At 44.9% G+C, this 142,100-nt stretch overlaps 7 protein-coding genes across 14 annotated transcripts in view; 2 read left to right on the forward strand and 5 right to left on the reverse strand.

Moving 5' to 3' along the window:
- Positions 1 to 17,291: 17,291 nt before the first annotated feature.
- Positions 17,292 to 22,045, reverse strand: LOC120056117 (methionine aminopeptidase 1D, mitochondrial-like). Of its 3 annotated transcripts, XR_005477752.1 has the most exons (10): positions 21,841 to 22,044; positions 20,695 to 20,855; positions 20,149 to 20,298; positions 19,750 to 19,941; positions 19,498 to 19,661; positions 19,314 to 19,411; positions 19,010 to 19,057; positions 18,268 to 18,346; positions 18,018 to 18,172; positions 17,292 to 17,727 (listed from the first exon to the last, which is right to left on the reverse strand). XR_005477752.1 is itself a non-coding variant. In XM_039004303.1 (9 exons), exons 1-9 carry the CDS (start codon positions 21,878 to 21,880, stop codon positions 18,073 to 18,075), a joined length of 1,032 nt encoding a protein of 343 aa, XP_038860231.1. In that variant the 5' UTR covers positions 21,881 to 22,043; the 3' UTR covers positions 17,854 to 18,072. The 3 variants fall into 3 exon arrangements, 2 of the variants coding, with proteins under 2 accessions (XP_038860231.1, XP_038860232.1); XM_039004303.1 differs by lacking the exon at positions 17,292 to 17,727 and having other exon boundaries at positions 17,854 to 18,172; positions 21,841 to 22,043; XM_039004304.1 differs by lacking the exons at positions 17,292 to 17,727; positions 19,010 to 19,057 and having other exon boundaries at positions 17,854 to 18,172; positions 21,841 to 22,045.
- Positions 22,046 to 37,901: 15,856 nt separating this feature from the next.
- Positions 37,902 to 62,305, forward strand: LOC120055650 (calcium-binding mitochondrial carrier protein Aralar1-like). Its single transcript, XM_039003540.1, has 18 exons — positions 37,902 to 38,075; positions 38,842 to 38,895; positions 42,098 to 42,243; positions 44,427 to 44,542; positions 45,030 to 45,169; positions 45,247 to 45,393; positions 45,491 to 45,629; positions 46,248 to 46,341; positions 46,482 to 46,566; positions 50,926 to 51,010; positions 51,630 to 51,788; positions 55,885 to 55,937; positions 56,091 to 56,171; positions 60,737 to 60,877; positions 60,979 to 61,117; positions 61,231 to 61,389; positions 61,463 to 61,553; positions 61,636 to 62,305. Exons 1-18 carry the CDS (start codon positions 38,064 to 38,066, stop codon positions 61,853 to 61,855), a joined length of 2,061 nt encoding a protein of 686 aa, XP_038859468.1. The 5' UTR covers positions 37,902 to 38,063; the 3' UTR covers positions 61,856 to 62,305.
- Positions 62,306 to 65,138: 2,833 nt separating this feature from the next.
- On the reverse strand, positions 65,139 to 78,637 carry LOC120056118 (dynein, cytoplasmic 1, intermediate chain 2a-like). 4 transcript variants are annotated; one of them, XM_039004306.1, is made up of 17 exons: positions 78,515 to 78,637; positions 73,233 to 73,353; positions 72,895 to 73,024; positions 72,260 to 72,338; positions 70,833 to 70,895; positions 69,892 to 70,016; positions 69,589 to 69,678; positions 69,340 to 69,502; positions 68,724 to 68,823; positions 68,002 to 68,127; positions 67,621 to 67,767; positions 67,250 to 67,363; positions 67,020 to 67,153; positions 66,800 to 66,944; positions 66,584 to 66,724; positions 66,237 to 66,362; positions 65,139 to 66,131 (listed from the first exon to the last, which is right to left on the reverse strand). In XM_039004306.1, the coding sequence occupies exons 2-17, from the start codon at positions 73,350 to 73,352 to the stop codon at positions 66,018 to 66,020; spliced, it is 1,917 nt and encodes a 638-aa protein (XP_038860234.1). In that variant the 5' UTR covers position 73,353; positions 78,515 to 78,637; the 3' UTR covers positions 65,139 to 66,017. The 4 variants fall into 4 exon arrangements, with proteins under 4 accessions (XP_038860234.1, XP_038860235.1, XP_038860233.1 ...); XM_039004307.1 differs by having other exon boundaries at positions 69,340 to 69,490; positions 69,589 to 69,681; XM_039004305.1 differs by having other exon boundaries at positions 69,589 to 69,681.
- A 4,882-nt stretch (positions 78,638 to 83,519) lies between these two features.
- On the forward strand, positions 83,520 to 105,012 carry LOC120056119 (serine/threonine-protein kinase tousled-like 1-B). 2 transcript variants are annotated; one of them, XM_039004309.1, is made up of 22 exons: positions 83,520 to 83,881; positions 86,646 to 86,761; positions 86,924 to 86,992; positions 87,307 to 87,345; positions 87,460 to 87,535; positions 91,620 to 91,663; positions 93,284 to 93,385; positions 93,481 to 93,567; positions 93,675 to 93,767; positions 98,133 to 98,243; positions 98,334 to 98,470; positions 98,721 to 98,915; positions 99,042 to 99,108; positions 99,214 to 99,311; positions 99,693 to 99,774; positions 99,884 to 99,975; positions 100,070 to 100,159; positions 100,853 to 101,022; positions 101,331 to 101,466; positions 101,565 to 101,676; positions 102,558 to 102,665; positions 102,811 to 105,012. In XM_039004309.1, exons 1-22 carry the CDS (start codon positions 83,755 to 83,757, stop codon positions 102,958 to 102,960), a joined length of 2,301 nt encoding a protein of 766 aa, XP_038860237.1. In that variant the 5' UTR covers positions 83,520 to 83,754; the 3' UTR covers positions 102,961 to 105,012. The 2 variants fall into 2 exon arrangements, with proteins under 2 accessions (XP_038860237.1, XP_038860238.1); XM_039004310.1 differs by lacking the exon at positions 87,307 to 87,345.
- LOC120055395 (CAP-Gly domain-containing linker protein 4-like) lies at positions 104,551 to 110,964 on the reverse strand. Its single transcript, XM_039003259.1, has 9 exons — positions 110,889 to 110,964; positions 110,413 to 110,548; positions 110,042 to 110,237; positions 109,886 to 109,949; positions 109,347 to 109,420; positions 109,069 to 109,232; positions 108,773 to 108,924; positions 106,057 to 106,148; positions 104,551 to 105,891 (listed from the first exon to the last, which is right to left on the reverse strand). Exons 1-9 carry the CDS (start codon positions 110,962 to 110,964, stop codon positions 105,667 to 105,669), a joined length of 1,179 nt encoding a protein of 392 aa, XP_038859187.1. The 3' UTR covers positions 104,551 to 105,666.
- A 367-nt stretch (positions 110,965 to 111,331) lies between these two features.
- Positions 111,332 to 120,169, reverse strand: LOC120056121 (Golgi reassembly-stacking protein 2-like). 2 transcript variants are annotated; one of them, XM_039004312.1, is made up of 10 exons: positions 119,977 to 120,169; positions 119,098 to 119,178; positions 118,733 to 118,936; positions 118,326 to 118,412; positions 118,085 to 118,215; positions 117,864 to 117,999; positions 115,270 to 115,378; positions 112,752 to 112,838; positions 112,542 to 112,637; positions 111,332 to 112,371 (listed from the first exon to the last, which is right to left on the reverse strand). In XM_039004312.1, the coding sequence occupies exons 1-10, from the start codon at positions 120,037 to 120,039 to the stop codon at positions 112,088 to 112,090; spliced, it is 1,278 nt and encodes a 425-aa protein (XP_038860240.1). In that variant the 5' UTR covers positions 120,040 to 120,169; the 3' UTR covers positions 111,332 to 112,087. The 2 variants fall into 2 exon arrangements, with proteins under 2 accessions (XP_038860240.1, XP_038860239.1); XM_039004311.1 differs by having other exon boundaries at positions 115,255 to 115,378; positions 119,977 to 120,168.
- A 19,184-nt stretch (positions 120,170 to 139,353) lies between these two features.
- LOC120055651 (glutamate decarboxylase 1-like) overlaps positions 139,354 to 142,100 on the reverse strand; it is a 21,789-nt gene continuing 19,042 nt past the window's right edge. The window contains exons 9-16 of the mRNA XM_039003541.1: positions 142,061 to 142,100; positions 141,719 to 141,835; positions 141,436 to 141,500; positions 140,953 to 141,031; positions 140,524 to 140,673; positions 139,828 to 139,935; positions 139,619 to 139,711; positions 139,354 to 139,527 (exon numbers count right to left, since the gene is read on the reverse strand). The exon at positions 142,061 to 142,100 is cut by the window's right edge and continues 15 nt beyond it. Coding sequence (XP_038859469.1) covers positions 139,354 to 139,527; positions 139,619 to 139,711; positions 139,828 to 139,935; positions 140,524 to 140,673; positions 140,953 to 141,031; positions 141,436 to 141,500; positions 141,719 to 141,835; positions 142,061 to 142,100 — 826 coding nt within the window. The remainder of the gene's footprint in view (positions 139,528 to 139,618; positions 139,712 to 139,827; positions 139,936 to 140,523; positions 140,674 to 140,952; positions 141,032 to 141,435; positions 141,501 to 141,718; positions 141,836 to 142,060) is intronic.

Consider the following 142,100-nt stretch of genomic DNA (forward strand, 5'->3'; position numbering starts at 1 on the left):
CAGCCACAAAAAGTATAGCTGAGAACTCTCTAGGCAAATACTGTGGCCTGCAATTTATCACAATATACTCTACTTCAGGCGAGCAAAATCTAGAGACTTCCTTAGATTTCGTGCACCAGCTGTTGTTTACAAATATGCACAGACCGCCTCCCCTCGTCTTACCGGAGTGTGCTGTTCTATCTTGCCGGTGCAGCGTGTATCCCGCTAGCTGAATATCCATGTTGTCATTCAGCCACGATTCCGTGAAACATAGGATATTACAGTTTTTGATGTCCCGTTGGTAGGATATTCGTGATCGTACCTTGTGTAGTTTATTGTCCAATGATTGCACGTTGGCGAGTATTATTGACGGTAATGGCAGCTTTCCTACTCGCCTTCTGCGGTTCCGAACGAGGCATCCGGCTCTTCTTCCTCTGCGTTGCTTCCTTTTGCGAATAATTGAGATGTCTGCCCTGTGGGGTGTTTGGAGAATATCGTGTGAGTCCTGCTTGCTGCTGCTGTTGTTGTTGTTGAAAAAAATCTTTGTCTAATCCGAGGTGAGTGATCGCTGTCCTGATATCTAGAAGCTCTTTTCTGCCGTAAGATACGGTTCTAGAAACATTATGTACAAAATAATTTCAAATATAGCGAAAAAAAAACACATAATAGCACAAATGGTTAGGAGACCGTAAAACGGCGGCCATCTCCTCCGACGCCATTTTCCATGTTGGCCCCTGAACGGGAGATGTGGAGACTGAAATGGTCCACCCACAGGGTGGTGAAGAAGGCGCAGCAGCGCCTCTTCAACCTCAGGAGGCTGAAGAAATTTGGCTTGTCACCAAAAACACTCACAAACTTCTACAGATGCACAATCGAGAGCATCCTGTCGGGCTGTATAACCGCCTGGTACGGCAACTGCTCTGCCCACAACCGTAAGGCTCTCCAGAGGGTAGTAACGCATCACCGGGGGCAAACTACCTGCCCTCCAGGACACCTACACCACCCGATGTCACAGGAAGACCAAAAAGATCATCAAGGACAACAACCACCCGAGCCACTGCCTGTTCACCCCGCTTCTTCCAGAAGGCAAGGTCAGTACAGGTGCATCAAAGCGGGGACCGAGAGACTGAAAAACAGCTTCTATCTCAAGGCCATCAGACTGTTAAACAGCCATCACTACTTGTTAGATATTACTGCATGGTCGGAACTAGAAGCACAAGCATTTCGCTACACTCGCTTTAACATCTGCTAACCATGTGTATGTGACAAATAAATTTGATTTGATTTAGGAGCAATAGTAATGGCGCATTTTTGTATGCACTAACAGAGGCTAACTCCGTCATAGCTTGTTGGACAAAACCTATGGGGAAATCAACAAGGTTTGTTGGAGAGTTTTTGGATAAACGCCGAAAGTAAGGTCTGTGGTAAACACAGGCTTAGGAGATCCTGTATGTTTTGTTCTATGAGATAATCTCATCAGCTAACATCACTTTTTGTGAATTTTTAAGCATTTATGTCATCAAAACAAGTGAAAAGCTAATGATGAGCTAACATGTAAATAAATTGAATTACACATTTGACATTGAGCTAACAGGCTTAGCTTCCCTTATCAGATGGACCTAAAGTCTCCTCTGGACAACATCGTTCGTGAACCGATAAAACGAGCACCTTCCCGCTGAAGAGATATGGTTACAGCCTGGAGCAAAACAATATACCATCCTTGCGTTTTCGTTCGAGTTGGGAAGCAGAAAGCTAACTAATTTAACTAGCTTGCATAGTTGGCGTAGTGACGTGAAAAATGTTGCAACTAATGTTGTGGTTCCATTTCTTGGACAGTTAGCGAATCATTAGCAACTGACTTATTTTGAGCACCTAAAGGCTTCATAATTCATAAAGATCATGTTAACTGACTAATATTATCTGATAGAACAAAATGTATAAGATCTCCTAAGCCTGTGTTAACCTCAGACCTTTTTTCACTGTACAGTGCATTCGGAAAGCATTCAGACCCGCTCACTTTTTCCACATTTTATTACGTTACAGCCATTTTCTAAAATGGATGAAATCATAATTTTTCTTTTCATTTTTTTAATAAAAAATGAAATATCACATTTACATAAGTATTCAGACCCTTTACTCAGTACTTTGTTGAAGCAATTACAGCCTCGAGTCTTCTTGGGTATGATGCTACAAGCTTGGCACACCTGTATTTGGAGAGTTTCTCCCATTCTACTCTGCAGATTCCCTCAAGATCTGTCAGATTGGATGGGGAGCGTTGCTGCACAGCTATCTTCAGGTCTCTCCAGAGATGTTTGATCGGGTTCAAGTCCAGGCTCTGGCTGGGCCACTCAAGGACATTGAGACTTGTCCCGAAGCCACTTCTGCATTGTCTTGGCTGTGTGCTTTGGGTCGTGGTCTGGCTGGAAGGTGAACCTTCGCCCCAGTCTGAGGTCCTAAGCGCTCTGGAGCAGGTTTTCATCAAGGATCTCGCTGTACTTTGCTCCATTCATATTTCCCTCGATCCTGACTAGCCTCCCAGTCCCTGCCGCTGAAAAACATCCCCACAGCATGATGCTGCCACCACCATGCTTCACCGTAGGGATAGTATTGGCCAGGTGATGAGCGGTGCCTGGTTTCCTCCAGACGTGACTCTTGGCATTCAGGCCAAAGTGTTCAATCTTGGTTTCACGCAACACTAAATGCTTCCCCAAGCTAGCTATCTAACATTTTTTATTAATTCTCAATTTTCCCATACTGCCAGCGCCAGTTCACTTGCTAGCTAACATTAGCTGAACGATAAGTATTGCCATTTAGCACAACAGCTAGCCAGCTACTCCACTGACTCTGGACATCTTACAGGCAGCCTCTTCATTCAAAAATGAATCCATTGTGATTTAATTATAATGTGGCTAGCTAAGCTAGTTATCTAGTTGTGGCCATCTGGTTAGTATCAACAAGGGCTTACTACCAATTTTAGCTAGCTAGCAACAACATTAGCACAGCTTGCTAGTTAGCTTATGTTAGCTACAGCAGGCACAAGCCAAACAAGCTACTGCCACATTGGGGTCTGGAGTATTTAAACAAAGCAAATCGGAGGTAGAACTGTTCAATGTGAACAACAAAAAGTTAACTGCCGACACTCTGGGCAGAGCTGCTAAGTAACTATCGGCAGTCAGATTTCTCGGTGTGTCTGACCCTTTGATTCACAGTAAGTCAACCAAACTAAGGCAGGATTCAGAGGTAACAGTTAGTGTGCTTTAGGTCTCAAGGGCGATCTCGTCACACCACAACAGGACTATGCTCGCTGCAAACAAGCCCCAAACACATCAGTGAGATCTACCCCCCCCCCCCCTTCCTGAGGGCTGAAATGTGACATTGTGTGTGTGTGTGTGTGTGTGTGTGTGTGTGTGTGTGTGTGTGTGTGTGTGTGTGTGTGTGTGTGTGTGTGTGTGTGTGTGTGTGTGTGTGTGTGTGTGTGTGTGTGTGTGTGTGTGTGTGTGTGTGTGTGTGTGTGTGTGTGTGTGTGTGTGTGTGTGTGTTGGGGGAATGTCCAGGTGTGGTCCTGCTGATCAATCCATCTAAGAACAGAGGACATGCAACAGGTAATCTGAATGAGGGAGAGCATGCAATATTCATTCCTCTACTGACAGATTCAGGTCATTGGTAGCTAGTGACTACAGATGTAGGATCTTAATTTGATCAGCCTGTTGCAGCAGGACTCGTAGTGTATTTGAGGTTTAAAAAGGCTTCTGAAGTTTGTAATGTTTAAAAAGGCTTCTGAAGCTAAAAAATGTATTCACATTTTCTGTTGCTGCAGGATTATTTTCCTGCTGTAACAAACTGGCTCAAATTAAGATCCTACCTCTGTATGAGGGTGTGTTTGCATGTGTGTGCATGCATGATATGTGTTCCTCATCCACATGCTTGCTATATCCCCCCCCTTACCCTAACCCATCTTAAATCTATCACTTTGCCAGGCATAAATCTTCTCTCAATCTCTAACCACACCCTGTAATAAACCCAGTCTCTTCTCTTAAGTAGTTTACAGTAACTAGGGTTGCAAAAATCCAGTAACTTTCCCCAAATGTCCTGGTTTTCCAGAAAACCTGGTTAGAAGATTCCCAGAATCAGGAGGGAATGAGCAGGAAATCCACAATCCTCCAGACAGGATTTCTGGAAAACCTGGGAATTTCTGGAAGGTTACAGGATTTTTGTACCCTAACAGTAACTTACTTTCACTGAGTTGGTTTGGTTTAACAATTACAGTGCTCTCACTTCAAATGATCCTGTTAGGTTCTAATTCTCAGAGTAAAAACTCTACGGACACTATGAAAGCTTAGCAAAGTTTATTCTTCCCAGAGGAACAATACAGCTGCATTGAACAAAGACATGTTCACACAAGCACTGATATTTAACCCTTTCTCCTATATACCTTCCTCCTACAGATAACCATTAACTTCTGGTGTAGCCCCTCTAAACCTAAGCACTCAATATTTCAATAGGATACCTGATAATTAACCCTATCCCAAGTTTAGGAGTTAGTACCCAGAATTCATCAGTCCAATGACAACGCATGTGGCCTGTATACACCCCTTAGAGACAGGCTCTTTGCAGGCTAAATGTTATGGGCAGCAACAGAAAACCTGATTCCTCTGGTCTCCTCTTTGTACACACACGCACGCACACACAGGCCACCCCCCCATGCTGTTAATGAACTGGACGTTCCCCTTGGCATGTGACTGTGCATGTGTGGGTGTTCTGACAGAGGGATGAGTGAGTGCGTATCTGGCGACTGTCAGACGCTCACACTTGCCTCAACCTGCCCATAGGTTCTGTACTCCCACAACATAGTCAGATCAAGGTGATGTGTCCTCATTACGGTATGTTCTGACTGGAAAGGAGAGGTTATCCCATCTGCAGACACACCCTACCTACAGCCTGTCTACAGCGCTCTCGCGCTTTCACTCACTCACACTCACACTCACACACACACACACACACACACACACACACACACACACACACACACACACACACACACACACACACACACACACACACACACACAGGTTCACATGTTTTTAATCAGTACCTGCCCACAGAACTCCCCCGGAATGTCCAGTAACTACGACGACCAACGATTCCATGGGTCACCATGGAAACCAAGGGCAGTCTCAGGTAAATGTGATATCACAGGATGACTAACACACACACTCAGACACACACTTCTGTCATGCACCATATACACAACTGTACTGAGAAGGTCTGATATATTTATTCATTATTTAACATTTGATGAGTGGAGAATTATCTTTCATTAGCGGTTTGAGATCATACAGACGGACGGGCAGACAGACAGACATCCCCTCTAGTTGGGCAGGCTAATCCTCAGGGGACGGTCACTCATAACGTTCCTATAATCTCCATTCCTCACACTCCGCCTACCTTGGGGGAGTGTGTGCGTTTGTGCATGTGTGCATACTGTATTTGTGTGTTACACCTAATCCCCCTTATCCTCATTTGGGAGAAAAGACCATAACTAATATAGTCCTAAATGCACAGTAACATTGGGCTGCCTTTCCACGTATCATGGAACAGCGCAGTGAATATCTGTTCTACTTGTTCCTAATTCTATAGCTGGTGACCCCTCCACATAGTGGGGACTGTGCACCTTTTCCTGCCTAGAGCAGCTGGGTATGAGACGGGGAACATCCTCTCTTAACCTATTTAATCCCAAATTTTTCCCAGACATGAAAATATCCAAATCAAGTGTCATTAGTAACCCTTTGAAGTAATCAATCATTATTTTTCGAAATTTTAATGGAAAAGTAGGTGAAAAAGTGTGTTTTATGGTCGGTCACAATTGTGACCCGTGGGATAATGTTACATATACTAAATTAACATATTTCTCCTATGCAGTTATCAAAGTTCTTATTTATCCCAGCCCAGTTATTAACACATTTAAAACTCTGTCACTGGCTGTCCCCAGCCCAGTTATTAACACATTTAAAACTCTGTCACTGGCTGTCCCCAGCCCAGTTATTAACACATTTAAAACTCTGTCGCTGGCTGTCCCCAGCCCAGTTATTAACACATTTAAAACTCTGTCACTGGCTTTCCCCAGCCCAGTTATTAACACATTTAAAACTCTGTCACTGGCTGTCCCCAGCCCAGTTATTAACACATTTAAAACTCTGTCACTGGCTGTCCCCAGCCCAGTTATTAACACATTTTAAACTCTGTCACTGGCTGTCCCCAGCCCAGTTATTAACACATTTAAAACTCTGTCACTGGCTGTCCCCAGCCTTGCCTCTAGAATGCCCCGTCACATTCTAGTGTGACTATTTTACACATCAAAAACCCTTTTACAACACCGATATGAACACTGAGAGCAAAGACAAAAAAACAACCATCAACGTATTTCAACATTGTTACTTTATTGTAACATACATTGTAACATTGTTACTTTAGTACAACATGTATTGAAACATTAATATTGTAACTTTATTGTAACATTTGAACTTGTACTTTAGTGCAATACTCATTGTAACATTGTCATTGTGACATTTTAGTGCAACATTCACTAACAACTGTATAGCAGTCGTGTGATTCATTCCCACTGAAAATAAAGGTAACATTTAGGATAGAGGTAGCCTGTAGAATATGCATTCAAGTAGAGGCCTACACTGAACAAAATGCAATTATATATATAAAAGGCGCCACTGCACAATGAGTGCTTATATATACACTGCTCAAAAAAATAAAGGGAACACTTAAACAACACAATGTAACTCCAAGTCAATCACACTTATGTGAAATCAAACTGTCCACTTAGGAAGCAACACTGATTGACAATAAATGTCACATGCTGTTGTGCAAATGGAATAGACAACAGGTGGAAATTATAGGCAATTAACAAGACACCCCCAATAAAGGAGTGATTCTGCAGGTGGTGACCACAGACCACTTCTCAGTTCCTATGCTTCCTGGCTGATGTTTTGGTCACTTTTGAATGCTGGCGGTGCTTTCACTCTAGTGGTAGCATGAGACGGAGTCTACAACCCACACAAGTGGCTCAGGTAGTGCAGATCATCCAGGATGGCACATCAATGCGAGCTGTGGCAAGAAGGTTTGCTGTGTCTGTCAGCAGTGTCCAGAGCATGGAGGCGCTACCAGGAGACAGGCCAGTACATCAGGAGACGTGGAGGAGGCCGTAGGAGGGCAACAACCCAGCAGCAGGACCGCTACCTCCGCCTTTGTGCAAGGAGGAGCAGGGGGAGCACTGCCAGAGCCCTGCAAAATGACCTCCAGCAGGCCACAAATTTGCATGTGTCTGCTCAAACAGTCAGAAACAGACTCCATGAGGGTGGTATGAGGGCCCGAAGTCCACAGGTGGGGGTTGTGCTTACAGCCCAACACCGTGCAGGACGTTTGGCATTTGCCAGAGAACACCAAGATTGGCAAATTCGCCACTGGCGCCCTGTGCTCTTCACAGATGAAAGCAGGTTCACACTGAGCACATGTGACAGACGTGACAGTCTGGAGACGCCGTGGAGAACGTTCTGCTGCCTGCAACATCCTCCAGCATGACCGGTTTGGCGGTGGGTCAGTCATGGTGTGGGGTGGCATTTCTTTGGGGGGCCGCACAGCCCTCCATGTGCTCGCCAGAGGTAGCCTGACTGCCATTAGGTACCGAGATGAGATCCTCAGACCCCTTGTGAGACCATATGCTGGTGCGGTTGGCCCTGGGTTCCTCCTAATGCAAGACAATGCTAGACCTCATGTGGCTGGAGTGTGTCAGCAATTCCTGCAAGAGGAAGGCATTGATGCTATGGACTGGCCCGCCCGTTCCCCAGACCTGAATCCAATTGAGCACATCTGGGACATCATGTCTCGCTCCATCCACCAACGCCACGTTGCACCACAGACTGTCCAGGAGTTGGCGGATGCTTTAGTCCAGGTCTGGGAGGAGATCCCTCAGGAGACCATCCGCCACCTCATCAGGAGCATGCTCAGGCATTGTAGGGAGGTCATACAGGCACGTGGAGGCCACACACACTACTGAGCCTCATTTTGACTTGTTTTAAGGACATTACATCAAAGTTGGATCAGCCTGTAGTGTGGTTTTCCACTTTAATTTTGAGTGTGACTCCAAATCCAGACCTCCATGGGTTGATAAATTTGATTTCCATTGATAATTTTTGTGTGATTTTGTTGTCAGCACATTCAACTATGTAAAGAAAAAAGTATTTAATAAGAATATTTCATTCATTCAGATCTAGGATGTGTTATTTTAGTGTTCCCTTTATTTTTCTGAGCAGTGTATATCTCATAGAGGTAGGCTTCATACCCAAGTGCAAGATTAGTTTGTGCATCACTATTTTAAACTGTGATCAGTCAGTCCTACTGTCATACAGTATGTCTTGAATCAATTGACCTTCTTTTCCAAAAACATTTCAGTCATTTTGATTGTCTTTTTCATCATCTTTTCTTTTCTTCCTAGAGTCCATTGTACTGCTTCTCCTCACCCTTTATCGACTTTTCAATTTTTCTTTTATTGTCTTTTTCAGCCCTTTTTCATTCGCTCTTATCTCCTTTTCTACTGTCCGTGGTATATCTTGTAGCACTCAATGTGCAGTGGCGCTTTGCATTTCTCACATGCATAGGTAGTACGTTTATCACAATGACAACTTCTCTGGAACTGGTGCATCGTGTTGACTGGCCAGTGAGAAGCTTTGTCATATCTTGCCTGGTCTTCAACAGTAGCAGCCAGTAAAGATCTCCTTCCGTGGCTCAGTGGTTTCGTGCCAAACTTTTGCATATTTGGGCTGTATACTATGTGTTTTGGAATCACATCGGTGGCAGGCCTCTTCGATCGTTTGAACACTCAATCTTTATTTTTGACCACCTGCAGCTTTCCCTTGGCTCTTCTGACTGACCCCTATGGCTTGTAGAGGCCCTTGGCTCTTCTGACTGGACCCTCTGGCAGGTAGAGGCCCTTGGCTCTTCATTATCAACAATGGAGGGGGGTGGGGAAGGTTGTGGATGGGGGGGAGGGTGAGGGGTAGGTCATCATCACTGATAACGTTGTTCCTGTCATGATCTGTTTGCATAGGTTCAGCATATGCATTCAACAGCCTGGCTGGCAAATGGCCTGTCCATAGTCCATATCTGAACCATCGCTATCACCATCGCTCATTTTGAGGGATAACTGCAATGTTGCATGCCTTGTCTGGGCAGTCACCTAGATCCAACATATCCAGAACTTCACTCAAAGTGAAACTAAAAGAAAGAACAGAGTAGAAAGGTAGAACAATGTCTATGTCTGTGTATCAGTATGTGAATACCTAGATGCACTGTGTTATCCCAGAACTATGTCTGTGTATAAGTATGTGAATACCTAGATGCACTGTGTTATCCCAGAACTATGTCTGTGTATCAGTATGTGAATACCTAGATGCACTGTGTTATCCCAGAACTATGTCTGTGTATAAGTATGTGAATACCTAGATGCACTGTGTTATCCCAGAACTATGTCTGTGTATCAGTATGTGAATACCTAGATGCACTGTGTTATCCCAGAACTATGTCTGTGTATAAGTATGTGAATACCTAGATGCACTGTGTTATACCAGAACTATGTCTGTGTATAAGTATGTGAATACCTAGATGCACTGTGTTATCCCGCCGGTCACTATTGTTTCCGTCAACATGTTTACTCATTCTATGACCACACTGAACAAAGTTGAGTAATTGCAAATGCATATATCAACACTAGACACCTTAAAGATGATGTGTACCAAAAATCTTTGTCCTCTCTTTATGTTAACATACTTTACTGACCTTTTGTTTGGGAGCTTTGATGCAGCCATCCTCCTCTCATGGTGCAACCAGGAAGTAAACACCTCTATTCATGTGACAATTTACACTAAACATGTGACACTGCACGTCTTTCATTGAGACCCTTTATTATTTCAATATTTGCTGGAAATGCGTTGATAGATCATTCAGTAACATTTTTAGAGCCTTATAACTGAAAACGTTTTTTACGGTCACAATAGGGATTAAATCCTCCCCGTCATATGGAGTTTACACACATTCCGTACCTGGCTCTGGCTCTGGCTCTGTCAAATGGATCATATTGAGCTTAAGCATGCAGTATTCAGTATGCAGCATGCTGTATTCAGTATGCGGTACTTCATATGCAGTATGCAGTATTCCGTATTCAGTACACAGTAAGCAGTATGCACAGGGCTTGTGCGCAACTGTACATAGATTCCAGTGTGTGAAAAGAACATATGTTTACCCATACTACTGAGTGTGCAAGGGTCAGCGGCTAGGTCAAAACACAGTAGGACCAAAAGGTTTTTGGAATAGACAAAAATCACGCTTCTACCCATAACATACTAACTAGACTGTCATCCTAGAGGAATGATTCTTGACCCACCTTGAGCAAACACTTCTTCACAGCATTGACTGACACACCCTAAAGTTATTGTGAATCTAAAAATGTGTGTGTGTGTGTGTGTGTGTGTGTGTGTGTGTGTGTGTGTGTGTGTGTGTGTGTGTGTGTGTGTGTGTGTGTGTGTGTGTGTGTGTGTGTGTGTGTGTGTGTGTGTGTGAGAGAGAGAGAAAGAGAGAGACATTCCCTTGGTTTACAGCCCCCTGAGGCAGGGATGGAAAGGGACCAGAGACAACAGAGAAGAGAGCAGAGGATCTGTTCCAACATGCAGAGAGAGAAAATAAATTCCCTGAGCGCAATCCAAAACCTCACCCTACCCTTCTCTACTCTGTAGTTACTCCTCCCTCTCCCTCCCAAAACCTCACCCTACCCCTCTCTACTCTGTAGTTACTCCTCCCTCTCCCTCCCAAAACATCACCCTACCCCTCTCTACTCTGTAGTTACTTCTCCCTCTCCCTCCCAAAACCTCACCCTACCCCTCTCTACCCTGTAGTTACTCCTCCCTCCCTTTCCCTCCCAAAACCTCACCCTACCCCTCTCTACTCTGTAGTTACTCCTCCCTCTCCCTCCCAAAACATCACCCTACCCCTCTCTACTCTGTAGTTACTCCTCCCTCTCCCTCCCAAAACCTCACCCTACCCCTCTCTACTCTGTAGTTACTCCTGCCTCTCCCTCCCAAAACATCACCCTACCCCTCTCTACCCTGTAGTTACTCCTCCCTCTCCCTCCCAAAACCTCACCCTACCCCTCTCTACCCCCTACCCCTCTCGCCTGGCCCGCCAGGCGCAGTGCGTGATGGGACGTGATGGGAGTGTGATGGGACAAGGACATCCCTACCGGACAACGCTGGGCCAATTGTGCGCCGCCCCATGGCTCCCATGGAGCCTGGACTCAAACCCAGAATCTCTAGTGGCACAGCTAGCACTGTGATGCAGTGTCTTAGACTACTGTACCTAAGGACAGTTCCTTGGACTTCATGGTATAGTTTCTGCTCTGACATGCACTATCAACTGTGGGACCTTATATAGACAGGTGTGTTTCTTTCTAAATCATGTCCAATCATGTTGTAGTGATATCCCAAGAATGATCAAAGGATATTGGATACACCTGAGATCAATTTGGAGTGTCATAGCAAAAGGGTGAGAATACTTATGTAAATAAGTAAACATTTGCAAAAAAAAATCTAAAAACATATTTTCACTTTGTTATCATGGGGTATTATGTGTAGATGGGTGAGAAAAAATATAATTAATACATTTAGAATTCAGGTTGTAACACAACAACATGTGGAATAAGTCAAGGGGTCTGAATACTTTCTGAAGGCTCTGTAAAACCACACCCTGTTATCTTATCCAAATTGAGATACAACACATTTCTGAGGAAACCAATTGCCCCAACCTGGTCTCAGGGGTAAACATAACATAGTAAATGTAAATCCGGGATACTCCAATTACTATGATATGTTACGATTTACAATTCATATGATATATTACGAATTGAAATTTGTTGTGGCTTATGCTAACGGTAGCTAGGTGCCTAACGTTAGCTAGGCTAGGGGTTAAGGTTAGGAGTTAGGTTAAAGGGTTAAGGTTAAGGTTAGGGGAAGGGTTAGCTAACATGCTAAATATTGCAAAGTAGCTAAAAACTAGTAAGTAATTGCAAAGTTACTAATTAGCTAAAATGCTAAAGTTATCCGTGATGAGATTCGAACAAGCAATCTTTGGGTTGCTAGACATTTGCGTTATACGCCTAGCCATTCACCCCGACTTACCACCCTACTTTTCAAACACACCAAGAAAGTTGTGAAGGCACAACGCCTTTTCCCCCTCGGGAGACTGACAAAATTTGGCATGGGTCCCCAGATCCTCAAAAGGTTCTACAGCTGTACCATCGAGAGCATCCTGACCGGTCACATAAGGCAACTGTTCGGCATCCGACCATAAGGCACCACAGAGTGTAGTGCGTACGGCCCATCACTGGGACCAAGCTTCGTGCCGTACAGGATCTATATACTAGGCGGTGTCAGAGGAAGGCCCCAAAATATTGTCAGACTCCAGTCACCCAAGTCATAGACTGCCAAGTCTAGGTCCAAAAGGCACCTTAACAGCCATAAGACTGCTGAACAATTAATCAAATGGCCACCCGGACTATTTGCATTGACACCCCCCTCCTTTGTTTTTACACTGCTGCTACTCGCTGTTTATTATCTATGCATAGTCACTTTACCCCTACCGACATGTAAAATCTCCTTAGCAAGGTGTCACTTAGATAAATCTGATCATCTGATCTATAAATCACCTAATTTACATTTTACTGAGCATGACCAAATCAATCAATGAAATGTATTTACATCAGTAGTTGTCGCAAAGTGCTTATACAGAAACCGAGCATAAAACCCTAGAGAGCAAACAATGCAGATGAAGAAGCATGGATCCCTACGACATTGAGATGAGTGAATCTGCACAGAGAGGACAAACGAGCAATATATCTACTTCCTTTGATCCTGCCATTCCCACAGGAAGAACACACCCTCGTGACTGGCACACTGGCACTAGGTACAAACACACCCAGGGGGCAAGGAGTTTCTCTCAAATGTTTAAGTCTGGCTACTATAGCCTCGAAGTGGAGTTATTTTACACAACACTGTACTATAGGGATACTATAAATATATTGTATGGATTGTCTATACCAGGTCAAAGCAAAACTTTCAAATCACACCCAGTCAGCTCTCCTTTGATCAAATATTGAATAGGTAATTAATTTTAAAAAATACTTAGTTATCAAATAAATACAAAAGGATGAAGAATGCACCAACTGCCTCTCAACTATTCCAGGAATTTGCCCTGCAAAAGATTCTTGGTGTTTCTTGATAACTGTAAACCTTGATTTGAAATGTCATTTTATGATTCATGATTTTATTCAGATACCATTAGCTGTTGAAGAAGCAGCAGCTGCTCTTCCTGGGGTCTACACAAAACATGAAATAATACTGAACACCAATAGACAAAAACAGCAACACAAATTTAAAAACTAAGAACAATACAACTAAAGTATCTAACGTTTCATAATTAGACCTTCCCATTGAGGTATCAGTGTGGCTTACATTACTTTGACAATGTAATAACAGTAAATGTTATGTTTGTGTTTATCTTCCTCCTAAACAACACACTGTAGCGACAGCCAGAGCTGCGCTTGAACCAGCAACCCTGCGGAAATATAGCTAGTGCACTACCACAAGTGCCATAAAGCTCCTGACATGTTGGTAAAGGGCCTTGGCTTATATGCATACAGGGATACTGTTATTACTAAGGCTACAGGCTGTACATAAATAGCAGTGCAAGGCCATCTAGTGGCCATGTGGTTATCAAGTACAGTAAAATGCCCCCCATGACTCAACACTAATGTGAAGTAAAGGAAATGGAGGGGTCCATATTGATAGTCTTGATATGGACAGGTGATGATATATTCATGGTGCGCTTTCAACTAGCCTGTGTTTTCAGATAAAGGCAGATGAAGGAGAGGAAGCAACTTCAGACTATTGAGACACAGCCTAGCCTATACCCCACTTGCAGCTGCTGCTGTGGTCTGAAGATCATGATTTATATTTACAGTGGAGTCGGAGGTAAGCCTTAATGCGTGGTGGGCACACATAGACAGTGTAAATATACCCTCAGTCATCTCAGTCAGCCTTAATGGTTGTTTTGCTCGCCTGTGTGGGTGAGCACTGGCGCCGTCGGTAATTATGAAGTGTGTAAGGTGGAGTAGACTATTGGTATGTGTCTGCCGGGTTGTAGCAACATCACACAAAGACCCCCAGATGGCGCCATAACCTCTCGCTGATCCGAAGGTGAGTGCGAGCTGACAGCGCACTGAGGGCGAAACAAATATCCAAAAGCTTACAACATTCTTTGCAAGTGAAAAGGTTATAAAAAAATAAAATAAACTACAAAATATATAAAACCTTTGTCATAATAATAGATTGTATAATAAGGGTATTGAATCATAACATGAAATGGTATTAAGGTGTACAAGGTGTCACACGAAGTCACAGTCAAGGGGATTTTTCTTTGGCTTCTTGCCCACCCATCAGTCTCCTGGTTCACGTCACACCAGACCGTCTCATCCAGAGGAGCAGACACCTGAAGCTTCAGTCATTCCATGTCTTGAATTTGAGAAGATGACACCACTCCAACATATCTAGGATATGGGGTAGAAACAGATAAACAGTTAATTTATTGACAACTCTCATAATAACAGTGGGCTATTTGATCATAATTTGCCACGTGTAGGCAATCATTGGAGACTTGGACAGTGGATAATTACCTTGGAGAACTACTTTTAGAATAGAATGGAATAGAAATATTATCCTAAAAGAGTCAATTTAGGCAGTTGTTTGCAGGTCTGCATAGCGTTATGGTGCCATAACTGGAGTTTTACAGACTGCTGACACAGCTATGCAATCAACTCAGACTACCTCGATTCACTACGCCATGCACGAATCACAGGAATCTCAAATCTTACCGATTTCAAGGGCTACAGGATGCAACTTCTTCCCTAACCAACCAACCGGACACTGCTCGGATCCGCCGCACGGCCAGCTGAAGTTTGACTCTCATTCTTTTCTGGAATATAATGGGAATAACGGTCTCTACAGTCCCGGGATGTATGAGTTTGGGTTCCCCACCTCTTACGGTTGTTACGGATCTTATATGGGCTCTTCACCTCTCACTACGGACACAGGTGGGTAATTCGAATGTGGCTGTGCCCTTGATCATTGAATGCCACTATTTGTCTGCTCCTAAGTGTGGACCGAGGTAAAAGTAGTTTGATATTGGATATTTGGTGGATAGTGTGTTTTATTTCATCAATAGCTATTGAACCAAGCGTGCCATGACTATGAACATTTTATATTCTGAATCAGGGAAGGATAGACAAAAATCCACAGCTTTATACAAATAAAAAGTGGATTTTTCTCTATCCTCCCGATTCAGAATATATCATTTTCATAGTCATGGCACGCTTTGTGTAAGAGCTATTGAAGACCCCCCCCCCCCCCCCAAAAAAAAGTATAATAATTTGAACAAAAGAAAAAGCAGTGGATTTTTGTCCCTCCTCCCTGATGAATACACTGAGTGTACAAAACATTAGGAGCACCTGCTCTTTCCATGACACAGCCTGACCAGATGAATCCAGGTGAAAACTATAATCCCTTATTGATGTCACTTGTTAAATCCACTTTAATCAGTGTAGATGAAGGGGAAGAGACAGGTTGAAGAAGGATTTTTAAGCCTTGAGATAATGGAGACATGGATTGTGTGCGTGTGCCATTCAGAGGGTGAATGGGCAAGACAAAATATTTAAGTGCCTTTGAACAGGGTGTTTGCAGGCTCATCGGTTTGAGTGGGTCAACAACTGCAACACTGCTGGGTTTTTCAAGCTCAACAGTTTCCTGTGTGTATCAAGAATGGTCCACCACCCAAAGGACATCCAGCGAACTTGACTCAAGTGTGGGAAGCATTGGAGTCAACATGGGCCAGCATCCCTATGGAACACTTTCTACACCTTGTAGTCCATGCCCTAACAAATTGAGGCTGGTCTGCGGGCAAAAGAGAGTGCCACATAATTTTCATAGTGATGGCATGCTTTGTGTAAGAGCCATTGAGGATTGAAAGCCAACCCCCCCCCAAAAAAAAAAATCCCCATGGCATGCTTGGTCCAATAGCTATTGACGAGAGAAAACAGAATATCCAATATATTTTTTTTAAATCTTGGTTAAATGTGTATGTATCAATTATGTGCAGTTATGCAAATCCAAATGTGTACGCAAACGTGTAACGTCCTTTTATAACTAACCCATCATTTCCCTATCATTTGGTAATTTCTGTACTTTTCAGAAACATTCTGTTGGCTCTTTATGCCAGGTTTTGTTTTAATCATAGTACAGGATCCATTGTGTTAATCAATGATAGTCCTACTATTAATGGTCATACACATTTTCTCAGAGAAAGAGGAGAAGGAGCCAGAAGTCCGAATGGTAAAGGGAAAACCAAAGAAAGTCCGGAAGCCCAGAACCATCTACTCCAGCCTGCAGCTGTGCGCGCTCCAGTGCAGGTTCCGAACGAGGCAGTATCTGGCGCTACCTGAGCGTGCGGAGCTGGCCGCTTCACTGGGACTCACGCAGACACAGGTGCGCCATGTTCATTTTCTGACCACGATGGACTTCAATGATAATCATTTATGATTTAAAATAGTATTATTTTCATTATATGCTAAATGTATTTCATATGTACAGTAAGTGCATTGTATTGTATACAAGTGCACTACGCTTTCTGCCAAGAGGTCTGGAGTTGTAAGGCACTTGTCTGGAGGTAGCAGTGTGCTTGTATGACGGGAATTTCAAACACCATCTATACTTCCTCTCCCAGGTGAAGATTTGGTTCCAGAACCGTCGCTCAAAGTTGAAGAAGCTATGTAGAAACGGCCAGATGCCACCGGAACAGCCGGAGACCCCGTGTGACTCCCCTAGGTCCAGCAGCTCTCCTCAGGCTACAACGGTGCACTGGGCCCCCCATGGGATTACCGAGACAGGAGACTCAAGCAATGAGCAGAACTGTATCCCTCCAAGCACCCCATCCTTTTACAGTAACTACTCTTGGTACTCAGCAACAGACTCTGTGGCACTCTCCCAGCAGAGTCCAGTACTATATCAGCCACAGAATCATTCAGCTGATGTGGGTTCAATTTATTGATATACAGGACTAAAAATAATGAAAACCTGCTAATGGGAAAATCTATGTGTGGACTCTACTTTCACCTGGCAGGAATATGAGCCATTTTTATTTAGCAGATAAACAGTTTATGACCAGTTTATTTCAACGAATTCCTATATGTTTGAGAATAACATTGATATTGAATATTGTGTAATAAATGTGCCATATTGTACATATGACAAGAATGTGGCCTAAGGAACTTAAAAGGCAACGCTTCAATAGAATTAGTGGAAATACCTAAAGCACGGTATCTAATTGGTCTAGAGGAAAAACAAAATAAGTTACTAACAATGTAGAGCTGGAGGTTGATGTGATTAGAGACTATTAGTAGGGCTGAATACGTCACGCAGCCAAACAACGCAGCATCAATAACATCAACTCATGACATAATCAGCCCAGCGGACTTACGATACTCTGCAAACCTTGCAGTCCTAACAACGTTAACACAAGATAATCTTATGATGCCGTCAGTCAGAGAGAAGAATGTGCTCCCCAGATTAGAATTCATTTGATTTCCTGAAACATAAAGTCAAATGTGTTATAGTAACATTGCAATGACCACATATTGTTTCCTAATATTTTGTCAGACAAAAAAGTGAAAGGTAAATTATGATATGCTAATGATTCAAAGACAGACACTGTTTCTAATTAAAAGTGAACTAAAGCTTTATTTAAATAATAAAATGTATTTTCTACACAGAAGTCCTACAAAATACTGCACTAGTGCAGTCTCATTTGAGTCAATATCAATGCCCAGTTTCCTAGTCTCTTTGTGGTGCTAACCCTGGGTCAGTTTGGGGTTTTACCTCTTCATAGATGTTGATGTGACTGGGGTGTGAACAGCTGATCTGAAAAGAGGGATTAGACTCCTATTGGCGATGGCTCATCCTCCTCGGGTAGTTTGGTGAGAATATCCACACCGTCAGTGGTGATGACTACTGTGTGTTCAAACTGGGCTGACCTGAACACACACACATACAGGTTAAGCCGGGGTATCAGTGACACTTTGGGCTATAACCCTTTATGTCAGTCGTATGTAGGCTGTAAGTGGCCTACCTCTTGTCGTCTGCAGACACTGCTGTCCACTTGTCCTTCAGGATTCTGAACTCTGACGATCCTTCCATCAATATGGGCTCTGCATACACAGATTTAACGTTAAAAGGATACTTCGGGATTTTGGCACAATGACTGGAAGTCTAAGGGTATCTGCTAGCATGCTAGTAGATACCCATAGACTTCCTGTCATTGCGCTAACACGAGTTAGCATTGGCTCTACCTCTAACTTCCTTCATACTGGATGTAGAGACATAAAAACTGCATTCATGAGTTCATCTGACTCTGGGGAAGTAGATAAAGGGCCTCATTGGGGCGGCAGGTAGCCTAGTGGTTAAAGTGTTGGACTTGTAACCGAAAGGTTGCAAGATCGAATCCCCGAGCAGATAAGGTCAAATCTGTCTTTCTGCCCCTGAACAAGGCAGTTAACCCACTGTTCCTAGTCCGTCATTGAAAATAAGAATTTGTTCTTAACTGACTTGCCTAGTTAAATAAATAAAGGTGAAATCCTGACGTATCACCTGCAGCTAGATACACACACTCCTATTCATCATAAGATGCAAAATGCATCATACTGGCTTTATGTCTGTATTTTGAAAGTTATATATCTTCAAACTTGACTGCTGACATGCTAAACATTTTGGGACTATATCAACATTGGACTAATGAAACAAATACCAAAAGATTGTTTTAGGGTGGAGTTTTCCTTTAACATACACTGACAGACATAGGACATGTAACTGACCTATAGTGAAAGCCATCCCTTCATCCATGGTCATATCATTGGCATTAGCTGTCAGATAAATGAGAAAGTGATATTTAGGTCCAATATACTATAGGTAGGGTTGCAAAATTCCTGGCTCTTTCAACAAATTCCCCAGTTTTGCAGAAATCCGGGTTGGAGGAGTCTGGAATTCCTGCAACTGGGATTTCAGGAAAACCAGAGAGTTTATTAAAAGTTTGTGTAATTTTGCAACGCTAACTCTAGGTAATGGTGAATGAGTGGACCATATAAAACTGTAGGATTGCTGTGAGATACCAACTCTTACCATGGTGCCAGATCTCAGGATGGCAATGGAAGTAGGAGCCTATGCCATGCCCAATGAAGTCGGGACACACATGGAAACCATTGGAATGGGCTATTTCACTGTCGGAGGAAGAGAGGGCCAGTAGATTATACTAAACAACAAAGGGGTTGGTTGTGTGTGTGTGTGTGTGTGTGTGTGTATGTACCTGATAGTGTTACCTATAACACACAGTGGAGCCCCAGGTTTACAGGCAGCAATGGCCTCATCTCTACACTTCCTGGCTGTCTTCACTAGCTTTAGCCCCACCTCGTCCACACAGCCAATCAGGAACGTCTCTGAAGTGTCACCATGGTAACCCTCCAGATAGACCTGATGAAGGGGTTGGGGGGGGGGGGGGTAAGGAATGTGGAACAGTGAATCGTGCCCATGTGTGTATGTGAAGGGGGGTAAAACTCACAGTCACATCAACGTTGATAATGTCTCCATCTTGCAGTTGCCGGGTGTCAGGTATGCCATGGCAGACCACATTATTGACAGAGGTGCAGACTGATTTGGGGAAGCCCCCATATCTCAGTGGGGAGGGGTACGCGTTGTGACGAATCGTCTCCTGGTGGACGATGAAATCTATCTCGTCTGTCATCATGCCAATCTGGGGGTCAGAGGTAAAAGCTATGACGTTATTAACTTGTAATGTCAGCAAACAGACAGACACACTCTCTTACTCTCTATAACACACACACACACACACACACACACACACACACACACACACACACACACACACACACACACACACACACACACACACACACACACACACACACACACACACACACACACACACACACACACCTACCTTGAGACTGCGTCCGGCCAGCAGCAGTATCTGTCTGGCTAGCTGGCAGGCTCTGGTCAGGCCCTGGATCTGTTCCTGGTCTTTGATCTCTATGTAGTCTGGCCAGTCTGGGACCTGACCACTGTTCACATAGTCAGGCCTCAGGATGTGCTATAGACAGACAGAGAAAGAGAGAGCGAGAGACAGAAAGGGAGAGCGAGGGAGAAAGAGAGAGAAGGAGGGGGAAGAGTGAGATGGAGAAAGGGGGGGGGAAGAGGGCAGAGGACAGTCATTTTATTGTATCACAAGGGCTGTGTTTGAGAGCATCAAAACTGTGATATATCATGGGTAAATTGTGATTGACTGACTGATCTACAAATCATATTGAGTAGTTGTTCATGATGCAAAGTGATTTGTAGATCAGTCAGTCTCGACTCGCCTTTCAAGTCAGCTGCAATGTTGAACGCGCCCAATGCATGAGGTAAGTGATCCATTGTAACTTGGGCAGTGACTGGCAGAGCGAGAAATGTGATGTATTGTGGGATATTGAGTACATACTGTACCTACCTTGGGCACTGAATAGGCTGGTCTGACGACAGCCGGACTGACTACACTGTGAGAGCTCTTCCACTTCCTCCAGAAGAACTGCCGGTGCTGCTGGGATTGGACACCCCAGGGTGAGCCACACCCCCACAGACCACACACCCTCTGGAGGAAACCCCCCAATCCTGGAAAGAGACAGACACACATACAGATAATCAGACTGAAAAGGAAACGAAACACCTAAATTGCCATTATGAAAATTGCTAAACAGTATATCACTTTTTTACTTTAAACCCACTCACACTCATAAAAACACACACACACAGCTCTCCTCTAGTACATGATCACCTAATAGTACTGCTTGTGGGTCTTTGTGGAGTATTCCAGTGGTACACTCCCACCAATTACAGAGTGAAGATAATATTATTAGCCAATAAGGATTAATGTAGTCAAAATATAACTATGACACGGCAGACATCAATATGGCTCTGGACTACAGACAGTCATTCCACTATAGACTCTCTGAGAGGGTTCTAATAGAAAGTAATATCTTTAAATATTAGCTCATCCACTCATGGTTTGCCGGCAGCTTAACTAATTGATCAGTCACATGTGAAAATCAGGTGACTTTGACACTGATTGATTTGACTCAATATGACATGTAAAGGCCTATATTAATCAACTCAAAGCAAATTGAGACAACATTTGCAAACGTCAGCTTAGCCCAGAAACTGATCTAAGGATAGTAAATCTGGTTTCCACCCTAATGGCAAAGGTTAGGATTGGGGGAAGAGTACTAATCCAAGATCTTTCGTCAAGGGCCACTTATACAAGGTGCAGACACGACAGGCGCCCCACGTTTGTTTACATCCGCAAAAGACAGCACCCACCTGACAGGCCGTCAAGCCTGCCAATCCCATAGGTCTAAAGTCTGTCCAAATGAGACATGTAGTTTTATTTCAATTACACAACTGTCAGTATAGATTACAGCTGTCAACCTCACGTTATGAAACACGCGTCCTCTGATCAGTGTAATAGTGCTTTTCAGAGGTTGTCATCTTTTAATTTGAAGTTCTATTAGAAGCATTGTTTTCATATCGCTCATTCGCCATCTTCGGATCAACATATGTTGGTGGTTATCTGATTATTGACTTATTCGCGAATTCTTACCTGCTCTTGATAGAAGTTTAGCACCACCGGGCGCCGCCATATTGTTTGTAGTGGATGATCACATTACATTGCGTCATGGATTGGATTTGCATAGATTCACGCAGAGCCATAAAATGATGTTCAAGACAAGCAAGCACACACACATTTTTGGAGGGAAATGCCATTATTTCAGTCCATCTCCCAGTCGAATGTATTGACCAATCAAATATTGAATGTCTTACGAGAGAAATACGATCTATTCCTTCTTCGAGGAGGAGGTTTAATGGCGGTTGGCATCCAACAAATGTTGCATTACCGCAACCTACTGGACTGGAGTAAAAGCCCCATATACCTTGCTTAAATTTTTATTTTATTTTTTATAAGTAAAACAAATACCCTACCATCTAATACTACACTCACAAAAAAATGTGTGGCCTACAGCCTGAAAGGATGGGACACCACCACTTAACACACCCTGTAACTCTTCTGATGTCAAATCTCGCACACACAAATACCTTGAATACATCTCTGCAGCTGCCACCACAACCTCTCTTTTCTGTGACTTACGCTCCATCCCTGCAGTACAGTTGATAACTATTACGATAAATGCCAAAAATCCAATCTTGCTGAAACATATATCACTTGTTGGTTTATCCCTCTGTACTGGTACAGATCTACTACTCACACCACTCTTCTCAGGATCCCTCCCTCTTGACCCATCTTCCTGTACTTTCTTCACTGCCTCAGCATATGACATTTTCTGCATTACTCTAACCCTGGAAACCTCAACCTGCTTCTCTCGCACGGGACATTTCTGATCCCCGGCCCCATGGGCACCCTTGCAATACCACTACTTTCCCCAATGCTACAAATTCCTTTGTCTCATGCCCTTCTGCACACTTCTCACACCTAGGAACCTCCCTCCTACACACTGCTGCCACATGCCCATAAGTGTGACACCTGTAACAACGTAATGTATTCGGCACAAAGCTCATACAGGATAACTTATATATCCTAATATCACGTTGTTGGGCAAAGACTCAACATCAAAACTCAAAAGAACAGACAATGACTCTTCTGTTTCACCACTCACGCCACCCTGTCTGCGTCGCACCAAACGGCAAGCATCACAAACACCGTGAATCTTCCCCTTCAGTTGGTCAGCTTTCACATTTACCCCTACCCCAGTGATCACTCCTTTCAATGGCGCACTTTTCTTGACAGCAACACAATTAAAATCTCCTTCCCCCATTTGTTTAACACTGAGGTCCTGCTCCCTCTTACCAGCAGAATCACAAACAATTATCACAAGATCTCTTCTGGTTACCCTCACCGATTCCACAGCACCCAACTCGGTTTTCACCCACCCTGAAACCACAAATGAATCAGCCAGAAGGCAAGGGTCCATTTTTTCCTAAAACTTCACTCCTACTGTCAGAGACTCATCTTTATCCTAACCCTTGTTGCATACCTCAATCTCCGATAACTTCACCACACCTACCACCTCCGATAACTTCACTACACCTACCACCTCCGATACTTCGCCCTCATTCACTTCCATTTCTCCTCCTGTCTTAAACTCACTCTGCTTACACTTTCTACCATTCTTCTTTAACAAACCATCTCCCTTTTGTTCGCCATTTTGAACTAACTCAAGCTCACCCTCTTCCTCTCTCTCTCTCTTAGACCTCCTCTGCCTCTATTTTTTCCTCCACTCCTCCGTATTCCAAGTATAAGTCTCCTTACAATAATACTGCATTTCTCCTGACATACTTCTTGTTCTTGCTTTGTCAAGGGACGCTATTTAACCAGCTGTCACAATCTCGGTACAATCAGCACGAACCCCTCGGGATGTAGCGCTCAACAGTGCATCCCACTTGTAAAGCCTACAATCTATTCCAGAGGCTCATCAGCTTTTTATAGAGTGCAAAAGCACGTTCCTTCGCTTACGGCCATACCAGCCTGAATATGCCCAATCTCGTCCGATGTCAGAAGCTTTACAGGGTCGGGCCTGGTAAATACTTGGATTGGAGACTGCCTGGGAATTCCAGGTGCTGTAAGGTTTTTGTCCAGTAGGGTGTACTGGTCTCGGGTATTATAAAGGAGCAACTGATGAGCCTTTTATTCATAACAGTAAAAATATTATGATGTTGGTCTGTCCTGCTGATGTCAAAACCAAAAATGATTGGTAATTTAGGCTAGAATTACCAGTGAGGATATCAATTTAGGGTTCAAACAGCAGGATCAACACCTTGGTATCAGGTCACCATGTGAGTGAAGAGGTTGGTGACCACCAATAGCAGGCCTACTTGTCACATATTGCTTTATCCTCTCTAGTGAGTTAACAAAAGTCACCAACAAGCATTTTCTTTTTAAATGTTGTTTGTTGGGATTATATAGCCTACACATAAATCACTTTTTCCCTAACATTTGACAGATAAAAATGAAAACTGTCCAGTAAAACAATAATTTTCACCCTTTATCATCATTCAGATAAATAAGATCCATTAAACTAACCCCCAAGGGCTTTCAACCACTATTAGACTACTACTACACAGGATCTTGGTCAGTATAGGCCTACAGAGGACAGTATTTCCCTCTATAGCAGTCAGCACAAACATTAGTTACAATTTGTAACACATAGACAAGACCAACTAGAAGTGTACAATGACAATGTAGGACAACAACCCTGTTCTTCTCACTTACAGACACCTCGACAAGGTTAGAAAGACACCACTAGTTCTACTGACAATATCTTTTTCTTCTACTGGCAATTACTCAAGTCAAATATTGGCCTCGCCTTCCAAAATCCTGTCTATTTTACTTACTTCCCCAGGCTTAGGAACTACTGAGAAAAGCTTTGGTTTCTGAGGATAGTCAAACATTAAACTGCATGCTGTGTAGCAAAAACATAATTTGTAAAGTGATCAACCAAAGAAAAAGCATCTCAGCTGTGCTCTTTTTGGATGTGTGTGTGTGTGTGTGTGTGTGTGTGTGTGTGTGTGTGTGTGTGTGTGTGTGTGTGTGTGTGTGTGTGTGTGTGTGTGTGTGTGTGTGTGTGTGTGTGTGTGTGTGTGTGTGTGTGTGTTTTTGACTGTTTGACCCTACAAACATTGCGTGAAGACCATTATCAACAATACTCTGGATGTTTGTCAGCAGGAAACCTGTATAGCTTTCTATTCTACAGTCTCTGCCAAGAGGTCTAGATCTAGAACTTTATGGCACAGGAGAGAGAGAGAGAGAAAGGGAGAGAGAGAGAGAGAGAGAGAGAGAGAGAGAGAGAGAGAGAGAGAGAGAGAGAGAGAAAAAGGGAGAGAGAGAGAGAGAGAAAGAGAGAGAGAGAGAGAGCAAGAAAGAGAAAGAGAGAGAGAGAGAGAAGGGCAGTAGCTACATATGAGGACATTGGAGTCTCAACTTACTGTTGAGAGTTATAACAGTAGAATACACAAGGTGCAATTTCGAACATGGTTGTGCATCAGCAGCTTTCCACTTATTATATGTCACTCACTGACGGTCACTCAGTTAGCCCATGTCAGTAGTTAGTCTAGCCAGCTATCTAAACTTATAGTAATCATGTTTGAATTACCGACTGGGCACGCATGGCACATGCAGGAAATTCACTTTAAAACTCCCCCCCCCAAAAATGTCTGCTAACAGATCAATAAACTCAGACCCTAGCTATGGCCTTGAGAGAGAGAGATGGACTCAAATGGGAAATATATACAAGAAAATATACTTTTTCCCAAACACATAGTGTAGAAACTTTAGTGTCCAAATAACCAGCGCGTCCTAGACCTTTTGTCTGAGGACCAACTAGGGTCACCCAGCCACATAATAATTCACACAGGCACAAACAACTTGAGAATACAGCAGGAAAGGGTGGCCACAGCACTCAAGGGATTGATTTCCTACTTTCCCCAATGCACAAGTGGTTATCTCCACCCTGCTACCACGAAAAGACTTCCACCCTGCTACCATACAGCGGGTAAACGCAAGTATTTCCCGTGACCGTGCCTCAAAACCACAAGTTTACCTGGCCCACCACTCCACCCTGGACTTGAACAGCCTCTATGACCAGGTCCACCTCTACAAGGCAGCAGAGCGCACCTTCGCCAGGACATCGCCCTCAACCACAGCCCCAACACTTCACACAGGAGCAACAGATCAACAAACACCCCGCCCAGACCAGCGAGACACTCTCCCAGACCTGCGGGACCCCCCCTAAGACCTACACATAGAGGACCCACGCCGAGAGGACTTACAATACCAGTCAAAAGTTTGGACACAAAGTTTGGACAAAAACAAGGGGTTTTCTTTATTTTTACTATTTTCTACATTGTAGAATAATAGTGAAGACATCAAAACTATGAAATAACACATATGGAATCATGTAGTAACCCAAAAAGTGTTAAACAAATCAAAATGTATTTTATATTTCATATTATTCAAAGTAGCCACCCTTTGCCTTGATGACAGCTTTGCACACTCTTAGCATTCTCTCAACCAGCTTCATGAGGAAGCTCCTGGAATGCATTTCAATTAACAGGTGTGCCTTGTTAAAATAATTTATTTCCTTCTTAATCCGTTTGAGTCAATCAGTTGTGTTGTGACAAGGTAGGGGTGGTATACAGAAGATAGCCCTATTTGGTAAAAGATCAAGTCCATTTTACAGCAAGAACAGCTCAAATAAGCAAAGAGAAAACGACAGCCCATCATTACTTTAAGACATAAAGGTCAGTCAATACGGAACATTTCAAGAACTTCTAAAGTTTCTTCAAGTGCAGTCGCAAAAACCATCAAGTGCTGTGATGAAACTGGCTCTCATGAGGACCGCCACAGGAAAGGAAGACCCAGAGTTACCTCTGCTGCAGAGGATAAGTTAATTAGAGTCAACTCCACCTCAGATTGCAGCCCAAATAAATGCTTCACAGAATTCAAGTAACAGACACATCTCAACATCAACTGTTCAGGGGATATTGTGTGAATCAGGCCTTCATGGTCAAATTGCTGCAAAGAAACCACTACTAAAGGACACCAATAATAATAAGAGACTTGCTTGGGCCAAGAAACATGAACACTGGACATTAGACCAGTGGAAATCTGTCCTTTGGTCTGATGAGTCCAATTTTGAGATTTTTGTTTCCAACAGCAGTGGTCTTTGCGAGATGCAGAGTAGGTGAACGGATGATCTCCGCATGTATGGTTCCCACCGTGAAGCATGGAAGAGGTGTGATGGTGCTTTGCTGGTGACATTGTCTGTGATTTATTTAGAATTCAAGGCACACTTAGCCAGCATGGCTACCACAGCATTCTGCATCGATACCATCCCATCTGGTTTGCGCTTAGTGGGACTATCATTTGTTCAACAGGACAGTGGCCCAACACACCACCAGGCTGTGTAAGGGCTATTTGACCAAGAAGGAGAGGGATGGAGTACTGCATCAGATGACCTGGTCTCCACAATCACCCGACCTCAACCCAATTGAGATGGTTTGGAATGAGTTGGACCGCAAACTGACGGAAAAGCAGCCAACAAGTGCTCAGCATGTGGGAACTCCTTCAAAACTGTTAGAAAAGCATTCCAGGTGAAGCTGGTTGAGAGAATGTCAAGTGTGTGCAAAGCTGTCAAGGCAAATGGTGGCTACTTTGAAGAATCTCAAATATAAAGTATTAGATTTGTTTAACACTTTTTTGGTTACTACATGATTCCATATGTGTTATTGCATACAGTAGTTTTGATGTCTTCACTATTATTCTACAATGTAGAAAATAGTAAAAATAAAGAAAAACTCTTGAATGAGTAGGTGTCCAAACTTTTCAATGGGCCTGTACATCCAGACCATAGCACCACATCCATACGTCCACCCCTGTTACGCACGCCTCTATGAAGAGGGAACGCAACACCCTGCTACAACTCAACTCTCCGTGAAGTGAAAGAGGTATGGGACTGTAGGTGTGAGAAAGGACGACAAAAGGCAGAATTGACCGTTTACTAGGATTTTATTCCTTTACACTGTAATATGGGGAAAAGGGGCTGGACAGAACCAAAGCAAAGAAAGTAAATGTCAAAACTCCCCCTCTCCTATCTAACCTGCCTACCCACTACTTACCTAACTTAGCACCACCTGGTGCACTAACCAAAATACAGGGGGTGGTCCACCCAGGTCTTTCCGAGTGTGCCTAGACAGTGAATATACTACGGGTATATGTATGCCCGCGGGCCTCTTGCCTATGCACTCCCTAGGTGCCTTCCCCTTCCCCCCTGGCAACAAATGAAACAGAACATCAAACAATAACTCAAACAAACTAAGAAACAAAGGACATCAAATAAGCTCTCTGAGCAACAATCTCACACAGAACATACCAACTGCTCCCAGCAACAACTAACACAGTACATACCAAATCGCTTTCTGATAAACAACCAACACTATATATGACCCTCAGCCATGATCTCTCTAAATCACAATCAATATTTCTGCAATCTCCTCAACCTGCCAATCTCCTCAGCCTGCCAATGATCTCTCTCTTCTGAACAGAACACTGGCTTTTATAGCTTCATAAGGCATTGGTAATTAGAGACAGCTGCGTCTTGACGAGGGGGCGGGGTCAGCTCTCCAATCATCAATTGGGGCCGGCCAATCAGCTGCTTGGGGAGAATTTCAGGAAGCCATCTCCTGAAACACACACACTCAAATACAAACTACAACACAGAAACTGGGGAACGTAACAACCCCAAACAATCGATACCCCCACCCAAAGCAACCATGCCCACACCCCATATAGGCCCCCTCAGCTCAGACCTATGCCCCTCCTGCCCACCCCATGCCGCCCACTCCTGCAAAGAGGGCCTCAACATGAAAGTCACACATACGGCCAGGCCGTGAGCAGGTAAACAAGCCCAAACCCCACTCTTCACTAGCCCAAGCCAATGGCATGTACCAGATGCTCAGCAGGCTCTGCTCACACTTACTAGTCTGAGGCCGAACCACACAAAAACAACACTAGACACAATGGAACACATAGCTCTTACTATTGCATCCTGGAAAATACTAGGTCTGAGGTCATCTGCCTTTGGCCTAAAGAGCAGTAACCCAGACTTCCTCAAATAAATTGGATATACAGACATTGTCATCCTACAAGAAACATGGTATAAATTAGATGGACCCACTGGTTGCCCTCTAGGTTACAGAGAGCTGGTAGTCCCATCCACCAAACTACCAGGTGTGAAACAGGGAAGCAACTCAGGGGGTATGCTAATTTGATATAGAGCAGACCTAACCCACTCTATTAAATTAGTCAAAACAGGAACATTTTACATCTGGCTAGAAATGAATAAGGAAATTATCTCAATAGAGAAAAATGTCCTCATGTGTGCTACCTATATCCCCCAATAGAATCCCCATACTTTAACGATGACAGCTTCTCCATCCTAGAGGGGGAGATCAACCATTTCCAGGCCCAGGGACATGTACTAGAACAAGAACCTAACACACTCAGCACACATGGGGGTAAACACCTACCTGGAGTGACAGCAGTCCCTCTCCCATATGCCCCGCTAGACACAACACATGACAACATAACCCAAAAAAAGGGTCACAACTCCTGCAGCTCTGTCAGACGCTGGGTATGTACACAGTCAATGGTAGACTTCGAGGGGACTCCTACGGTAGGCACACCTATAGCTCATCTCTTGGCATTAGTACTGTAGACTACTTTATCACTAACCTCAACCCAGAGTCTCTTAGAGCGTTCACAGTCAGTCCACTGACAGCCCTATCAGATCACAGCAAAATCACACTATTTGAACAGAACTGAGCTCAATCATGAGGCATCAAAGCCAAACAAACTGAATAATATTAAGAAGTGCTATAGATGGAAGGAAAGTAGTATGGAAATCTAGCAAAAACAATTATCCCTTCTAGACAATTTCTTGGACAAGTGAAGGTGTAATAGTGAAGGTGTAAACTTGACAGTAGAAAATGTTAACAGTATATTTGACCTCTCAACGTACCTATCAAATCTAAAAAGGTCAAGCAGACAACCTAAGAAAATTAACAACACTGACAAATCGTTTGATGAAGAATGCAAAAACCTAAGAATGAAATTTAAAAACCTATTCAACCAAAAACATAGAGACCGAGAAAACCTGAGCCTACGCCTTCACTATGGTGAATCACTAAAACAATACAAAAATACCCTACGGAAAAAGATGGAACACCATGTCAGAAATCAGCTCAATGTAATTGAAGAACCCATAGAATCTAACCACTTCTGGGAAAATGTGAAAACTCTAAACAACAACACGAAGAGTTATCTATCCAAAATGCAGATGTATGGATTAACCACTTCTCCAATCTTTTTGGTTCTATAACAAAGAACAAACAGCAAAAACATAAATGATCAAATACAAATATTAGAATAAACTATTAAAGACCACCAGAACCTACTGGATTCTCCAATTACACTGAATGAACGACAGGACAAAATACAAACCCTCCAACCAAAAAAGGCCTGTGGGGTTGATGGTATCCTAAATGAAATTATAAAATATACACCCCACAAATTCCAATTGGCTATATGTAAACTCTTTAACATCATCCTCGACTCTGGCATATTCTCCAATATTTGGAACCAAAGATCACCCCAATCCACAAAAGTGGAGAGAAATTCGTCCCCAATAACTAACATGGGAAAATCCTCTGCATTATCATCAACAGCAGCCTCGTACATTTCCTCAGCGAAAACAATGTACTGAGTGTCACGATCGTCTAAGGTGGAAACAGTGGACCAAAGCGCAGTGTGGTGAGCGTACATACTTCTTTATTTTTAGATGTCGCCAACAAAACAATAAACATCAAACCAAAAACGTGACGCCAACGTAGTGCTCACAGGCAACTATACATGGACAACTACCCACAAATACAGGTGGGAAAAAGGCTACCTAAGTATGGTTCTCAATCAGAGACAACGATAGACAGCTGCCTCTGATTGAGAACCACACCCGGCCAAACACAAAGAAATACCAATCATAGAAAAAAGGAACATAGAATGCCCACCCAAATCATAACCTGACCAAACCAAAATAGAGACATAAAAAGCTCTCTACGGTCAGGGCGTGACACTGAGCAAATGTCAAATTGGCTTTTTACCAAATTAATGGTACGACAGACCACGTATTCACTCTGCACACCCTAATTGACAAACAAACCAAAACAAAGGCAAAGTCTTCTCATGCTTTGTTGATTTAAAAAAAGCTTATGACTCAATTTGAGTCTGCTATACATGAGGGCCTGCTCTACAAATTGATGGAAAGTGGTGTTGGGGGAACAACATACAACATTATAAAATCCATGTGCACAAACAAACAAGTGTGCGGTTAAAACTGGCAAAAAACACACACATTTCTTTCCACAGGGCCGGGGGGTGAGACAGGGATGCAGCTTAAGCCCCACCCTCTTCAACATATATATCAACAAATTGGCGAGGGCACTAGAACAGTCTGCAGCCCCCGGCCTCACTCTACTAGAATCTGAAGTTAAATGGCTACGGTTTGCTGAGGATCTGGTGCTTCTGTTCCCAACCAAGGAGGGCCTACAGCAGCACCTAGATCTTCTGCACAGATTCTGTCAGACCTGGGCCCTGACAGTAAATCTCAGTGAGACAAAAATAATGGTGTTCCAAATAAGGTCCAGTTGCCAGGACCACAAATACAAATTCCATCTAGACACCGTTGCCATAGAGCACACAAAAAACTATAAATACCTCTGCCTAAACATCAGCGCCACAGGTAACTTCCACAAGCTGTGAACAATCTGAGAGACAAGGCAAGAAGGGCCTTCTATGCCATCAAAAGGAACATAAAATTAGACATACTAATTAGGATCTGCCTAAAAATACTTTAATCAGTTATAGAACCCATTGCCCTTTGTGGTTGTGAGGTCTGGGGTCTGCTCACCAACCAAGAATTAACAAAATTGGACAAACACCAAATTGAGACTCTGCATGTAGAATTCTGCAAAAATGTCCTCTGTGTACAACGTAAAACACCAAATAATGCATGCAGAGCAGAATTAGGCCGATACCCAATAATTATCAAAATCCATGAAAAAACTGTTAAATTCTACAACCACCTAAAAGGAAGCTATTCCCAAACCTTCCATAACAAAGCCATCACCTACAGAGAAATGAACCTGGAGAAAAGCCCCCTAAGCAAGCTGGTCCTGGGTTAAATTTGTTTTTATTTATTTCACCTTTATTTAACCAGGTAGGCTAGTTGAGAACAAGTTCTCATTTGCAACTGCGACCTGGCCAAGATAAGGCAAAGCAGTTCGACACATACAACAACACAGAGTTACACATGGAATAAGCAAACATACAATCAATAATACAGTAGAAAAATCTATATACAGCATGTGCAAATGAGGTAGGATAAGAGAGGTGAGGCAATAAACAGGCCATGGTGGCAAAGTAATTACAATATAGCAATTGAACACTGGAATGGTAGGATGTGCAGAAGATGAATGTGCAAGTTGAGATACTGGGGTGCAAAGGAGCAAGATAAATAAATAAATAAATACAGTATGGGGATGAGGAAGATTGGATGGGCTATTTACAGATGAGCTATGTACAGGTGCAGTGATCTGTGAGCTGCTCTGACAGCTGGTGCTTAAAGCTAATGAGGGAGGTAAGAGTCTCCATCTTCAGAGATTTTTGCAGTTCGTTCCAGTCATTGGCAGCAGAGAACTGGAAGGAGAGGCGGCCAAAGGAAGAATTGGCTTTGGGGGTGACCAGTGAGATATACTTGCTGGAGCGCGTGCTACGGGTGGGTGCTGCTATGGTGACCAGTGAGCTGAGATAAGGCGGGGCTTTACCTAGCAAGGACTTATAGATGACCTGGAGCCAGTGGGTTTGGCGACGAGTATGAAGCGAGGGCCAGCCAACGAGATCATACAGGTCGCAGTGGTGGATAGTATAGGGGGCTTTGGTGACAAAACGGATGGCACTGTGATAGACTGCATCCAATTTGTTGAGTAGAGTGTTGGAGGCTATTTTGTAAATGACATCACCGAAGTCACGGATCGGTAGGATGGTCAGTTTTACGGGGGTATGTTTGGCAGCCTGAGTGAAGGATGCTTTGTTGCGAAATAGGAAGCTGATTCTATATTTCATTTTGGATTGGAGATGCTTAATGTGAGAAGGAAGGAGAGTTTACAGTCTAACCAGACACCTAGGTGTTTGTAGTTGTCCACATATTCTAAGTCAGAACCGTCCAGAGTAGTGATGCTGGACGGGCAGGCAGGTGCGGGCAGCGATCGGTTGAAGAGCATACATTTAGTTTTACTTGCGTTTAAGAGCAGTTGGAGGCCACGGAAGGAGAGTTGTATGGCATTGAAGCTCGTCTGGAGGGTTGTTAACAGTGTCCAAAGAAGGGCCAGAGGTATACAGATTGGTGTCGTCTGCGTAGAGGTGGATCAGAGACTCACCAGCAGCAAGAGCGACATCATTGATGTATACAGAGAAGAGAGTCAGCCCAAGAATTGAACCCTGTGGCACCCCCATAGAGACTGCCAGAGGTCCGGACAACAGGCCCTTCGATTTGACACACTGAACTCTTTCGGAGAAGTAGTTGGTGAACCAAGCGAGGCAATAATTTGAGAAACCAAGGCTGTTGAGTCTGCCAATAAGAATGTGGTAATTGACAGAGTCAAAAGCCTTAGCCAGGTCGATGAGTACGGCTGCACAGTAATGTCTCTTATCGATGGCGGTTATGATATCGTTAGGACCTTGAGCGTGGCTGAGGTGCACCCATGACCAGCTCTGAAACCAGATTGCATAGCGGAGAAGGTACGGTGAGATTCGAAATGGTCGGTAATCTGTTTGTTAACTTGGCTTTCAAAGACCTTAGAAAGGCAGGGTAGAATAGATATAGGTCTGTAGCAGTTAGAGTCTAGAGTGTCTCCCCTTTGAAGAGGGGGATGACCGTGGCAGCTTTCCAATCTATGGGAATCTCAGACGATACGAAAGAGAGGTTGAACAGGCTACTAATAGGGGTTGCAATAATTTCTGCAGATAATTTTAGAAAGCGAGGGTCAGATTGTCTAGCCCGGCTGATTTGTAGAGGTCCAGATTTTGCAGCTCTTTCAGAACATCAGCTATCTGGATTTGGGTGAAGGACAAGTGGGGGAGGTTTGGGCGAGTTGCTGTGGGGAGCGCAGGGCTGCTGACCGGGGTAGGGGTAGCCAGGTAGAAAGCATGGCCAGCCGTAGAAAAATGCTTATTGAAATTCTCAATTATTGTGGATTTATCGGTAGTGACAGTGTTTCCTAGCCTCAGTGCAGTGGGCAGCTGGGAGGAGGTGCTCTTATTCCCCATAGACTTTACAGTGTCCCAGAATCTTTTTGAGTTTGTACTACAGGATGCAAATTTCTGTTTGAAAAAGCTAGCCTTAGCTTTCCTAACTGCCTGTATATATTGGTTCCTAACTTCCCTAAAAAGTTGCATATCACGGGGGCTATTCGATGGTAATGCAGAACGCCACAGGATGTTTTTGTGCTGGTCAAGGGCAGACAGGTCTGGAATGGAGCATGCTTATTTAAGATGGTGAGGAAGGCACTTTTAAAGAATAACCAGGCATCCTCTACTGACGGGATGAGGTCAATGTCATTCCAGGATACCCCTGCCAGGTCAATTAGAAAGGCTTGTTTGCAGAAGTGTTTTAGGGAGCGTTTGACAGTGATGAGGGGTGGTCGTTTGACCGCAGACCCATTACAGATGCAGGCAATGAGGCAGTGATCGCTGAGATCTTGGTGAGGTGTATTTGGAGGGCGAGTTAGTTAGGATGATATCTATGAGGGTGCCTGTGTTTACGAATTTGGGGTTGTACCTGGTAGGTTCATTGATAATTTGTGTGAGATTGAGGGCATCAAGCCTAGATTGTAGGATGGCCGGGGTGTTAAGCATGTCCTAGTTTAGGTCACCTAGCAGCACGAGCTCAGAAGATAGATGGGGGTCAATCAATTCACATATGGTGTCCAGGGCACAGCTGGGGGCAGAGGGTGGTCTATAGCAAGCGGCAACGGTGAGAGACTTGTTTCTGGAAAGGTGCATTTTTAGAAGTAGAAGCTCGAATTGCTTTGGTACAGACCTGAATAGTAAGACAGAACTCTGCAGGCTACCTCTGCAACACTGCCCCCTTCAACAGTTCTGTCTTGGCGGAAAATATTATAGTTAGGGATGGAAATTTCTGGGTTTTTGGTGGTTTTCCTAAGCCAGGATTCAGACACGGCTAAGACATCCGCGTTGGCAGAATATGCTATAGCATTGAATAAAGCAAACTTAGGGAGTAGGCTTCTAATGTTAACATGCATGAAACCAAGGCTTTTACGGTTACAGAAGTCAACAAATGAGAGCACCTGGGGAGTAGGAGTGGAGCTAGGCACTGCAGGTCTGGATTAACCTCTACATCACCAGAGGAACAGAGGAGAAGTAGGATAAGGGTACGGCTAAAGGCTATAAGAACTGGCCATCTATTACGTTCAGAACAGAGAGTAAAGGGAGCAGGTTTCTGGGCACGATAGCATAGATTCAAGGCATAATGTACAGACAAAGGAATGGTAGGAAGAGAGTACATTGGAGGTAAACCTCGGCATTGAGTAATGAAGAGAGAGATATAGTCTCTAGAGATGTTTAAGCCAGGTGATGTCATCGCATATGTGAGAGGTGGAACAACATGGTTGGTTAAGGCATATTGAGCAGGGCTATAGGCTCTACAGTGAAATAAGACAGTAATCACTAACCAGGACAGTAATGGACAAGGCATATTAATATTAGGGAGAGGCATGCATAGCCAAGTGATTGTATGGGTCCAGTGAGTGGTTGGGCTGGCTGGGGACACGGCGATTCAGACAGTTAGCAGGCCGGGGCTAGCAAGCTAGCATAAGGGCCTTAGAGAGACGTCGCGATGGGGGAAAGTCTGTTTTTGACTCCTCGTGCGGTGACGTCGATAGACCAGTCGTGGAATTAGTAGGGTTCCAAGTAGCAGAGGGGTCCAAGTCCAATTGGCAAAATGGGTATCGTGGTCCAAGAAACTGGCCGGTGGATCAGCTAACAGTCCAATATGCTATAGATAGCTAGCAGGCCGCGGTTAGCAGAATGGGCCTTCAGAGGACGTCGCGCCTGAGGGGCCTGTTGGGATCCTAGGGCAGATTATGTCGGTATTCCAGTCGTGAAGGATCGGCGGGGTTCCGTGCCCCGTACCGGCAGTAGAAGGGGTCCAGATATTGTAGCCGAGGAGTGGGCTTCAGGAGTAGCCCAGGAGCCCAAGCCGGGAGATGGGTCTAGCATGGGCTAGCCCCAGGCTAGTTGGTGCTTGCTCCGGGACGGAAACGTTAGCCAGGAGTAGTCAACCCGGATTGCGGTTAGCTAGCTGCCATGGTCCAGATGAAAGGGTTCAGAGTTTGCGGTAGGAATCCGGTGATATGGACAAACACAAACAGAACCCACAGAGCCCAAGGACAGCAACACAAGACCCAACCAAATCATGACAAAACAAAAAGATAATTACTTGACACATTGGAAAGAATTTACAAAAAAACAGAGCAAACTACAATGCTATTTGGCCCTAAACAGAGAGTACACAATGGCAGAATACCTGATCACTGTGACTGACCCAAAATGAAGGAAATCTTTGACTATGTACAGACTCAGTGAGCATAGCCTTGCTATTGAGGAAGGCTGTCGAAGGGAAGACCTTGCTCTTAAGAGAAGACAGGCTATGTGCATACTGCCAACAAAATGAGGTGGAAACTGAGCTGCACTTCCTGACCTCCTGCCAAATGTATGACCATATTAGAGACACATATTTCCCTCAGATTACACAGACCTACAAATAAATGTTGATAAACTCCCATATCTATTGGGTGAAATACCACAGTGTGTGCAACCCCAGCAGCAAGATTGGTGACCTGTTGCCACAAGAAAAGGGCAACCAGTGAAGAACAAACACCATTGTAAATACAACCTATATTTATGTTTATTTATTTTCCTTTTTGTACTTTAACTATTTATCATTTCAACACTGTATACAGACATAATGACATTTGAAATATTTTTATTATTTTGGAACTTTTGTTAGTGTAATGTTTACTGTACATTTTTTATTTTTTATTTGACTTTTGTTTATTATCTATTTCACTTTCTGTGCCACTGTAAACATATGCTTCCCCTTGTTGAAATTGAATTGAGAGAGAGGAAAACAGGACAGAGCAGATAGTGTCCCAGTTGGCTATTCTCCTCTTTCCTCGTTACACATGAGACAGTTCCCATTAAAGCCCTCTGCACTTAACTGGATTACAGCAGAGTTAAGGCACACATGCTCTGTGTTCTGGCCTGGGCTTGGCAAAAGGGTGTCAGCTTTAAACTGATTTCAGATCTTCGAAAAGGGGGGAAGGTTACACACATTGCTTATACGTTTGGTTTCCAAATTTTATTTCAACCTGGGGAACAATGGGATGGGAAAACTTGCCATTTGAATTTAGGCCCTATCATTAAACTAGTCAACATAACCTTTAGTTGAAATGGCTTTCACAAGTTAGGCCTAACATAACATTACAAGTTGTATGTTATTGGTTTACGCTCCTGCTTCATGTTTTTTTCCCGGTCAATCAGGCTGAGTGAGTTTCAGTCTCTGAGAGAGCCGACAGGTCATTCCATGATTGAATGATGTGTAGCATATTGGTATATGCAACATAGGAAGTAGTTTGCAGGAGAATTAAAGGCTCAGTGCAAAAATATTAATTTCAAAAATATTAATTTATATATATATATATATATATTTTTTTTTTAAATAAATTATTATGATTTTTCAGCGGGTGCTGCAGCACCCTCAGCACCTCTACTTCCCACGGTTATGCTATGCAATATTTGTTCTCCCACAAATAGGCTACTGTATTTGTGTGGCCAGGTTAATTATTCGATTGGTCTGAATAGCTAGCAGTCTGTTTTCACTCAGGCTTAGAAACGTGTCCTTGCATCACCCTTGGAATGCTCGAACCACGACCGCTACAGCTGAAGAGACACACACACACTTTTAGAACAGAGAGTCAGAGGGACACGCACTAGACTAGAATAGTGGGGTTGATGCAATCGTTTCAGATTAGACCGGAGTTTGCTTTTCATTTAATTTATTTGGAATTCTGCAGTGAAAGCGCCTGCGCTAGCTAACTGTACGTGACGTCGAAACCAACATGGCGGTCAAGGTGACTTCGGCATCGCTTGCTTTACGTTTCAGAAATCGCTTTTAATGTTGTCTGCATGTTTTATCTGTTTTGTATTGGGTATATGACTATATCGTTTAAGGGATTATTTGAGTCTCTTTTTAGCGGGTGTAGGGCATTCATTGTTCCGTGCATCACTGCGGTAACGCCCGGTCTCTGGCCTTGAATGAACATCCACTAGGCGGAGTTAGCGATAAGGCTAGCATCTACATCTGATTAACATTGCGATACTAGCTATCTACTAACTCACAAGATTGTGCAATAATGACAACCGCATCACTCAACTACCATCGTGTGTCTAAATACCCTCTTATCCGCTCTGCTCTTTGCTGTTTTAAACCTAACGAGTCATTTGAAGAAGGGTTTGTGTCTTCATCTTTTGAGTAACGTTACTGTAGCTAACTAGCCAGTAGCTAACTAGTTAGCAGTAGCAGTGTTTCCTGGTCAACTCACCTGCAGTAACAGTTGGTGTGATACTTTGCATTCGTTTTGACAATAATTATATGTCTTGTAGGATAGCAGTCTTTCAAGTCCTCTGTTTGCTTTTGGAATCTTTTCATTTGTAATTTCCAATTGCAAGGAGACACACTTTATCCCAGTGTCAGCTAGGTAGTATTGATTACAAAACCAAACAGCTAGTTAGTTAACCGTTTACATTATGTAAATGTAACTAGCCGCTGTATATTTGTTTTTGCTGCAGAACGAGTCATTACCTTAACATTTTTATCTTAATCATATTGCTTGGCAGGTGCAATCCACCAAACGGGCAGACCCGAGCGAATTGAAGGTTATCTTTCTCAAGGTAAGAACAACTCTTTGGCCTTCAACTTTAGCCTGCCTCAAATGATCACTATGCACAGTTTATATGCAAAGTGACTCACAATCACAGCTTGGAATCAGCTACCCTCCCTAAATCCTAACCTCCACCATCCGGAAGATGATGCGAAACGGACTATAGTTCAGTTCCTTGGGGAAACATCTAGGGTCACTATCCCCCCAGGGTGAACTGAAGTCATGATTTAGCTTGAGGGAATCTTGTGGGGAGCTGTGTCACTATGCTCTTTAATTAAAGACCAACCCACACACGTTATGTAGTTCTGTCCTTGAGCTGTTCTTGTCTATTAATGTTCAGTATTATTAAATGTTTTGTGTGGAACTTAAGATGAGTAGCTGTGGCTTTCGCAACAGCTAATAGGAATCCTAATAAAATACCAAAATACACACAACAACACAGTAATGGTGAAAGGTGTATCTCAATAGTGTTTCCTCTTCATCTGTTCTACATGGAGAAGAGGCTATAGAGTAGAATGCACCCTATGCATTAAATCACTGAGAAGGGCAGGCTGTATCATGTATGGGCATGGCATGAGTGCCCGGCTGGTAGCAAACATCAGTGTCAGTTAACCTTGCCACAAGAAATCCCTCTGCCATAGCTTGAGTCATGTGACATTTGCCTGTGTTTGAATGTGGCAGGCATTCTGTGATGGAGTAAGCAAGCATCTATCGGCTGAATTACAAAGCTAATTGCCTGTGTGTTCACACTGTGTCATCGTCGGTATGGGAGGGCTGTCAGTTCTGCCTGTTTCCCTCCCTGGCAGGGCACCTATACACTGAGTGTACAAAACATTAGGAACACCTTCCTAATATTGTGTTGCACCCCTTTTGCCCTCAGAACAGGCTCAATTCATTGGGGCATGGACTCTACAAGGTGTCAAGAATTCCACAGGGATACTGGCACATCTTGACTCCAATGGTACCCATAGTTGTGTCAAGTTGGCTGGATGTCCTTTGTGTGGTAAACCATTCTTGATACACACGGGAAACTGTTGAACGTGAAAAACCCAGTAGCGTTGCAATTCTTGACACACACAAACCAGTGCGCCTGGCACCTACTACCATACCCTGTTCAAAGGCACTTAAATATTTTGTCTTGCCCATTCACTCTTTGATTGGCACACATACACAATGTCTTAAGGCTTACAAATCCTTCTTTAACCTTCTTTAACATTGAAGTGGATATAACAGGTGACATCAATAAGGGATCATAGCTTTCACCTGGTCAGTCAGCAGATGGTACATTAGGCTATACACGGGGGGGGGGGGGGGGGGTATACACATTTTACATACTGTATGTCATGTGAGAGTTAGAGGTCATGTATTAGTCAAAACATTGAAAGATTGTACAGCATTTAGTATTCAGCATTTCTCAGAACCCGCTGAAGCTGTGAGTTCCATGTTGAACATAAATAATGGCACTTCTAAAGTGTATTTACAGTTGCACACTGTTGTGCTTGATCCTTCATGGCTCTGTGGATGAAACAGCAGTCAGTGCCTCGTATGGGCTAATAGAGCTACTGAAAACATAACATAAAGCCTAAGATGGCTTAGCTCACAAAGCTAGTCCGAGCCGACTAGATGAAAAATTGGTCAGTGTCCCCTGGAGCTAGGTTCTTAACCCTACTTGCTCCTGTAAGTCGATCTGGATAAGAATGTCTGCTAAATTACTAAAATGAAAGGTTAGGTAAAGGGACCTTACCCAAAATACTTTCTGGAAAGTTCTTATTCCTTTAAGGAATCGGAATCTTTGTAAATAGGCTAGTTCACCTTTAGTTGTCAGTCGGACATGTCAAGTCATATGCATAACTGCGGGTAGGTGTGCTGAGGGTGCTGCAGCACCCCCTGAAAAATCGGAATATTTTTTTTTACTGTATTAAAAAAGTGGTGCACTGGGCCTTTACTAGTATTAGCGGACCAATATAGATGTCTGTTGCGCAGCAAAAAATCATTCAATCTCTGCTTTGGCAAAAAAGGTAGTTGTATGATGAAGAACAGTATCTTGCAGGATTCAATAGTTGGAATTGTAAGAGTTGTTGCTATGTCCCTTTCTCTGTGATTCTGTCATTCTAATGGAATCCAGAAAGAACAAAACCCTGTTCTCAAACATATCAAATTAAATATTTTTCTTGATCAAATAACATGAAAAACAACCACTTTGTACATTATTAATTTACCGTCCTTACAAACCACTTAATGTAAATGTATATTACTGTATTGTACATAGGCTGGTCATCTAGGATTGTACCTGTAGACTTTTCATCACCATGATGGAAAAACATTTAGTACATTGAGACATCAAGTGGTTTGTGGTGATGTGGCTCAGTTGGTAGAGCATAGCGCTTGCAATGCTAGGGTTGTGGGTTTGATTCCAATGGGGGGCCAGTATGAAAATGTATACACTCACTACTGTTATTTGCTCTGGATAAGAGCATCTACTAAAATGTAAAAGAAACTGAAATGGTCATTTTAACGTAGAAAAAGTTGCATTTGCAAAGTATTTCAAGAGACTGAAAAACATTTCAAGGAAGTATTTTTATATTAACTGTTTTGTACAGATAATTATCAAACTCAAGTCACATGCTGGTAAACACTCACACATTTAGTTTAAATTATTTTCACAAAAGTAGTGCACTGGGCCTTTACTAGTCCTGTGTTAGTGGTCTGGTATAGACAGGGGCAAGAAAAAATCGCAGCACCCCCAAACTACTTCCTGTGGCTATTGTCATACGTAGTTATATTTGGAGAGTGATGCTCATTGATTGAGCATATCTTATGTAAATAGGCTTTCCAGTTGTTCACACATTGTCTACACACAGTGCACAGTTTATACTGCCAGAGTGTGAGGCCTTAACAAAATCAATGCCCTTATCGTGTGTCTACCCGGGAAGAAGTAAGAGCCACATTATAGCGTCACATTTAGAACCACCTTAGCGTGCCAGTGTGATGGATAAGAGTTAAGTCAGGAACCCAAACTCCCCCTGTATGCATTCTGTCCTAACCCCCCTCAACATGTCAGTGTTTAGCAGGAAACTCAAAATGATGTGATGTGGGTTTCTGTCGTAATTCTTCTAAGCATGACAGAGGAGTTGATAATGCTCAGGGTTATGATTGTTATAACAGTACAAGGAACGGACCCTGTGTGACTCTGTCTGTCATAACCCCTCCAGCATGCCAGTGTGGTGGATGCAGATGGCGAGAAGTTAATGACCCCGGGGGACTTTGTGCAGAAATACCTGGGCCTGCACACACAGATCCACCACAACCCCAAAACTGTACAGCTCATCGCAGGTGTAGCTGATACCACCAAGGACGGGTAAGGAGCTGTCTACATTCACCCTCTCTCTGTCATCCTCTTTGTCTATCTTTATTTCGCACACCCTCTCTTCACCAAAAGATGGGTAAAGAGCTGCCTCCCTTCTCTCTCTCTGTTCTCTCTTTCTGTGGAACAGTTGCTCAAGCATCCTGCCTTGTCTCCTTCCCTTTCTATTTATCTCTCTCTCCTGTGTCTCATTTCAATTCAAAGGGCTTTATTTGCATGGGACATATGTTTACTAGAGGTCGACCGATTTATGATTTTTCAACGCTGATACTGATTTATTGGAGGACCAAAAAAAGCCGATACCGATTAATCGGCCTATTTATTTATTTGTAATAATGACAATTACAACAATACTGAATGAACAATTGTTTTAACTTAATATAATAAATCAATAAAATAAATTTAGCCTCAAATAAATAATGAAACATGTTCAATTTGGTTTAAATAATGCAAAAACAAAGTGTTGGAGAAGAAAGTAAAGTGCAATATGTGCCATGTAAAAAAGCTGACGTTTAAGTTCCTTACTCAGAACATGAGAACATATGAAAGCTGGTGGTTCCTTTTAACATGAGTCTTCAATATTCCCAGGTAAGAAGTTTTAGGTTGTAGTTATTATAGGACTATTTCTCTCTATACCATTTGTATTTCATATACCTTTGACTATTGGATGTTCTAATAGGTACTTTAGTATTGCCAGCCTAATCTCGTGAGTTTATAGGCTTGAAGTCATAAACAGCGCAATGCTTGAAGCACAGCGAAGAGCTGCTGGCAAATGCATGAAAGTGCTGTTTGAATGAATGCTTACGAGCCTGCTGCTGCCTACCACCGCTCAGTCAGACTGCTTAATCAAATCATAGACTTAATATAGTAACACACAGAAATACGAGCCTTAGGTCATTAATATGGTCAAATCCGGAAACTATCATTTCGAAAACAAAACGTTTATTCTTTCAGTGAAATACGGAACCGTTCCGTATTTCACTGAAGTCTAATATTGCATTGCACAACCTTCAATGTTATGTCATAATTATGTACAATTCTGGCAAATTAATTACCGTCTTTGTTAGGAAGAAATGGTCTTCACACAGTTCGCAACGAGCCATGTGGCCCACTGCTGCATATACCCTGACTCTGCTTACACTGAACGCAAGAGAAGTGACACAATTTCCATAGTTCAAAGAAATTCATGTTAGCAGGCAATATTAACTAAATATGCAGGTTTAAAAAATATATACTTGTGTATTGATTTTAAGAAAGGCGTTGATGTTTATGGTTAGGTACACATTGGTGCAAAGACGGTGCTTTTTTCGAATGCGCTTGTTAAATCACCCGTTTGGTGAAGTAGGCTATGATTCAATGATAAATTAACAGCCACCGCATCAATTATATGCAACGCAGGACAAGCTAGATAAACTAGTAATATCATCAACCATGTGTAGTTAACTAGTGAGTGATTGTTTTTTATAAGACAAGTTTAATGCTAGCTAGCACCTTACCGTGGCTCCTTGCTGCACTCGCATAACAGGTAGTCAGCCTGCCACGCAGTCTCCTCGTGGAGTGCAATGTAATCGGCCATAATCGGTGTCCAAAAATGGCGATTACCGATTGTTGTAACTTGAAATCGGCCCTAATTAATCGGCCATTCCTATTAATCGATCGACCTCTATTATAGAATAATAGTGAAGACATCAAAACTATGAAACAACACATATGGAATCATGTAGTAACCAAAAAAGTGTTAAACATATCTAAAAATATGTTTTTATATTCTTCAAAATAGCAAACCTTTGCCTTGATGACAGCTTTGCACATGCTTGGCATTCTGTTGCAGGGTGCAGAACCACACATCTGTGTCATTCAGAGCTGATTAAAAGTAATGACCTACAAGCAGCCAATCCCCAATGAACCTTCTAAATTTAGTTCAGTCTAGAGAAATGAACTGAAATCCATGACAATTGGTTAACAGTATTTTAAATACATGGGGTATTTTTAGAAATACTGCATGGTCTAATCTCACCCTACGTCATCGTTGACATTTTTCTGATGTTTCAGCGAAAGCTGAGCCTTTCTCCTTCTGATTGGATGTTGTGTAAGTGAAGCTTTGTCCTGCATGGCTTCATGTGTGTAATGTGTTTTAATGTTGCCTCTCTTTCTCTCTTTCCACAAAACACACACAGGCTGATCTCGTTCCAGGAGTTCTTAGCGTTTGAGTCGGTGCTGTGTGTTCCGGATGCCCTCTTCATCGTAGCCTTCCAGCTGTTTGACAAGACTGGCACTGGAGACATCTCTTTTGGTACGTTACTGTGTGTACATGCTTTCGTCAACTGTTCCCATGGTTTCAGCCCAGAAAATGTTGCAATCATTTAATTGTTAATAGGATTACGATTTAGCACACTATTACGTTCTCTCTAAATCACTCTCACACACACTTTTTAGTGCTTGAGAGGGGGTGAGTGTGTGTGTGTGCCTGGCATGCCTAATAATTAAAGGGAACCAATTCTGGTTTGTTAGTATACTCACTCAGCCTAAAGGTTACTGTAATTCTAAATCTGACGAATGTGGGCTATTAATTGTCTGGCATAGAATTAGAATGAGTTGAACAGATTGTCCCTGTTTCACAGATACACAGAAAGAAACAGAATTCTGAGATGTGAAGACATTTTAAAATGGTACACCCAATATGGCTGCCTTTTCTCTCAACACAACATTGCATTCAATGGCAAACCCATTCTACTCATTCCAATTCTATGGGTGTCTCACTTTATCCTCCCCTTTAACAGAGAATGTGCGGGACATCTTCAGCCAGACCACAGTGCACCACCACATCCCCTTTAACTGGGACTGTGAGTTCATCCGCCTGCACTTTGGACACGATCGCAAAAAACGCCTTAGCTACCTCGAGTTCACCCAGTTCCTACAGGTATTCACACACACCACACCACACCACACCACACCACACCACACCACACCACACCACACTGTCTTCTTTGTCTACAGGAGTTACAGTTGGAACATGCGCGCCAGGCCTTTGCCCAGAAGGACAAGAACAAAAGCGGCACCATCTCTGCCATGGACTTTAGTGACATCATGGCCACCATCCGACACCACGTGCTCACACCGTTCGTGGAGGAAAACCTGGTTTCGGTAAGAGCGTGTGTGTACTGTAAATGTGATGGTGTGTTGGGGAGGAGGTCAGGGGGAAGACTGGATGTTCTAACCCTCTGTGTGATTGTTCTCCCAGGCTGCGGGGGGCAGCACCTCTCACATGGTCAGCTTTTCCTACTTCAACGCATTTAACTCTCTCCTAAACAACATGGAGCTGATCCGCAAGATCTATAGCACACTGGCCGGTACCCGCAAGGACACACTGGTCACTAAAGGTAACACACTGGTCACTAAAGGTAACACACTGGTCACTAAAGGGAACACATGTATTCCCATCCATACCAATTGTATACCCTTCCACACACACTGTACTGTACCGACACACCAGGGTTCTCCCCAAAGAATGTGAGAGGCACTGCTCCACCTTTGTGGACTGGCTACTCCACTATGTAATAAAACAAATTAAAATGAACTACTTTTATTTAATATTTGCTTTTTTGTTGCGTTTTTCTCATATAAGGCATTTTTTTGCTCTAGATTGCGGGAAATGGCAGTTACAGGTGTTAAAAAACGCCCAAATCTCTGAGTCCAAAGGGGGGCACTAACACCCTCTGGGTCTCCTCCCCGGCCATACTCAGCAGAACCACCTTGTTAAAATATCCTGGGGAGTACCCTGTTCCAGACATGTTAGAGTGAGAGGAGTAGTGGGATCACCCTTTCCAGTCGTCTGTTAGCTGCCAGCAGAGGAACTGTTATGTTGAAGAGTCTTGGCGAGGTCTCTCAATCTCTATGTAGTATGTCTGTGTTATGCAGACTTGTTAACCCATCTCTTTTTCGCTCTCACACACTGTTTCTCTTCCCCTCTTCCTCCCTCTTGATCTCCCTCTCTCTAGAGGAGTTTATCTTTGCTGCTAACAAGTTTGGCCAGATCTCTCCCATGGAAATCGACATCCTGTACCAGTTATCAGGTCTTCACTCCCACTCTGGGTAAACACATGCATGAGTATCGCTCTTCAGCCTTGCATTGTATGCATAATATATGTGTGCCTTACACAAACATACCTGTTCAGAATGCTGGGGCAAGCTTATTGAATATTGTGTGGTAATTGTGCTGTGTTTTGTTTCAGACGTCTGAACGTTTCTGACATTGAGAGGATAGCCCCACTGGAGGAGGGAGCACTGCCCTATCACCTGGCTGAGATACAGAAACAGGTAAGAGACCTGTCTGTGTGTGCGCTAGTGTGTGTGTGCGCTAGTGTGTGTGTGTGCGCTAGTGTGTGTGTGTGCGCTAGTGTGTGTGTGTGCGCTAGTGTGTGTGTGTGTGCGCTAGTGTGTGTGTGTGTGCGCTAGTGTGTGTGCGCTAGTGTGTGTGTGTGTGCGCTAGTGTGTGTGTGTGTGCGCTAGTGTGTGTGTGTGTGCGCTAGTGTGTGTGTGTGTGCGCTAGTGTGTGTGTGTGTGCGCTAGTGTGTGTGTGTGTGCGCTAGTGTGTGTGTGTGTGCGCTAGTGTGTGTGTGTGTGCGCTAGTGTGTGTGCGCTAGTGTGTGTGCGCTAGTGTGTGTGCGCTAGTGTGTGTGCGCTAGTGTGTGTGCGCTAGTGTGTGTGTGTGTGCGCTAGTGTGTGTGTGTGTGCGCTAGTGTGTGTGTGTGTGTGCGCTAGTGTGTGTGTGTGTGTGCGCTAGTGTGTGTGTGTGTGTGCGCTAGTGTGTGTGTGTGTGCGCTAGTGTGTGTGTGTGTGCGCTAGTGTGTGTGTGTGTGTGCGCTAGTGTGTGTGTGTGTGTGTGCGCTAGTGTGTGTGTGTGTGCGCTAGTGTGTGTGTGTGTGCGCTAGTGTGTGTGTGTGTGCGCTAGTGTGTGTGTGTGTGCGCTAGTGTGTGTGTGTGTGCGCTAGTGTGTGTGTGTGCGCTAGTGTGTGTGTGTGTGCGCTAGTGTGTGTGTGTGTGCGCTAGTGTGTGTGTGTGTGCGCTAGTGTGTGTGCGCTAGTGTGTGTGCGCTAGTGTGTGTGTGTGCGCTAGTGTGTGCGCTAGTGTGTGTGTGTGTGTGTGTGTGTGTGTGCGCTAGTGTGTGTGTGTGTGTGTGTGTGTGTGCGCTAGTGTGTGTGTGTGTGTGTGTGTGTGTGTGCGCTAGTGTGTGTGTGTGTGCGCTAGTGTGTGTGTGTGTGCGCTAGTGTGTGTGTGTGTGCGCTAGTGTGTGTGTGTGTGCGCTAGTGTGTGTGTGTGTGCGCTAGTGTGTGTGTGTGTGCGCTAGTGTGTGTGTGTGTGTGTGTGTGTGTGTGTGTGCGCTAGTGTGTGTGTGTGTGTGCGCTAGTGTGTGTGTGTGTGTGTGCGCTAGTGTGTGTGTGTGTGTGTGTGCGCTAGTGTGTGTGTGTGTGTGTGTGTGCGCTAGTGTGTGTGTGTGCGCTAGTGTGTGCTCGTGCGCTAGTGTGTGCTCGTGCGCTAGTGTGTGCTCGTGCGCTAGTGTGTGCTCGTGCGCTAGTGTGTGCTCGTGCGCTAGTGTGTGCTCGTTTGTGTGCTAGTGTGTGTTTGTGTGCTAGTGAGTGTCTGTGTGCGCGCTAGTGTGTGTGCGCGCTAGTGTGTGTGTGTGTGCGCGCTAGTGTGTGTGTGTGTGCGCGCTAGTGTGTGTGTGTGTGCGCGCTAGTGTGTGTGTGTGTGTGCGCTAGTGTGTGTGTGCGCTAGTGTGTGTGTGCGCTAGTGTGTGTGTGTGTGTGTGCGCTAGTGTGTGTGTGTGTGTGTGCGCTAGTGTGTGTGTGTGTGTGCGCTAGTGTGTGCTCGTGCGCTAGTGTGTGCTCGTGCGCTAGTGTGTGCTCGTGCGCTAGTGTGTGCTCGTGCGCTAGTGTGTGCTCGTGCGCTAGTGTGTGCTCGTTTGTGTGCTAGTGTGTGTTTGTGTGCTAGTGAGTGTCTGTGTGCGCGCTAGTGTGTGTGCGCGCTAGTGTGTGTGTGTGTGCGCGCTAGTGTGTGTGTGTGTGTGCGCTAGTGTGTGTGTGCGCTAGTGTGTGTGCGCGCTAGTGTGTGTGTGTGTGTGCGCGCGCTTGTGTGTGTGGGTGTGTCAAATCAAATCAAACTCGAAAACAAAACATTTATTCTATCAGTGAAATACAGAACCGTTCCGTATTTTATCTAACGGGTGGCATCCATAAGTCTAAATATTCCTGTTACATTGCACAACCTTCAATGTTATGTCATAACATTAATTCTGGCAAATTAGTTCGCAACGAGCGAGGCGGCCCAAACTGTTGCATATACCCTGACTCTGCGTGCAATGAACGCAAGAGAAGTGACACAATTTCACCTGGTTAATATTGCCTGCAAATTTCTTTTAGCTAAATATGCAGGTTTAAAAATATATACTTCTGTGTATTGATTTTAAGAAAGGCATTGATATTTATGGTTAGGTACCTTTTTCGCGAATGCGCACCGCATCGATTATATGCAGGACACACTAGATAAACTAGTAATATCATCAACCATGTGTGGTTAACTAGTGATTATGATTGATCGATTGATTGTTTTTTATGAGAAGTTTAATGCTAGCTAGCAACTTACCTTGGCTTCTTACTGCATTCGCGTAACAGGCAGGCTCCTCGTGGAGTGCAATGAGAGGCAGGTGGTTAGAGCGTTGGACTAGTTAACCGTAAGGTTGCAAGATTGAATCCCCGAGCGTACAAGGTAAAAATCTGTCGTTCTGCCCCTGAACAAGGCAGTTAACCCACCGTTCCTAGGCCATCATTGACATTAAGAATGTGTTCTTAACTGACTTGCCTAGTTAAAGGTGTTAAAAAAAAACAAAAAAAACGGCCAAATACCGATTTACTTGAAATCGGCCCTAATTAATCGGCCATTCCGATTAATCGGTCAACCTCTAGTGTAGATGTCCTGGAGGGCAGGTAGTTTGCCCCCGGTGATGCGTTGTGCAGAACTCACTACCCTTTGGAGAGCCTTACCGCTGTGGGCGGAGCAGTTGCCGTACCAGGCGGTGATACAGCCCGACAGGATGCTCTCGATTGTGCAGCTGTAAAAGTTTGAGTGTTTTTGTTGACAAGCCAAATTTCTTCAGCCTCCTGGGGTTGAAGAGGCGCTGTTGCGTTTTCTTCACCACGCTGTCTGTGTGGGTGGACCATTTTAGTTTGTCCGTGATGTGTAAGCCGAGGAACTTAAAACGTTCCACCTTCTCCCCAGTGTTGAGGATCAGCGGGGTGGAGATGTTGTTTCCTACCCTCACCACCTGGGGGCGTCCCGTCAGAAAGTCCAGCACCCAGTTGCACAGGGCGGGGTCGAGACCCAGGGTCTCGAGCTTAGTGGCGAGTTTGGAGGGTACTATGGTGTTAAATGCTGAGCTGTAGTCGATGAACAGCATTCTTAAATAGGTATTCCTCTTGTCCAGTTGGGATAGGGCAGTGTGATTGCGATTGTGCCGTCTGTGGACCAATTGGGGTGGTAAGTAAATTGGAGTGGGTCTAGGGTGTCGGGTAAGGTAGAGGTGATATGATCCTTGACTGGTCCCTCAAAGCACTTCATGATGACGGAAGTGAGTGCTACGGGGCGGTAGTCGTTTAGCTCAGTTACCTTAGCTTTCTTGGGTACAGGAACAATGGTGGCCCTCTTGAAGCATGTGGGAACAGCAGACTGGGATAAGGATTGATTGAATATGTCCGTAAACACACCAGCCAGCTGGTCTGCGCATGCTCTGAGAACGCGGCTAGGGATGCCGTCTGGGCCAGCAGCCTTGCAAGGGTAAACTCTGTGAAAATGTTTTACTCACATTGGCTGCGGTGAAGGAAAGCCCGCAGGTTTCGGTAGCGGGCCGTGTCAGTGGCACTGTATTGTCTTCAAAGCGAGCAAAAAGGTTTTTAGTTTGTCTGGGAGCAAGAGATCGGGGTCTGCGACGGGGCTGGTTTTCTTTTTGTAGTCCATGATTTGACTGTAGACCCTGCCACATACCTCTCGTGTCTGAGCCGTTGAATTGCGACTCTACTTTGTCTCTATACTGACGCTTAGCTTGTTTGATTGCCTTGCGGAGGGAATAGCTACACTGTTTGTATTTGGTCATGTTTCTGGTCGCCTTGCCCTGATTAAAAGCAGTGGTTCGCTCTTTCAGTTTTGTGTGTACTAGTGGGGGTGTGTGTGCTAGTGGGGGTGTGTGTGCTAGTGGGGGTGTGTGTACTAGTGGGGGTGTGTGTACTAGTGGGGGTGTGTGTACTAGTGGGGGTGTGTGTGCTAGTGGGGGTGTGTGTGCTAGTGGGGGTGTGTGTGCTAGTGGGGGTGTGTGTGTGCTAGTGGGGGTGTGTGTGTGCTAGTGGGGGTGTGTGTGTGCTAGTGGGGGTGTGTGTGTGCTAGTGGGGGTGTGTGTGTGTGTGTGTGTGTGTGTGTGTGTGCTAGTGGGGGTGTGTGTGTGCTAGTGGGGGTGTGGGGGTGTTAGTGTGTGCTAGTGGGTGGGTGGGTGTGCTAGTGTGTGTGTGTGTGGGTGGGTGTGCTAGTGTGTGTGTGTGTGCGCGTGCTGGTGTGTGTGTGTGCGCTCAAGTAAATGAGCATACATGTGTGTCTCTCTCTCTCTCTGTCTGTCCGTCTGTCCCTCTGTAGCAGAGCCAAGGTGATGGTTCCAGGTCAGTGTTGCTGCAGGTTGCAGAGTCGGCCTACCGTTTCAGCTTGGGCTCAATTGCTGGAGGTAAGGGACTGGGGAGGGGGTGATGCGGTAAGGGACTGGGTGAGGTAAGGGATGGTACATTTTAAATATTTCCAGTTTCAATCGCACACTTAGAAGCTCATATTTGAGATGGTTCATATCTTCTGTGTATGTCGACAGACATGTTTAACTATAGAATAATTTAACTATAGCATATTAAACAAAACAGAAGTTCTACCAACTGGGGACATTTTGGCTATTTTTAGGCGGTTTAGGGTTTAAATTAGGGGGCCTCCCGAGTGGTGCAGTGGTCTAAGGCACTGCATAGTAGTGCTAGGTGCGTAACTACAGACCTGTGTTCGATCACGAGTTGTATCACAACCGGACGTGAACGGGAGTCCCATACGGCAGCATACAATTGACCCAGCTTCGTGGAGGTTTGGCGAGGGGCTTTACTTGGCTCAACGCGCTCTTGTGGCAGGCCGGCAGTGAGACGAGATAAGAAAAGGGGGTAAAATACAACCAAAAACAATTAGGCTTGCTTGTTGAAGGTTAGGTTTAGGGTTAAGGTTAGGTTTTGGGGTTAGTGAAAATAAGATTTTGAATAGGAATCAACTGTGTCCCCACAAGGTTAGTAAAACAAGACTGTGTGTGTGTGTAGCTACGGGAGCCACGGCGGTGTATCCAATAGACCTGGTTAAGACCAGGATGCAGAACCAGAGGAGTACAGGCTCGTTCGTAGGAGAACTGATGTACAAGAACAGCTTTGACTGTGCCAAGAAGGTGCTGCGCTATGAAGGCTTCTTCGGATTCTACAGAGGTACGGACAGACACCTCTTCCCCTCATAGCTGCTCTCCTGATTGCTTTTCTTCCCCTCATAGCTGCTCTCCTGATCGCTCTTCTTCCTCTCATGGCTGCTCTCCTGATCGCTCTTCTTCCCCTCATGGCTGCTCTCCTGATCGCTCTTCTTCCCCTCATAGCTGCTCTCCTGATCGCTCTTCTTCCCCTCATAGCTGCTCTCCTGATCGCTCTTCTTCCCCTCATAGCTGCTCTCCTGATCGCTCTTCTTCCCCTCATAGCTGCTCTCCTGATCGCTCTTCTTCCCCTCATAGCTGCTCTCCAGATCGCTCTTCTTCCGCTCATAGCTGCTCTCCTGATCGCTCTTCTTCCCCTCATAGCTGCTCTCCTGATCGCTCTTCTTCCCCTCATAGCTGCTCTCCTGATCGCTCTTCTTCCCCTCATAGCTGCTCTCCTGATCGTTCTTCTTCCCCTCATGGCTGCTCTCCTGATCGCTCTTCTTCCCCTCATGGCTGCTCTCCTGATCGCTCTTCTTCCCCTCATGGCTGCTCTCCTGATCGCTCTGCTTCCCCTCATTGCTGCTCTCCTGATCGCTCTGCTTCCCCTCATGGCTGCTCTCCTGATCGCTCTGCTTCCCCTCATGGCTGCTCTCCTGATCGCTCTGCTTCCCCTCATGGCTGCTCTCCTGATCGCTCTGCTTCCCCTCATGGCTGCTCTCCTGATCGCTCTTCTTCCCCTCATGGCTGCTCTCCTGATCGCTCTTCTTCCCCTCATGGCTGCTCTCCTGATCGCTGTTCCCTTCTTGGCTGCTGTTTTCCCCTCTATCCATCTCTTCTGCTCTTTATCTCTCTTTCCATCCCTGTCTCCTTCACTCTTTTCTCCTGGTCCACATATTTTTCATATCCTGCTCTTTTACCTAAACTCAGCAAAAAAAGAAACTCACCTCTCACTGTCAACTGCGTTTATTTTCAGCAAACTTAACATGTGTTAATATTTGTATGAACATCACAAGATTCAAATACTGAGACATAAACTGAACAAGTTCCACAGACATGTGACTAACAGAAATGTAGTAATGTGTCCCTGAACAAAGGTGGGGGTAAAAATCAAAAGTAACAGTCAGTATCTGGTGTGGCCACCAGCTGCATTAAGTACTGCAGTGCATCTCCTCATGGACTGCACCAGATTTGCCAGTTCTTGCTGTGAGATGTTACCCCACTCTTCCACCAAGGCACCTGCAAGTTCCCGGACATTTCTGGGGAGAATGGCCCACCCCCCCTATGATCCAACATGTCCCAGACGTGCTCAATGGGATTGAGATCCGGGCTCTTCGCTGGCCATGGCAGAACACTGACATTCCTGTCTTGCAGGAAATCACGCACAGAACGAGCAGTATGGCTGGTGGCATTGTCATGCTGGAAGGTCATGTCAGGATGAGCCTGCAGGAAGGGTACCACATGAGGGAGGAGGATGTCTTCCCTGTAACGCACAGCGTTGAGATTGCCTGCAATGACAACAAGCTCAGTCCGATGATGCTGTGACACACGGACCCTCCATCTCCAAATCGATCCTGCTCCAGAGTACAGGCCTCGGTGTGACTTTCATTCCTTCGACGATAAACGCGAGTCCGACCACGTGAGACAAAACTGCGACTCATCAGTGAAGAGCACTTTTTGCCAGTCCTGTCTGGTCTAGTGACGGTGGGTTTGTGCCCATAGGCGACGTTGTTGCCGGTGATGTTGTAAGGCACGTCCTGACCAGACAGGCCTACAAGCCCTCAGTCCAGCCTCTGTCAGCCTATTGAGGACAGTCTGAGCACTGATTGTGCGTTCCTGGTGTAACTCGGGCAGTTGTTGTTGCCATCTTGTACCTGTCGCGCAGATGTGATGTTCGGATGTACCGATCCTGTGTAGGTGTTGCTACACGTGGTCTGCCACTGCGAGGACGATCAGCTGTCCGTCCTGTCTCCCTGTGGTGCTGTCTTAGGCGTCTCACAGTACGGACATTGCAATTTATTGCCCTGGCCACATCTGCAGTCCTCATGCCTCCTTGCAGCATGCCTAAGGCACGTTCACGCAGATGAGCAGGGACCCTGGGCATATTTATTTTGGTGTTTTTCCAGAGTCAGTAGAAAGGCCTCTTTAGTGTCCTGTCGTGTCTTTGGCATCATTAAACTGAAGACTTATTTATCAAATAACTCTCTGTAATTATTATTACGCGATTAAACTGATTAATCATGTAACTAATTAACTAGGAAGTCGGGGCACCAAGGAAAATATTCAGATTACAAAGTTATAATTTTCCTAATAACTTTTCTGATATTTTATATCTGATCAATTAGTCTTCGAATTAATTAATTACTTATTTTACCTCACGTTAGTCTCATTCCAAACGTCGTATATTGTTGGTTATCTGCACAAACTGTCTTCACTGAGTCATCCATACATCAATTGTCTTAAATAATTTATTAACTAAGTAATTCACAGAACTGCATAAACAAACAGTAGATATTTACAAGGAAATGATAACGGAGTTTCCCTAGTGGGATAAACCGGTATCACGGCTTGGTGGACAAAAAGGGAAGTGGGGGTCAACTGAGATGAGACACTACAAAGTTGATAATTATAACAATTGAAATGCTGATCCTTTGCACATGAACGCTCACTCATTCGGGAACAATTGCAATCAATATATATATTTACGCTCAGTGTGTCGTCGGGATCTCTGCGGAAAAGTTAGTTTCTGTTGGAGTTTCCGTCCTCTCTCTCTCTGTCGTGGTTAGAGTGGATAGTTCAGAGTGACATTCATTCATGTCGTTATGGATAGGTGTTTCGGCGGTTGTCGGTCTTCGCGTTCAATGATACCGAATTCCTAGCTGCAGACTAGTAATTCATATCAAAGACTTGTTCTTATTCTGTCGGTATCGATAGTCTAAGAGTTTAACCACGTGGAATGGTTAAAAGATTCAGCAGTCTGGTCTCAAACCTTGGCCCTCTCGTTATCGAGGTAAGCTGGTCTGCAACCTTTGTCCTCTCATGTTTGGGAGAAACATGGTCTGGTGATGGAAAACCCGAGTGGGGGTTTTATTCGGAAGTTGCAGAAAAGGGCCTGTCCCAGGATGCCCGACCCTAACTGGGCTCATGGGCGGTCCTCTGATTTAGTTAAACTCAAAAGGGACTTGGAGTTTCCTTTATTAAACAGTCCAAAATCACATTACACAATTTTACAAACAGTATCATCCTCACTCATTCATCTTATACAACAATTAGATGTAAACCTCATATCTGAGGCTATTATATAAACAGCGTTATGGTAATGTGGCCGCACCGTCTCTCATGAGTTTTACAAACTTGTAACAAACGGACCAGTTCGTAGCTGGATTCTTCACCAATCTTTTATACTTACTCTGGAACATAAATGTTGTTCGGACCTCAAGTTCTGTGAGGTGGAAGAAATTACTTTGTTCTCTATGAAAATTCACTCTGTCTCTATACTGTGTGGCCATGAGGCAGGATCTTCCCTAGGAATTTACGACCTCTCTGACCACAGCAGCCTGGTTGTAGGAGGCAGAGAGGGGGATGGTGCTCGCTGTACCCAAAGACGGCAACGTCATGACAGTCCTAAGTTTTCATAACTGTGACCTTAATTGCCTACCATTTTTAAGCTGTTAGTGTTTTAACGACCGTTCCACAGGTGCATGTTCATTAATTGTTTATGGTCCATTGAACAAGCATGGGAAACAGTGTTTAAACCCTTTACAATGAACATCTGGGAAGTTATTTGGATTTTTACAAATTATCTTTGAACGACAGGGTCCTGAAAAAGGGACGTTTCTTTTTTTTGCTGAGTTTATATTCACTGCTCTCCTCCTTCTGCTCTCTCTTCTGTTGATGGGAAAAGGACTGAAGGCTCCCATCTAGTGTTGGCTCACCCACACTGCAACACTAAACCTGCATCCGTCCATCCACTTCTTTCTTTGTCCTTTTAATTCTCCCCTTTCCTTCATTCTCATCCCTGCACTCTTCTCCTCCCTTCTCTCCTTCTACCCTGAGAAACTAGTCATCGTGAGATGTGGTTCATGTCATATGTGGACTCAATCTCCCATGCTGCTCTCCAGGTCTTCTTCCCCAGCTCATAGGCGTGGCTCCAGAGAAGGCCATCAAACTCACAGTGAGTCAAACTCCTCCCCCTCCTGTTCACTCAGCCAATCACTATGGAGATGAATCCTAAATTAACACTAAATTCTTTCTCAGACGTTCCTGGCTATTCCCTCTGTAGTATCTCTGCTGATTCCCTCTCTCTCTACCCCCTCTCTCCCTGTAGGTGAATGACTTTGTGAGAGATAAGTTCACCGGTAAAGGCGACACCATTCCCTTTGCTGCTGAGGTGCTGGCTGGAGCCTGTGTGAGTAAGACTGGTCAATCAATCAATCAAATGTATTTATAAAGCCCTTTTACATCAGCCGATGTCACACAAGTGCTGTACAGAAACCCAGCCTTAAACCCAAAACAGCAAGCAATGCAGAAGCACGGTGGCTAGGAAAATCTCCCTAGAAAGGCCAGAACCTAGGAAGAAACCTAGAGAGGAACCAGGCTATGAGGGGTGGCCAGTCCTCTTCTGGCTGTGCCGGGTGGAGATTATAACAGAACATGGCCAAACGTTCATAGATGACCAGCAGGGTCAGATAATAATAATCACAGTGATTGTAGAGGGTGCAACAGGTCAGCACCTCAGGAGTAAATGTCAGTTGGCTTTTCATAGCCGATCATTCAGAGTTAGAGACAGCAGGTGCGTTAGAGAGAGAGTCCAAAACAGCAGGTCCGGGACAAGGTGGCACGTCCAGTGAACAGGTCAGGGTTCCATAGCCGCAGGCAGAACAGTTGAAACTGGAGCAGCAGCGTGACCAGGTGGACTGGGGAGAGCAAGGAGTCCTCAGGCCAGGTAGTCCTGAGGCATGGTCCTAAGGCTCAGGTCCTCCGAGAGGAGAGAGAGAATTAGAGGGAGCATACTTAAATTCACACAGGACACCGGATAAGACAGGAGAAATACACAAAATATAACAGACTGACCCTAGCCCCCCGACGCAAACTATTGCAGCATAAATACTGGAGGCTGAGACAGGAGTGGTCGGGAGACACTGTGGCCCTGTCCGACGATACCCCCCGGACAGGGCAAAACAGGCAGGACACCACTAGAGGGATATCTTCAACCACCAACCTACTACGCTGAGACAAGGCCGAGTATAGCCCACGAAGATCTCCCCCACATTCTAGGGACAGTAAGGAGGCCTGTGTCTTGTGACCGAAGCGTACGTGTAGGTATGTACGGCAGGACCAAATCGGAAAGACAGGTAGGAGCAAGCCCATGTAATGCTTTGTAGGTTAGCAGTAAAACCTTGAAATCAGCCCTAGCCTTAACAGGAAGCCAGTGTAGAGAGGCTAGCACTGGAGTAATATAATTAAATTTGTTGGTTCAAGTCCAGATTCTAGCAGCCGTGTTTAGCACTAATGTTACGAAGATGGAAAAAAGCTCTCCTTCGTCAAAAGAGAGATCAGGGTCCAGAGTAATGCTGAGGTCCTTCAGTTTTATTTGAGATGACTGTACAACCATCAAGATTGTCAGATCCAACAGAAGATCTCTTTGTTTCTTGGGACCTAGAACTAGTATTTCTGTTTTGTCCGAGTTGAAAAGTAAAAAATGTGCTGCCATCCACTTCCTTATGTCTGAAACACAGGCTGCCAGGGAGGGCAATTTTGGTGCTTCACCATGTTTCATCGAAATGTACAGCTGTGTATCGTCCGCATAGCAGTGAAAGTTAACACTATGTTTCCGAATGACATTACCAAGAGGTAAAATATATAGTGAAAACAATAGTGGTTCTAAAGCGGAACCTTGAGGAACACTGAAATGTACAGTTGATTTGTCCAGAAGACAAGCCATCCACAGAGACAAACTGATATCTTTCCGACAGATAAGATCTAAACCAGGCCAGAACTTGTCTGTGTAGGCCATTCTCCAAAAGAATGTGGTGATCGATGGTATCAAAAGCAGCACTAAGGTCTAGGAGCACAAGGACAGATGCAGAGCCTTGGTCTGACGCCATTAAAAGGTAATTTACCACCTTCACGAGTGCAGTCTCAGTGCTATGATGGGGTCTAAAACCAGACTGAAGTATTTCGTATACATTGTTTGTCTTCAGGAAGGCAGTGAGTTGCTGCACAACAGCTTTTTCAAAAAATGTTGAGAGGAATGGAAGATTCGATATAGGCTGATTTTATTTTTTTCTGCGTCAAGGTTTGGCTTTTTCAAGAGGTTTGATTTCTGCCACTTTTAGTGGGTTTGGTACACATCCGGTGGATAGGGAGCCGTGCATTATATTCAACATAGGAGGGCCAAGCACAGGAAGCAGCTCTTTCAGTAGTTTAGTTAGAATAGGGTCCAGTCTGCAGCTTTAAGGTTTAGAGACAAGACTATTTTCATCAATGTGTCAAGAATTACAAAACTTGAGTGTCTCCCTTGATCTTAGGTCCTGGCAGTGTTCTGCAGACTGAGGACAACTGAGCTTTGGAGGAATACGCAAATTTAAAGAGGAGTCCATAATTTGCTTTATAATGATCATGATCTTTTCGTCAAAGTTCATGAAATTATTATCACTGCTGAAGTGAAAGCCATCCTCTCTTAAAGAATGCTGCATTTTAGTTATCTTTGCGACAGTATCAAAAATAAAGTTTGGATTGTTCTTATTCTCCTCAATTAAGTTGGAAAAATAGGATGATCGAGCAGCAGCGAGGGCTCTTTGATACTACACGCTACTGTCTTTCCAAGCTAGTTGGAAAACTTCCAGTTTTGTGTAGCGCCATTTCCATTCCAATTTTCTGGAAGCTTGCTTCAGAGCTCGGGTATTTTCTGTATACCAGGGAGCTAGTTTCTTATGACAAATGTTTTTTGTTTTTAGGGGTGCGACTGCATCTAGGGTATTGCGCAAGGTTAAATTGAGTTCCTCAGGTGGTTAACGGATTTTTGTATTCTGACGTCTTGGGTAGGTGGAGGGAGTCTGGAAGGGCATCTAGGAATCTTTGGGTTGTCTGAGAATTTATAGCACGACTTTTGATGCTCCTTGGTTGGGGTCTGAGCAGATTATTTGTTGCGATTACAAAAGTAATAAAATGGTGGTCCGACAGTCCAGGATTATGAGGAAAAACATTAAGATCCACAACATTTATTCCACGGGACAAAACTAGGTCCAGAGTACGACTGTGGCAGTGAGTAGGTCCGGAGAAATGTTGGACAAAACCCACTGAGTCAATGATGGCTCCGAAAGCCTTTTGGAGTGGGTCTGTGGACTTTTCCACGTGAATATTAAAGTCACCAAAAATGTGAATATTATCTGCCATGACTACAAGGTCCGATAGGAATTCAGGGAACTCAGTGAGGAACGCTGTATGAGGCCTGTGAACAGTAGCTATAAAAAGTGATTGAGTAGGCTGCATAGATTTCATGACTAGAAGCTCAAAAGATGAAAACCCAGTCATTTTTGGGGGGGAAATTGAAATTTGCTATCGTAAATGTTAGCAACACCTCTGCCTTTTGTGGGATGTGCGGGGGATATGGTCACTAGTGTAACCAGGAGGAGAGACCTCATTTAACACAGTAAATTCATCAGGCTTAAGCCATGTTTCAGTCAGGCCAATCACATCAAGATTATGATCATTGACTATTTCCTTGGAAGTGAGGGATCTAACATTAAGTAGCCCTATTTTGAGATGTGAGATCACAATCTCCTTCAATAAAGACAGGAATGGAGGAGGTCTTTATTCCAGCGAGATTGCTAAGGCGAACACCGCCATGTTTTTAGTTTTGCCCAACCTAGATCGAGGCACAGACACTGTCTCAATGGGGATAGCTGAGCTGACTGCACTGACTATACTAGTGGCAGACTCCACTAAGCTAGCAGGGTGGCTAACAGGGTGCAGGCCAGGCAGCAGGCTATCTCATTGTGGAGCTGGGGGAGTTAGAGCCCTGTCTATGTTCATAGATAAGATGAGAGCACCCCTCCAGTTAGGGAGGAGTGAAGGACTTGGTCCTGATTGTGGGGGAGTCCCAATTATCTCAAATTATATCTTTTGGGAGGGCCAAAAACAGTTTCAACCAGCGATTGAGTTGAGATTCTGCTGTAGAGCTCATCACTCCCCCTAACTGGGAGGGGGCCAGAGACAATTACTCAATGCCGACACGTCTTTGTAGATGATTTACATGCTGAAGCTATGTTGTGCTTGGTGACCTCTGACTATTTCACCCTAACATCGTTGGTGCCGACGTGGATAACAATATCCCTATACTCTCTACACTCGCCAGTTTTAGCTTTAGCCAGCACCATCTTGAGATTAGCCTTCACGTCGGTAGCCCTGCCCCCTGGTAAACAGTGTATGATCGCTGGATGATTATTTTTAAGTCTAATACTACGGGTAATGGAGTCGCCAATGACTAGGGTGTTCAATTTGTCAGAGCTAATGGTGGGAGACTTCGGCGTCTCAGACCCTGTAACGGATGGAGGACAGACCAGAGGAGACTCTGACTCGTTGCTTAATGGGGAGAACCGGTTGAACGTTTCTGTCGGCTGAATGAGCGACACCGGTTGAGCATTTCAGCATTTCCCTCCAGAAGCCATGAGAAAGTTGTCCGGCTGCGGGGACCGTGCGAGGGGATTTGTACTAACGTTACTATCTGTACTTACTGGTGGCACAGATGCTGTTTCATCCTTTCCTACACTTACCTTTGCGTCTGAAGCTGGGTTTGCAGCACGAAACGTTAGCAACAAACCGCACAGCTGCACATAAACAAGTCTGTTCCATCTCGCTCAAACTTCCCAACCCTAAACCCCACCCATTATATTCTACCTAATCCTACTTAAATGGGAGGCTTTGGTAGCAACCCTCCCTTCCTCATGTACCCTATGTCACTCTCCGCAGGCAGGGGGTTCCCAGGTGGTCTTTACTAACCCGCTGGAGATAGTCAAGATCAGATTGCAGGTGGCAGGAGAGATCACCACAGGACCCAGAATCAGCGCCCTCAGTGTCATCCGAGACCTCGGCTTGTTCGGCCTCTACAAGGTGTGTGTTTGACCATTACGTCTGGTGGCATTGTGCTTGTATTTTGGGAGACAAAGGCCTTTTGATTGAAAATGTCTGTCACTTACCCTTTGTGTGTGTAGGGTGCTAAAGCGTGTTTCTTGAGAGACATCCCTTTCTCAGCCATCTTCTTCCCAGTGTACGCCCACACCAAGGCTCAGTTCGCCGACGAACAGGGAAGACTGGGCGCATTACAGCTGTTAGCTGCTGGAGCCATCGGCGGTACACACACGCACTACACACACACCTACCCAGCGATGCAATTCAATTCCATTTTATTTGACTGTCAAAAACAGTCATAGCCACAGGTGATACCCTTTGACTACATTTCCCAGGTATCCCTGCTGCCTCCCTGGTGACGCCTGCTGATGTCATCAAGACGCGCCTGCAGGTAGCAGCGAGGGCGGGACAGACCACCTACACTGGAGTCACGGACTGCTTCAGGAAAATCATGCATGAGGAGGGATTCAGAGCACTGTGGAAGGGAGCTGGAGGTGTGTGTGTGTGTGTGTGGTGTGTGGTGTGTGTGGAAATGGGAATTTGCTTACACTCTGTCTCTCTCCCCAGCTCGTATGTGTCGATCCTCTCCTCAGTTTGGGGTGACTCTGGTGACCTATGAGCTTCTACAGCGGTGGTTAAATGTGGACTTCGGAGGGCAGTAAGTACACACACACTCTACCCACTGTTATAACTCAAGTTATCATACAATGTCTCCCATTTCCCTATCTTTCTCTCTCCAGTCGTCCGTCAGGGTCTGAGCCCACTCCTAAGTCTCGTATCTCGGAGCTTCCTCCGGTCAGTGCTGACCACGTGGGCGGTTACCGTCTGGCTACGGCCACCTTCGCTGGCGTGGAGAACAAGTTTGGCCTCCACCTGCCCAAGTTCAAGTCCTCTGGAGTGGTCTCCATTCACCATGATACCCCTTCTGCCTCCCCTCAAGAGGAGGCTGCTGCACCCTAAAGACTGGGCCTCTGCCCACTCCACTAGGGAGTATACACTTAGACACACACTCCCAGGGGCCATGCAACAGAAATACATACACACTGTTTGTAGGGCCATGTAACCAGAAATACACACACACTCCCAGGGTCCATGTAACCAGACATACACACAGACGTACACACTGCCCCCCACTCCTCCAAGGGACTAATTCAGTGCACTCTCTCCCTGGTCCTGGAGAGCTGACTGTAGGTCAGTAGTTAAAGCTCAGTCAGTAACATGAACACTGCACTGTGTTGTACTGTACTGTGTTGTATCTCCAGTGGCTGCATGCTCCTCTTTACTTCTCTCATCCCTCTTTTCATCTGAAACATGAATTTGAAAAGTAGCCTCGTCTCCCACCTGCATTCCGGTTGCTCCCCCCCTGCATTCCGGTTGCTCTCCCCCCCCCCGCATTCCGGTTGCTCTCCCCCCCCCACATTCCGGTTGCCCCCCCCCCCCCCCTCCCCCCACATTCCGGTCCCCCCTCCCCCACACATTCCGGTCGCCCCCCCCCCCCCACATTCCGGTTGCTCCCCCCACCCCCCACATTCCGGTTGCGCTTCCCCCCCCCCCCCACATTTTGGTTGCGCTCCCCCCCCCCACATTCCGGTTGCGCTCCCCCCCCCACATTCCGGTTGCGCTCCCCCCCCCCACATTCCGGTTGCGCTCCCCCCCCCCCCCACATTCCGGTTGCGCTCCCCCCCCCCACATTCCGGTTGCGCTCCCTCCCCCCCCCACATTCCGGTTGCGCTCCCCCCCCCCCACATTCCGGTTGCGCTCCCCCCCCCCACATTCCGGTTGCGCTTCCCCCCCCCCCCCACATTTTGGTTGCGCTCCCCCCCCCCACATTCCGGTTGCGCTCCCCCCCCCACATTCCGGTTGCGCTCCCCCCCCCCACATTCCGGTTGCGCTCCCCCCCCCACATTCCGGTTGCGCTCCCCCCCCCCACATTCCGGTTGCGCTCCCCCCCCACATTCCGGTTGCGCTCCCCCCCCCACATTCCGGTTGCTCTCCCCCCCGCATTCCGGTGGCTCCCCCCCGCATTCCGGTGGCTCCCCCCCGCATTCCGGTTGCTCAGCTCTCCCCCACGCTGCTCTCTCTCTCTCTCTCTCACACGCCTCTCTCTCTCTGGTGGCTCCTCTCTTCTCATTAATAACTGATTTAGATTTTTTTGTTTTTCTTTCGGATGCACATTGTGTGTAAGGCTACTTTGGTTGGACAGTGTGTAGGGGATATTTGATTGGACAGCGTGTGTAAGGCTTTACTCTGATTGGGCCTTGCACAGGAAGTTACTGTACATATTGTAGATCTGCTGTACAGAGACGTGACACTGCTGGAAAGGAATTGTTACTGTAAGGTTGGACAACAATGTTATGGTAATGTTAGAGCAACACCATGAGGATAATGAGAGAAACATTTTGGTTACAGAAGCGTTGCAGTAATGTTAGAAAGCAACGTGACGGTAACGTCGGAGTGACGTTACTGTTATGTTAGAATGACGTTGGGACTCTGTCTCTTGAGAATCACTGATGTACAGACCTTTTCAACATAAGTGTTTATTGAGGAGAATCATGAGCAAAGGATTAGATAACTTAAATCCATTTCAATTCATTGTGTATTTTATTGAAATAAAGCATATGTATGGTTTTAATTCTAGAGGTTAAAGTGTTTATTTCAAGGGGAATAAACAGCAAAAAGGGACAAGCAAAACCTTACCAGGAGTTTTGGCGTAATACTAGACTTGGTCACTTCATGTTATACTGATACAATTTTACAAAATGTCCTATCATATCAAATTCATTAAATAAGGAGCACAGAGTGCATTCGGAAAGTATTCAGACCCCTTCCCTTTTCCACATTTTGTTACGTTACAGCCTTATTCTAAAATTGATTAAATTAAACATTTTCCTCAATACACCATAATAACAAAGCAAAACTTTTTTTTTTGGTACTCAAAAAATATGAAATACCTTATTTACGTTTTACGTATTCAGACTCTTTGCTATGTGACTCGAAATGGAGCTCAGGCGCATCCTGTTTCCATTGATCATCCTTAATGTTTTTACAACTTCTACAATTCAATTGATTGGACATGATTAGGAAAGGCATGATTAGGAAAGGCACACACCTGTGTTTAAGGTCCATCAGTTGACAGTGCATGTCGGAGCAAAAACCAAGCCATGAGGTGGAAGGAATTGTCCGTAGAGCTCTGAGACAGGATTGTGGCGACACAGATCTGGGGAAGGGTACCAAAAAATGTCTGCAGCATTGAAGGTCCCCAAGAACACAGTGACCTCCATTCTTAAATTGAAAAAGTTTTGAACCACCAAGGCCGCCCAGGCAAACTGAGCAGTCGGGGGAGAAAGGCCTTGGTCAGGGAAGTGACCACGAACCCAATCGTCACTCTGACAGAGCTCCAGAGTTCCTTTGTGGAGATGGGAGAACCTTCTACAAGGACAACCATCTCTGCAGCACTCCACCAATCAGGCCTTCATGGTAGAGTGGCCAGACAGAAGCCACTCCTCAGTAAAAGGCACATGACAGCCCGCTTGGAGTTTGCCAAAAGGCACCTAAAGGACTCTCAGACCATGAGAAACAAGATTCTCTGGTCTGATGAAACCAAGATTGCACTCTTTGGCCTGAATGCCAAGCCTCACGTCTGGAGGAAACCTGGCACCATCCCTACGGTGAAGCATGGTGGTGACAGCATTATGTTGTGGAGATGTTTTTAAGCGGTAGGGACTGGGAGATTAGTCAGGATCGAGTGTAAGATGAATGGAGCAAAGAACTGAAAGATCCTTGATGAAAACCTGCTCCAGAGCACTGAGAACCTCAGACTGGGGTGAAGGTTCACATTCCAAAAGGACAACGACCCTAAGCACACGCAGGAGTGGCTTCGGGACAAGTCTCAATGTCCTTGAGTGGCCCAGCTAGAGCCCGGACTTGAACCCAGTCGAACATCCTCTAGAGAAACCTGAAAATATCTGTGCAGCGACGCTCCCCATCCAACCTGACAGAGCTTGAGAGGATCTGCAGAGAAGAATGGGAGAAACTCCCCAAATACAGGTGTGCCAAGCTTGTAGCATCATACCTAAGAAGACTCGAGGCTGTAATCACTGCCAAAGGGGCTTCAACAAAGTACTGAGTAAAGGGTCTGAAAACTTATGTAAATGTGATATTTCAGTTATACATTTTTTATACATTTGTTCACATTTCTAAAAACCTGTTTTTACCTTGTCATTATGGGATATTGTGTGTAGAATGATGGGGGGGACTATTTAATCCATTTTAGCATAAGGCTGTAACGTAACAATGTGAAAAAGTCAAGGGGTCTGAATACTTTCTGAATGCACTGTATCTATACAGAGTTTGGTAAACTCCTTCCAACAGAGAATTGTGTAATGGACAATGTTCCAACAACAAAAGTCTAGTTGAAATGCTAATTAGAATGTGGTGCATTTGGTGCCAACATGGTGGATAGTTGGCCAAACTCTGTATGCATCTATGGCTCTACTTAGGTCCACATCTTCATATGAGGAAATACTTCATTAACATCCTTTCAGGAAGTAGAGAGACACTGGGTTTCTATTAAGAGACCTACAGGTACAGTACATTTTTAAATGGATAAAGTAATATTAACTTAGTTTTTTTCAAAAACCACTAACATATTCAGTCAAGGCAAGTAAAGTTTAAAAAGCAGTTTTTGTCTTGTAGTGGTATGAGCTTAGGTGTAGTGCTAATGTTAAGGGATATAATAGTAAAGCTATCCACAGACATGTTTAAATAATGTGCAACCGCATATGATAAATAAGAGCATGGATAAATAAAATTGACGCTAAAATCTAAGAACATTGCTGACCTAGTCTATAAAGGTTGGAATGGGTCATCCTGTTTCTTTCTCTTCACCATTAAACCCACATGGTCAGCCTTTAGGGAATACACATACGCCTCCAAAGACGTACAAATACAAGAGATGCAAAGTAGTAAAAAGGTGCAAAGGTACAAAGTTTTGCATATTTAGGGAAGAGCTGTGGACAGAACACGCAAATGTTCTAGAACCTGAGAGGATAAACATCACTCCTGTTCCAACTGGAGGGAAGATTTGGAAGCAAGTGCAGGAGGGGAGTGGTTACCATGGTGATCAGGCGACTAGGCGCTGCGCGGCCAGCTCCTCTCCTTCATCGCGGTTCTCGTTGATCTCCACCAGCGTGTGCACCAAACGGGTCCATTCATCTGCCTTGGGCACACAGATTTGCTGTGGAAACACACACAGGTTAAACAAATTGCAGGTTTGACACTTGTGATTTATTTCAGTGCAGGAATATAAGGGTTTTACTAGATGAATGAATAGATCTCTCACCTCCCCTACGTCATAGACCAGCACCTGTCCGTCTGAGTCTCCTGTAGCGATCTCTCTCCCTGAGTGAGCCCACCGCACACGGTTCAGAGCAGGAGACCCATTCACACACACACTTGCACTGGGCACCTAGGACACACACAGTGTTTATGTTGCATTGTTCATTGCGTGTGTATAAATGTGTGTTGGGGAGGAGCTATAGGAAGACAGGCTCATTGTAATGTCTGGAATGGAACATTTGGAACGGAGTCAGATGAGGTTTCCATATGTTTAATACCGTTCCATTACAGCAATTACAATGAGCCCGTCCTCCTATAGCTCCTCCCACCAGCCTCCTCTGGTGTGTGTACCTCTGTGTCGTTGTTGAGGTTCCACAGGTCCAGGCGTCCAGATCCGTCTACACAGGCGAAGAGGGCGGGGTGTGTGGGAGACCACATGACATCATACACATAGTCACAGCTGTCCTCAAATGAATACAGAGGACGGGTACTCTACAGAGAGAGAGAGAGGGTACTGTTAGAGAATGACGTAGGGTTGATGTTTCTGTGTGTGTGTGTGTGCGTTACCTTGGTGGTCCACAGCTTGACGGTCCAGTCGAAGGAGGAAGAGATGAACAGATGGGAGAAATCAACGGGACCCCCGGCACTGTGACAGCTCAACCCAGTGACCGGACCATGATGTCCCTCAAACACATCACTGATACCTGCTTTACTGTAACACAGACCATGTGCACAAAGCAATCGTTACTCCCCATCGCTAAATCAAATCACACACACACTCACGTACCTCCCGTGGCGGCAGGCGGTGTAGACTGATCCATCTTCACTCCCGACCACAAAGTTGTTCACATCACCCAGAGGAAAAGCCATGGAGGTCACTGCTACTGCCTTCGACTGCTTAAACACCAGCTCCAGACTGTCCTGGAAAGCGCACACACACACACAGCATTAAGACTGACAAAACACTAGCTCTGCGATGTCTTAGAACTCAGACACACACACACGCTGCAGTAGTACCTGTGGTTGAGACAGCATGTCCAGGCTCCAGGAGCACATCTTTCCATCAGTCGAGATGCTGATGAGGTTGTGCGCATTCTGGGTCCCCACCACATTCACACAGTACACTGGGTGCTGAACATCACAGGACACAGACACAGTTCAGTCTCTGGGCGGCAGGTAGCCTAGTGGTTAAGAGCGTTTGGCCAGTAACCGGAAGGTTGATGGTTCGAATACCTTAGGTAAAATGATTTGCTGATGTGCCCTTGAGCAAGGCACTTAACCCTAGTGGCTCCTGTTAAGAGCGTATGACAAATGTCAGTAGCTTGTAAGCTAATATAATGTAAACAACTTCACCATTTGAAAGCTATTGAGCACTCTGCGTGTGTTACCGTGTGAGCGGAGGCAGAAAGAGGAGTTCTCTGTACAGGTGTTCTCTTGTTGCTCCTGTTGTCCCATAGGACGATCTGGCCTGAGTAAGTCCCACCCACGACCAGGTTAGGATGGAACCTGGCGAACGCTGCTGACATCACTGCAGACTGGAGGACAGGCAGAAGAAAAGGATTTTCGCAGAGCAGTGTGTGTGTGTGGTGGCGCCTTAATTGGGGAGGACGGGTTTGTGGTAATGACTGGAGTGGGATTGTATCAAACACATGGTTTCCATTTGTTTGATGCCATTTCATTCTCTCCGTTCCAGACATTATTATGAGCCGTCCTCCCCTCAGCAGCCTCCACTGGTGTGTATGTATGCGCACGTTCATGCGTTTGTGTACCTGGCAGTGGAAGGTGTATTCAGGTGTTGTCTTCTTGAACTTCATGTTCCAGACCAAAGCCACTCCGTCAGGCTCATGAGGAGCATCCTCGTTGTTGTTGTAGGAGGCCACCAGCAGCTCAGGGTACTGAATCAAACAGGAGTCGAACACGAGATGAATATGAATCCGACAGTTACATACAGTATATACACTGAGTGTACAAAACATTAGGAACACCTTCCCTTTGCCCTCAGAACAGCCTCAATTCATCAGGGCATGGACTCTACAAGGTCTCAAAAGTGTTCCACAGGGATGCTGGCCCATGTTGACTCCAATGCTTCCAACAGTTGTTTCAAGTTGGCTGGATGTCCTTTGGGTGGTGGACCATTCTTGATTTACACGGGAAACTGTTGAGCACAAAAAACCCAGCAGCGTTGCAGTTCCTGACACACTCAAACCGGTGAGCCTGGCACCTACTACCATAACCTGTTCAAAGGCACTTCAATCTTTTGTCTTGCCCATTCACCCTCTGAATGGCACACATACACAATCCACGTCTCAAGGCTTAAAAACCCTTCTTTAACCTGCCCCCCCCTTCATCTACACCGATTGAAGTGGATTTAACAAGTGACATCAATAATGGATCATATCTTTCACCTGGATTCACCTGTTCAGTCTATGTCATGGAAAGAGCAGGTTTTGTACACTCAGTGTATATTTACAATCATTGCACACTGTCTTACCTGAGGAGACCAGTCCAGACAGGTGACCACTCTGTTCTTGGACCAACGTTCGTCAGAGAACGCCCTGTTCAGAGATATCTTAGCCCCCGCCTGCATCTCACTGGAAAAAAAGAACGAGAGAGAGGAGGGGGTAGAGAGGAGGAGGGGGTAGAGAGGGAAAGAGGAGGTGGTCGAGTGAGGAGCAGGGGGGGAGAGGAGGGGAGAGGAGGTGGGGGAGAGAGGAGGTGGTCGAGTGAGGAGCAGGGGGGGAGAGAGGTTGGGGAGAGAGGAGGTGGTCGAGTGAGGAGCAGGGGGGAGAGAGGAGGGGAGAGGAGGTGGGGGAGAGAGGAGGTGGTCGAGTGAGGAGCGGGAGAGAGGAGGTGGGGGAGAGAGGAGGTGGTCGAGTGAGGAGCAGGGGGGGAGAGAGGAGGGGAGAGGGAGAAAGAAGGGGAGAGAGGAGGTGGGGGAGGGGAGAGAGAGGCCATTAGAGAGAGGAGGTGTTATTATTCATAGTGATTATTGTACTACAGTGTTGAGGGAGCTAGCACACAAGCATTTTGCTGCACCTTTTATACCAGCTGGGAAGTGTGTGTGACTAATAATAATAATTATTATTTTACAGTTCGGGGTGTCTCACCCCTCCTTGTCTTCCAGGTCTCGGCCACTGTAGTCAAAGCAGACGTCCACTCGTTCAGAGAGAGCGCGCTCCACAATCCTGCTCCCTCGATCGAAGAACGTCATGAATTCCTCCGAGTGGAGAAGCTGCATCTTCTCTTCTTCAGTCAGATCTTTGGGAGGGACTACACACACATACAAATATCTGCTGTGGTTTATGCAGGGCTAGCCAACTTACAGGTCACAGGTAAGAGGTTAAAGTCAGTCTCACCTTCTTCCCGCTTCTCCTCCTGATCAGCTTTCTCCTCCTGGGACTCCTCTGCTGGCTTGGGCTCGGCCATCTCCTCCTCCTCTTCCTCCTCTTCTGCCACACACACACACACACACACACACACACACACACACACACACACACACACACACACACACACACACACACACACACACACACACACACACACACACACACACACACACACACACACACACACACAGGTTCAATATCATGCTCACAACAACACAACATACTTAAAAGTCTGTAAATTGCTGGTAACACATAAAACACAAGGACTACCTGGTTTGGCCTGTGTGTGTGTTTGTGTACAGGTGGGGGTCTGTGTCTCCTTGGAGTAGGACACAGACTGTTTGGGTGGGAAATCCACCTGGGTCACCTTTGCCATGCCAAGCCTCAAACCACGCCTGGAGACACATACATAGTCAGGGAGACACATACAAACCTAGAAACACAGCCACAAGATTATACAGACTCTCTCATGCACGCACACACAAGGTCAGAGACTCTTCCACATCCAAACACACCATCGGAAAGACAAACACTCTACATGCGCTAGCAGACAGCAATGTGCATGATGCAAACATGTCCACCAAGGAAAAGACCAGGAGGAACAGAAGAGAGGAGCAGTACCCCAGCCAAGTAGGGAATGTGTCTTAGATAGTAAGAGAGAGAGAGGAGCAGTACCCCAGCCAAGTCGGGAATGTGTCTTAGATAGTAAGAGAGAGAGAGGAGCAGTACCCCAGCCAAGTAGGGAATGTGTCTTAGATAGTAAGAGAGAGAGAGGAGCAGTACCTCAGCCAAGTAGGGAATGTGTCTTAGATAGTAAGAGAGAGAGAGGAGCAGTACCCCAGCCAAGTAGGGAATGTGTCTTAGATAGTAAGAGAGAGAGAGGAGCAGTACCCCAGCCAAGTAGGGAATGTGTCTTAGATAGTAAGAGAGAGAGAGGAGCAGTACCCCAGCCAAGTCGGGAATGTGTCTTAGATAGTAAGAGAGAGAGAGGAGCAGTACCCCAGCCAAGTAGGGAATGTGTCTTAGATAGTAAGAGAGAGAGAGGAGCAGTACCCCAGCCAAGTAGGGAATGTGTCTTAGATAGTAAGAGAGAGAGAGGAGCAGTACCTCAGCCAAGTAGGGAATGTGTCTTAGATATTAAGAGAGAGAGGAGCAGTACCCCAGCCAAGTAGGGAATGTGTCTTAGATATTAAGAGCGAGAGGAGCAGTACCCCAGTAGTTCGGAGTCAGAGTGCAGCTGCAGAGTAGAGGGGTCAGGATCCCAGTGTAACGTCCTGATACAGCCACAATGCACCACCAGGGGGCAGCAGAGAGGGAGAGCGGGAGAGCGAGACAAAAAAGTTAGATGAGAGAAGTAGACAAGAGAAGGAGCGGAGTAGGAGAGAGAGAGATGGAGAAAAAGAGAAAACAACAGGGAGTGAGAGAGAGAGAGAGAGAGAGAGAGAGCGAGAGAGAGAGAGAGAGAGAGAGGTGTGGAGTGGGAAGTGAAAGAGAGAAAGCAGACAAGTCAGAATTTACAAACCTGTTGTTAATAAATACTGAGCCAGGAAGTACACTGAACTAAAATATAAACGCAACATGCAACAATTTCAAAGATTTTACTGAGTTACAGTTCATATAAGGAAATTGGTCAATTGAAATAAATGAGGCACTAATCTATGGATTTCACATGACTGGGAATCCAGATGCATCTGTTGGTCACAGATATCTTTAATAAAAGGTAGGGGCGTGGATCAGAAAACCAGTCAGTATCTGGTGTGACCACCATTTGCCTCATGCAGCGCGACACATCTCATTCACAATGTTGACATCAGCTTAACACTCGCCCACAAGAAGCCATAGGCGCTTTCTGCCATCTGCCCGGCACAGTTGAATCCAGGATTTATTTGTGAAGAGCACACTTTTTCATTGTGCCGGTGGCCATCGAAGGTGAGCATTTGCCCACTGAAGTGAGTGACGACGCCGAACTGCTGTCAGGTCAAGACCCTGGTGAGAATGACGAGCACGCGTCCCTGAGGTTTCTGACAGTTTGTGCAGAAATTCTTTGGTTGTGCAAACCCACAGTTTCATCAGCTGTCTGGGTGGCTAGTCTCAGACGATCACGCAGGTGAAGAAGCCAGATGTTGAGGTATCACGCAGGTGAAGAAGCCAGATGCTGGCATGGTTACACGTGGTCTGCGGTTGTGAGGCCGGTTGGATGTACTGCCAAATTTAAAAAAAAAACTACTATGGAGGCAGCTTATGGTAGAGAAATTAACATTAAATGATCTAGCGACAGCTCTGGTGGACATTCTTGCCATCAACATGCCAACTGCATGTGTTGTGTGACAAAACTGCACATTTTTGAGTGGCCATTTATTGTCCCCAGCACAAGGTGCACCTGTGTAATGATCATGCTGTTTAATCAGCTTCTTGATATGCCACACCTGTCAAGTGGAGGGATTATCTTGGCAAATGAGAAATGCTCACTAACAGGGATGTAAACACATTTTTGCCCAACATTTGAGAGAAATAAGCTTTTTGTGCTTATGGAAAATTTCTGGGATCTTTTATTTCAGCTCATGAAACATGGGACCAACACTTTACATGTTGCATTTATATTTTTGTTCAGTGTAGTTAATCACATAGACACACATACCTAGAGTTTCCATCTCCAGAGTCCTGGCTTCCTGTCTCGCTGCACATTGATTTGGCTGAGGGAGACATAGGGGCGGGGACTAGATAGTGAAACAAACACGTATCCTCTGTTATTACTCTCAGAGGCTGGGCTGTTGAGTGAGTGAGTGAGTGAGTGAGTGAGTGAGTGAGTGAGTGAGTGAGTGAGTGAGTGAGTGAGTGAGTGAGTGAGTGAGTGAGTGAGTGAGTGAGTGAGTGAGTGAGTGAGTGAGTGAGTGAGTGAGTGAGTGAATGAGTGGTCAGTTGGTTAGTCATAAAATAAAAAAGGGGAAGAAACAAAAAAGCAAAAGAAATAAAAGGAGAAGAGAGAGAAAAAGTAGGTGTAAGTGACATGCTGAGGCTTCATGCAGAAAGGTTTATTCAAAACCAGAAGAGAAAACAACAGAAAATATGTGAAGAATTCTTTAACAATTCAACAAAACCAAGACAGGACAAGGAAATTATATTGGTGTAACACTCAAATGTTAATCACAGACAATGAACGTTAAATTAGAATACAAACTGTGTGTGTGTGTGTGTGTGTGTGTGTGTGTGTGTGTGTGTGTGTGTGTGTGTGTGTGTGTGTGTGTGTGTGTGTGTGTGTGTGTGTGTCCTTACCATTGGTTATATCAGGGGCGATCCCCATGCTCTGCAGTAGAGCTTCAGCCTCTCTCCTCTTCTTCTCCAGGTCAGACGAGTCTGGTGCCCCAGCTGCACCCCCCTCCCCTCCCCGCTTAGAGTCAGACCCCTACAGGGGGAGAGAGGGGAAGGGGTAGAGGGCGAGGTACCGTGAGGGGATTTGTTGAATGGCAGGAACAGGGAGAGAGTAATATAATAAATACTGCATGTTGGCTATAACATGATACTGTAATAATCATATACTGATAGCCCCCACTCTTCTGCATCAAGCCAGCAGTCAGCAGGTTCTACATCATTCTTCTATTCCCTCTACTCACATCCTTCTTCTTGTTCTTCTCCTCCTCCTTTCTCTTCTTTTCCTCTCTGATTTGGGCCAGACGTTGTTTCTTCCTCTCCAGCTCCGCCTTCAGCTCACTCTTATCCTGTTTATCTGCCATGCTATAAGAGAGAGGGAGAGAGAGAGAACAAGTCAATATGAGTTTGAAGATGTGTGTGTGTGTGTGTGTGTGTGTGTGGATAGTAGCTACTGGGGGTGTCACACTGGAACCATGTGAACACAAAGGGATAACTATTCATGACAATGTGTCCTTTATCTGGGAAATGGAAAACAAGAAACAAGTAGTGACAGTATCTATGTTAAGCTGGGTTGTTATTAGCGCTGGAAAACTCTAGGCGGCATTCTGCCTTCTCCCTTCAGTTCTCAGCCATTAGCTTCGCCCATGACTGCCGCATGTGAACTACAACCCCGAAGCTGTGTATTAATGTTTAGAAACTTGAATAATCATCACTTGCGATGCGGCTTTCGAAACATATGGCCTTTATCTTTCAGCGGGAAAGAATTCTTCAAATGAAAAAGGTAGACTTACTGTAGCAGTTACAGATCCATACAGCTATGGGGCCTTACTGTAGCAGTTACAGATCCATACAGCTGTGGTGCCTTACTGTAGCAGTTACAGACCATACAGCTATGGGTCCTTACTGTAGCAGTTACAGATCCATACAGCTATGGGGCCTTACTGTAGCAGTTACAGATCCATACAGCTGTGGTGCCTTACTGTAGCAGTTACAGACCATACAGCTATGGGTCCTTACTGTAGCAGTTACAGATCCATACAGCTATGGAGCCTTACTGTAGCAGTTACAGATCGAAACAGCTATGGAGCCTTACTGTAGCAGTTACAGACCATACAGCTATGGGTGCCTTACTGTAGCAGTTACAGATCCATACAGCTATGGGGCCTTACTGTAGCAGTTACAGATCAAAACAGCTATGGGTGCCTTACTGTAGCAGTTACAGACCATACAGCTATGGGTGCCTTACTGTAGCAGTACAGATCCATACAGCTATGGTGCCTTACTGTAGCAGTTACAGATCCATACAGCTATGGGTCCTTACTGTAGCAGTTACAGATCCATACAGCTATGGGGCCTTACTGTAGCAGTTACAGATCAAAACAGCTATGGGTGCCTTACTGTAGCAGTTACAGATCCATACAGCTATGGGTGCCTTACTGTAGCAGTTACAGATCCATACAGCTATGGTGCCTTACTGTAGCAGTTACAGATCCATACAGCTATGCACCTTACTGTAGCAGTTACAGATCCATACAGCTATGCACCTTACTGTAGCAGTTACAGATCCATACAGCTATGCACCTTACTGTAGCAGTTACAGATCCATACAGCTATGCACCTTACTGTAGCAGTTACAGATCCATACAGCTTTGGTGCCTTACTGTAGCAGTTACAGATCCATACAGCTATGCACCTTACTGTAGCAGTTACAGATCCATACAGCTATGCACCTTACTGTAGCAGTTACAGATCCATACAGCTATGCACCTTACTGTAGCAGTTACAGATCCATACAGCTATGGTGCCTTATTGTAGCAGTTACAGATCCATACAGCTATGGAGCCTTGCTGTAGCAGTTACAGATCCATACAGCTATGGTGCCTTACTGTAGCAGTTACAGATCCATACAGCTATGGGTGCCTTACTGTAGCAGTTACAGATCTATACAGCCATGAGCCTTACTGTAGCAGTTACAGATCTATACAGCCATGAGCCTTACTGTAGCAGTTACAGATCCATACAGCTATGGAGCCTTACTGTAGCAGTTACAGATCGAAACAGCTATGGGTGCCTTACTGTAGCAGTTACAGATCCATACAGCTATGGGGCCTTACTGTAGCAGTTACAGACCATACAGCTATGGGGCCTTACTGTAGCAGTTACAGATCCATACAGCTATGGGTGCCTTACTGTAGCAGTTACAGACCATACAGCTATGGGTGCCTTACTGTAGCAGTACAGATCCATACAGCTATGGTGCCTTACTGTAGCAGTTACAGATCCATACAGCTATGGGTGCCTTACTGTAGCAGTTACAGATCCATACAGCTATGGGGCCTTACTGTAGCAGTTACAGATCAAAACAGCTATGGGTGCCTTACTGTAGCAGTTACAGATCCATACAGCTATGGGTGCCTTACTGTAGCAGTTACAGATCCATACAGCTATGGTGCCTTACTGTAGCAGTTACAGATCCATACAGCTATGCACCTTACTGTAGCAGTTACAGATCCATACAGCTATGCACCTTACTGTAGCAGTTACAGATCCATACAGCTTTGGTGCCTTACTGTAGCAGTTACAGATCCATACAGCTATGCACCTTACTGTAGCAGTTACAGATCCATACAGCTATGCACCTTACTGTAGCAGTTACAGATCCATACAGCTATGCACCTTACTGTAGCAGTTACAGATCCATACAGCTTTGGTGCCTTACTGTAGCAGTTACAGATCCATACAGCTATGCACCTTACTGTAGCAGTTACAGATCCATACAGCTATGCACCTTACTGTAGCAGTTACAGATCCATACAGCTATGCACCTTACTGTAGCAGTTACAGATCCATACAGCTATGGTGCCTTATTGTAGCAGTTACAGATCCATACAGCTATGGAGCCTTGCTGTAGCAGTTACAGATCCATACAGCTATGGTGCCTTACTGTAGCAGTTACAGATCCATACAGCTATGGGTGCCTTACTGTAGCAGTTACAGATCTATACAGCCATGAGCCTTACTGTAGCAGTTACAGATCTATACAGCCATGAGCCTTACTGTAGCAGTTACAGATCCATACAGCTATGGAGCCTTACTGTAGCAGTTACAGATCGAAACAGCTATGGGTGCCTTACTGTAGCAGTTACAGATCCATACAGCTATGGGGCCTTACTGTAGCAGTTACAGACCATACAGCTATGGGGCCTTACTGTAGCAGTTACAGATCCATACAGCTATGGGTGCCTTACTGTAGCAGTTACAGACCATACAGCTATGGGTGCCTTACTGTAGCAGTACAGATCCATACAGCTATGGTGCCTTACTGTAGCAGTTACAGATCCATACAGCTATGGGTGCCTTACTGTAGCAGTTACAGATCCATACAGCTATGGGGCCTTACTGTAGCAGTTACAGATCAAAACAGCTATGGGTGCCTTACTGTAGCAGTTACAGATCCATACAGCTATGGGTGCCTTACTGTAGCAGTTACAGATCCATACAGCTATGGTGCCTTACTGTAGCAGTTACAGATCCATACAGCTATGCACCTTACTGTAGCAGTTACAGATCCATACAGCTATGCACCTTACTGTAGCAGTTACAGATCCATACAGCTTTGGTGCCTTACTGTAGCAGTTACAGATCCATACAGCTATGCACCTTACTGTAGCAGTTACAGATCCATACAGCTATGCACCTTACTGTAGCAGTTACAGATCCATACAGCTATGCACCTTACTGTAGCAGTTACAGATCCATACAGCTATGGTGCCTTATTGTAGCAGTTACAGATCCATACAGCTATGGAGCCTTACTGTAGCAGTTACAGATCCATACAGCTATGGGGCCTTACTGTAGCAGTTACAGATCCATACAGCTATGGGTGCCTTACTGTAGCAGTTACAGATCTATACAGCCATGAGCCTTACTGTAGCAGTTACAGATCCATACAGCTATGGGTGCCTTACTGTAGCAGTACAGATCCATACAGCTATGGGTGCCTTACTGTAGCAGTTACAGATCCATACAGCTATGGGGCTGTAGCAGTTACAGATCCATACAGCTATGGTGCCTTACTGTAGCAGTTACAGATCCATACAGCTATGGGTGTTTTACTGTAGTATTTACAGGTCCATACAGCTATGGGGCTGTAGCAGTTACAGATCCATACAGCTATAGGGTTGTAGCATTTACAGATCCATACAGATATGGGTCCTTAGTGTAGCAGTTACAGATCCATACAGCTATGCACCTTACTGTAGCAGTTACAGATCCATACAGCTATGGTGCCTTACTGTAGCAGTTACAGATCCATGCAGCTATGCACCTTACTGTAGCAGTTACAGATCCATACAGCTATGGTGCCTTACTGTAGCAGTTACAGATCCATACAGCTATGAACCTTACTGTAGCAGTTACAGATCCATGCAGCTATGCACCTTACTGTAGCAGTTACAGATCCATACAGCTATGGTGCCTTACTGTAGCAGTTACAGATCCATACAGCTATGAACCTTACTGTAGCAGTTACAGATCCATACAGCTATGAACCTTACTGTAGCAGTTACAGATCCATACAGCTATGAGCCTTACTGTAGCAGTTACAGATCCGTGCAGCTATGAACCTTACTGTAGCAGTTACAGATCCATACAGCTATGAACCTTACTGTAGCAGTTACAGATCCATACAGCTATGAGCCTTACTGTAGCAGTTACAGATCCGTGCAGCTATGAACCTTACTGTAGCAGTTACAGATCCATACAGCTATGCACCTTACTGTAGCAGTTACAGATCCATACAGCTATGAACCTTACTGTAGCAGTTACAGATCCATACAGCTATGCACCTTACTGTAGCAGTTACAGATCCATACAGGTATGGGTGCCTCGATCTGACGAAAATAAACTTCCGCTACACTTCCTGAGTTATGTTTACACACACTTCCTGAGTTATGTTTATTAATACCAAATTAATTATATGGTTGATTGGAAAGGTCAAAAGGGTTGAGTGGGACATGGCTGATTGGCCACATCCCAGTTTCATCTGATTCTGCGATGGAGCAGTAGCTCGCTCGCCCGCTGGCCAACAGTCAACGCCATCTGTGTCCTGGCAGTCAACGTCATCTGTGTTGACAGTCAACGTCATCGGTGTCCCGGGAGTCAACGTCATCGGTGTCCTGCTCGATCTTCTTTTTAGAGTCTATGTGCTCGATGCCAAGCTAGCCAGCTAACGGAGCACACATTGACTGAAGAGAAAGCCGCAACCCTTCATTTAAACTCGCTTAATTGTACAATGGTAATCTGATTATCCACATGTAGATTTACTTTTGACAATAATCTCCTAGCAATTCTTGCAAGGCAAGGGCGTTAGCTAGCTAGCTAGCCGGCGATAAGCCTGACAGTGACAGCTAAATTAGCTAATTTAACCATCCTGTTACACGGTGACCGACTCGGACATGATCAAATCGCGTATCACGGTTTTAAAATACTAAAACATTAAAGTAGCTAGTATATTTGCACTTACTTGATATAATGCTTTAAATGAAATCCAATTTGTATGTAGTTACAGTAGTTAACGTTACAGTACTAGGTCGGTGATGGAACTGACAGCTCCACAAACAATGAGTGGATGATGTCATACCGAGTAAGGAATCATTTCCCCCAGACGCTGATCTAAGGCCAGTTGAGTGTTTATACCCTCCTGGTTAAGGTTGGAATTCGGGGTGGATAATCTGATCCTAGGTCTGTGAATACGAGCAATTTCCAGACACATATTTTTCTACACGGATGGGACCTGAGGAAGGACAAAATTGTTAACGTGCATTTGAATCGTGTTCCTTGCGAGCATTTGGCGCTAGATGGCGCCAATGGTTCATTCAAAGATATCAGCTTGACCCTGGCTCAATCTCTTGCACTCATCAAGGAGTTAGGCTAGAGAGTTATCCCTTGTAAACCCTTGTAAAGCTCTCATCAACATTAAAGTCTGGGCTAGACATGATATTTCAAGGTAGATCAGATTTCAGGCATCTGTATTTTGGGGTCATTATGTCCCCTTTCTGATGTAACATGCCTTTAAGTTTGTAAACCTGTGTCAATAACACATGATTAATAGCTATATGAAATAAGAGATTAGTGGATTCACATAAGACCTTCAACTGTTGTTCAGTTTATTGCTTTGTATATCTACTAAAAAGGATAAACTATTATATCAACAGAACTATTGAGCAAGTATATTTGTTAAGGGTCATGGGTTGGGGTAAAAGTTAATGGTTTAAATTATGTTGGTTTGAAAGCATTGTACTTTGATCTTCCTCTTGAGCATGGCCAGATACTGATGACCCCACGTTCCTTATCCACTGGCTCATTGCAACTGCTTTTCAAAATGGCTGCCACCTTTCCCTCTCTGACTTTCTTATAGACCGGCAGACATTTGATGCTCTTGGAATGCCCTGGCTCTGGCTCTCATTACATGGCAGTATGCAGTAGTTTTTCTCTCTCTCCCCCTCTCTCTCCATTAATTAACTCAATTTCTATAGGGAATAGGTTATTTAAGCAATAAGGCCTGAGGGGATGTGGTATATGGCTAATATACCCCGACTAAGGGCTATTCTAAAGCACGACGCAACGAGGAGTGCCTGTAGATATATAGTAGTGTAATAATGTTATATGATGTACTGTTTTATCTTTTGTTTTATGTGTAATGTAAGTGCCTTATTGCGTTTGGACCCCAGGAATAGTAGCTGCTGCTTTGGCACAAACCCCCGAGGTGATTTATTGCTATTATAAACTGGTTACCAATGTAATTAGAAGACTAAAAAGAAATGTAATAAGTCAAATGTAATAAGTCACCTCTGGGGTTTGTGGTCTATTGTCAATATAACATGGCTACGGGCTGTATCCAGGCAATCTGCATTGCGTCATGCACAAGAACAGCCCTTTGCCGTGGTATATTGGCCATATACCACAAACCCTTGAGGTGAGTTATTGCTATTATAAACTGGTTACCAACGTAATTAGAAGAGTAAAAATAAATGTTTTGTCATACCCGTGGTATACGGTCTGATATATCACTGCTGTCAGCCAATCAGCATTCAGGGCTTGAACCACCCAGTTTATAATCCTGTTTACACAACATGAACTGTAATTTTATTTTGGGCTCTTTTTGTGTGGATGGGAAGATAATAGGATTGTGTGCGTTTCTCTTCACTCTACTGTACTTATTAAATATTCCTCTTCCTCTGTAACAATGCCTGTAAAGGGCTATCACACTGTAACAATGCCTGTAAAGGGCTATCACTCTGTAACAATGCCTGTAAAGGGCTATCACTCTGTAACAATGCCTGTAAAGGGCTATCACTCTGTAACAATGCCTGTAAAGGGCTATCACTATGTGACAATACCTGTAAAGGGCTATCACTCTGTAACAATGCATGTAAAGGGCTATCACTCTGTAACAATGCCTGTAAAGGGCTATCACTCTGTAACAATGCCTGTAAAGGGCTATCACACTGTAACAATGCCTGTAAAGGTATATCACTCTGTAACAATGCCTGTAAAGGGCTATCACTATGTGACAATACCTGTAAAGGGCTATCGCTATGTGACAATACCTGTAAAGGTATATCACTCTGTAACAATGCCTGTAAAGGGCTATCACTCTATAACAATGCCTGTAAGGGGCTATCGCTATGTGACAATACCTGTAAAGGTATATCGCTCTGTAATAATGCCTGTAAAGGACTATCACTCTGTAACAATGCCTGTAAAGGGCTATCGCTATGTGACAATACCTGTAAAGGGCTATCGCTATGTGACAATACATGTAAAGGTATATCGCTCTGTAATAATGCCTGTAAAGGGCTATCACTCTGTAACAATGCCTGTAAAGGGCTATCACTGTATAACAATGCCTGTAAAGGGCTATCGCTCTGTAATAATGCCTGTAAAGGTATATCGCTCTGTAATAATGCATGTAAAGGGCTATCAATCTGTAATAATGCCTGTAAAAGGCTATCACTCTGTAACAATGCCTGTAAAGGGCTATCACTCTGTAACAATGCCTGGTAAAGGGCTATCACAATGTGACAATACCTGTAAAGGTATATCGCTCTGTAATAATGCCTGTAAAGGGCTATCACTCTGTAATAATGCCTGTAAAGGGCTATCACTCTGTAACAATGCCTGTAAAGGGCTATCGCTATGTGACAATACCTGTAAAAGTATATCGCTCTGTAATAATGCCTGTAAAGGTATATCGCTCTGTAATAATGCATGTAAAGGGCTATCGCTCTGTAACAATGCCTGCAAAGGGCTATCGCTCTGTAACAATGCCTGTAAAGGGCTATAGCTCTGTAACAATGCCTGTAAAGGGCTATCGCTATGTGACAATACCTGTAAAGGTATATCGCTCTGTAATAATGCCTGTAAAGGGCTATCGCTATGTGACAATACCTGTAAAGGTATATCACTCTGTGACAATGCCTGTAAAGGCTATCGCTATGTGACAATACCTGTAAAGGGCTATCACTCTGTAACAATGCCTGTAAAGGGCTATCACTCTGTAACAATGCCTGTAAAGGGATATCAATCTGTAACAATGCCTGTAAAGGGATATCAATCTGTAACAATGCCTGTAAAGGGCTATCACTCTGTAACAATGCCTGTAAAGGGCTATCACTCTGTAACAATGCCTGTAAAGGGATATCAATCTGTAACAATGCCTGTAAAGGGATATCAATCTGTAACAATGCCTGTAAAGGGATATCAATCTGTAACAATGCCTGTAAAGGGATATCAATCTGTAACAATGCCTGTAAAGGGATATCAATCTGTAACAATGCCTGTAAAGGGCTATCACTCTGTTACTGTTACCATGGAAACTCATCTCATGACTTAAAAATCAGGTTACCACGAGCAGGTGCATATCGTGTGTGTGTGTGTGTACCTCACTCGCTTTCTCAACCAAATACAACATATTTCCTGATGTAACTTACTTGGAACACACACACTCTCCATCAAATATATCAAACCTTCAAACAAACAAGCTCCCGTTCAGAGAAAAAAATATGAAATATGAATATGAAATATTCAAAAATATGAAATATCCACACATTGTTTCATTCAAGCCTGCTGATGTAATGTATTCATTGGCATAAAACAGTGAGTTTAGTGATTGTAAATAATCTCATGCTTATCCTCTACCCCCAGACCTACTGTAGGTGCAAGAGTCAAAACAAATCACATTTTATTCGTCACATGCTTCGTAAACAACAGGTATAGACTAACAGTGAAATGCTTACGGGCCCTTCCCAACAATGCAGAGAGAAAGAAAATAGAGAAACAATAGATAAGTAATAATAAATACACAATAGTGAGTGCGTGTGTGATGATCATCTTAACCATTCTCTATGATAACTTTGTGCTGTCAGAATCATATAGACTAATCTGTTACAGAGAGAGGTCGTCAGTGGAACCCACAGTTAGTCTGTTGTTATGTTATTTTACCTTTATTTTATCAGGGAGTCATACTGAGACCAAGTTCTATTTTACAGATGAGCCCTGAATATCAGAAATGATAGAAAATACACACATCAACATTGTTCAGTCTGCCATTAACCTGCCTTCGCCTGGTCGGCTCCATTTGGGTGTAAAGAGTTAAGTCACCCAATGACCAACACAAACACATCAAAATAAAAGTGTGTGTGCGCATGTGAGTGTGTGTGTGAATTCCACAGTGACGTCACAAAAGCTTCACCACAACAACATAACATATAGACCTAGCTGGCTGATGCATTGCACCAGATTTGGAACAAAGCATTTTCTCCATCTGTAGATCATAACATTGTCCTCCTTCATCAAGCATGTTCACTTCTTTTTTTATAAGATTCATTTTTAATATGGGCCAATACAACAATACGCATGTTTTCAACTTGCCAGTGTGTAGTGGAATTCAACCATGCACACAGCCCACACACACTAAGTGAACAGCCTTCGCAAACAAATCCTGACATCTGAAAATGCCTGTAGTCAGAAGCCCTTTTTCAATGGATGTGTAGACCTGAAGGCATTCATATTTTTATACGAATAAAAGTATAAAGAAAATAAATTGTAGTCATGTAATTTTTCCTCTACCATTTCATTCAATATTTTGTTCGTGCGAGGAGAAATGAACTTGTGTGACTTACGGCCATTTTTGGGGTGTCGCTTCATTGTTTTCGCATCATCTCATCCACAGCACGAGCGAGGTGCGCGCCAATCATAGATATAGGCTTAGTAGATATTTTGACCCATGCATTTTTTGGGTGGTACATTTCTGGTAGCTGATCTGTAAATTGGTACATCATCCAACATGGCTGAACAATAGAAAATTGTCATTTAAATACACGTTATTCAAATGTGGCACAGAATTTTGAGATGATAATGATTGACCATACATTCTTCGAACGGTCTAATTGGATATCGGTTCTATTGATATATTGCTATGGCGCTAACCTCGCGATAGCCTATTCCAGGATTGGAGCGCTGTTCGCGAACTGATGCTGACAGCCGCTCGATCGATGCAAAGGTTACATTTTATCCTAGCATGCTACTTCAAGACGCATACGCACTGCAGAGCTTACTGAAATATAAATGTTTACAAAAAATGGTAAAAATTAGATTGATTTCCGTGGCTATGTAGCAGTTGCCTGATGGTGGATGCACTTTTGGGATTTCGGATTTGCACGGACGCCCGTGTGTCTGCTCTCTCACTAGTAAAGTGGCTTCATGAGTGTCCAAAGTAACAGTGGAAGTGGTGGTGGAAGTTTGGAGGCGACGCCATCTTGGTCGCAGCTATCCTCGTCCCTAACGATTTCTCAACAACACATAACGGCGACCACCAAGACCAAGGAAGGTAAATTCAGCAACGATGTCATTCGTCGAAGTCTGTTCGATGGGAAATGGATACTGTTTCCAGTTATATCGCCCCAATTCGACGGGAATATGGATGTCAATGGATGCCGCGAATTGATGGCCGAACCTTGTCAGTTACAGTCAGTACAGTAGCTAGCTAACGTTACCTCGCTATAAAGGTGTCAGCACTCAGCTACAGTAGAACAATAGCGATGGAATATTCAGACAGGAGCAGACCGATTGAGTGAAAACAAATAGGACTGAGAGCAGTCTAGACCGCTGGACCGACAGATGGCCAAGCCCAAGGCATTGTTGTTTATGTAGTTAGCTAGTGATGTTGCCGAGACCTCTGATAAACAGCTGTGGGTAGCTAGTTGCCTTTAGTCTTCCGTCGAACAGCAATGCTACTGCAGGTCCATGCGAATCCACTGAGTTATGATGATCAAATTCCTTGTTCTTTGCCAAACAAAGAAGTTTAGGCCAATATTCTGATCACTTCAACATCAGAACAAGAATAGAATGTTGCTGTCATGCAACAGAACTAAAGTCTGTGACTCTGATGCCATCGGAACGGAAGTTTGTCACAGAGGCTCACGTTACTTTAGTATATTAGTGTGTCACAATTGTTACTGTTGCAAAATATTCCAATTGGGATTGTAATAACAATGTAACTATGGCTTCCTGCTGGACTGGGGTCAAGATGAGGCCTGGATGTGGTATTCCTGTGGACATATTTAGTGCTTGTCAGTTGTCAATGCTTTATAACTGTTGTCTGGTTTCACTTTACTTGCACCTCTGTCATAAGGTGTGTGTGTGTGTGTGTGTGTGTGTGTGTGTGTGTGTGTGTGTGTGTGTGTGTGTGTGTGTGTGTGTGTGTGTGTGTGTCAGTGTCAGACATTGAGTTGAAGTTCAGGCCCACAGCTCAGCTGTTGAATCTGAGCTAATGTGCTTGTACCAGTACCCAATACTGACTGCTAAGTCCTATTGGTCACACAGTCTAACATACTGTTGACACCTGATACATACTACAGTACCAGTCAAAAGTTTGGACACCTACTCATTCAAGGATTTTTCTTTATTTTGACTATTTTCTACATTGTAGAATAATAGTGAAGACATCAAAACTATGAAATGACACATGGAATCATGTAGTAACCAAAAAAGTGTTGAACAAATCAAAATATATTTTAGATTCTTCAAAGTAGCCACCCTTTGCTTTGATGACAGCTTTGCACACTTTTGGCGTTCTCTCAACCAGCTTCACCTGGAATGCTTTTCCAACAGTCTTGAAGGAGTTCCCATATATGCTGAGCACTTGTTGGCTGCTTTTCCTTCACTCCGCAGTCCAACTTATCCCAAACCATCTCAGTTGGGATGAGGTTGGGTGAATGTGGAGGCCAGGTCATCTGATGCAGCACTCCATCACTCTCCTTCTTGGTTACATAGCCCTTACACAGCCTGGAGGTGTGTTGGGTCATTGTCCTTTTGAAAAACAAATGATAGTCCCACTAAGCGCAAACCAGATGTGATGGCGTATTGCTGCAGAATGCTGTGGTAGCCATGCTGGTTAAGTGTGCCTTGAATTCTAAATGAATCACTGACAGTGTCACCAGCAAAGCACTATTACTCCTCCATGCTTCACGGTGGGAACCACACATGCAGAGATCCTTTCTCCTACTCTGCCTCTCACAAAGACATGGTGGTTGGAACCAAAAATCTAAGGACAGATTTCCACCGGTCTAATGTCCATTGCTCGCATTTCTTGGCCCAAGCAAGTCTTATTGGTGTTCTTTAGTAGTCGTTTCTTTAACAGGAATTTGACCATGAAGGCCTGATTCACACAGTCCACTCAGAACAGTAGATGTTGAGATGTGTCTGTTACTTGAACTCTGAAGTATTTATTTGGGCTGCGTTTTCTGAGGCTGGTAACTCTAATGAACTTATCCTCTGCAACAGAGGTAACTCTGGGTCTTCCTTTCCTGTGGCGGTCCTCATGAGAGCCAGTTTCATCATAGTTTTGCAACTGCACTTGAAGAAACTTTCAAAGTTCTTGAAATGTTCCGGATTGACTGACCTTCATGTCTTAAAGTAATGATGGACTGTCGTTTCTCTACTTATTTGAGCTGTTCTTGCCATAATATGGACTTGGTCTTTTACCAAATAGGGCTATTTTCTGTATACCAACCCTACCTTGTCACAACACAACTGATTGGCTCAAACGCATTAAGAAGGAATGAAATTCCACAAATTAACATTTAACAAGGGACACCTGTTCATTGAAATGCATTCCAGGTGACTACCTCATGAAGCTGGTTGAGAGAATGCCAAGAGTGTGCAAAACTGTCATCAAGGCAAAGGGTGGCTACTTTGAAGAATCTCAAATATAAAATATATTTTGATTTGTTTGATGCTTTTTTTGGTTACTACATGATTCCATATGTGTTATTTCATAGTTTTATTGTCTTCACTATTATTCTACAATGTAGAAATTGTAAAAAAAAAAAAAAAAAAAAAAATTTGAATGAATAGGTGTGCCCAAACTTTTGACTGGTACTGTAAGTGCTATAGCTTAGTGCTGTCCATAATGTGTTCACTAAATGCAGATAGGCTAAGTTGATGTGGGACTGGTGAGGTGCACTGCACTCAAACCGTTTGCACTTATCTGATGTGCACTTATTTGAAGTGGATAGTAGTGTGAGACAGTCGGATACAGTTTGCTGTACCCTTACATAGCCATATGTAACCTTGTCTTATGTTGTGTTTAGGCCCCATGGAGGAGCTGCACAGCCTGGACCCTCGCAGGCAGGAGCTTCTGGAGGCTAGGTTCATGGGTGCGGTCAGCGGCAACACCGTAGGAAGCAGCGCCAGCGGCGGGGCCAAGGTGACAGACACACCCGTTATTACGCAATTACTATCTCACACATAAATACTATAACGCACACGTGCAAGTTTTTACTCATACCAGACACACCAAAAAGCTTTTTGAATGACAAGCACATGAAAATCACACATTACACTTACACACACTTGTCTGTATGTCCAGGGTCTGGCCAACGAGTGCTCCAACCACAGCTATGGCAGTCTCGGCTCTTCCAGCGACAAAGAGTCAGAGGTGAGACACACACACTATGCAGAGACGATGTCAGTGAGGGACAGGTCTGGCCTAGTTTCAGTGATTAGATGTCACACCATATCACCGACACACAGGTGGCTTACTCGCTGTTTAAAGAAAAGACGCCATTTTGTTTGAGTGGAGACAAGGAAGGCAGGCATTTTGTCTATGTAGCCATTTACATTTTTGGAACCATGGACAGTTAATCAGGAGACTGAATGATATCTTTGTTTGTCCTTGCATGACCCACCTCAATCTTTCTCTTTCCTCCCTCTTTCAACCGTCCTCGCTTTAATGTATCTTTCTCTCCCTAGAACTCTGATATGAAGAGGGGGAGTTCTCCTGCATATTCTGTACGTACTCTTCCTTCCTACTGTCCTACCCCACACACACACACATTCATACACTCTCTTCCTAAGGGGACACGCGAATGTCAGAAAAGTGATTTACTATTTGTTTATTCTCAGACCCCTGAGAAGAAGCACTCTGAGTCGCCCAGAGGAAGGAAGAGGAAAGCTGACATCCAATCGGAGAACAGCCAGGGTATGACACATACATACAGTGCCTTCAGAAAGTATGCACACCCCTTGCAAAAAGGCATTAAAATTGGAAGAAATTTGAGGCAAATCCAAAACAACTCTGAATAGCCTAGTTACACTTTTGACTAAATCTGCTTTAAAATCTATGGCAAGACTTGAAAATGGCTGTCTAGCAATGATCAATAACCAACTTGACAGAGCTTGACTTTTAAAAAGAATAATATGCAAATATTGTACAATCCAGGTGTGCAAAGCTCTTAGAGACTTACCCAGAAAGACTCACAGCTGTAATCGCTGCCAAAGATTATTCTAGCATGTATTGACTCAGGGCTGTGAATACTTATGTAAATAAGATATTTCCATTTAACTAGGCAAGTCAGTTAACCTGTTTGGGCTGCAAGCCCGACACCGCCCACAATATGACAACATCCAGCTCAAAGTGCAGGGCGCGAAATTCAAAAGCTAGTTTTTAAAAATATTTAACTTTCACACATTAACAAGTCCAAGACACCAGATGAAAGATAAACTTCTTGTGAATCAAACCAACATGTCCGATTTTTAAAATGTTTTACAGGGAAGACAAAATATGTACATCTATTAGCTAACCACGTTAGCAAATGACACCACTTTTCTAACTCCATCAGTTTCTTACTCCATCAGGTGCTATCACAAATTCGACCAAATAAAGATATAAATAGCCACTAACCAAGAAACAAATTCATCAGATGACAGTCTGATAACATATTTATTGTATAGCATATTTTTTTTCGAAAAATGTGCATATTTCAGGTATAAATCATATTTTACATTTCAGCTACAAATCAGAAAGTGCACCGAAAGCAGCCATAATATTTACAGACACCAACAGACACCAACGTCAAATAGCTTATTACTCATCATAAAACATTTCCGAAAAATATATAGTTTGCAGCAATTGAAAGATAGGCAACTTGTGATTCCAAACAATATTTCCGATTTATTAAATGTTTTACAGCGAAAACAAAATGTATCGCTATATTAGCGTAGCCACAATAGAGAGACACATTTGGGCGCCCACGACCCGTTCACATGCACGACAGATATATGAAATAACATCATAAAATGAGTCTTACTTTGGCTGATCTTTCATCAGAATGTTGAAACAGGCGTCCTCTGTCCAGATGAGTCGTTGTTTCGTTTCAGAATGAGAAATATCCCTGTTCATTTACCATTTCCAGTAGCCGTGGCCCAACGTAAACACAGTCATACGACGGAACACGGCAAAACTCCCGAATAAAGTTTCAATAATCTGATTAAACTATATTGAAAAAACATACATTACGATGATATGGTCACATATATCCAAAAAAATTCGAGCCGGAGACGTTAGCCGTTTGTTAGGAAGGCAAAACAGAAGTCCATCCCACTTCCTTCAGAATACCGGAAGTGGGCGCTCAGGTCAAAGAAATAGGTTTTTTTCCACCACAGACCAAGAGGAGCAAAAAAATTTATTCTCTGACATCCTCTTTACACCAATAGGAAGGCGTATAGACTGTCAGCAGACTCCTAGGTGTTAAGACCATGTATAGGCATCAGATTGAAAAGAGCATAGATTTCTGACATTTCACTTCCTGGTCAGGAAAAGTGCTGCAGAAGGACTTGTGTTTCACTCAGAGAAATAATTCCAACTGTTTTAGAAACTAGAAAGTGTTTTCTATCCAAAAAGAATAATAATATTCATATTGTACGAGCAAGATTTGAGTAGGAGGCCGTTTGAAATGGGCACGATTTCACTGGCTACTCAACACTTTGCCTTGCAGCCATAAGAAGTTAAGAACAAATTCTTATTTTCAATGACGGCCTAGGAACAGTGGGTTAACTGCCTTGTTCAGGGGCAGAATGACAGATTTTTACCTTGTCAGCTCGGGGATTCGATCTTGCAACCTTTTGGTTAGTAGTACAACGCTTCAATACATTCGCTGAAGTTTTTAAACATGTTTTCACTTTGTCATTATGGGGTCTAGATGGGTGAGGAGAAAAATCTATTTAACCCATTTTGAATTCAGGCTGTAACACAACAAAATGTGGAATAAGTCAAGGGGTATGATAACTTTCTTAAGGCACTGTACCTGTTTTCTATGATTGTGTTTTGTAGTCCTGTCTTGCATTTTATATTTGTATGTGATGTGTGTGTCTTTGTAAAAGAGACCTTGATCTCAACTTGAGTCCCTGTCAAAAATAAATAAATGTTTAAATTAAATAAAACTAAAAACAACAGTCATTATAAACAGGGGTGAAATGATCTGGTCAGGATTTTTAGATTCTCCTTGGTACTTGATTTATTTTAATTTCAAAGTCACTCACTCGCAAGCTCCCTGTCGGTAGTCGGGCCCTTCCATTAGACAATGTATATTCTGAATGTCACATGGTATCACTCAGTTAAACAAGATATATTGAATGTCACATGGTATCACTCAGTTAAACAAGGTAAACTATACATACAAAAGTATGTGGACACCTCTTCAAATTAGTGGATTAGGCTATTTCAGCCACACCTGTTGCTGAAAGGTGTTTAAAATCGAGCACACGGCCATGCAATCTCCATAGACAAACATTGTCAGTAGAATGGCCTTACCGAATAGCTCAGTGACTTTCAACGTGGCACCATCAAAGGATGCCATCTTTCCAACAAGTCAGTCCATTAAATTTCTGCCCTGCTAGAGCTGCCCCGGTCAACTGTAAGTGCTGTTATTCTGAAGTGGAAACATCTAGATGAATGTAACAGTTTAACTTTACGTCCGTCCCCTCGCCCCGACCCGGGCGCGAACCAGGGACCCTCTGCACACATCAACAACTACCACCCACGAAGCATCGTTACCCATCGCTCCACAAAATCCACGGCCCTTGCAGAGCAAGGGGAACCACTACTTCAAGGTCTCAAACCGAGTGACGTAACCGATTGAAACGCTATTAGCGCGCACCACTGTTAACTAGCTAGCCATTTCACATCCGTTACAGATGCAACAATGGTTCAGCCGCGAAGTGGTAGGCCACACAAGCTCACAGAACGGGACCGCCAAGTGCTGAAGCTCATAGTGTGTAAAAATTGTCTGTCTTTGGTTGCAACACTCACTACGAGTTCCAAACTGCCTCTGGAAGCAACATCAGCACAAGAACTGTTCGCCGGGAGCTTCATGAAATGGGTTTCTATGGCCTAGCAGCTGCACACACACACAAGCCTAAGATTACCATGTGCAATGCCAAGCGTCGGCTGGAGTGGTGTAAAGCTCTCCGCCATTGGACTCTGGAGCAGTGGAAACGTGTTCTCTGGCGTGATGAATCATACTTATCCATCTGGCTGTCCGACAGACTAATCATGGTTTGGCGGATGCCAGGAGAAAGCTAACTGCCCCAATGCATAGTGCCAACTGTAAAGTTTGGTGGAGGAGGAATAATGGTCTGGGTCTGTTTTTCATGATTCGGACTAGACCCCTTAGTTCCAGTGAAGGGAAATCTTAACGCTACAGCATACAATTACATTCTAGACGGTTCTGTGCTTCTAACTTTGTGGCAACAGTTTGTCGAAGGCCCTTTCCTGTTTCAGCATGACAATGCCCTCATGCACAAAGCGAGGTCCATACAGAAATTGTTTGTCGAGATCGGTGTGGAAGAACTTGAGTGGCCTGCACAGAGCCCTGACCTCAACCCCATCGGACACCTTTGGCATCAATTGGAACATTGACTGCGAGCCAGGCCTAATCACCCAACATCATTGCCCGACCTCACTAATGCTCTTGTGGCTGAATGGAAGCAAGTCCTGGCAGAAATGTTCCAACATCTAGTGGAAAACCTTCCCAGAAGACTGGAGGCTGTTTTAGCATCAGAGGGGAACCAACTCCATATTAATGCCATTGATTTTGGAATGAGATGTTCGACGAGCAGGTGTCCACATACCTTTGGTCATGTAGTGTATATTCTGAATGTCACTCTCCGTTAAACAAGGTCATTGTTACATTCTGTTGTAAGGTCCCTGGGCTGTGCTAACCTCTGTATCTGTGTTAATGCGTTGCTAACCCACGGTATCTGCTCTGTGTTCTCCTCTACCACAGGGAAGACTTCCACACGGGGGCCCAAGATCAGTGACTACTTTGATGTGAGTGTCGTATTATGTAGTTGTTCCAGACTCGTTATTTATATGCACTTTGTGTTCGCTCTGTGTAAGTTAAACTAAATGTAAGCCTTCCATGGGCCAAGCTGGTTGGTCTTGACTCACAAGATGTCTAGTGAGATGCAGCCTATGTGGAGTTGCCAGAAAATGCTAACATCCTGTTTTCAGGGATACAGTATTTTCAATCTAACTTCCATTTCCCCTGAAAAATGGAAGTAGGGACTCGGCTCAGGCATCTTTCTACGCCTGCTATGTTAGGTTAAGTGAGATGATTGTGATTGGGTCGTGGTGTGATCATTGTGATTGGTTGACATTGTGAATTTCCCAACTTGAAGCATTCTTCTATACGCTATGAAAGTCCCATCTACTTCCTGGATCATGTCCCTTGCTGTTTTAAGAATGGGATTCCACAAATTTGTCCTCAAATGTATGTATGTCCTCAAATATTTGAGAAAGCAGTCATTTAAGATGCATGTAAAATTATATTCCTATTAGTGTATTATTTACCCAATGCCTTTAAGGTTTTCCATAATGAAAAATAAAATGCAATGGAAACCCTTTATTATTATTATAATTATTGTAATAATATATTTATATATTTTTTTCTATTTCTCGTTTTATTTTGAGATTTGTATATATATATGTGTGTATGTGTATATAAAAAATATATATATAAAAATGTTGGTACTTTTTACCCCTTTTTCGTGATATCCAATTGGTAGTTACAGTCTTGTCCCATCGCTGCAACTCCCGTACGGACTCGGGAGAGGCGAAGGTCGAGTGCGTCCTCCGAAACACAATCCAACCAAGCCGCACTGCTTCTTGACACACTACCCGCTTAACCCGTAAGCCAGCTGCACCAATGTGTTGGAGGAAACACAGTACAACTAGCGACTGAAGTCAGCGTGCATTGCCCCCGGCCTGCCACAGGAGTCACTAGAGCGCGATGGGACAAGGACATCCCGGCCAGCCAAACCCTGCCCTAACCCGGACGCCGCTGGGCCAATTGTGCGCTGCCTCATGGGTCTCCCGGTCACGGCCGGCTGCAACACAGCCTGGGATCGAACCTGGGTCTGTAGTGACGGCTCTAGCGCCTTACACTTCGAACACACCGACAGCGTCATTGCATTTTGGTACACCAGAATTACATTCATTTCCAATGAAACGCTGCGTTTGCCTTGCAGTGTTGCAGAGGCAGCTGCAGTGCGTTCATTGTGGTGCATACGTTGGATTTATCGAATGTATGCGTCAAACTATATGTGTAGGCAGCTTGACAGAAATGGTAGCAGAAGGTGAATGTTGAACTTTTGTTGCATACATATCCAGATGATGCTGCGACTATTTTGCGCAACGACGCTGTCGGTGTGTTGGAAGCATTAGACCGCTGCGTCACTTGGGAGAATGGAAAACTTTAATGAAAGCCATTAGGTAGAACAAAATTAATCCACAAATACAAATATAATTGTACATATATCTTAAATGAACGCATTCAAAAACAGTATGGGGCATGATCCAAGAAGTAGGTGGGACTTTCATAGTGTATTGCTGGGCAATATGTATGTGATGTCACTTCCTGTTCCTCACCCTGCTGTTTCCTGTGTGTAGTTCCAGGGAGGGAGTGGCTCCAGTCCGGTGAGGGCTCTACCCCAGTTCCTCCGCTCACCACAGAACTCCCACCACGGTGCTCACTCTGCACCTGGCTCTAACGTATGTATACACACGTGGTAGGACCTTTTTGGGCTTTGGTGTGTGTTTCATCACCTTGTTTATAACAGTGTTGTATGTGTGTTGCCTCTCTGTAGATCAGACAGAACAGCTCCTCTCCTACCAGTCTGTGTTTCGGAGATCACCTGATGAACCACAAAGCCTCCTCCAGCAAGTGTGTTCAGGTAAGACTTGCACACTCTCTCTTTCTTCACACTCTTATCGCATCTTCTTACGCTCCTCATACCTGTCACACTTTTTTCTCACCTACTCCTCTCCTGTCTCTCTCCAGACAGAGTTGACAGGTCTGAAACTGGCTGCTCTAGAGAGCAACAAGAGTCTGGACCTGGAGAAGAAAGAGGGACGCATAGATGACCTGCTTAGGGTGAGTTTAGGTGCTAGTTACGGTACTACAGGTGATGTGTAGAGGTTGTACTAGTTAGGGAACTACAGGTGATGTGTAGAGGTTGTACTAGTGAGGGAACTACAGGTGATGTGTAGAGGTTGTACTAGTGAGGGTACTACAGGTGATGGGTAGAGGTTGTACTAGTTAGGGTACTACAGGTGATGGGTAGAGGTTGTACTAGTTAGGGAACTACAGGTGATGTGTAGAGGTTGTACTAGTTAGGGAACTACAGGTGATGGGTAGAGGTTGTACTAGTTAGGGAACTACAGGTGATGTGTAGAGGTTGTACTAGTTTGGGAACTACAGGTGATGGGTAGAGGTTGTACTAGTTAGGGAACTACAGGTGATGGGTAGAGGTTGTACTAGTTAGGGTACTACAGGTGATGGGTAGAGGTTGTACTAGTTAGGGTACTACAGGTGATGGGTAGAGGTTGTACTAGTTAGGGTACTACAGGTGATGGGTAGAGGTTGTACTAGTGAGGGTACTACAGGTGATGGGTAGAGGTTGTACTAGTGAGGGAACTACAGGTGATGGTAGAGGTTGTACTAGTTAGGGAACTACAGGTGATGTGTAGAGGTTGTACTAGTTAGGGAACTACAGGTGATGTGTAGAGGTTGTACTAGTTAGGGAACTACAGGTGATGGGTAGAGGTTGTACTAGTTAGGGAACTACAGGTGATGTGTAGAGGTTGTACTAGTTAGGGAACTACAGGTGATGGGTAGAGGTTGTACTAGTTCGGGAACTACAGGTGATGTGTAGAGGTTGTACTAGTTAGGGAACTACAGGTGATGTGTAGAGGTTGTAGTAGTTAGGGAACTACAGGTGATGGGTAGAGGTTGTACTAGTTAGGGAACTACAGGTGATGGGTAGAGGTTGTACTAGTTCGGGAACTACAGGTGATCTGTAGAGGTTGTACTAGTTAGGGAACTACAGGTGATGTGTAGAGGTTGTACTAGTTAGGGAACTACAGGTGATGGGTAGAGGTTGTACTAGTTAGGGAACTACAGGTGATGTCTAGAGGTTGTACTAGTTTGGGAACTACAGGTGATGGGTAGAGGTTGTACTAGTTAGGGAACTACAGGTGATGGGTAGAGGTTGTACTAGTTAGGGTACTACAGGTGATGGGTAGAGGTTGTACTAGTTAGGGTACTACAGGTGATGGGTAGAGGTTGTACTAGTTAGGGTACTACAGGTGATGGGTAGAAGTTGTACTAGTTAGGGTACTACAGGTGATGTGTAGAGGTTGTACTAGTGAGGGTACTACAGGTGATGGGTAGAGGTTGTACTAGTGAGGGTACTACAGGTGATGGGTAGAGGTTGTACTAGTGAGGGTACTACAGGTGATGGGTAGAGGTTGTACTAGTTAGGGTACTACAGGTGATGGGTAGAGGTTGTACTAGTGAGGGTACTACAGGTGATGGTATAGGTTGTGCTAGTTAGGGTACTACAGGTGATGGGTAGTACCCTCACCTACAGGTGATGGGTAGAGGTTGTACTAGTTAGGGTACTACAGGTGATGTGTAGAGGTTGTACTAGTTAGGGTACTACAGGTGATGGGTAGAGGTTGTACTAGTTAGGGAACTACAGGTGATGTGTAGAGGTTGTACTAGTTAGGGTACTACAGGTGATGGGTAGAGGTTGTACTAGTTAGGATACTACAGGTGATGGGTAGAGGTACTAGTTAGTGTACTACAGGTGATGGGTAGAGGTTGTACTAGTTAGGGTACTACAGGTGATGGGTAGTACCCTCACCTACAGGTGATGGGTAGAGGTTGTACTAGTTAGGGTACTACAGGTGATGTGTAGAGGTTGTACTAGTTAGGGTACTACAGGTGATGGGTAGAGGTTGTACTAGTTAGGGTACTACAGGTGATGGGTAGAGGTTGTACTAGTGAGGGTACTACAGGTGATGGGTAGAGGTTGTACTAGTGAGGGTACTACAGGTGATGGGTAGAGGTTGTACTAGTGAGGGTACTACAGGTGATGGTATAGGTTGTACTAGTTAGGGTACTACAGGTGATGGGTAGAAGTTGTACTAGTTAGGGTACTACAGGTGATGGTATAGGTTGTACTAGTTAGGGTACTACAGGTGATGGGTAGAAGTTGTACTAGTTAGGGTACTACAGGTGATGTGTAGAGGTTGTACTAGTGAGGGTACTACAGGTGATGGGTAGAGGTTGTACTAGTGAGGGTACTACAGGTGATGGGTAGAGGTTGTACTAGTTAGGGTACTACAGGTGATGGGTAGAGGTTGTACTAGTTAGGGAACTACAGGTGATGGGTAGAGGTTGTACTAGTGAGGGTACTACAGGTGATGGTATAGGTTGTACTAGTTAGGGTACTACAGGTGATGGGTAGAAGTTGTACTAGTTAGGGTACTACAGGTGATGTGTAGAGGTTGTACTAGTGAGGGTACTACAGGTGATGGGTAGAGGTTGTACTAGTTAGGGTACTACAGGTGATGGGTAGAGGTACTAGTTAGGGTACTACAGGTGATGGGTAGAGGTTGTACTAGTGAGGGTACTACAGGTGATGGGTAGTACCCTCACCTACAGGTGATGGGTAGAGGTTGTACTAGTTAGGGTACTACAGGTGATGTGTAGAGGTTGTACTAGTTAGGGTACTACAGGTGATGGGTAGAGGTTGTACTAGTTAGGGAACTACAGGTGATGTGTAGAGGTTGTACTAGTTAGGGTACTACAGGTGATGGGTAGAGGTTGTACTAGTTAGGATACTACAGGTGATGGGTAGAGGTACTAGTTAGTGTACTACAGGTGATGGGTAGAGGTTGTACTAGTTAGGGTACTACAGGTGATGGGTAGTACCCTCACCTACAGGTGATGGGTAGAGGTTGTACTAGTTAGGGTACTACAGGTGATGTGTAGAGGTTGTACTAGTTAGGGTACTACAGGTGATGGGTAGAGGTACTAGTTAGGGTACTACAGGTGATGGGTAGAGGTTGTACTAGTGAGGGTACTACAGGTGATGGGTAGTACCCTCACCTACAGGTGATGGGTAGAGGTTGTACTAGTTAGGGTACTACAGGTGATGGGTAGAGGTTGTACTAGTTAGGGAACTACAGGTGATGGGTAGTACCCTCACCTACAGGTGATGGGTAGAGGTTGTACTAGTTAGGGTACTACAGGTGATGTGTAGAGGTTGTACTAGTTAGGGTACTACAGGTGATGGGTAGAGGTTGTACTAGTTAGGGAACTACAGGTGATGTGTAGAGGTTGTACTAGTTAGGGTACTACAGGTGATGGGTAGAGGTTGTACTAGTTAGGATACTACAGGTGATGGGTAGAGGTACTAGTTAGTGTACTATAGGTGATGGGTAGAGGTTGTACTAGTTAGGGTACTACAGGTGATGGGTAGTACCCTCACCTACAGGTGATGGGTAGAGGTTGTACTAGTTAGGGTACTACAGGTGATGTGTAGAGGTTGTACTAGTTAGGGTACTACAGGTGATGGGTAGAGGTTGTACTAGTTAGGGTACTACAGGTGATGGGTAGAGGTACTAGTTAGGGTACTACAGGTGATGGGTAGAGGTTGTACTAGTGAGGGTACTACAGGTGATGGGTAGTACCCTCACCTACAGGTGATGGGTAGAGGTTGTACTAGTTAGGGTACTACAGGTGATGTGTAGAGGTTGTACTAGTTAGGGTACTACAGGTGATGTGTAGAGGTACTAGTTAGGGTACTACAGGTGATGGGTAGAGGTTGTACTAGTGAGGGTACTACAGGTGATGGGTAGTACCCTCACCTACAGGTGATGGGTAGAGGTTGTACTAGTTAGGGTACTACAGGTGATGTGTAGAGGTTGTACTAGTGAGGGTACTACAGGTGATGGGTAGAGGTACTAGTTAGGGTACTACAGGTGATGGGTAGAGGTTGTACTAGTTAGGGTACTACAGGTGATGTGTAGAGGTTGTACTAGTGAGGGTACTACAGGTGATGTGTAGAGGTTGTACTAGTGAGGGTACTACAGGTGATGGGTAGAGGTACTAGTTAGGGTACTACAGGTGATGGGTAGAGGTTGTACTAGTGAGGGTACTACAGGTGATGGGTAGTACCCTCACCTACAGGTGATGGGTAGAGGTTGTACTAGTTAGGGTACTACAGGTGATGGGTAGAGGTTGTACTAGTGAGGGTACTACAGGTGATGGGTAGAGGTTGTACTAGTGAGGGTACTACAGGTGATGGGTAGTACCCTCACCTACAGGTGATGGGTAGAGGTTGTACTAGTGAGGGTACTACAGGTGATGGGTAGTACCCTCACCTACAGGTGATGGGTAGAGGTTGTGTACTGTTGTGCGTTGATACATGTATTGTTTTCCCTCCAGGCCAACTGTGACCTGAGGAGACAGATTGATGAACAGCAGAAACTCCTGGAGAAATACAAGGAGAGACTGAACAAATGCATCACCATGAGCAAGAAACTACTCATAGAGAAGGTGTTGTTTTGTTCGTGTGGATGTCTGTTACTGACACAAGCCCATGTGCGATTGTGTGTGTGTAACTGGCGTTTATTTGTGTGTATGTAGAGCACCCAGGAGAAGCAGTCGTGCAGAGAGAAGAGCATGCAGGACCGTCTCAGACTGGGTCACTTCACCACTGTACGACATGGAGCCTCCTACACTGAACAGTGGACCGACGGATACGCATTCCAGAACCTTGTCAAGTGAGAATACACACACTTCACAAACCCACATATAATATACTGTATGTACATGGGTCTGCTCTCCAGAGCATAATGAAACGATAACATTTCCTATGACCTGTTATGTGTGATATGACCTTCCTATGACCTGTTGTGTGATATGACTTTCTTATGACCTGTTATATGTGATTACTTTCTTATGACCTGCTATAACACTTTATAACCCCCCCCCCCCCCCCCACACACACACACACACACACTCTGTGTGTAGGCAGCAGGAGGGTATCAACCAGCAGAGAGAGGAGATCGAGCGTCAGAGGAAGCTGCTAGCCAAAAAGAAGCCTCCCAACCCCTCCTCCTCCCCCTCCCTCTCCTTAGCAACCACCTCCGAACCCAAACAACGCAAAGCCAAGGTTGTAAACGGCAATGACCCCGACCCCTTCCTCAAACCCTCCCTGCCTCAGATGTGAGTACACACACACACTGAGGGACACACACACTTGTACATACAGGCATGCATGCGCATGGGCAGATGGATACACATGCTTTTGCGTTGTTGGTGCAGTGACGTTTATCACCGGGTTTTTTTTAGGTTGACTCTGGCTGAGTATCATGAGCAGGAGGAGATCTTCAAGCTTCGCCTGGGACACCTGAAGAAGGTTGGTTTCACTATGAACACAAACATGTTTGTTAAAAGTACTATTGTCTGAATCCCAAAATGAATAAGATTGACTGTCTGAGTAATGTGGTTGACTGTCTCTCAGGAGGAGGCTGAGATCCAGGCAGAGCTGGAGAGGTTGGAGAGGGTGAGGAACCTCCACATCCGAGAGCTAAAGAGGATCAACAATGAGGACAGCTCATCGTAAGTACAGGACAGGAAGACGCAATCATATAGAAGTCCTGACCCCAGCACTGTCTCCTGGTTCAAAACCCATCCCTAGTGCCTACCTATCCGTAGGCCAGTAGCTATAGTGTGGCTGACTGCCCAGTTCATACTTTCTAGGTATTCAAAAGATAATAATTGTAATATATGCCATTTAGCAGACACATTTATCCAAAGCAACTTTATGTGTGTATACATTTTATATATGGATGGCCCAAGCGGGAATCGAACCCACGACCCTTGGCATTGCAAGCGCCATGCTCCACCGACTGAGCCACAGCTCTTGTAGGTGTTATGTGGGTAAACTATCCCTTTATGCTATAGGAAGCAGCCTGTTCAGTCTTTCTGTCTGTCTGTCAGGTTTAAAGACCACCCCACTCTGAATGAGAGGTACCTGCTGCTGTATCTGCTGGGCAGAGGAGGCTTCAGTGAAGTCTATAAGGTATGGATTGTCTGCTGGTATGTGCTTGTGAATGATTAGTAAGTGATTCTAGATCCATACTGTACCTGTGCTTGTGAGTGTTTGTCTGATGTGTGTTCTGTGTCTTCAGGCCTTTGACTTGTTTGAGCAGCGCTACGTAGCCGTTAAAATCCACCAACTCAACAAGAACTGGAGAGAGGAGAAGAAGGAGAACTACCACAAGTATGAGACGCAGAATTTACAACCAAGTTTACATCCAAGTTCTAAACGTTATTTGACCAGACTTGCTTACACACAATATTGTTTTCTGTCCCAGGCATGCCTGTAGAGAATACCGGATACACAAACAGCTGGACCATCCCAGAATAGTCAAACTCTACGACTACTTCTCCCTGGATACAGACACGTAAGTGACATTTTACCCCAAACCTAGTACAGTTCTTTCACATCAGTGCCGATGAAGGAGAGGAAGCCATTTTAGACTGTTGAGATGCCTCTTAGGTTATAGTTAATGGACTCCATTGTCTTCTCTGTTTCTCTTGCTCACGCTCTTTCTCTGTTTTTCTCCTGTGGTGGAATTATTGTAATCAAAAGGAGAGACTTTTAGATTTCTTCAAAACAATCTAACTTAATTATTTAATTAGTGCAGTAATGGAGCTGGTCGGTAATCACCCCTGGAGGTGATCACTGAGAACTCAACAAGCTGGTTTGAGCCAAAGCCTTTTATAGCAAAGTCCATCCTCCTTCAATCTACATGACAAACAACAGATGTATGGAATGGGTCAAAAGGTTAAGATTTGTATGAAAGATGCTTATAATTCACAGCAGAAAGTATCGGCTGTAAAAACTGTTCTCATTGTGTAGAAACCAGGGTCTGGCCCCGAGACATCTCCCTGGTATCACCCAAAGACATCATAAATCTCCTGTCAGTGTTGAATCTCCCAGAGGGCCACTTTCAGTTCACACAAACACAATAGAGTTATGAGAACCCTCTATTCTGTTGCAAAAACAACCATTTGATGCAATTACAGCATTATAACATAATCTTGCAATTTTGCTCTCACGCTTTCTCTTTCTGTCTCTTTCTCTCTGTCTTTAGGTTCTGTACGGTTCTAGAGTTTTGTGAGGGGAACGACTTGGACTTCTATCTGAAACAGAACAAGCTGATGTCAGAGAAGGAGGCGCGGTCTATCGTCATGCAGATAGTCAACGCCCTGCGATACCTCAACGAGATCAAACCCCCCATCATACACTACGACCTCAAACCAGGTACACACACACCACAGGAGGCTGCTGAGGGGAGGACGGCTCATAATAATGTCTGGAACGGAGTAAATGGAATGGCATCAAACACCTGGAAACCATGTGTTGGATGTATTTGATACCATTCCACTGATTCCACTCTAGTCATTACCACAAACCCGTCCTCCCCAATTAAGGTGCCACCAACCTCCAGTGACACACACACTACAACCTCAAACCAGCCACACACATACACACACACTCGTTCACACAGTGACTCATGTTTGTGTAGGTGACATACACACATACTCAACCCACGCCTCTTGTCTGTGTAGGTAATATCTTGCTGGTGGATGGGACTGCATGTGGAGAGATAAAGATCACAGACTTTGGGCTGTCTAAGATCATGGATGATGACAACTATGGTGTGGATGGCATGGACCTCACCTCACAGGGAGCTGGCACATACTGGTGAGACACGGACACACACACACGACACGACACACAAATAGTTGTATTAGGTTTTTTTCTATTGTATATTGCTTTCTTCATGTTTTCCTCTTGTCCAGGTACCTTCCCCCAGAGTGTTTTGTAGTGGGCAAGGAGCCTCCTAAGATCTCTAACAAGGTGGACGTCTGGTCGGTCGGGGTCATCTTCTTCCAGTGCCTCTATGGACGGAAAGTAAGCATTCACACTCATTAGGGTACCTCTGAAGTGTACTAATTTTATTTTTCTCAGTGATCAGGGCCTAAAATTAACACCTGCCAAATGCGGGTAGATTTTGGCATTGGCGGGTAAGATGTCTATTTCACCAGCCACGTTGGCGGGTGGTCAGGTGATCAGGGCTTCACAGTTTGAGCATTTCACTCGCATTTGTGAATAAAAAAAACGTGAATTATGATCAAATTTATAGTCAAATAAATACTGCAGTAGCTGTTTTCAAAGTATTTCTGCCGTTTTGTTTCATAGCTGGTAATTTAATCGCACAAAGTCAAAGAACTACGAATCCTATATAGCCTATCCCACATTGCGCTACAAAACTTCCTGGCTGGGGGCACGTGAAGAGTTGGGTGAAAGATTCATTTTTAGAAGCATAAAAGTTGGTCTAATTTACTTAAAGCAAAAATCTACTGAAATGAGACTTTGTCCTTATGTTTCTTGGCTATTTCCATTGTTTTGTTCACAAGCGAGGTTGTTTTTCTATGTTTGAGTTTCTACTGTTAGGGAGAGAAGACAATGCTTCCACTAACTAGTCAGACTCAATCTCACAGGAACAAACATGACTGGAGGTTACCTCCCGCCCTTAAAGGGGCAGGTGAACATTTTTGTCTCATCTGTGACATTTCGGTTAAAAGACTCAGGTCACAAAAAATGAAATTAAACAATATACCACATTACTTCTTATTAATAATGCATTTATTGTTTTAGAAAGATTGCAAAGCATGCTCATCTGTAATTTTTTGTAAAATAATTTACCACAGTGGTTGGTGGATCAAAAGCTGAATTTTAGGCCCAGTCAGTGATACCTCAGTTTTGTTTTAACTGTGTGTGTGTTCATGCAGCCATTTGGCCATAACCAGTCTCAGCAGGACATCCTTCAGGAGAACACCATCCTCAAAGCCACCGAGGTCCAGTTCCCTGCCAAGCCCCAGGCCAGCACAGAGGCCAAGGTGACTCATACTCACTCTGAATTGTACACTCGTCAGGACATGTCTGAATGTGACTAGGACAGACAAAGCATGAGAAGCTGATCCATATTCTATAGATGAACTAACATCTCTCGCTCCATCTTTCTTCTCTATCTCTCCTTGTCAGGCGTTTATCCGGCGCTGTCTGGCCTACCGTAAGGAGGCTCGTTTCGACGTTCACCAGCTGGGCACTGACACGTACCTCCTCCCTCACATGAGACGCACCAACTCCTCAGGCTCCCTTCAGCCCGCCTCCTCCTCAATCTCCTCCTACTGACTGGCTGATGGACATGACTGACAGGCCCACCGGCCAATCCTATAGCAGAACTGATCCTAATATGGGAAATGGAGTGGTGTTGGGTATTCAGAATCCCCCAGCCACTGTGAAAGGGACGTGAATTTGTTTGGCTGAATAGAATGGAATGGATGACACGTGAGACAGGGAAAGAGAAAGACAGAGTGGAGGTGGAGACACTTTGCTAATGTTTCCAAGTAGCTTTGCAGAAACGTTGCACTTTGTTCTGATCTTGAAGGTGTACATGGTTTACAGAGAGAGAGAGAGAGAGAGGAAGGAAGAGAAGCTCTACCCCTTGTGCATGCCATTGGACATGCTGTGTCTGTTGCCATGGGGACTTAAGTGGGGCTAGGCCACACCCCTTGCTAGTGTTGAACTGGGCTCTTATTGGTGGAGAGGTAAACTGTAAACAAAAAGCAACACGTTTTGTTGTTTATTGGAATCCCCATCAGAAGTCCATTCCTAAATAGACCACTAGCTTCTACTATAGAAGGCACTTCCTGTAGATCTGAAGGGATTGGATAGGCATTAAACTATCTGCACCTTGTGCCTGGATAGGCCAAGTGGAATGTTCTCCATATTGCTTAGACCTCTGCAGTCAGTTCAGATCTACACCAGTATGTTGGTGCTAGAGATCGATTTGGGATGTGGCTTGAATCCCCAGAATAGATCAGTTGGTTTGCCAGACTCACAGTAAACCTTGGACTAAATTGCACTTATAATCAAGATGATTTGGTTTCATGGACATGACTTTTTGAAATAGTCCTGGACTAAGGCTAAGCCTCAGTCCCAGACTGTCGGACAGAAGCTCATATTTAATATGTTCATAAAGTCACGTTTTTAGAACTTGAATCAAGAATGAAATCTACTCCTGGATGAATATAATCTGGCTGTGTGAAAGAAGTTGGTTTTAGGCAGTTTAGGTCCTCCGTGGATCCATCCCTCTACAATGTGCTGAGTGCTAGGCCTGTTCAGGCAATGAAGTCTGTTTAGCAGAACACAATGAAACCATATAAGGATCAGCGTTATTGTAAAGATTAAGGTTTCAATACTCAAATCATCTGGAGGAAATTCAATGTACATTTCATGTGTAGGACTGACATATCTGCAATCTCAGTCTGTACAGAGGGTCAAACACACTCAATTGACTGAACTCTCACTAGGCAGTGCCCCGTTTGCACCTGTTTTCTCAAATAAATAAAAGACAAAACGCCTAGAAACATAATTCTCTTATTTCCCACTTTTCTTTGAAATTGTACCCTTCCCTTCCTCTGTTTTATTGTCTATTCTAGATGGGAAATAACAGGTGAAACGTTGAGCACATGCAAGTTTCTCATGTATCCTTGTTCATTTGTGCTCCGAAAGGCATTTTTATTTTGCTGCTATATAGATGTGGCTTTTAGTTAAGATCTATCTGTATGAGATAACTCAGGTACAGATAGTGCAGACCCGTGCGAACAGGAACACTCTAGGGCCCTGAAGTGTATAGCCTACTCTTTAGGGGCCCTTTGAAGTGTACACTCCACTGTGGTGAGAAGAATAATGCTTCTGTATGCCAGGAGTTCCAATAATGTCAAAATGTTTTACCACAGCAATGTTTATTAGTAGTCTGGAAACCATGTGTCATATATATATATATATAAAGTTGTATAAAACTGTTCATGACATATATGAAGGAAAAGCGCAGTTTGATGAAGGCTCTCTTCTGTTCACTAACACTTTACTTGAAGTCTGTCATAAGGCCTGCGTAACACTGACATAACAGGTGTCATAAGGAGTTATTACAGCATATTGGTAGTGTGCCGAATGTAAAGTGTTTATATTGGAAGACTGTGGAGCGTTAAACAGACGCCACTTGTGTTTCAGATTGGGCTTAGTGTGAACATCATGGCAGACCATAAAGCAGGAGCCACAGCAGTTCAACACCATGTAAACAGGTTTCACCACTGTCTGATACATACAGATACGAGAATGAATGGGAGGCAATGTCAGGTCCTGTCATTCATATGCAATAAAGATTGCCCTACCAAGGTCGCCGCCTTTGGTTTGTGCGCATAATGTCTCCCACAGACAACACACGTTTATCTATAAAAGTTTTTCCTGATCCAAGACTTGGATCGGTCAGATGCAGTAGTGGTCAGTTACACCTGATGAAAGCATGGCAGACAGATGCCATTTGTCAAAAGGCTGGGAGGTCAGTTACAACCATAGACTTGAATAACATCGCATCATTCTATCTGTTCCATTATGGCGTCTGTGAGCATCTCCATTTTGAACTAATCAACTTTCATCTACGAGATGGCAAAAAGGGTGCATACTGCCACCTAGAGTGTGTTGTTTGAACAGATAAAAAGCCAAGGTTGGAGATTTACTGCCACCTGGAGTTATGGAATGTTTCCTCACTAGTATAATTCATTGGCTGATCCCTCCTGATGACCTGGATGGAATAATCTGATCCTTCCTTAACCCATAGGAGGTCCCACCCAGTTGAAGTCCTCAATGGCGCTGCCTATACTAAAACAAGTCCTTTCTCTATAGTTACATGCTGGAAGATTGAAGAAGGCTTCTTCAGCATGTTGTCTAGTGAGTATACACTCATCAGGAGAGAAAGGGGAAAATGTAAGGCTGTGGATTGAGTGATTAGGAGAGGAGTGCCAGGCCAGTCCAGGGGTATGTGATGGCGCAATGTCAGTCCAGTCCAGGGTTCTCCACTGTAGTCTTGTCTCTGGGTCCTCCTGGCTCTGAATGGACCTGAGCTCTAATGTCCATCTGGTTCCAGGTCCTTCTGAGCCCTTTCCTGCTCCTACTCCCAACGCTCTGGCTGCTCCTCCCCATTGCCACTGCAGAGCTCCCCGGCCCAGAGTCACTAGAGTCACCCTCCTCTGGAGGTTTGAAGCGGGATGATTGAGAGAGCTGTGGTGGGGAGAAATGATATTGCATAATATCACTATTACTGTAGTGACAGTTACATTATTACTATCACTTTTACTATTAATGTAGGCCTGCTAGTAGTTTAATCATTGATTAATTAATCAACTACAAGCCTTTCTACATACTGTGTGTGTGGTGAACGCTCACCTTTCTGATCCCCGTGATGGTGGTGAATGTTCCATGGTTGGGCTTACACCTGAAGTACCTGTTACCATGGAGACTGCCTTCATTTTCTCCACCTAAAGTTGAATAGGAACAGGTGTTACCAGGGCTGGCTCCAGGAATAAGCAACATAAGTGGCCCCCCCAAAGTAAGAAATGTATAAGTATTATTTAAAAAATTAGAAGCTCAGTCGAGGTCTCAACATACTGTTGAGAGTTAAAATAGTAGAATACACAAGGTGCAAGTTCAATATGTGTTTGTGCATCAGCAATCTTTCTCTTATGTCAGTCACAAAGTCACACACTTGCCATGTCAGCTAACAATTTGTAGATTGGTAAATTAGCCAGCTATCTAAACTTGTAATCATAGCCGAATACCGACCAGGCACGCAGGGCATGTGCCCAGAGGCCCTGAACTCCAAAGGACCCCCATTGAATTTGTTAGTCGCTCTCACTTTGATACACTACATGACCAAAAGCATGTGGACACCTGCTCATCGAACATCTCATTCCAAAATAATGGGCATTAATATGGAGTTGGTCCCACCTGTGTTGCCATAACAGCCTCCACTCTTCTGGGAAGGTTTTTCACTAGATGCTGGAACATTGCTGCAGGGACTTGCTTCCATTCAGTCACAAGAGCATTAGTGAGATCGGGCACTGATGTTGGGCGATTAGGTCTGGCTTGCAGTCGGCGTTCCAATTAATCCCAAAGCTGTTCGATAGGGTTGAGGTCAGGGCTCTGTGCAGGCCAGTTAAGTTCTCCCACACCGATCAACAAACCTCGTTTTGTGCACGTGGGTATTGTCATGCTGAAAGGAAGGAAAGGGCTTTCCCGAACTGTTGCCACAGAATCATCTAGAATGTTATTGCATGCTGTAGCGTTAAGATTTCCCTTCACTGCAACTAAGAGGCCTAGTCCGAACCATGAAAAACAGCCCCCAGACCATTATTACTCCACTATTATTACTTATTTATTTAATTTATTTGTTACATGCGCCGAATACGTAGACCTTATAGTGAAATGCTTACTTACAAGCCCTTAACCAACAATGCAGCTTTAAGAAAAATAAGTGTTAAGTAGAAAATAAAAGTATCAAATAATTAAACAGCAGCAGTAAAACAATAGTGAGGCTATATACAGGGGGTACCGGTACAGAGTCAATGTGCGGGGGCACAGGTTAGTCGAGGTAATATATAGGTAGAGTTAGTGACTGCATAGATAATAAACAAAGAGTAGCAGCAGTGTAAGAAGGGGGGGGAGCAATGCAAATAGTCTGGGTAGTAGCCCTTTGATTAGATGTTCAGGAGTCTTATGGCTTGGGGGTAGAAGCTGTTAAGAAGCCTCTTGGACCTAGACTTGGTGCTCCGGTACCGCTTGCCGTGCGGTAGCAGAGAGAACAGTCTATGACTAGGGTGGCTGGAGTCTGACAATTTTTAGGACATTCCTCTGATACCGCCTGGTATAGAGATCTTGGATGGCAAGAAGGTTGGCCCCAGTGATGTACTGGGCCGTACGCACTACACTCTGCGGTCGGAGGCCGAGCAGTTGCTATACCAGGCAGTGATGCAACCAGTCAGGATGCTCTCGATTGTGCAGCTGTAGAACCTTTTGAGGATCTGAGGACCCATGCCAAATCTTTTCAGTCTCCTGAGGGGGTATAGGTTTTGTCGTGCCCTCTTTATGACTGTCTTGGTGTGTTTGGACAATGATAGTTTGTTGGTGATGTGGACACCAAGGAACTTGAAGCTCTCAACCTGCTCCACTACAGCCCCATTGATGAGAATGGGGGCGTGTTCGGTCCTCCTTTTCCTGTACTCCACGATCAGCTCCTTTGTCTTGATCACGTTGAGGGAGAGGTTGTTGTCCTGGCACCACACGGCCAGGTCTCTGACCTCCTCCCTATAGGCTGTCTCATTGTTGTCGGTGATCAGGCCTACCACTGTTGCGTCATCGGGAAACTTGATGAGTGTTGGGGTCGTGCCTGGCCATGCAGTCATGAGTGGACAGGGAGTGCAGGAGGGGACTGAGCACGCACCCCTGAGGGGCCCACGTGTTGAGGATCAGCGTGGCGGATGTGTTGTTATCTACCCTCACCACCTGGGGGCGGCCCATCAGGAAGTCCAGGATCCAGTTGTAGAGGGAGGTGTTTAGTCCCAGGGTCCTTAGCTTAGTGATGAGCTTTGATAGTGTTAAACGCTGAGTTGTAGTCAATGAATAGCATTCTCACATAGGTGTTCCTTTTGTCCAGGTGGGAAAGGGCAGTGTTGAGTGCAATAGAGATGGCATCATCCATGGATCTGTTGGGTCGGTATACAAATTGGGTGGGTCTAGGGTGCATGAAAACATGCATTAGCCTAACATCAATGGTTTGATATTTGAGAATAATTATTTCTAACATCGATAGAGCCTAAACTTTCTAGCACTGTTTTTGAACTGACGCAGTAGGGATAATAAGGGAGTGGTTTGTGACAGACAAGAGCAGCCGCTCACCTATATGTCAGCTCATACCACAGTTACACCTCCAACACCACCAAAACATCTGCTATGCGGATGTCGACCAATGCTGGTTAATGCTCTGATTGAATCCAGGCCTTATTTACCAGTATATTTGGTGTTACTGTCACAGTTGTCATGGTGATGAGAATGCCAGACATTCACACACACCATAAATACACACACTGCGCACACACAAACTCACTGGATGTGTCCAATTCCACTCCGATATAGATGTCTGTAGACTCAGTGTTTTCCAGTGGTCCGATAAACCTCACAGCTCCTCTTCTCCTCTCCTCTCCTCGCCTCCTTCTCTCCAGCACTACACGGTCATTCACACACAGACGGTGCTTCTTCCTGATATGCACATGCATGCACGAACGGACATACGCACCACACACAGTTAAGTTCTTTAAATCACAATTATTGTGAAATTAGTCATTAATACAGTATAATACGGTAATAAACAGAAGAGAAACTAAAGCAAGAATAGAAGTGTACCTGGTGGTTAATGCCCTGGGGTCCAGCCCTCCTGCTGCTTGGACTGTGGACGAGGAGTCAGGACAGTCTGGGGCCAGACACCACCTCTCCTCCTCTTTTGTCTCGTCCATCTCTCCCCTCAGAGGTCCACATGAGGCACTTCTCCTTAGGACTTTCTCTCTTTTCTGCTCACAAACAACAATATCAATGACCACAAACAAACCACCACAAAAACAGCTCATCATAAAGGCTGTGACATCCTCATGTGTCCATTGTGAAGTATGATAATGAGGTCCAACCTTCAGCGTGTGTTTTCGGTCCGATGTCTGTCCACCCTGCTCAGACGACAGGTTGCCCTTCTCCCTCCTCCTGACTGAAACACAAACACACACAATGTCCTGACATGGTGAGCACACAGCAAAGACAGACTGAAGCTTCACATTCTCCTTGGTCATAATTTCAATGAATAAAACAGACATTCCAATTCAAAGCACTGCTTCATTATGTAAAACGATTGACACCTCTTTCTCTGGGAATGCTGCCACTATGGGAGGAGTGAGGCATGATGGGTAGGGGTTGTGATCCCAGAGCTTCTACAGAGGGTAGAATAAGACTGTTGTTGTCTTCTTGTCTCCTTTCTCCCCCTCTCGTCTTCCCCCTCTCATCTCTCCTGCCTTCCTTTCCTCTCCTCTCATCTTCTCCTGGATCCTCCTTCTCATACTCTTTCACACAGGGCAGAACTGCTGTCTGACACACAGAGAGAGAGGTTGGGGTTGTTTGTGTGTATATGTTTACGTGAGTGTTGACTTGTGAGAGAGATAATGTGTGTCATACATACCTGTCTCCTCTGAGGGGTGAGGTTGTGAAGGGGGACCAGAGGAGGGAGGCAGGGGGGTGTGGTGCTAAAGGACAGAGGGGGGAGGCAGGGGGGTGTGGTGTTAGAGCACAGGCTGCCCCTCCCAGAGCTGTATAAGGAGGACACACTGGGGGAGACACTGGCTGGGGGAGAGGGGAGGTAAGGGGAGGAGGCGGCGGCGAGAGAGATGGAGGGGAGGCAGGAGAAGGGAGAGGTGGAGTTGGTCTGGGATCTGTTGGAATCTGATGGACCCACGGGAGCAGCCGGAGCAGTGGACAGAGAGCACATCAGCTCCTCTATTCGGACCCTCTGGACCTCTACGGTCCTGTGCAGACTAAGATATGAGAGGAGGCGCGCACACACACACAGCAGAGTTAAGCAAAGGTCAGACAAACTCAACCGAAACAGTAAATGGTTAACTTTCTCATAGAGGAGGCAGCTGAAAACTGGTGTGAATCAGGCATGTGACAGTGGGAATTTGTTTGATACAACAGGCCTATGGTTCTCACCGTTGATTCTCGCGCAGTATCTCGGCTATACTCGAGCACAGGTGCACTGCACCTCTCCTCGAACCATTGATGAAGAACAGGACAGCTTGCGAGGCGACCTCCTTGTCCTCCTCAAGACCCCCTGCCGAACTGCCCACTTGGTATAGGAAGGCAGAAATAATACAGTAGTAGAAAACTATTTGTCTATCACTTTATTACCTTTACTCAGTGGTTTTGTGGCAGTTATTTCAGCACAGCAAACGTGTAGCACAACACACAAATAGCTTACACAAATTGTCCCCATCACAGGTGTTCCTATTAAAAAATGACTAGCTATATCGAATGTAGGCTACTTTACCAGTTTGACATGGTTTAGTGACGTTAACTTTAATCAAATCTTTCGTATTCAAAGAAAAGCATAACTTCCAAAGCTGTAGCCTAGGTACCCGTGCGAGTCCCACCACGACTGAGTGAGCTCCAAATCAATGTTTCCATACCTGTCTGGGACGCACGCGAGTCAAGGTCCGAATCCAACGACCAGGTTCGGTTTCTACTGCGCTCGCGACCACTCATATCCCAGTTCTCTCAATTACAAATGTCTATTGATTTGTTATTGTACTACTCTACTGTAAGCCATGTGTTGCGTTTTTTCACTAACCCTAGCCGACGTAACTCCACTTGGGGTGCGTAACACCCAATGGAACGCACAGGTGCGCTCGGTTGGCTCGCAATAGTACAGATAGCTTCATGCTTTCTTGGTGAGGGTTTTAGCCTATAATTATTGTAATACGCTTGCTCTGTCTGGTCATTTTAAGCAGGATAATGAAATATGCAAGGTAAAAGCTTAAAACAAGTAGGCTAATCTATAGACAACCTATACATTTTTGAAAGCAACGAAAGTGCATATTTTGAAATAAGAGAGAAACACGCACAAATAAAAAAGTATTTTAAAATTCCATTGGCTTTATTGCTCGAGTATGTTTACAGGGTGTTTTCATAAAGTTGTAACACAGCGCCCTCGTGTAGTTGAAAAGCCTCACTTCGCCTTCATTTCCTATCTCTTCAACCCACCATGCCAGAGGACGGCACAGGAAGCGCTGTCTAACCCCCAATACGATATTTACCACAAACCCTAGCCCAGCCACAAATAGTTCATGTTCATAGTTCTGACGATATCCCTGCCTATTTCGGTCCCCTCTGGCATGGCCATCTAGTGACTACCACCCTCACACAACGTTTAAGGGTAGGCTATAGAGTTCTGTTATAAACGAAAGGTGCATGGAGAGAAGAGTACACAGGGACAAACATGCCTAATATTTTTCAAAACATGTGGTGCAAAATAATGCAGATTTCAATCTTTAACAGAAACAATCAAAGCAATTTAACAAAAAAAGTATATATAAAGGAATATCTAGCTAATATATGTCTGTATTTACTAAAGGGTACTGAAGAGAATTTGAATTTTGAATGAAACTAAGGCAGTGTGGGTCAGACAGGCAGGCAGGGCTACCCTGCTTGTTGCCACTCAGCCACTCCTTTATTCCTCTGCTCTGTTTCCAACTGACTGCACCAGCCTCACCGTGGCAAATTATTCTGTCCCTCCTGGCTAAATAAATATGAGAGAGAGTGAGTGAGAAAGAGAACGAGACAGAGAGAAACCGGCAGGTTCGATTCTGGGTATGAGACTTTTCCTGTGTTACGACAACGTCTTCGTGGCAGCCTTTGATTCCATGGTCTCTGAGGCGACGGCTGGTTCTGTGGCGGCTGAAGCAGGAACTGTGGCACCAGGAAGGGTCTGCTGCTCTGGGGCGGGGGTGACTGTGGAAAGGGTGAGGGGGGTGAAGGAGGAGACGTCGACAGGGGGAAGGGATGTTACCCCCTGGGGCAGGAGGGGGAGCTGGGACAGCATGGCAGGCAGGGGGGGGAGGGGGGCTAGACTGGGCAGGTTCAGAGGAGGGAAGGGTGCGAGTGGAGGGAATCCTGAAATGGAGGGGGGAGGAAGGGGCAGGTGAGAGAGAAGAGAGAGATCTGTAGTTGAACACAGGAATAATCACACTGGTACATAATACGTTAATGCCTGGGGGTGGAAACCCACTGTTAGCATTAGCTGTATAAACCTGCTGTTCCAGGTGGCAGTAGCCCGCTAATACCTGCTAGCGATACAGCGCTGAGGTCTGGTAGTGCGGTGAGGTTGAGGTTGGGGAGGTTTGGGAATGGGGGCAGGCCGCCCGGGAGAGGCAACAGACCTACATTAGCACACAAATAAACATACTTAATCAGTGTAGAAAAAGGTATTGTGTGCAAGATTAGATCGTTTCAATTCGATCTTGAAATATAATTCTGAAGAGGCGTGTACTGACCTGGTAGCGTGGTGGCGGGGTTGAAGGTCGTGGAGGCTGGGTTTAGGGGGCTAAGGGAGGTGGGCAGCAGGGGAACGGTGGGGAGACCTGGAAAAGAAAGAGTGAGAATATGAGCAGTTAGGACACAGTTGTATAGTAGAGAGAGGACCAGGGGTTGGCAAACTACGTCCCGCAGGCGCCAGCAGGAAGTTTGAGTAGAAAATGTCATAAATAAGTAATTATTTTGGGTAGAAAATATATATTTTAAATACTCCAGGCCCCACTAACATTTAAAACTAAATAGAACTTAATAAATGATAAAGGACCTACAGCGCATTCAGAAAGTATTCAGACCCCTTGACCTTTTCCACTTTGTTACGTTACAGCCATATTATTTTCCCTTATCTACACATAATAGCCCATAATGACAAAGCAAAAACAAGTTGAGATATTATTGCAAATGTATTAATAATAAAAAAACAGAAATACATTATTTACATAAGTATTCAGACCCTTTGCTATGACACTCGAAATTGAGTTCAGGTACATCCTGTTTCCATTGATCATCCTTGAGATGCTTCTACAACTTGACTGGAGTCCACCTGTGGTAAATTCAATTGATTAGGAAAGGCATACACCTGTCTCTATAAGGTCCCACAGTTGACAGTGCATGCCAGAGCAAAAACCAAGCCATGAGGTCGAAGGAATTGTCTGTAGAGCTCTGAGACAGGATTGTGTTCGAGGCACAAAACATTTCTGCAGCATTTAAGGTCCCCAAAAACACAGAGGCCTCCATCATTCTTAAATGGAAGAAGCTTGGAACCACCAAGACTCTTCCTAAAGCTGGCCGCCCTGCCAAACTGAGCAATCGGGGGAGAAGGGCCTTGGTCAGGGAGATCACCAAGAACCCGATGGTCACTCTGATAGAGCTCCAGAGGTCCTCTGTGGAGATGGGAGAACCTTCCAGAAGGACAACCATCTCTGCAGCAATCCTCCAATCAGGCCTTTATGGTAGAGTGGCCAGACGGAAGCCACTCCTCAGTAAATGGAACATGACAGCCCGCTTGGAGTTTGCCAAAAGGCAACTAAAGGACTCTCAGACCATGACAAACAAGATTCTGGTCTGATGAAACCAAGATTAAAATCTTTGGCCTGAATGCCAAGCGTCATGTCTGGAGGAAACCTGGCACCTCCGCTACTGTGAAGCATGGTGGCGGCAGCTTCATGCAGTGAGGATGTTTTTCAACAGCAGGGATTGGGAGTATTCAGGATCGAGGGAAAGATATACGGAGCAAAGTACAGAGAGATCCTTGATGAAAACCTTCTCCAGGTTGCTCAGGACCTCAGACTGGGGCGAAGGTTCACCTTCCAACAGGACAACGACCCTAAGCACACAGCCAAGATGACGCAGGAGTGGCTTCGGGACAAGTCTCTGAATGTCCTTGAGTGGCCCAGCCAGAGCCCGGACTTGAACCCGATCTAACATCTCTGGAGAGACCTGAAAATAGCTGTGCAGCAACGCTCCCCATCCAACCTGACAGCGCTTGAGAGGATCTGCAGAGGAGAATGGGAGAAACTCCCCAAATACAGGTGTGCCAATTTTGTAGCGTCATACCCAAGAAGAATCAAGACTGTAATCGCTGCCAAAGGTGCTTCAACAAAGTAAAGTAAAGGTTCTGAATACTTATGTGCATGTGATATTTCCGTTTATTATTTGTAATAAATTTGCAAACATTAAAAAATATATTTAAAAATGTTGCTTTTCATTATGGGGTATTGCGTGTAGATTGATGAGGGGGGGAAAACGAAGCAATTTTAGAATAAGGCTGTAACGTAACAAAATGCGTACAAAGTCAAGGGGTCTGAGTTTCCCCACCCCTCTTAGACCATCTGTAGCATTTCCACTGCAAATATTCATTTCCACTGGGAGTTTGAAGGGGGTGGGGAGGCCATCTGGACCCATATTAAAAATGATTGGTCTAACCCTGGTGCCACATTCCATTCCAGACATTTCCTAACACTTTTTTTTTATTTATTTTTTTTATTTTATCCCCTTTTCTCCCCAATTTTCGTGGTATCCAATCGCTAGTAATTACTATCTTGTCTCATCGCTACAACTCCCGTACGGGCTCGGGAGAGACGAAGGTCGAAAGCCATGCGTCCTCCGAAGCACAACCCAACCAAGCCGCACTGCTTCTTTAACACAGCGCGCCTCCAACCCGGAAGCCAGCCGCACCAATGTGTCGGAGGAAACACCGTGCACCTGGCCCCCTTGGTTAGCACGCACTGCGCCCGGCCCGCCACAGGAGTCGCTGGAGCGCGATGAGACAAGGATATCCCTACCGGCCAAACCCACCCTAACCCGGACGACGCTAGCCCAATTGTGCGTCGCCCCACGGACCTCCCGGTCGCGGCCGGCTGCGACAGAGCCTGGGCGCGAACCCAGAGACTCTGGTGGCGCAGATTTCCTAACACTTTGATACCATATTATGTTGAGAGAGAGAGAGCAAGAGAGATTAAGTACCTGTCTGAAGCTCACTTGGAATGGTGGGTGGAGCTGAGTTGATTGACAGGCTGGACAGCGAATCTTCTAACCCCGTGGGGACAGAGGGCACAGCAGGGGGTGGGGTTACAGCAGAGAGCTGAACCTGAGTGGGAGGGAGAAATAAGGCAAAAGCAGAGAGAAAGATGGAGAGGAATAGAGAAATATGTGAGGGGTGGATGATGAACAGGGAAGGTCAAGTGCATTTAAAACTAGTAATTCATAATTCTAATGAAAACCTTTCCTTTCGGTCTCGCCTGTCTGCACTGGGAGGGACAGTCATACATACAGTATCAGTCAAAAGTTTGGACACCTACTCATTCATGGGTTTTTCTTTATTTTCTACACTGTAGAATAATAGTGAAGACATCAAAACTATGAAATAACACATATGGAATCATGTAACCAAAAATGTGTTAAAGAAATCAAAATATATTTTACAAGTTTCTTCAAAGTAGCCACCCTTTAGGCGCCCAGTGGTGCAGCGGTCTAAGGCACTGCATCTTAGTGCGAGGCGTCACTACAGTCCCTGGTTCGAAACCAGGATGTATCACATCCGGCCGTGATTGGGAGTTCCATAGGGCTGCGCACAATTGGTCCAGCATCGTCCAGGTTTGGCCGTCATTGTAAACAAGAATTTGTTTTTAACTGACTTGCCTAGTTAAATAAAACTTTTTTTTAGTCTTGATGACAGCTTTGCACGCTCTTGGCACTCAAGCAGCTTCGTCTGGAATGCTTTTCCAACAGTCTTGAACGAGTTCCCACATATAATGAGTACTTGTTGGCTGCTTTTCCTTCACTATGCGATCAACTCATCCCAAACCATCTCAATTAGGTAGAGGTCAGGTGATTGTGGAGGCCAGGTCATCTGATGCAGCACTGCATCACTCTCCTTGGTCAAATAGCCCTTACACAGCCTGGAGGTGTGTTGGGTCATTGTCCTGTTGAAAAACGAATTCTTGTCCCACTTAGCGCAAACCAGATGGGATGATGTATCGCTGCAGAATGCTGTGGTAGCCATGCTGGTTAAGTGTGCCTTGAATTCTAAATAAACCACTGACAGTGTCACCAGCAAAGCACCCCCACACCACCATGCTTCATAGTGGGAACTACACATGCAGAGATCTTCCGTTCACCTACTCTGCATTTCACAAAGACACGGCGGTCAGAACCAAAAGTCTCAAATTTGGACTCATCAGACCAAAAGGACCGATTTCCACCGGTCTAATGTCCATTGCTCATGTTTCTTGGCCCAAGCAAGTCTCTTCTTATTGGTGTCCTTTAGTAGTGGTTTCTTTGTAGCAATTCGACCAAAGGCCTGATTCACACAGTCTCCTCTAAACAGTTGATGTTGAGATGTGTCTGTTACTTGAACTCTGAAGCATTTATTTGGGCTGCAATTTCTGAGGTTGGTAACTCTCATGAACGTATCCTCTGCAGCAGAGGTAACTCTGGGTCTTCCTTTCCTGTGGCGGTCTTCACGAGAGCCAGTTTCATCATAGCGTTTGATGGTTTTGGCGGCTGTACTTGAAGAAACGTTCAAAGTTCTTAATGTTCCGGATTGACTGACCTTCATGTCTTAAAGTAATGATAGACTGTCGTTTCTCTTTCCTTATTTGAGCTGTTCTTGCCCTAATATGGACTTGGTCTTATACCAAATAGGGCTATCTTCTGTATACCACCCCTACCTTGTCACAACACAACTGATTGGCTCAAACGCATTAAGGAAAGAAATTCCACAAATTAACCTAACAAGGCACACCTGTTAATTGAAATGCATTCCAGGTGACTACCTCATGAAGCTGGTTGAGAGAATGTCAAGAGTGTGCAAAGCTGTCATCAAGGCAAAGGGTGGCTACTTTGAAGAATCTCATAAAATATATTTTGATTTGTTTAACACTTTTTTGGTTACTACATGATTCCATATGTGTTATTTCATAGTTTGATGTCTTCACTATTATTCTATAAAATGTAGAAAATAGTAAAAATAAAGGAAAACCCTTGAATGAGTAGGTGTGTCTAAACTTTTGACTGGTACTGTACATGCATAATGAGCTTTTCATAGCTCATAACCTAGCCCTGACCGGGGGGGGGGGTCTTTTTGCCCTCAGAACAGCCTCAATTCATCAGGGCATGGACTCTACAAGGTGTCAAAAGCGTTCCACAGGGATGCTGGCCCATGTTGACTCCAATGCTTCCCACAGTTGTGTCAAGTTTGTGTGAAAAATCCAGCAGCGTTGCAGTTCTTGACACAAACTGGTGTGCCTGGCACTCTCTACCATACCCCTTTCAAAGGCACTTACATCTTTTGTCTTGCCCATTCACCCTCTGAATGGCACACATACACAATCCTTCTTTAACTGATCTCCCCCCTTCATCTACACTGATTGAAGTGGATTTAACAAGTGACATCAATAAGGGATCATAGCTTACACCTGGATTCACCTGGTCAGTCTGTCATGGAAAGAGTTCTTAATATTTTGTACACTCAGTGTATGTCATAGTAGAAGGATTACAAAAGAGCATAAAGTGACAGTGTCCACTGACCGTCCAGGCAGTTATAGCTGTTCTGATTCTGGGTCGATACTAACCTCAGTGAATCCGTCCTTGAGCGCGCTGATGGGCTCACCACTGGGAATGTGACCCGGAAAACTAATCTTCTTCCCTTCTTCAAATGGCCGGGTGGGAATTCTGTGCAGGTAACCGTATCCAATCCCACATCCCAGACTGTAACAGGGGAACAGGAGATAGCATTAGTGCGATGTCACTTGTCAGACTGAAGTGTGTAGTGTGTGTATTGTATGTTGGTTACCTGCCCTCCCCTCCCCAGGAACTGTTGGGGGTGATGACCACCTCTCTGCAGTTGTCTGTGTCTGTGTTATAGACATATAGCTTCAACCCCTTCCCCTCATGGGTCTCAATCAGAGAAAACAGGTCCTCTGACTGAGGAGGGAGATAGAGATCAACTTCAATGACATGTACCCAAATGCTGATTGGCTAGTCTTAACTCCTAGTGTAGAATGCATGGAATAGTAGTGTCAGAGTGTGCACACCTCATTCATAACGGTGTCGGCTCCTATGATGTAATCAGTGTGGGGCCGCAAGCCAGCCAGGGCTGCCGGAGAGTTAGGCTCCACCTCCTGAGAAAGAGAGAGACCCTTGGTTAATTGTACTTTGTATAACAAAGCAAGTCAGTTAAGAACAAATTCCTATTTACAATGACGGCCTACCCCGGCCAAACCCTAACGACGCTGGGCCAATTGCGCTCTACCATATGGGACTCCCAATCACGGACGGTTGTGATACAGCCTGGAATCGAACCAGGGTCTGTAGTGATGCCTCTAGCACTGAGATGCAGTGCCTTAGACCGCTGTGCCACTCGGAAATCCTACCTTATATCAAGAGTTAAACCTGCCCGGCGAGCTAAATTGGGCACACCCATTGGCTACTGGCTACTCACCAGCACATGCCAGATGTTCTCATTGGCTCCCTCGAAGCTGCAGAAGCGTATGGAGACACCCAGCAGGCCCTGGCCACCCCAGAGGTTGCTTGGGGTGACGGTGGACTCCCTGAGCTCCAGGGTCTTAGAGGAGTAAACCAGCATTCTAACTGGCTTCTCCACACTGGCCTTCAACAGGTCCTTCAGAGTGTCATTGTCCTTGTTCTGAAACACACACAGGGTCAATTATAGAATTAGAATAAGTAGAATGGACAATCAGAGCTATACAGTACAAGACAGCATCCTCATTGTCAGTGGGGGTTTGTGTATGTGCATGTAGTAAGTGTGTGTTGAACATACCGATTCAACAGCATGTCTTTGCTTACCAGTCTTTCGTTGTTGATGGAGACAATGAAGTCAAAGAAAGGCTCCAGTCCTGCACGGTGTCCTGGAGAATTCTCCTGAACCTGAGGAGAAGACATGACTTGTAACAACTGTATTTTGTGATTGAAGGGGAGCACCTGGAGCGAGGCTTGAACAAGGACCATGGAAGTTACAGGGTATTCACACCACCGCCTGTGACATGAAATCCAGCCAAGGTCCAATCTTCTTGGCAAATGTTAGGGCGTTGCACATCATCTTTGAACTTTTAGCAGTAGCCTTAGAATGAAATAGGTATTACAAGCTACACCTGTAATACCAGAAGGTTGGCTACCTGTCTGTCTCAAGATCAAACGGATCCTTGTCACATCAACATATTGAAGATGGAGGTCTATACATTTAGGGAGCAATGAGACATTCAGGTGGTCTGACAAATGTGTAGATTAAAGACATGACTCTGTGATGTTGAGGATTCTGTCAGCAACGCGGCAGCACCTACAAAAGTTGACATTATGACAGCTAACTAGCATTGAGCTGGCTAGCTCATTTAAACACCATTCACGCTATCTAGCTGTCTGGTTGTTTTGACAGCTAACCTTGTTGACCAAACAATACAATGCAACCAATAACACGCATATACCTTTCAAAGCTGCATGTAAAATGATACATGCAAATATTTAACTTGGACAATTCCACAATGCAACTGTAGCAAATGCTGGGGAAAATAGCGTTAACAATGTCTATTAGCATTAGCTGCATCTAGGCCGGAATGTGATCCCCGGCCTCTATCTGACGGTGAGGCCACAATTAGATTCTGCTGTGGGACCATTCTTACGGATGCTAACATTATTTTGCAGACGTCAAAAAAATAAATAAACACATACCCGAAGAACATGGTAGCCTTCGGATCCTCCTCCCGGTATCTCGACACTCTGCGACCCCCCCATGACACGGCTGGTTTATATCGTAGTTAGGATTTAATGCTTGATATTTTTCTGCTCAGGTAATATTGATAACTGGCTAGCTTCAACTCTACTACGGCGTCCTGCCAGCTGAGCACTTGTGTTGTTACGTGGCAGTCCACCAGGAAACAGGGCTGATGGGAGTTTTCCCATAGCCGCAGATCTGGAATCAGTTTATCCACCTAAATCCTGTAATTATTAATTAGTGGGAAAATTGCAAAACTGACCAAAGACCAGTGTCTATGGCCAAGTGTAGGCTGGTGACATGCGCAAGTCTAGGTCTTCAGGTGCTGCTTTTGAATTGTGATATGCAGTATACTCAAGACAGTAGTATTAGTATTGGCATATTGTACCATTATATCGCAATTGACTGTAAAACCTAGCAGCTGTTTTTCACCCCCCAAAAAAGTGGGTAACAGATTGATAAAGTAACACTGGTAATATCCGGCAAGCGCTACCGGAGTGCCAAGTCTAGGACCGAAAGGCTTCTTAGCAGTTTCTACCCCCAATCCATAAGACTGATGAACAAATAATCAAATGTTTCCCCCAAAGATGACGCCGGAGAAGAAGGCAGACGTTTTACGTGCCCCCAGCCTATTGTGTTTTTTTGTTCGTTTATTTGCGTTGTTCGTAACTTATTTTCTTACTTATTTTGTACATATTGTTGCCACTACCGTCTCTTATGACAGAAAATAACTTCTAGACATCAGGACAGCGATTACTCACCATGGACTAGCAGAATCCTTTTTTTCCGTTCACGACTCTGACGAGCCTGACGCGAAGGATATACAGCTTCCTCGGGAACAGGCCCCGATCCCTGTGATCTGCATGAAGAGGAGGTGGAGAAAGAGGGGCCGAAGGTCGGGCTGCCTTCTGAGAATTCGTCGGCGATCGAATAAACCCCCACTTCCCTCCATTCTGCTAGCAAACGTACAATCTTTGGAGAATAAAATCGACGAGTTACGAGGAAGATTAAACTACCAACGAGACATTAAAAACTGTAACATCTGATGTTTCAAGGAGTCGTGGCTGAACGACGACAATATCAACATACAGCTGGCTGCTTATACGATGTACTGGCAGGATAGAACAGCGGCGTCTGATAAGGCAAGGGGCAGCGGTCTTTGTATTTTTGTAAACAACAGCTGGTGCACAATATCTAAGGAAGTCTCGAGATATTGCTCTCCTGAGGTAGAATATCTCATGATAAGCTGTAGACCACACTACCTACCGAGAGAGTTTTCATCTGTATTCTTTGTAGCTCTTTACATACCACCACAGTCAGAGGCTGGCCCTAAGACAGCATTGAATGAGCTGTGTTCCGCCATAAGAAAACAAAAAAACGCTCACCTAGAGGCTGCGCTCCAAGTAGCCGCGGACTTTAATGCAGGGAAACTTAAATCCGTTTTACCAAATTTCTATCAGCATGTTAAATGTGCAACCAAAGGAAATAGAACTCTGGACCACCTTTACTCCACACACAGAGATGCTTACAAAGCTTTCCCTCGCCCTCCATTTGGCAAATATGACCATAGCTCTATCCTCCTGATTCCTGCTTACAAGCAAAAATTAAAGCAGGAAGCACCAGTGACTTGATCAATAAAAAAAGTGGTCAGAGGAAGCAGATGCTGAGCTACAGAACTGTTTTGCTAGCATACTGGAATATCTTCCAGGATTCCTCCGACTGCATTGAGGAGTACACCACATCAGTCATTGGCTTCATCAATAAGTGCATCGATGGCTCCAACCCCACAGTGATCATACGGACATACCCCAACCAGAAGCCATGGATTACAGGCAGCATCCTCACTGAGCTAAAGGCTAGAGCTGGAGGAGCGGGACCCGAAAGGAGCGGGACCCGAAAGCTTATAAGAAATCCCGCTATGCCCTCCGACGAACCATCAAACAGGCAAAGCGTCAATACAGGACTAAGATCAAAACGTACTACACCGGCTCTGATGCTCGTCGGATGTGGCAGGGCTTGCAAACCATTACAGACTACAAAGGGAAGCACAGCCGAGAGCTGCCCAGGGACACGAGCCTACCATGAGCTAAATTACTTCTATGCTCGCTTCGAGGCAAATAACACTGCAACATGCATGAGAGCACCAGCTGTTCCGGAAGTCTGTGTGATCACGCTTTCCGCAGCCGATGTGATTAAGACCTTTAAACAGGTCAACATTCACAAGGCCGCAGGGCCAGATGGATTACCAGAATGTGTACTGTGAGCACACGCTTATCAACTGGCAAGTGTCTTCACTGACATTTTCAACCTCTCCCTGTCAGAGTCTGTAATACCAACATGTTTTAAGCAGACCACCATAGTCCTTGTGCCCAAGAACACTAAGGTAACCTGCCTAAATGACTACCGACCCGTAGCACTCACGTCTGTAGCCATGACATGCTTTGAAAGGCTGGTCATGGCTCACATCAACAACATCTTCCCAACAGATCCACATATGCTTCAATTTCTATTGCACTCCACACTGCCCTTTCCCACCTGGACAAAGGAACACCTATGTGAGAATGATATTCAATGACTACAGCTCAGTGTTCAACACCATAGTGCCCTCAAAGCTCATCACTAAGCTAAGGGTAGGTAACAACACATTCACCACGCTGATCCTCAACACGGGGTCCCCTCAGAGGTGCGTGCTCAGTCCCCTCCTGTACTCCCTGTTCACTCATGACTGCACGGCCAGGCACGACTCCAACACCATCATTCAATTTGCTGATGACACAACAGTGGTAGGCCTGATCACCAACAACGACGAGACAGCCTATAGGGAGGAGGTCAGAGACCTGGCTGTGTGGTGCAAGGACAACAACCTCTCCCTCAACGTGATCAAGACAAAGGAGATGTTTGTGGACTACAGGAAAAAGAGGACTGAGCACGGCCCCATTCTCATCGACGGGGCTGCAGTGGAGCAGGTTGAGAGCTTCAAGTTCCTTGGTGTCCACATCACCAACAAACTAATATGGTCCAAGCACACCAAGACAGTCATAAAGAGGGCACGAAAAAGCCTAATCCCCCTCAGGAGACTGAAAAGATTTGGCATGGGTTCTCAGATCCTCAAAAGGTTCTACAGCTGCACCATCGAGAGCATCCTGACGGGTTGCATTACTGCCTGGAATGGGAACTGCTCTGCCTCCAACCGCAAGGTACTCCAGAGTGTAGTGTGAACGGCCCAGTACATCACTGGGGCCAACCTGCCTGCCATCCAGGACCTCTATACCAGGCGGTGTCAGAGGAAGGCCCAAAAAATTGTCAAAGACACCAGCCGCCCTAGTCATAGACTGTTCTCTCTGCTACCGCACAGCAAGCGGTACCGGAGCACCAAGTCTTGGTCCAAGAGGCTTCTAAACAGCTTCTACCTCCTAGTCAAATGGCTACCCAGACTATTTGCAGTGCCCCTCCCCCCCCCCCCCCCCCCCTCACCTCCTCTTTACACCACTGCTATTCTTTACACCACTCGCACTGCTTTGCTTTATCTTGGCCAGGTCGCAGTTGTAAATGAGAACTTGTTCTCAACTGGCCTACCTGGTTAAATAAAGGTGAAATAAACTCTCTGTTGTCATCTATGCATAGGCACTTTAATAACTCTACCTACATGTACATACTACCTCAACTAACCGGTGCCCCCGCACATTGACTCTGTATTGGTACCCTCCTGTATATAATCTCACTATTTTTATTTTACTGTTGCTCTTTAATTACTTGTTACTTTTATCTCTTATTCAAATTCATTTTTTTTTTTACTATATTTTTGGTTAGGGGCTCGTAAGTAAGCATTTCACTCTAAGGTCTACACCTGTTGAATTCGGGGCATGTGACTAATAACATTTGGTTTGATTTACAATACCCCCCTGTTTTTTACACTGCTGCTATTCGCTGTTTATTATGCATAGTCCCTTTACAAATTATCATGACTAACCTTGTACCCCCGCAGATTGACTCGGTACCGGTATCTCCTGTATATAGTAAATATTTTCTTATCTCTTTTTCTTGAACTGCATTGTTGGTTAAGGTCTTGTAAGTAAGCATTTCACGGTAAGTATTTGTATTTGGCGCATGTGACAAATAACATTTGATTTGATTTGATTTGATAAGGGAATATGAATCTAAACTCTCACTGATAATATACACAGTTTAAACCTTTGGAAACCTGTGAAAACCTTTCAATCATAAGGTATTTAATAATGTATGTTTTTATGGTTCTAATACTACCACTAACTAGCCTACCAGTGTAATCTTTCACCTAGCCGCCTTCTGGGGTGTTAAAAACTAACTAGATGTGTGTGAATGTGTACATGTACACCTACTCTTTCCATGACAGACTGACCAGGTGAAAGCTATGATCCCTTATTGATGTCACTTTTTAAATCCACTTCAATCAGTGTAGATGTAGCCTGTTTGGGATAGGGGGCAGCATTTTCACGTTTGGATGAAAAGAGTGCCCAGAGTAAACTTCCTGCTACTCAGGCCCGTAGATTTGGATAGAAAACACTCTGAAGTTTCTAAAACTGTTTGAATGATGTCTGTGAGTATAACAGAAACATACAAACAGTGTAGCTATTCCCTCCGCAAGGCAATCAAACAAGCTAAGCGTCAGTATAGAGACAAAGTAGAGTTGCAATTCAACGGCTCAGACACAAGAGGTATGTGGCAGGGTCTACAGTCAATCACGGATTACAAAAAGAAAACCCGCCCCGTTGCGGACCAGGATGTCTTGCTCCCAGACAGACTAAATAACTTCTTTGCTCGCTTTGAGGACAATACAGTGCCACTGACACGGCCCGCTACCAAAACCTGCGGACTCTCCTTCACTGCAGCCGACGTAAGTAAAACATTTAAACGTGTTAACCCTCGCAAGACTGCAGGCCCAGACGGCATCCCCAGCCGCGTCCTCAGAGCATGCGCAGACCAGCTGGCTGGTGTGTTTACGGACATATTCAATCAATCCTTATCCCAGTCTGCTGTTCCCACATGCTTCAAGAGGGCCACCATTGTTCCTGTTCCCAAGAAAGCTAAGGTAACTGAGCTAAACGACTACCGCCCCGTAGCACTCACTTCCGTCATCATGAAGTGCTTTGAGAGACTAGTCAAGGACCATATCACCTCCACCCTACCTGACACCCTAGACCCACTCCAATTTGCTTACCGCCCCAATAGATCCACAGACGACGCAATCGCAACGACACTGCACACTGCCCTAACCCATCTGGACAAGAGGAATACCTACGTGAGAATGCTGTTCATCGACTACAGCTCAGCATTTAACACCATAGTACCCTCCAAACTCGTCATCAAGCTCGAGACCCTGGGTCTCGACCCCGCCCTGTGCAACTGGGTACTGGACTTCCTGACGGGCCGCCCCCAGGTGGTGAGGGTAGGTAACAACATCTCCACCCCGCTGATCCTCAACACTGGGGCCCCACAAGGGTGGGTTCTGAGCCCTCTCCTGTACTCCCTGTTCACCCACGACTGCGTGGCCATGCACGCCTCCAACTCAATCATCAAGTTTGCGGACGACACTACAGTGGTAGGCTTGATTACCAACAACGACGAGACGGCCTACAGGGAGGAGGTGAGGGCCCTTGGAGTGTGGTGTCAGGAAAATAACCTCACACTCAACGTCAACAAAACAAAGGAGATGATTGTGGACTTCAGGAAACAGCAGAGGGAGCACCCCCTATCCACATCGACGGGACAGTAGTGGAGAGGGTAGTAAGTTTTAAGTTCCTCGGCGTACACATCACGGACAAACTGAATTGGTCCACCCACACAGACAGCGTTGTGAAGAAGGCGCAGCAGCGCCTCTTCAACCTCAGGAGGCTGAAGAAATTCGGCTTGTCACCAAAAGCACTCACAAACTTCTACAGATGCACAATCGAGAGCATCCTGTCGGGCTGTATCACCGCCTGGTACGGCAACTGCTCCGCCCACAACCGTAAGGCTCTCCAGAGGGTAGTGAGGTCTGCACAACGCATCACTGGGGGCAAACTACTTGCCCTCCAGGACACCTACACCACCCGATGTCACAGGAAGGCCATAAATATCATCAAGGACAACAACCACCCGAGCCACTGCCTGTTCACCCCGCTATCATCCAGAAGGCGAGGTCAGTACAGGTGCATCAAAGCAGGGACCGAGAGACTGAAAAACAGCTTCTATCTCAAGGCCATCAGACTGTTAAACAGCCACCACTAACATCGAGTGGCTGCTGCCAACATACTGACTCAACTCCAGCTCACTTTAATAATGGAATTGATGGAAATTGATCAAAACTGTATCACTAGCCACTTTAAACAATGCCACTTAATATAATGTATATGTATATACTGTGCTCTATATCATCTACTGCATCTTGCCATCTTTATGTAATACATGTATCACTAGCCACTTTAAACTATGCACTTTTATGTTTACATACCCTACATTACTCATCTCATATGTATATACTGTACTCGATACCATCTACTGCATCTTGCCTATGCCGTTCTGTACCATCACTCATTCATATATCTTTATGTACATATTTTTTATCCCTTTATACTTGTGTGTATAAGGTAGTAGTTGTGGAATTGTTAGGTTAGATTACTCGTTGGTTATTACTGCATTGTCGGAACTAGAAGCACAAGCATTTCGCTACACTCGGATTAACATCTGCTAACCATGTGTATGTGACAAATAAAATTGGATTTGATTTGATTTGATATGGCAGGCGAAAACCTGAGAAAAATCCAACCAGGAAGTGGGAATTCTGAGGTTTGTAGTTTTTCAACTCATTGTCTTTCTAATATACAGTGTCTATGGGGTCATATTGCACTTCCTAAGGCTTCCACTAGGTGTCAACAGTCTTTAGAACCTTGTTTGAGGCTTCTACTGTGAAGGGGTGAGAATGAGAGCTGTTTCAACCAGATGTCTGGCAGAGTGCCATGAGCTGGTCACGCACGTGGCTGTGAGAGCGACCTGCGTTCCATTGCATTTCTAAAGACAAAGGAATTCTCCGGTTGAAACATTATTGAAGATTTATGTTAAAAACATCCTAAAGATTGATTCTATACATTGTTTGACATGTTTCTACGAACTGTTATATAACTTTTTGGACTTTTCGTCTGAACTTTTGCCTGGACTTGCCCGCGCCTCGTGAGTTTGGATTTGTGATCTAAATGCGCTAACAAAAAGGAGGTATTTGGACATAAATTATGGACTTTATCGAACAAAACAAACATTTATTGTGGAATTGGGATTCCTGGGAGTGCATTCTGATGAAGATCATCAAAGGTAAGTGAATATTTATAATGCTATTTCTGACTTCTGTTGACTCCACAACATGGCGGGTACCTGTATGGCTTGTTTTTGTGTCTGAGCGCCGTACTCAGATTATTGCATGGTGTGCTTTTTCCGTAAAGCTTTTTTGAAATCTGACACAGCGGTTGCATTAACGAGAAGTATATATTTAATTCTGTGCATAACACTTGTATCTTTTATCAAAGTTTATGATGAGTATTTCTGTAAATTGATGTGGCTCTCTGAAAATTCGCCGGATGTTTTCGAGGCACAACATTACTGACCATAACTCGCCAATGTAAACTGAGATTTTTGGATATAAATATGAACTTTATCGAACAAAACATAAATGTATTGTGTAACATGAAGTCCTATGAGTGCCATCTGATGAAGATCATCAAAGGTTAGTGATTAATTTTATCTCTATTTCTGCTTTTTGTGACTCTTCTCTTTGCCTGGAAAATGGCTGTGTGTTTTTTGTGACTAGGCTCTGACCTAACATAATCATATGGTGTGCTTTCGCTGTAAAGCCTTTTTGAAATCGGACACGATGGGTAGATTAACAATAAGTTAAGCTTTAATTTGGTGTATTTTACTTGTGAATGTATGAAAGTTAAATATTTATAAAAAATATTTTTGAATTTCGCGCTCTGCCTTGTCGAGGAACCCCTAGCCGTAAGAAGGTAGGGGAGGAGACAGGTTAAGCCTTGAGACAATTGTGAAATGGATTGTGTATGTGTGCCATTCAGAGGGTGAATGGTCAATACAAAAGATTTAAGTGCCTTTGAAAGGGGTATGGTAGTAGGTGCCAGGTTGACTGGTTTGTGTCAAGAACTGCAAGGCTGCTGGCTTTTTCATGCTTAACAGTTTCCCGTGTGTATGAAGAATGGTTCACCACTCTATGGAACGCTTTCAACATCTTGTAGAGTCCATGCCCCGACGAATTGAGGCTGTTCTGAGGGCAAAAGGGAGGGGGGGTGCAACTCAATATTAGGAAGGTACACTTAATGTTTTGTACACTCACTGTATATATTGCTACACCTGCGACAACATCTGCAAATCTGTGAATGCCCGTGCTTGGACTGAAATAGGTGCCAGTTCTCATTTTGGGTGCCAGTACTGTTTATGTTTAGGTGCAGGAGCTCCACAATATTGTTGAGCTATTATTCTATAAGAGAAACAGGAGCTCAAGCAGTAGAACATTTGAGGTGCCGGTACTCTCAAGTCAAGGACTGGTGTACGTGACTAATAAACTTTGATTTGATATTTGTGTTAACAGGGTCAGATAATGACAGCTTTCCTCTTGACACATACAAGTTGAGTGTATTAATTTGTATTACCTAAATTAAAAACTATACGAATGAGTAACTATGGGCAATGCATTGTTTCAATCTCTGGGAATAGAAAAGAAAGTGAGTTTAACTTCTGGATTCAAAGAGGAAAATGTCCTCTTCTGAGACCAACATTTTTTTTATTTGGTTTACTAATATACAGTCTTACTAGTATACGGTCTCAAATAAAATCTAACTTTATTTGTCACATGCGCTGAATACAACAGCTGTAGACCTTACCGTGAAATGCTTACTTACAAGCCCTTAACCAACAATGCAGTTCAAGAAAGAGTTAAGAAAATATTTACCAAATAAACTCAAGTAAAAAATAATAAAAAGTAACACAATAAAATAACAATAACGAGGCTATATACAGGGGTTCCCTGTACCTAGTCAATGTGTGGCGTTACAGGTTAGTCAAGGTAATTTGTTCATGTAGGTAGAGGTAAAGTGACTATGCATAGATGTCAGGAAGCTTGGCCCCAGTGATGTACTGTGCCGTATGCACTACCCTTTGTAGCGCCTTGCGGTCGGATGCCGAGCAGTTGCCATACCAGGCTGTGATGCAACCGGTCAGGATGCTCTCGATGGTGCAGCTATATAACCTTTTGAGGATCTGGGGACCCATGCCAAATCTTTTCAGTCTCATCAGCAAAAGTATGTAAAGATGAACTGTTCATGTGGACTAGGCCCACATCATGATCACATTAGACCAAAAAGCCCCCCCTTCCAAAATAATAACATTTACACATCTACAACAACAACATACAATATAGATTAGGGTAAATAAACTAATAGAAACAAATAAGAAAGAGAAAAATAAACCTGTCTGTTATTAATTTAGGTAGTTGAAGCATTACTGTGTTCATAAGTAGTACTGTAGTTTCCATCCTAGTCTCTGACTGATGGTCATCAGCCCCAACAGAATAAGACCTAAATACAAACAGAAAAATAGACTTCAAATGGATGACACTCTTCAAATAAACAACAAGAGAAGTATGATAATTACAATGCATAGAGAATAAGAATTATGTGGAACAATTCTACATCTCCAACACAAATTGTGTTTATCACTATTTATTACCAAAATAAGAAAAACTAGTAAATTAATAGTAACTATGCATTAATTCAATCTCTGTGAATTGAATACAAAATAAATAAACAGAAATCACTTTAGTCAGACAAAAATGAATGACAGCAATATAGCTCCATGTATTAGATTATTTCTGATGAGTTTTCAAACGGATTCTCATATTGGACTTTTGAGTAAAACCCTTCCCACAAGCAATGATAGAGCTTCTCATCAGTATGAACAAACCTGTGTCTCTTAAGGCCAGTTCCGTAGTTCAACCGCATTGGGCACACAGAGCAGGCGAACGGGCGCTCACCTGTGTGCCATTGCTCATGTACTTTGACAGCCATGGATGTCATGAAAGTTTTTCCACAGTGTGTACAAATGAAAGGTCATTCTCCTGTCTCATAACGCTGGTGCCTGTGCAGCTCCTGGACACTAGAAAAGCCTTCCCACATACGCTACACAGGAACGACTTCTCCCCTTTGTGCATAATGAGGTGTCGAACCAATGGATTCTTCTGAATGAACCTCTTCCCACAGACAGAGCACCTGTAAGGCCGTCCTCCATTGTGAATGTGCAGGTTTATTTTTAAGACCTGTGCAGCAGTGTAACCCTTGCCACAGTGTGGACATACAGGTGGCCTTTTCCCCACGTGATGTCGTTGCAATGTTAGACCGTCTTTAATTTAAATCTATTATCACACTATTCACAGTGGAAGGGCTGTGTGAACGCTCTGAAGTCGCTTCAGGTGTGCTGGGCTTTTGAAAGCCTTTCCACGTACGCTACACAGAAACGACTGACCCGCGTGATGTCGTTGGTGCACTCTTAGACCCGCCTCTTGATTGAAATGTTTTATCACACTGGTCACAGTAGAAGGACCATGCTACTGTGTGAACGCTCTGATGTCGCTTCATGTGTGCTGGGCCTTTAAACGCCTTCCCACATTTAAAGCAGGTGTACTTCTTCGCTGAGGAGCCCTTCTTCTCTGGGTGTTTCTTCCAGATCTGCTGGATGAGCTCCACCATGTGTCCATGGGAGAATGGACACTGGTGTCAGGAGAAGACCTGAGAGGACAATATACTAGTCTGTCTTCCTGAGTCCTCGTGTTCACTAAGAGAGGAGGTCACTGACGGTGAGGAGGTCACTCTTTGTTCCTGTTGACCCACGTTTGCTGCATCACCTTCATCCTCCGGTCCTCTCTCACCACCTCCTGTCTCACCTCCCCCTGTCTCACCTCCCGCTGTCTCACCACCTCCTGTTTCACCTCCCCCTGTCTCACCTCCCCCTGTCTCACCTCCCCCTGTCTCACCACCTCCTGTCTCACCTTCCCCTGTCTCACCACCTCCTGTCTCACCTCCCCCTGTCTTACCTCTCCCTGTCTCACCACCTCCTGTCTCACCTCCCCCTGTCTTACCTCTTACCTTACCTCTCTTACCTCTCCCTGTCTCACCTCCCCCTGTCTCACCACCTCCTGTCTCACCTCCCCCTGTCTCACCACCTCCTGTCTCACCTCCCCCTGTCTTACCTCTCCCTGTCTCACCACCTCCTGTCTCACCTCCCCCTGTCTTACCTCTTACCTTACCTCTCTTACCTCTCCCTGTCTCACATCCCCCTGTCTCACCACCTCCTGTCTCACCTCCCCCTGTCTCACCACCTCCTGTCTCACCTCCCCCTGTCTCACCACCTCCTGTCTCACCACCTCCTGTCTCACCACCTCCTGTCTCACCTCCCCCTGTCTCACCTTCCCCCTGTCTCTCCACCTCCTGTCTCACCACCTCATGTCTCACCTCCCCCGTCTCACCTCCCCCTGTCTCACCACCTCCTGTTTCACCTCCCCCTGTCTCACCTTCCCCTGTCTCACCACCTCCTGTCTCACCTTCCCCTGTCTCACCACCTCCTGTCTCACCTCCCCCTGTCTTACCTCTCCCTGTCTCACCACCTCCTGTCTCACCTCCCCCTGTCTTACCTCTTACCTTACCTCTCTTACCTCTCCCTGTCTCACCTCCCCCTGTCTCACCACCTCCTGTCTCACCTCCCCCTGTCTCACCACCTCCTGTCTCACCTCCCCCTGTCTTACCTCTCCCTGTCTCACCACCTCCTGTCTCACCTCCCCCTGTCTTACCTCTTACCTTACCTCTCTTACCTCTCCCTGTCTCACATCCCCCTGTCTCACCACCTCCTGTCTCACCTCCCCCTGTCTCACCACCTCCTGTCTCACCTCCCCCTGTCTCACCACCTCCTGTCTCACCACCTCCTGTCTCACCACCTCCTGTCTCACCTCCCCCTGTCTCACCTTCCCCCTGTCTCTCCACCTCCTGTCTCACCACCTCATGTCTCACCTCCCCCGTCTCACCTCCCATCTGTCTCACCACCTCCTGTCTCACCACTGTCAATGTCATCTTCCAAGTTATTTTCACAATTCAACTCTCCTCCTTTGTCTTGGCCTTCCTCGTCATTATGCAACAGTCCCTATCCCTTTTCTCCCCACCACAACCTGCTGTTTTCCTTCTGTACTCACTTCCAATCGTTCATGTCCCTCTAAACTTGACTTGGGGTGGTGGGTTTGAGGCAGTGACAATGTAGACAAGATGGTGTCTGCCACGCGGTTGTTGGAGACAACAACGGTACCTTTACTCAGGTGTCCCAGTTGTCTGTGATGCTGCAGCAGGGTCTTCAGCTGCTCAGGGTCAGCGTGGGACAACCAGAGATCCTCCAGGTCAGAGGGGCAGCTGTGGAGATAGGAGGCTGTCTGATGGAGGTCTGGTACAGGCAGCAGCTCCTCCAGTCTGGAGAGGAACTGCCACACCAGTATCTGCAGTGCTGTGTAATACAGAGGACACTAGTGCACTGGGAGCACCTCCTGAGAAAACAGATCATCCAGCACACAATAAGTGTAACATAATAAATCATTTAATAAATTAATAAGACATTGGATGTGATTGCTATGCCAGATAACACTTGTGGATGTGTATAAATATGCACATGAAAGTCATTGGTATTTTGTGAGAAACGTTTCCTACCTGGAAGAAGTGTTCCCTCTCAGAAGGGTTTTCCAGCAGGGTTTGGACCAGCTCCACAAAGTTAGACTCTGCAGCCTCCAACTCCAACTATTTTCTACACTGTGGACTGTTATTTGTGGTGGTGGAGGGATACTGTTACTGTAGAAACTTTGATTCCATTGAAATGAGGCTGGATGGTCTGGGGACCCGGTGGGTTTTCAAAGCGAAACGTCTTTAAAGCCATCCTGGCTCTCAATCCCAGGATGAGTTGGGTCCTCTGCCTGGAAGTCAGCAGCCCTAGAACCATTTCTGTCACAATGGTCACAATCTCCTCCAGCTTCCCATAATGCATCACTTCACTTTGCTGAGCCAAACTCCACATGAAGGCAGACGTTAGGCGAAGCGGTGGAGCCAGGTGGTGGAGAGAGAATAATGACAGATGTGAACCTGCCTGGTCTGAAATTACAGGAGAAACAGGACAGACAACATGACACTCATCTGAACCTCTTTCACTGTAACATAAAGTCTGGGAGTCTTCTACTGCCTCCACCAGAGATTCTGGCTTTATCACGCAAGGTCCATGGACCGAGCACCCGTTGCAGCTTACCCTCTCCCCGCATTGCACTGTTAAATTGATGGCGGCAGTGGGGTAGTCTTTGTAGGAGAGTATTGATTGGCATGCAGGGCTTTGTGTGTGGGTGAGGATGCTTACAGAGGATGGGGATACTATAACATGGTGTATGTAAGTGTTTTCTGTCTCATCCTGAGGCTCATGCTTTAACGTTAGTGATGCACAGACTAAGTTTTGTAGACTTTACCCTTTGCAAAAGTTTTTAAAAATTGCGTTGTTTAGAAGGAGTGCAAAGGCAAAAGTGCAAAGTCACTTCACAGAGTAGGCGTTCCATAACGGAAATATGCGGATGATGCTAGAACCCGCCAATAGGATCGCGCTAGCTTGTGCTTGGCTCTGCCCACCGCTTTCCTTTTTCTGCCCACTATGACAAATGTTTTCCCATTGGAAACGACAGGCTGTGGTCTATCCTTGTTTAGTTCTAAACATCTTTGGTAATATGGTGCGCTTCAAATGGTAGCCTAGTGGTTGGGGGGGCAGGTAGCCTAGTGGTTAGAGTGTTGGGCCAGTAACCGAAAGGTTGCAAGATCAAATCCCTGAGCTGACAAGGTAAAAATCTGTTGTTCTACCTCTGAACAAGGCAATTAACCTACTGTTCCTAGGCCGTCATTGTAAATAAGAATTTGTTCTTAACTGACTTGCCTAGTTAAATTTTAAAAAGCACATTTTATTTGTCGCATGCACAGGTGTAGACTTTACTTACGAGCCCATTCCCAACAACACAGAGTTAAAAAGTAAAACAAATATTTGCAAAATTAAAAAGGACATAGTAACGCAATAAAACATTAATGAGGCTGTATACAAGGAGTACCAGTACCGAGTCAATGTGCAGGTGTACGAGGTAGTTGAGGTAATTGAGATAATACAGTATGTTTATATAGGGGTAAAAGTGACTAGGCAATTAGGTTACATAATAAACAGAGTAGCGGTAGGCTATGTGAAGAGTGTGGAAGTGTGTTTACTGTGTATTTTATAACTATATGTAGCTTCCATCTGAAGTATTTACTAGTAACTGATAGTCAGCTCAAATAGGATAGTCTGGCTAGGAGCTAAATGCACAAATAAATTCCAAATAAAATCCAGTCAGTTAACAGAAGGGGTTAATATTGATGACACTCTTCAAATAAACAAGGAAAGTGTGATAACCACAACAATGCGTAAAGAATAATAATTATGTGGAACAAGTTTGACCCATGCTTGACCTCACTGTATGTTTCACAGGAGGTTGGTGGCACCTTAATTGGGGGGGACGGGCTCGTGGTAATGGCTGGAGCGGAATGATACCAAATACATTAAATACGTGGTTTCCATGTGGTTCCATTCCATTTGCTCCGTTGCAGACATTGTCATGAGCTGTCCTCCCCTCAGCAGCCTCCACTGGGTTTGTATATAATGTGTCCAATGACCAAATCTTCAGACATCGTGACACTCGACAGAGGACAGAGCATGATGCCCTCACTCAGACTGCCCTCTGCTAAATGGAGTTTACTCTTATTGACTGTTATTTTTACTGGGTAATTGTGTTGAGCCCATGTAATGTTATACCAGTCTGATGTATTTTGGTGTGATGTCTGTGAGTGTACATACAAGCAGCCAGACTTGTTTATGTCTCGGTGTGTGTCTGTGTGTGTGTCTCTGTCTGTGCTCTCTCTCTCTCTCTCTCTCTCTCTCGCTCCTTCTATCGCTCCTCTGTTTCTCTCTCGCCTTCTTTCTCTCTCTCTCCTTCTCCCTCTCTCCTGTCTCTCTCCCTTGTTCTTTCTCTACTCCCCCTCTCCCTCTTTCTCTCTCCTCTCTCTCCTTCTCTCGCTTTACTCCCCCCCCTCACCACACACACACACACACACACACAGTAAACACACATACTGTAGGCCTACATAAAGCACAGGAAACAGAGACACACACAAAAGAGCACATCGCAAAATTAACTTGATCTAGGAGAAAGAAGACAACCCCCCTTCCCTCCATTATGGTCAGGAGCTGGCTCTCTCTCTCTCTCTCTCTCTCTCTTTTCCTCCGGCTGCCTCCTCCATATTCATTAGCTCTCATTATTGTCCCAGGATTGGAACACCTGCTTCCAAATTACTGCTGTAATGAGCTATTACACTCCAGACAATATCATCACCTTCTACTGTGCGGATGCTGCCAATAGCCTTTTTGTTTACTTAATGAAGATTTTTCTGTTCTTAAATTGAAATTTAATTTCACTACACATTTATATCTTCATGACTTTGAGGTAGAAATGTCTTAGAGCTTACAGGGTTCCTTATTTGGCAATCGGCATGCTTGCTTATCTCTGGTGGAGGCATGGTCGAGAGCCACCACCAGGGGGAGTCATACCACATCATTCCACTCAGATGGGTGGCTGAGCGCCAGAGGGGGCTGATACAGGGAGAGGAAGAGAGGTGGGGGAGAGGGGGTTGTTACAGGGAGAGGGAGAGAGGTGGAGGAGAGGGGGCTGATACAGGGAGAGGGAGAGAGGTGGAGGAGAGTGGGCTGATACAGGGAGAGGGAGAGAGGTGGAGGAGAGTGGGCTGATACAGGGAGAGGGAGAGAGGTGGAGGAGAGTGGGCTGATACAGGGAGAGGGAGAGAGGTGGAGGAGAGTGGGCTGATACAGGGAGAGGGAGAGAGGTGGAGGAGAGTGGGCTGATACAGGGAGAGGGAGAGAGGTGGAGGAGAGTGGGCTGATACAGGGAGAGGGAGAGAGGTGGAGGAGAGTGGGCTGATACAGAGAGAGGAAGCGAGGTGGAGGAGAGTGGGCTGATACAGGGAGAGGGAGAGAGGTGGAGGAGAGTGGGCTGATACAGGGAGAGGGAGAGAGGTGGAGGAGAGTGGGCTGATACAGGGAGAGAGGTGGAGGAGAGTGGGCTGATACAGGGAGAGGGAGAGAGGTGGAGGAGAGTGGGCTGATACAGGGAGAGGAAGAGAGGTGGAGGAGAGTGGGCTGATACAGGGAGAGGGAGAAAGGTGGAGGAGAGTGGGCTGATAAAGGGAGAGGGAGAGAGGTGGAGGAGAGTGGGCTGATAAAGGGAGAGGGAGAGAGGTGGAGGAGAGTGGGCTGATACAGAGAGAGGAAGCGAGGTGGAGGAGAGTGGGCTGATACAGGGAGAGGAAGAGAGGTGGAGGAGAGTGGGCTGATACAGGGAGAGGGAGAGAGGTGGAGGAGAGTGGGCTGATAAAGGGAGAGGAAGAGAGATGGAAAAGAAAGGGCTGAGAGAACAAGAGCTGTCCCAGCTCATCAGGCAGGGGTAGACATCTGGGGGCCAACCAAATTATTTTCCTGGGTGATTAGGCAGGTGCGATGGTGTGTGTGTGTTTGTGCATGCATGCATGCATGCGGAAGAGAGAGAGAGAGAGAGCCAGCTCCTGACTGTAATGGAGGAAAGGGGGGTTGTCTTCTTTCTCCTAGATCAAGTTAATTTTGCGATGTGCTCTTTTGTGTGTGTCTCTGTTTCCTGTGCTTTATGTAGGCCTATAGTATGTGTGTTTATTGTGTGTGTGTGTGGCTGTTTCCTGTGCTTTATGTAGGCCTACAATATTTGTGTTTACTGTCAGTGTGTGTGTGTGTGTGCTTGTGAGTTCTATGTGTTCTGTACATTTATCAGCATAAAGGGGTGCAAATGTCAACACAGTCCTGTCTTACCAGAAACAGTTGAAACAACAGACATAGACTTTATTGGAGCTGCAACATTGCATGATTGTGAGTTAAAGTGCCTACTGTACCTTCCTAATGACAAACCTCCCACTACGGCTTCATACACATCCAAATTGGTCACATGATTTAGGTCATTGTGCAGTTTACTTAGCTGGTTCCTACATACCATAAAGATATATTTATAATGACATAATTCTTAACTTACTGCAATACACATCCATTTAAAATGAAATAAATAAAGAAGGATAGTATTGTGCAAAGACACGAACTGAAACTCTTTGATTTCCCAATGAGTTCCCAAAACACTGAAGGTATATAATACAGACAGTATAATTTAGTATATTACATTAATGTAATTATATTCCTGTCAGACAAGATCTATTTCTTTATAATCTCATAATAAGTAAGTATCATACAGACAATCTGATCACTGCAAAACATTCACTTTCTTTGGCTCACAAATTCACTATAATATAATTGATTAATGACATTACTAATCAGAATCTACAGAACACATAGAGGCTATAGAATATCAATCAAAGATACTCATACAAATGGAAGACAATACCTGACTTTTAAAACACTCGTAATGCTATAAATTAAGCATATTTATATATATCATTATCATGTTAGTATTTAAACATTTGCAAAAATGGTCACATACTGTTTGGTCCATGCTATCCGGGATACTTGGAACGTCCTTACCCCATTGAAGTAGAACTTTTAAATGGTTAAGTAAAGGTTTAGGATTGGGTAAGGGTTATGGTTAAGGTTAGGGTACGGGGTAGGGACGTCCCAATGAACCCGGATAGCACAGACCCATACTGTATGCTTGTTTCACACACGCAAGGAGACCGGTTTTTACACGCTGCAAGTAGAAGTCGCTTTTAGACAAAGATCTAGGATCAGCTCACCCTCCCCCAAACCCAAATATTAACCATAAGGGAGAAAAACATAACAGTGACCCTAGATCAGTATACAGGGGCAACGTCATCTGACAGTTAACACTAAGGTCATAGTTCAAAGGTCAATACAGCGTTAGGTTACAGCACAGGGTACACACACTGTTACACACACACACACACCTCCACAAAACACACACTGGAGTTCAAGGTTTAACGCTTAGAGTTGGTACATCTGGCTCTAGAATGATCCTATATATACACTGAACTCAAATGAAGTATCTCGTATATCATAATATCACAATACACTGAGTGTACAAAACATTAAGAACACCTGCTCTTTCCATGACAGACTGACCAGGTGAATCCAGGTGAAGCTATGATCACTTATTGATGTCACTTGTTAAATCCACTTCAATCAGTGTAGATGAAGGGGAATAGACCGGTTAAATAAGGATTTTTAAGCGTTGAGACAATTGAGACATGGATTGTGTATGAGTGCCATTCAGAGGGTGAATGGGCAAGACTAAAGATGTAGGTGCCTTTGAACAGGGTATGGTATTAGGTGCCTTTGAACAGGGTATGGTATTAGGTGCCTTTGAACAGGGTATGGTAGTAGGTGCCTTTGAACAGGGTATGGTAGTAGGTGCCTTTGAACAGGGTATGGTAGTAGGTGCCTTTGAACAGGGTATGGTAGTAGGTGCCAGGCGCACCTGTTTGTGTCAAGAACTGCAAAGCTGCTGGGTTTTTCACACTCAATAGTTTCCCGTGTGAATCAAGAATGGTCCACCACCGAAAAGACATCCAGCAAACTTGAAACAACTGTGGGAAGCATTGGAGTCAACATGGGCCAGCATCCCTGTGGAATGCTTTCAACACCTTGTGGAGTCCATTCCCCGAAGAATTGAGGCTGTTCTGGGGGCAAAATGTGTACACTATACTATATGTGCTCTCAAGCATTTCTTTGTATTTACACACACACACACACACACACACACACACACACACACACACACACACACACACACACACACACACACACACACACACACACACACACACACACACACACACAGACAGACAGATATAGATGGTTTCCCTGTGTTACGTTACCATGGTTCCTCTTATGAATCCTCTGTACAACACAGATAGACAGATGATTACTGGACGACTGACGGATTAGAACACAAACACACAACACAGGACTCTACACACGTTAGTAAAAATGTAGTATCGCAGTGTGTACCCACCACACCATGAAGGCTCTGGTTTACACATTCTACCTATGGAGAGAATTGTTTAGGACAAATCAAGAACAGCTAAAATTGTTTTTATCTCAGAGCCGATTCTTATGGTCACAGGTAAAACATTGAAAACTACAGTTTTGGCCTTTGCCCACTGGGGTGGCACTGTTTACAGGTCATGCCCCAGCCTCTCGATTTCGTCAATGAGGAAGTCGATGTCTGACTGGAGGGCTGCGGGGTTGGAGACGACCATGCGGAAGAAATTGACCTTCTGGCCCTGAGGCTGGTAGCCCACCATGGTCGTCCCTGACTCCATCATCATTGCCTTGATCTTGGGCGCTACCTGAAGCATGGGAGTGGAATTGAACATATTTAGAACTCTGAGATAATGTTTAATGAAAATTTGAAAAGTTAGAATATTGTATAACACTTACCTTGTGAAGTTTTTCTCGATACTCCTCACTGTTGTGTTCCAAGCCTCTCAGACTGGGTGGGATGTACCAGAAACACACGTTGGTGTGCTGGGGCTACGGAGAGAAGACACACATTTGGAATAGTTGGACCTATGGAACTACAAAAGGAAGGAAAGAAGGATGGAATGAGGGATGACTGAGGGACGAGAGGATAGAGGACAGTAGCTTACCACTCCCTGGAACACCATCTCGTATCCCTGTCTGTTTCTGATCTTGTCGTAGAGGTACTGAGACAGGTCCAGACACTTGTCAATGTGCTGCTCAAACCCTATAGTGCCCTGTGGAAGAAGGAGAATATTACAAACCCTATAGTGCCCTGTGGAAGAAGGAGAATATTACAAACCCTATAGTGCCCTGTGGAAGAAGGAGAATATTGCAAACCCTATAGTGCCCTGTGGAAGAAGGAGAATATTACAAACCCTATAGTGCCCCGTGGAAGAAGGAGAATATTACAAACCCTATAGTGCCCTGTGGAAGAAGGAGAATATTACAAACCCTATAGTGCCCTGTGGAAGAAGGAGAATATTACAAACCCTATAGTGCCCTGTGGAAGAAGGAGAATATTACAAACCCTATAGTGCCCTGTGGAAGAAGGAGAACATTACAAACCCTATAGTGCCCTGTGGAAGAAGGAGAATATTACAAACCCTATAGTGCCCTGTGGAAGAAGGAGAATATTACAAACCCTATAGTGCCCTGTGGAAGAAGGATAATATTACAATGATTTATTTAGGGATGAAATTACAGATGTGCCAGCTGGGGACGGCAGGGCATCCCTATAAGTGTGGAAACCTCATTGTGGTCTGGACCTATACTGTATGTAAATGGAAGGCTGGATATGACCTACACTGGCTACACGAGCTCACCTTGGCCTTCCACATGAGCCAGAACTTGAAGATGTCAACGTGTCGGCCACACTGGATGGCCTTGTCTCCCGTGTCATAGCTGACATCATACTGTTTATCGGGCTGGAACAGGTACCCAGCACACATCGAGTTACAGCCTGCCAGAATACCCTACACACAGAGAGAGAGCAGGGTTAAAGTGTGTGTGTGTGTGTGTGTGTGTGTGTGTGTGTGTGTGTGTGTGTGTGTGTGTGTCACAGGAGGATGATAATAATGTCTGGAGCAGAGTAAATGGAATGGCATCAAACACCTGCAAACCATGTGTCTGATGTATTTAATAACATTCCACTGATTCCACTCCGGTCATTACCACAAACCCGTCCTCCCCAATGAAGATGCCACCAACCTCCTGTGGTGTGTGTGTGTGTGTGTGTGTGCGTGGTTCCTCACCTTTTCTCTGACTAGGATGGCGGAGCACTGTAGAGGCACTCCCATCATCTTGTGAGGATTCCACGTGACAGAGTTAGCCCTGAGAGAGGAAATGCAGCTGTTAGTGTGTGTGTGTGTGTGTGTGTGTGTGTGTGTGTGTGTGTGTGTGTGTGTGTGTGTGTGTGTGTGTGTGTGTGTGTGTGTGTGTGTGTGTGTGTGTGTGTGTGTGTGTGTGTTAAACAAACAAAATTTGACCAACTGTGGACATTTTGTTTGTCACCACGAGGTCAAATGCTATTTCGGGTTCAGGTTAGAATTAGGTTTTAGGGTTAGGTGCTAGGGTTAGGGTTAAGGTTAGGTTTTTGGGTTAAGGTTAGGGTTAGGGGAAGAGTATGGGTTAGGGTTAGGGTTAGGGTTAGGGTTAGGGTTAGGATTTTGAATGGGACTGAATTGTGTGTCCCCACAAGGTTAGCTGTACAAGACTGTGTGTGTGTGTGTCAGTACCTCTCTACTCCGCTGAACTTATGGCGATGCTTCCTGGACATCAGAAGACCACCTCCCCATGCACCCTGGAGAAAGAACACACCAACCATTAGATCAATAGGACAAAACAATATTGTCCCGAAACACACACACACACACACACACACACACACACACACACACACACACACACACACACACACACACACACACACACACACACAAACGCATGCACACACACACACACACACACACAAACGCATGCACACACGCACACACACACACACACACACACAGTACTCACGTCTACGTGCAGCCACATGTCGTATTTTTCACAGATGTCAGCGATCTCATTGATGGGGTCAAATGCTCCGTAGACTGTAGAACCAGCTGTAGCATTCACAAACAGAGGATGGTAACCCTGGAGGAACACAATATCACAGAAGTCACAATGGGATGTAAGCTTTCATGTGATAAACAGAGAGAGATAGAGAGGGAGAGACAGAAAGAGAGAGCGAGAGAGAGAGGGAGAGATATAGAGAGAGAGACACAGAGACAGAGAGAGAGAGAGAGAGAGAGAGAGAGAGAGAGAGAGAGAGAGAGAGGCAGAGAGCGAGAGAAGGGGAGGAGAGAGAGAAAGACTCACCTTCTGCTTGACATCGAGGATCTTAGCTTCTAGATCAGCA

Source organism: Salvelinus namaycush, chromosome 11 (genome assembly GCF_016432855.1).
Source record: "Salvelinus namaycush isolate Seneca chromosome 11, SaNama_1.0, whole genome shotgun sequence".
NCBI classification, from domain to species: Eukaryota; Metazoa; Chordata; class Actinopteri; order Salmoniformes; family Salmonidae; genus Salvelinus; species Salvelinus namaycush.

What these genes read in the sequence shown, in the direction of transcription:
- LOC120056121 (XM_039004311.1), bottom strand. Translation starts at nt 120,039, where the DNA reads ATGGGGGGGTCGCAGAGTGTCGAGATACCGGGAGGAGGATCCGAAGGC. An exon ending in AGAACATCTGGCATGTGCTG is followed by an intron (nt 118,413 to 118,732) that starts GTGAGTAGCCAG and finishes TCTCTTTCTCAG; the next exon opens with GAGGTGGAGCCTAACTCTCC. An exon ending in CAGCGCTGTATCGCTAGCAG is followed by an intron (nt 112,372 to 112,541) that starts GTATTAGCGGGC and finishes CCTCCATTTCAG; the next exon opens with GATTCCCTCCACTCGCACCC.
- LOC120055395 (XM_039003259.1), bottom strand. Translation starts at nt 110,964, where the DNA reads ATGAGTGGTCGCGAGCGCAGTAGAAACCGAACCTGGTCGTTGGATTCG. An exon ending in ACCGAAAACACACGCTGAAG is followed by an intron (nt 109,233 to 109,346) that starts GTTGGACCTCAT and finishes GTTTGTGAGCAG; the next exon opens with AAAAGAGAGAAAGTCCTAAG. An exon ending in CCCAGGGCATTAACCACCAG is followed by an intron (nt 108,925 to 109,068) that starts GTACACTTCTAT and finishes TGTGCATATCAG; the next exon opens with GAAGAAGCACCGTCTGTGTG.
- LOC120055650 (XM_039003540.1), top strand. An exon ending in ACTGTGGAAGGGAGCTGGAG is followed by an intron (nt 61,390 to 61,462) that starts GTGTGTGTGTGT and finishes CTCTCTCCCCAG; the next exon opens with CTCGTATGTGTCGATCCTCT. An exon ending in AATGTGGACTTCGGAGGGCA is followed by an intron (nt 61,554 to 61,635) that starts GTAAGTACACAC and finishes TTCTCTCTCCAG; the next exon opens with TCGTCCGTCAGGGTCTGAGC.
- LOC120056118 (XM_039004305.1), bottom strand. Translation starts at nt 73,352, where the DNA reads ATGGCAGATAAACAGGATAAGAGTGAGCTGAAGGCGGAGCTGGAGAGG. An exon ending in ACACACACAGGCCAAACCAG is followed by an intron (nt 69,682 to 69,891) that starts GTAGTCCTTGTG and finishes TGTGTGTGGCAG; the next exon opens with AAGAGGAGGAAGAGGAGGAG. An exon ending in TCAAGCTGTGGACCACCAAG is followed by an intron (nt 66,725 to 66,799) that starts GTAACGCACACA and finishes CTCTCTCTGTAG; the next exon opens with AGTACCCGTCCTCTGTATTC.
- LOC120056117 (XM_039004303.1), bottom strand. Translation starts at nt 21,880, where the DNA reads ATGGCGGCGCCCGGTGGTGCTAAACTTCTATCAAGAGCAG. An exon ending in TTATCAACGTTGATGTGACT is followed by an intron (nt 19,662 to 19,749) that starts GTGAGTTTTACC and finishes CCCCTTCATCAG; the next exon opens with GTCTATCTGGAGGGTTACCA. An exon ending in AGGGATGGCTTTCACTATAG is followed by an intron (nt 18,347 to 19,009) that starts GTCAGTTACATG and finishes CTGTGTATGCAG; the next exon opens with AGCCCATATTGATGGAAGGA.
- LOC120056119 (XM_039004309.1), top strand. Translation starts at nt 83,755, where the DNA reads ATGAGTGTCCAAAGTAACAGTGGAAGTGGTGGTGGAAGTTTGGAGGCG. An exon ending in AGATCAGTGACTACTTTGAT is followed by an intron (nt 91,664 to 93,283) that starts GTGAGTGTCGTA and finishes TCCTGTGTGTAG; the next exon opens with TTCCAGGGAGGGAGTGGCTC. An exon ending in ACACTACGACCTCAAACCAG is followed by an intron (nt 101,023 to 101,330) that starts GTACACACACAC and finishes TTGTCTGTGTAG; the next exon opens with GTAATATCTTGCTGGTGGAT.